The 137,327-nt window shown below is 39.8% G+C and overlaps 7 protein-coding genes across 14 annotated transcripts; 2 read left to right on the plus strand and 5 right to left on the minus strand.

Annotated features, from left to right (window-relative positions):
* The first annotated feature begins 10,715 nt into the window (after positions 1-10,715).
* mitfb (melanocyte inducing transcription factor b) lies at positions 10,716-77,985 on the plus strand. Of its 4 annotated transcripts, none has more exons than XM_056270670.1 (10): positions 10,716-10,934; positions 39,415-39,646; positions 59,248-59,478; positions 65,577-65,675; positions 67,269-67,377; positions 67,517-67,609; positions 70,016-70,072; positions 70,236-70,311; positions 70,456-70,603; positions 77,357-77,985. In XM_056270670.1, exons 1-10 carry the CDS (start codon positions 10,831-10,833, stop codon positions 77,777-77,779), a joined length of 1,572 nt encoding a protein of 523 aa, XP_056126645.1. In that variant the 5' UTR covers positions 10,716-10,830; the 3' UTR covers positions 77,780-77,985. The 4 variants fall into 4 exon arrangements, with proteins under 4 accessions (XP_056126645.1, XP_056126644.1, XP_056126646.1 ...); XM_056270669.1 differs by lacking the exon at positions 10,716-10,934 and adding an exon at positions 30,848-31,098; XM_056270671.1 differs by lacking the exons at positions 10,716-10,934; positions 77,357-77,985 and adding exons at positions 30,848-31,098; positions 72,355-72,529.
* A 4,036-nt stretch (positions 77,986-82,021) lies between these two features.
* Positions 82,022-89,579, minus strand: LOC130104219 (2-epi-5-epi-valiolone synthase). The gene is made up of 5 exons (XM_056270698.1): positions 89,398-89,579; positions 87,343-87,976; positions 83,531-83,764; positions 83,194-83,446; positions 82,022-82,200 (listed from the first exon to the last, which is right to left on the minus strand). Exons 1-5 carry the CDS (start codon positions 89,532-89,534, stop codon positions 82,091-82,093), a joined length of 1,368 nt encoding a protein of 455 aa, XP_056126673.1. The 5' UTR covers positions 89,535-89,579; the 3' UTR covers positions 82,022-82,090.
* Positions 89,580-90,813: 1,234 nt separating this feature from the next.
* On the minus strand, positions 90,814-95,521 carry LOC130104220 (myoD family inhibitor domain-containing protein 2-like). The gene is made up of 2 exons (XM_056270699.1): positions 95,317-95,521; positions 90,814-91,562 (listed from the first exon to the last, which is right to left on the minus strand). The coding sequence occupies exons 1-2, from the start codon at positions 95,519-95,521 to the stop codon at positions 91,303-91,305; spliced, it is 465 nt and encodes a 154-aa protein (XP_056126674.1). The 3' UTR covers positions 90,814-91,302.
* A 2,778-nt stretch (positions 95,522-98,299) lies between these two features.
* On the minus strand, positions 98,300-104,464 carry tmem106c (transmembrane protein 106C). 2 transcript variants are annotated; one of them, XM_056270685.1, is made up of 8 exons: positions 104,226-104,464; positions 103,532-103,771; positions 103,170-103,233; positions 102,574-102,733; positions 102,219-102,359; positions 100,778-100,827; positions 100,355-100,408; positions 98,300-99,392 (listed from the first exon to the last, which is right to left on the minus strand). In XM_056270685.1, exons 2-8 carry the CDS (start codon positions 103,743-103,745, stop codon positions 99,236-99,238), a joined length of 840 nt encoding a protein of 279 aa, XP_056126660.1. In that variant the 5' UTR covers positions 103,746-103,771; positions 104,226-104,464; the 3' UTR covers positions 98,300-99,235. The 2 variants fall into 2 exon arrangements, with proteins under 2 accessions (XP_056126660.1, XP_056126659.1); XM_056270684.1 differs by having other exon boundaries at positions 103,532-103,784.
* A 1,053-nt stretch (positions 104,465-105,517) lies between these two features.
* Positions 105,518-111,639, minus strand: LOC130104222 (PTB domain-containing engulfment adapter protein 1-like). Of its 4 annotated transcripts, none has more exons than XM_056270703.1 (9): positions 111,542-111,639; positions 111,192-111,260; positions 111,001-111,072; positions 110,806-110,901; positions 110,584-110,721; positions 110,287-110,391; positions 107,533-107,592; positions 107,054-107,141; positions 105,518-105,872 (listed from the first exon to the last, which is right to left on the minus strand). In XM_056270703.1, exons 2-9 carry the CDS (start codon positions 111,234-111,236, stop codon positions 105,823-105,825), a joined length of 654 nt encoding a protein of 217 aa, XP_056126678.1. In that variant the 5' UTR covers positions 111,237-111,260; positions 111,542-111,639; the 3' UTR covers positions 105,518-105,822. The 4 variants fall into 4 exon arrangements, with proteins under 4 accessions (XP_056126678.1, XP_056126677.1, XP_056126680.1 ...); XM_056270702.1 differs by having other exon boundaries at positions 111,192-111,253; positions 111,542-111,629; XM_056270705.1 differs by having other exon boundaries at positions 107,054-107,126; positions 111,192-111,253; positions 111,542-111,628.
* Positions 111,640-112,287: 648 nt separating this feature from the next.
* Positions 112,288-116,786, minus strand: LOC130104218 (E3 ubiquitin/ISG15 ligase TRIM25-like). The gene is made up of 2 exons (XM_056270697.1): positions 115,902-116,786; positions 112,288-114,497 (listed from the first exon to the last, which is right to left on the minus strand). The coding sequence occupies exons 1-2, from the start codon at positions 116,643-116,645 to the stop codon at positions 113,616-113,618; spliced, it is 1,626 nt and encodes a 541-aa protein (XP_056126672.1). The 5' UTR covers positions 116,646-116,786; the 3' UTR covers positions 112,288-113,615.
* A 15,510-nt stretch (positions 116,787-132,296) lies between these two features.
* Positions 132,297-137,119, plus strand: twist3. Its single transcript, XM_056270686.1, has 2 exons — positions 132,297-133,442; positions 137,102-137,119. Exon 1 carries the CDS (start codon positions 132,555-132,557, stop codon positions 133,170-133,172), a length of 618 nt encoding a protein of 205 aa, XP_056126661.1. The 5' UTR covers positions 132,297-132,554; the 3' UTR covers positions 133,173-133,442; positions 137,102-137,119.
* The last annotated feature ends 208 nt before the right edge of the window (positions 137,120-137,327 follow it).

Below are 137,327 nucleotides of genomic sequence, written 5' to 3' on the forward strand. Positions count from 1 at the left end.
GTCAGTTTGTTATTCACATGGGAACTGAGAACAACATGCTTTGATTTCATTTGATTTAGGCTCTGTTGCATGGTGATTATCACATGCAGGTAATATATATATATAAAAAAGAAGTAATAAATGATATTTTCCATATAGAAAATTAAGCCTGTTTTAAGGCCATTAAATTTGTTTTGCATTAGTTTCATTATAATTATTGGCATTTGCCTCCAAAGTTGTAAATACTGTAATGCAAATAATCTAATTGTCATTACCGTAACACAGAAATGTAATATTCTTTTTTTTTTAATTAAAATCAACATAGAAATATCCTTAATTGTCAAGAAACTATAGTGTCACAATGCAACCTATGTAATTTATTATCCTACAGTTCAAAACATTAAGGAAAGTGGGGAAATTTTTTTTTGTTTTTTTCTATTCATCAAAAAGAATCCATAAAAATATTGATCAGCACAACTGTTTTCAACATTGATAATATTCAGAAATGTTTTTTGAGCATCAAATCAGCATAGTAGAATGATCATGTGACACTGAAGACAAGTAATGATGCTGAAAATTCAGCTTTGATTACAGGAATAAATGACATTTTACAATACATTCACATAGTTAATTTAAATTGTAATAATATTTCACATTATTACTGTTTGTACTGTATTTCTGATAAAATAAATGCAGCTTTGATGAGCGACTTTCAAAAATATTTAAAAAATCGTACCGATCCAAAACTCTTGAACGGTAGAGTATTTCATACCAAACCTGAATCAATCAACTTAAAACAACTTAAACCAGTTTTGTGAACTGGATCAACAGACTGATTCGTGTTTTTGGGCGAGCAAATGCCAGACTTTTCATTTATAGGACAACGATTCCTTTCATTGTACTTTGTTTTCTTTTGTAAAATCTAACTTGTTTTTTTCTTTTGATTTCAGATTGGAATATGACTTTCTTGGCAGTTTGGTGAAAATACTTCCTCCCCAGTGTGTTGAATCTGCCTTTCTTGAGGATTATCAGTGGCCTCTGCCTGGGAAGATCCTGTACCTGCCAGCTATGAAACTCAGAGGCATCAAACAGACAGTTAACAAGAGAAGAGTTGAGAGAAGCAGAGCTTTCAAGAAGCTTTCATAAGATGGAAAAGAGAAATGACACTGAACTAAAAATAGCTTAGCTCAGACACTAGGTCATCTAACTAAACTTGTACATAAAAGCACCTCGCTCTAATCTGTGCGAAACGTTTAACAGAAAGATGTGCTAGTAAGAAGGATGTGATAATGTACAGAAACAAAGAAACAATATGTCCTCTTAATTAGTGTTTAAAGTGCCACTATTATGGATTTTTGAAAATCACATGCTGTGTGTAATGTAGCTGTATGTGAATGTAAACAGTCTGCAAAGTTATAAAGCTGAAAGTGCATCATAAATAAAGTTAGTTTATCTCAAGAGAAAGAGTCGACTCTGAACCGCTCAAACGAGTCTTTGCTGTAGCTCGTTCGTGTGGATATCATGTCATCAAGATGCTGTGAGAGTAAATTTTTTTTTTTTTTCAAAAGGATGAGGCTGTGAAGAATCAGTGGTTAAAAATTCATCTTTACCACGAAGCCACAGCAGTATAATCCCAAACTTTTGCTGTGCTCCCTTCATTTTACTGATGACTTCTTCTCAAATCTCGGGAGTTCAACACAGGATTCGCAAAACGCTTGAAAGACGGTTCAATACCCAGATTATTTGGACTAACTTGCTCCTCAATATCACAATCTGTAAGTATGACTAATTATTGATGTATATATTTTCTACCAGGTGTTCAAAATACTTAGTTTTGTGTTTTATGTTGTGTAGGTCTCCTGCTAACACGTTTTTACTGTCTTGAGTAACTGAAATACTTCTGCTAAGCAGCTGTGGGCCACTATTACCTAAAACTGTGTCTATTAATGCAGACTGTCTGTCGTTCTCACTACTTTGAGTAAGGATAAAATATGGAGCAAGATTTGTTTTACCAACATTTATGTTACATCAGTCATTCTTTCAGTTAGCTCGGCTAACGAAGGCACCGTTATTGATACAGTTCCCACATGTGCACCGCAATAAATTAGAAATATTTTTCACAGCGGTTTGTTGATGATGGACATACACGTGTTAATGCTGATGGTGAGGAATTAAAGTTGCAACATCTCATAATGTACCTCAAACTGAGTAGTGTTAGTGTATCACTGAGAAACGTCCTGCTCGAGTCGTCCTTGCGATGGATGTTCGGGTTGAATGACTAGTTCTTGTTCGTTACTGTCTTTAGTTTACGGTGTACAATCGCGGATGTTTAGGAAGCCTCCGGATGAAGCTGAAGTTCAGTTATGGCAATGGGCGTTTTTGTTTTTGACACACGCTGTACGCGGTAGACCAATCACAACAGAGTGATCTGTCTGACCAATCAGAGCAGAGTAGACCAATCACAGCAGACTGAGCCATCTGACCAATCAGAGCAGAGTAGACCAATCACAGCAGACTGAGCCATCTGACCAATCAGAGCAGAGTAGACCAATCACAACAGAGTGATCTGTCTGGCCAATCAGAGCAGAGTAGACCAATCACAGCAGACTGAGCCATCTGACCAATCAGAGCAGAGTAGACCAATCACAGCAGACTGGGCCATCTGACCAATCAGAGCAGAGTAGACCAATCACAGCAGACTGAGTCATCTGACCAATCAGAGCAGAGTAGACCAATCACAACAGAGTGATCTGTCTGGCCAATCAGAGCAGAGTAGACCAATCACAGCAGACTGAGCCATCTGACCAATCAGAGCAGAGTAGACCAATCACAGCAGACTGAGCCATCTGACCAATCAGAGCAGAGTAGACCAATCACAACAGAGTGATCTGTCTGGCCAATCAGAGCAGAGTAGACCAATCACAACAGACTGATCTGTCTGACCAATCAGAGCAGAGTATACCAATCACAACAGACTGATCTGTCTGGCCAATCAGAGCAGAGTAGACCAATCACAACAGACTGATCTGTCTGGCCAATCAGAGCAGAGTAGACCAATCACAACAGACTGATCTGTCTGGCCAATCAGAGCAGAGTAGACCAATCACAACAGACTGATCTGTCTGGCCAATCAGAGCAGAGTAGACCAATCAAAAAAGACTGATCTGTCTGGCCAATCAGAGGAGAGTGGACCAATCACAACAGACTGAGCCATCTGACCAATCAGAGCAGAGCAGACCAAATACAACAGACTGATCTGTCCAATCAGAGCAGAGTAGGCCAATCACAGCAGACTGATCTGTCTGGCCAATCAGAGCAGCTCACAGAAAGGAGGGATTTAGAGAGTTTGATCCATTGAGTCATTTGATAATCATTGAAACATGTAGTGATGTGCAATGTATATTATGAGAAAATGAAACAGTTTTTTTAAACCTTTGATCCATGTAAACCTGTTGTAGGAGACTCCAAAACAACATTAGGAGACTTTAAAATAGCATAATGGGGCACTTTAAAATTAGTTGATGTCTGTTTGTGACAGGACGTCCTGAACATGAGTTCCTGCAGTTGCTTCTCACAGAAAAGACGGTGGAAGATGCTGGCAGGTTATTTCCACCTCCAAAGACTGTCCTTTAACTACCAGTTCCTGTTTACAAGCCTGGCAGGCTAGCTGTACGTCAAAGAGTCTTTTCCTGAGAGAGATAAGAGGAAAACAAAAAAGCAATAAAAACATGTCATGGGACTCGAATGAGATTGGAATGAGAATTTTTGTTTATGTTCAGTTTTAAGGTCGTCAAAATGCTATTGAATTCCTAAAAGTTAACTTTTTTTTAACTGCTTTAAATTTACAGCCGTCCGATTACATGAAAACAGACATAAAATATTGATGACATCATGTTGCACTCACAGGCGTATCCAAATTGTTGTCCAATAAAATACTTTCTTAAATGAGAACGCCTCCTCCCGATAACGACGGCTGCCTCTGACTGGCATCAGCAAACAGCAAATCATGGATCATAGCTGTGATTTAAACTGAAGTGTGTTGGCTATTTAAAAAAGCGAGGGATAAAAAGAAGTGCATGGTGTTTTAAAATCCTCATTAGGGTTGTGCAATGCTTTTGGTACAACTGTTAGTTTTACAGTCAAAGTTAGTTGTCTTTGCCAAATTCTAAAATTTGCAACACAGTTTAACAGCGTGATTTCGAACGTATGCTTTTAGTAAGCACAAACCCTTTTTGGAGCACCTACAGCATGGCATGCAAATAAAGGGATGCAAATATTCCTTCAGCTGCATGACCTTATTTTACTTTCAGGTAAGACTTCGCATATGAATGAGCTGGAGTCCTGCAAACATGAGTGCCCTGTCTGCTCCCCCCAAAATATCTCAAAATCCTGAAGCCAATAAACAAAAATAGTAAGTAAAATAGAAAAAGGTAAAGAAAGTGTATAGACTGTACATAGCATCAGTACACTGCAAAAGCAACCTTAGGAATAACAAGACCGCCAATGGTTATTAGCTTCTAAGAGTAAGAGTTCACAAACTATGGAAACTTGTTTCTGCCAAGGAATAAAACAATTTAAAAGATAATTCTGACTTTTCATCTCGCAATTCTGACTTTAAAATTGCTATTCTGACTTCTTTTCCCAGAATCGTGAGATATAAACTTGCTATTGCGAGTTATAAAGTCCAAGGTCACAACTACCTTTTTTACTTTTTATTCAGTGGAAACAATCTTCCATAAACAAACAAACAAGCAAACAAAAAAACAATACAGGCTCATTGGTGAAACGTGCCTCTACCTGCAAAACTCCAAAAATGCCGGACCAATTCAGTACATTCAATTCACTGCAGTTTCCAGCTGAAATGAACACTAGTGGCAGTAAAACACCAACACATTTTTATTCCAGTTTGCACAAATTATGAATACTGAGGCAGATTATCGATTTATAATCTTCTTATTTTCATTGGTTAATTGCACAATAAGTTATCATTTTGCAATATTTATAAACTAATACATTTTGATGTATGAGTCACATAAACAGCTCCATATGTTGGGCTTTTTAGTGTTAGTAAACTTGATCGGTAGCTCACCTGGTAGCACTTGCAATGTGGACAGGTACGAATCCCGTGAAACACGCGTCACGATAAATGAGCTCGCAGGCTTGCAGAAGCAAGCTAAATTGGCATGGTGGTTTTCATCAAATGCGTTTTTATCTCAAGTTTGCGTTTGTTAACACTGTGTATAGTTTAAGTGGTACATTATTTTCACTGGAGATTTCACTTCCAAACTGCCCTGACATGTAACAAGCAGCGTAATAAAACATTGCCAGATCCACGTTCATCTGCTTCAGATAAAATTGAACGTGCTTTTAGTGCCAGTCACTCATTAGACATATTACTTCAAAAGTGTTGAGAAACGTGCAAGTAGCAAAATAATCTAATTTTTGCAGTAATGTCACCATAGGCATCCCTTTCCAATGAGAAAAATAAAAATTCTCTCTTAATTTACTAAACTTGCACCAAGCATTATTGTGTCATGAACAGAATTTAAAAACACCATGTTAATGATGATTATCAGCAAATAACAAGTTAAATTTCAGTCAATTCAAAGATATTGTACGACTTCATAAACCCTAAAATATTTTAATTATCTAATCATCCAGAACCGGTCAATTTAAAAACATGAAGACAAAAAGTAGAGCATATCAGCAACAGACACACATACCTGACAATCCCAGTTTGATTGTAGTTAAAGTGATTTGATTATAGTGTAATATAATATCACACTCTAGCCTATTGCACACGTAGAAACCATATAAATGTGCTTATATGTGTGCATTTAATTAATGATATTTGTCAAAAAATATATAATGACATCATCTCATGTAATTTATGTCCTCATCAAAGAGGAAATATTAATTTTGCAACCCTCTATGTCTGTGATGTATTTGACTAGAAAAGAACTGGACACATTGACCAAGAGCTTGTGCAAACCTGGCTGCCTGCCTATATTGTCAATAATGTATATTGTACCTCACAGTTCACAAAGATGCTTCAACAGGATAGTGACCATATGAGATTCATTATTCTTATCAATGTTGAGATGAATGGTCAATTACAGATACCACCTTACTATTGCCTTTAAAATAAAAAAAATATGCTGGCTCAGGCTCATTGTCATTTTGCAGAATAAATGCGAAAATCTTCGTAAACCCTCTTAATTTAGAAATATGAAACGAGCATCGCCCGGTTAATCCATCGTGTTTCACGTGCTCTGATGCAGCCTGTTGTCAAAGCCGAGTAACAGACGAAAAAGCGACAAATAATACAAAAGCGATTCATTTGAGCGATACATGAGCGAATAAATCTTACCTCGGTTTATAAGGGCGTTTCCGCTCAGTTCGCACGCTCGCTGTCGGGTGTATCGCCGCACATCTGCTTCATTCCCTCATCAGTTCGTTCAGTGATCAGACACTCACCACGCCTTCCCTTCGCCGGCTACAAAGACACGGGCCGGGGCCATGCCGTTATCTGCGCGCACACGGGCCAGCGCGCGCACACGCTCGCTCTCATACTATACAGTGTGTGTGTGTGTGTGTGTGTGTGTGCCCTACACAGCCTCCGCTCACTGACAACACATACAGTATTATCGCTATCATGCTGCAGGGAAATATTGGGAATTCGAATACATTCAATTTTCCTTAATCATATTGTTATAATTATAGTATTTGATAATTAATGCAAAAAATCGTTCAGCCTAAATTCAATGACTATTAGTATCAGGCTATTAGTGCTTTAAAGGTGACGGTTGCTCTACGAAATTTTGCGGGTAAAATCCTGAATCCGCGTGTTTGGGAGTTTCGCGTAACGGTGTGTCTCCATTACAGCGGCAAAACTCCGCTTTCGGGTGTCGGCTACCGTGTGTCTGTAGCAAGTGTGTTTAATCTATGTTTTTTTTTTCAACACATGATCCAGAAAGCACACGTAGCCTGACGTCTACAAGATGTCTGTTAAAGATCACTTCACCTGGAAAGCATCTGCTGTTTGCCAACATCTGATAGACGTCTTACGATGTCAGTTTTACATACATTCTAAATTATAAACATCTTAAAGACTTATCATCTAAACGTCTATTTGACATCTGACAGGAAACGTCCTATAGACGTATTCATGGGCGTCGGAACCATACATACGCGTGCAAGACCCACCCACTTTTTAAGACCAATGATATTGGACCCACTCACTTTTCCGTCTCTAATTCAGTGCATACGTCTGTTCGCTTTTCAGAGCGGCGTCAGTCAGATCTATTCCACTTGAGGAATGCCCTTATAAATTAAACTCCATATCCGCTGAATCGCTAAATTATATTTCTCAACGAGCAGCAACTGACGAAAACAACCTGTTGTACCCTTCCAGTAAAAATATTGCGTTGCAAACATCAATAACAGCTTTAAGTTGTCAATGCTGGCAAATGACCATGGTATCAGCAGAGGGATAATCCACAGATAGCTGTGCATTTAATGCACAACGTGAAGCGGAGTTTAGTTTACTTGTTTAATTAAAAGGCACCAGAATAAATGAAATGGCATTTACTCTAGTAACATTTTTCTGGGGGAGGACCCACCCACTTTTTTTTTTTTTGCTTCCGACACCCATGGACGTATTGCAGATGAGCAAACACTCTAAAAAATACGTCTTCCAGATGTAAACACGCACATCAAATAGACGTCTCCGTGATGTAGCTACGTGTGCTAGAGATGCACGCGATTTGGAAATAGGCAAACTTTGTTTCCAAATGCCCCAAGCAAAGACATTTTTTTATAAACTTGTGTAAACCAAACTGCAATATTTAACATAACAACTGCAAAGCACTCAATGTGTGAACACAATATGATTTACACACTACATCCAGCATAAACTCTGGCACAGACTGCATAACTGTTAACACTCAAGACAGACGTCACTACCTGAACCACATAGCTATTGGCTGCCCACCTCCATTTTTCACTTGTTATTTGCATAGAGTCGGGAACTGCCCAAACTTTTGCAGCTCTCTGCCGCTCTCAACGCTTTCTCCAGTCCGCTGTCAATCCCACAATGCACCGCACGAGCGTAAAACTCAACTTCCATAAGAATCAATTCTGCGTGAACCGCATGCGCTGTGATTGGTCTGCCAGAGCCCCTCCCTCGGGTTTCACACGCTCCCTCTGCACGTGTAATTGCACGTCAACGCGGACAACGACGCAGAAGTATAAATGAAAACCGATGCATAGCCTAGCGTAGAGGCTACGGCGTAGGTCAGACGCAGAAGTTTAAACCAACCTTTAGTTCCCCACTCACATATAGCTCATTTTCAAGTAGGTCACGTGTGGTTCTGTGTGAGCAGTACATCACACACTGCCAATGAACAATGGCCTTTTTTGGTATCAAAATTCACTGAAATAGGCTATCGCTAATGTTAGTGACCGAACCGTGAGAAAGAGAAAGACAACAGAGGCTAATCCCAGCTAACAGCTAACTTTGGCTAGTTTCTCTCAACGTTTTGACCAAATGTTCTTCCCTTATAGGCTAACAGAAAGTTATCTGGTCTGATAGGCCTATAATGTTCTCAAAATGTTGGCACAAAAATGAATAACGTTTAATTAATCATTCTTTGAATAGAAAAGAGGTGGTAATAACTTGGGATTTGTGCTGATTAATTAGCACAATCGTTCAAACAACACTGTTTTACATGTTAACATTACATTAGACTACCCGAGTAATATTACTGAGCCTACATACTAATTTGGCAAATACAGTAATATTTCCATAATACTACACATTAACTAGCCTATTTTGTTGATGTATTTACATATTATTCGGCAGTAATTATACATGTGTAACATGCATGAATCCAATGTTTCAAATCACTTTAGTAACATTGGGAACTTCGTGAAGTAAAGTCGTGATTAGAAAATCTTTTTCATGCTAATTAAATCAAACCCAGGTAGACACTAGGTGAAGATACATTAGCATTATTGAACCTGTAGTCAAGGCGCCTCTGCAAATGTGATGTCTCGGCTCTTCTTTGAGCGACCGTAATTCAAAGTCATTACTCTTCATGTACAGTCGATTATGCAGCACAACTGCTGAAAGGTTCGTCCATGTACAGCAAGACTGGCTTGAATAGAGGCTCAGGTTCTGGGGCTTGACAGTAATATCCCAAACATCTGAACAAAGGGCCTGGTTTATTTGCATCCATCTTCTCCGTGCCCACTGTGTGAACGCCCATGGGGTCCCCCCTTCCCCTTCACCCTCCACCCAAAACACACACAAACACCATCTGCACTGAAGGAGACGCTCATGCTCAATCCAACCGGAAGAATTATACACACACTGTGTAATCCCGGCGAACAAAAATGTGTTCTACGTTCTGTTATCGTTCCCGTTAAGTTATGAAAACGTCATATGTCAAAACATTCAAATGTCCCGTTTTTAAAATGTTTTTTCATTGTCTTGTGAACGTTAGAGAAAACATTAAGGAAATGTTTTTCCTATTTTATCATTTTGCAAGTAGCCTACTATTATAGCAGTGAGTTTTTACCTTTGTTTTGGTTTCGTTTTAATATTGGACTTTTTACACACAACACAGTTTTCAACTAAAAATGAATATGTTTTTATGTGCTTAGGCCGTTTATTTACACGACAACTGCATTTTGGGGTCCTGAAAATGCAAACTTTTAAAAATGGGTTTCACAGTGCAAGTTTTTGAAAACGATAATGTTATCATCTCCTAGTAAACTACAAAAACATGAATTTGTGAAAACGGTGACGTCACGCGCATGCGTACGTCATATCTGAAGGCGTACGTTCAGACGCGTAGTGTTTCTTTAGAAAGTGACATCACCGACTACTGGCCTGGCTTGAATAATACAGCATTTTTAATCGTTATGTTGAAAGTTTATTTTGTTTTGTTGAATTAAAGCTAAAGCTAGGCTACTATTTGAACTTTTACATTTCTCCTCGTCATCCTTTGTGGAGAATGGGAAAGTTAGGCTACTCTCTCGATTGCTTCTCATTTCAAGTCATTTCATTTCCACCCTGACAGTCTGATTCTGAACTGAAACCAGCCTACAGCAATAGATCATTACTGTAAATCTTCTAAGAAATGACTATTTTCCCACTTGAAGAGCAACAACTTTTACTTTTCATTGTGTTACAAATGTTGTTCATGTTTAAGATGCACAAAGCTAAAATAAAATAAAACTCTGATCCAGGTAGAAAAATTAGACTGATATAAGACCAAAAACGTACCAAATAGCTTCCAAGTGCCAGGTATCAGACTGTATGAAGTAAAATACGAGCGTTGAAATGTGACTATGTTATTTCATTGATTTGATTATACTGCCATCGCGCGGACATTGATTGTACTGTAAGTAAACTACGTTTAAAGAAAAGAGGCAGTTTATCTGCGGTAAATGAAAACAAATCTAATGAAATGTGAATTATAATTTAGCAAGTAAAATGTTACTGTTCATAAAATGTATAAACAATTATTTGTGGCCAGGTCAAAAATGTTGCTGTAAGGGTAACGCCCCCTTTTCGTGCACCAGCCAATGAAAAGATGCTGACACAAGGCCGTCGTCGACTCGTCATACATCGGGATTTGTAGTTCCACGCTACATTTGGCTCTATTCGCAGTTAACCAGTCGAGGCAGTTAACGGACTACAGAGCGCGCGAGGGACTGACTGTGAGTGACTGACAGCTTGACATCACGGTGGCTGGCAGTGGCACTTCGTGCGTCTGAAAGCACGGCTCTGAACTGACGTATTATTTTCCACCTGGGAGCGGACGAAAGTTGACAACTTTGAAAATGCAGTCAGAATCGGGGATCGTGGCCGACTTTGAAGTCGAAGATGAATTTCACGAAGAGCCTAAAACGTATTACGAGCTGAAGAGTCAGCCGCTGAAAAACAGGTCTGTGAATGGAGCGTTTGACAGCTTCTGGAATAATGCAGATGCTCTAATGCATGCTTTACAAAGTCTGGTATGCTCAGAGAAGACTGTCACTGTATTTTTTTTTTTTTTTTTTACATTTTGTTATTTATTCTATTAATCCTTCTAATGAGAATCAGCTGCGCTCACTCCATCCACGTCCTGACGCGACGCGACAGGATTTGCAGCCGCGCTCTAGTCGCGTCGCGTTTCGTGCCGCGTATATGGTGTGTTACAGTAGACAACGCCTTAGGATACAGCATCATCATCATCAAATATTTACTCATGTAGTAGATGTGTATGAAGATCTCACTGGTGAAACTGTTTAAATATGTGCACTGAACTTTGGTGACACTTTCTAATGACTCTCAAACCATTATGCAATGCAGATCAGTTGGCTAGTGTTGTGTTTCCCACAGGAGAGCCCGAGGCTAGTTTTTATTCCAGGGAATATTTTAAAGTGGATTATTTTTGGAAGTTAATTTAATAGTTAATAGCAGTGTATGTCTTGCAGCAAAACTGAAATAGTAATTTTGAAACACAAAACAATGAGTGAAAACAGCAAATACCCAGACAGCAACATAGTGTCGGGCCACATCTGGATCTGGTACATGTCGATTTGGGCCGGATCTGGGCCGACACTATGTTGCTGTCTGGGTATGTAAATACAGCAAATGAAAATATGGTTTTGTCTAACAAATAATGTAATTGATAAATTGTATAAGTTTATATAAGTATTTTGAAACACTTGACAGCTTGCTATGACTTGAGAACACAGTTGAATCTTTTAGTTAAAATCTACCAACATTATAGATGATCATGTACTGTATAGTTAACTCTTGCCTGGATGCATGTCAGTGTAGTTTTGAGTGTGTGTGTGTGTGTGTGTGTGTGTGTGTGTGTGTGTGTGTGTGTGTGTGTTTTCACTTGTTACCAACACTTATTGCAAAATAAGATGATACTGGATTTTTTGTTTGAACTAACAAAACATTTTTTTTTAACTGTGTCTGAATCCAACATATAAAACTTAGATAAAAAAACAAAACAAAAACATTGTGCATTTAGACTTTTGACAAAACCTTTTAGTTGCATAAATAGACATCCTGTGACAACTAGCCCCGGCCTCACCTTTCCTACATGAACATATTTGGATCAAAGTTTCAAACCTTAAAACCCTAAAATAATTGCCTAAGATCTGCATTATATAACGTAATGGAAGTTGTTGTATAAAGTGCTCCCAGCAGAGAGTTGCGTATGAGATCTTTACATATTTATGAAATCTAAAAATAAAATAACAAGTTTATAATACATTATCATTATATGGGGCAGTTATGAGTGACAGGTGTACCGGATGCTTATTTATTTTATTTTATTTCAATCTGCAGCGTGAAGAAGAGCCACTGAAATGAGTTTACAGTGAGAACTGAGACAAAGATGTAAGAGGTTTAGCAGACTTTCTTTTTTTTTTAAGTATTTGAGCTTATCACATTCAGGCAAACGTTTAAGCGAATCAGAGGTCGCAACAAGATCCGAGCTGCTAGAAAACATTTCACACGCTTTCTGTCAACTTCTGTATGAATTCTGGACGTGTATAGTGGACGTGTCGTGGTTTGCTCATGTGGCGACTGCAGTGTGTGAACTGTAAGCTGATGTGGTTGTGATATACAGTATGAGCACTGTACTGAAGCTCTCGCTCTAGACCGTTTCACCCTGACAGAGATCCGTGAACGTTGGCAGACGGAGAGGTCTTAATTTAGACGAGGCAGACGCTCAGGCCACCATGAGGTGAAAATTAACAACATAAATTTAGAAGTGCAGGCTAATACCTCAGATGCAGCGCATGGGTTTTTGGGGGGTTATTTTGGTTTGTTGCTAAAATATTGAGCGTAATAACTGGTGTTGGATCACAATATGCACAATTTCACACTAAAGTTCTGTTATTTAGCATTTAGCGTTTGGATGCGTGTTTTTATAGGGTTCTCAGGATAATGGAAAACCAATATCAGGGATTTTTGGAATTTTCAGGCAAGAAATAGATTTTTAATCATGATCCTCTGAAATGCCTGGAAAAGTCGTGGACATTCATTAGGCAGAAGCTGTGGGAACCCTGTTTGTTTGGCTCAATCTATTTGTGCTATTCAAGCTTGCATTTATGTGTCAGTGACGGTGCTTGAAATGTTTCAGCACAACTCATAATAGTCGATGCATGTTTAATGCTGCAAGTGCCGTTGTGTCAGGTGTTATTGCGCCTTGTTCTACCACTTTTTTACTTCAAAGGCCCGAGAATACATGTTGCATTAACTATATTATATTAAAATAATTTAAAATTAAATTCACAGTTGTAAAGTAAAAGTTATTATAACTATTATTTTCTTTAAAAATTTTTTTTTTTTATTTCACAGCTATTTCAATGGTAATAACAATATATTTGTTCTTATTTAGAATTAATATTTTATTCATTTTTGTTGTTGTTGTTGTTGTTATTGTTTTAGAGCCAGATTGATACATAATCACAAATGCTGGCCTGCAAAACATGCACAGAAAACGTTTTTAATATCCCATTTTAAATCACACTTGAAATTTCTTTTTAATCAGAAAAATCACAATTAGACTTTTCCCCAAATCGTTCAGCCATAGTTTCTGCTAATGTTTTACAGTTGCAATGTAACATAAAATAATTATTATATAATTTCTCTTAAGTACAAACTTTTTTCTTTTTACAGTGAAATATTACAATTGTAATATTTATGAATTAGTTTTTATATTTTATTTTGTATATTTGTATGTAATAATAGTAATAATTATGATTGTTGTTATTATTATTATTATTAGAGACCAAAGTATCAGCCAGTAATTATTTTCATTATTTTCACTATCGCCCGATTGTTTAAAAACAGCCGATGATCATATCCTGTCAATCAAAAGAGGGCGGAAAAAACGAGTCAGATTGCAACTCATAATGTGCGTAAAGAAAATCTCTCCTGTGTTGAATTCAGGGCAAGTTTATGACGGCGTTTTTAGCCGCCGTTCTGATGTGAAAAGCGTGAGAGACTGACACGGATAAGAGGAAATTCTTCAATAAAGTATTTCTTTTTTGTTTTTTTTGTTTTTGCGCACAAAAGGTATTCTCGTCGCTTCATAACACTAAGGTTGAACCACTGGAGTCACACGGACTATTTTAACGATGTCTTTACTACCTTTCTGGGCCTTGAAAGTGGTCGTTGTGTAGCTGTCTATGGATGGCAATAGTATCCAGCTCAGACCCGTCGCCAGACCTCAGTCTTAAGGGGGGCATATGAAATGCATGGGCGGGCACAATTATTATCAGCCTATAGTATGTATTTTCATAATAATCGTATACTCTATTTGCGCAGCACGTAATCATCACGTTAAACATAACCTATAGCCTACACCACATTACATAGAAGCAATGTTATGAATATCCATAAAACACTTGACTATACAACATATTAGATGTAACAGAAGCATCTCTCAAACATTGCATTTTAAAGCAGTCAACAGAGGGATGCATTGCCACGAGACACAAACGCGCGCGCATGCGCACGCACAGAGAGAGACATTAAACCTACCGGTACTTTGAGTGGAGGCAGCGCTGTCCTCTCTCCAGTCCCTCCTGTCAGTACAGCGGGAGGCGGCGTTTCTCTGAGCAGAACCTCCTCATCAAAGTATCCTTCTACTCGGACTTAAACTTGTGAGTGAGGTCCTTTTCAAAAGCAAGCTGAATCAGCTGGGCCTTGCCAAGGTCTGTGCAGCATACTGCGCCGATGCTCTGAGAAGACGCTTTTGAGCGTGGAAAATGAGTTTTCACACATTGCTGTGGAAGCTCCTAAAGTTAGGGCAAGGGTGTAGGCTGTGAGAACAGTCGGCATAGCCTGGAGTGCACAGTTGAATGTGCTGAGGATGTTGGCTATTGTCCATTTTCCATCTTCGGGGGGAATCGGGGTGTTAGTCATTTTCTTCACCAGGAACTCACGAGCCACAGTGTATTCAGATTCAACCACATCAGTTCCAGCTAATACCAGGAGAGGGGTTACTTTTGACAGGTCCAGGAAATTAGCCTCGGCCTCTGGGTTCAAAGCAGCCAGTGCGCCAATGAGCTCGCTACTGCGCTCTCCAAAACGCGCGCTCATCTCTCCTTGCACAGCATCGATAACACTGTAAAACAATCTCATAAACTCAGTCTTTTCGTCTATGTCACTTTGTGGCTGACCAACTGTTTCTTCAACTACAAATTCGCGGAGGTTCTTGTTAATTGTGCGTCTTCTCTTGCTTGGACCAGGGTCGGTCACCGGCACAGCCTCGGTGGCTGATGCTGGAGGAGCGCTGAGATCCCACAGTGCAGAAAATTCATTTTCTGTGCGCAGTGTCTTCACGCAGTCAGAAGCGCTGTTCACAAGTGTCACCGCAGTGAACAAGTCCATATCTTCAGCCTGTAGTAGTCTGTTAGGCGGCTCGAAAAGTGACAACAGTTTCATAACAAGGTGCGCAATGAAAAGAAAACTGCGCTGCGTAATGGCTCGAAGCAGCCCCGTAGCCTCGACGCGCACCTCCGCTCCAAGGCCTCGTGTGTTTTCCACCTCGGCCAGTAATGTGGATATGTCGTGAAAACTCTTCACCGCAATTTTGACCGTTGCCAAGTGGCCAGTCCATCTCTGGTCCAAGAGACGTTTCAGGGTATCGCCTTTGTACAGGATAGTCACGGTTGGCTTCCTGATGAAGTTGTACAGCATGTTGCATACTCCAAAAAAATCCTCGACAGCTGCTTCACTGGACATGGCATGAATCACAACCAGATGAAGTTGGTGATTAAAGCAGTGAATATATGGTATGTTACGATCCAGCTTGTTTTGGAGCAATTTCTGCACACCACCATGCCTGCCAGACATGAGTGATGCGCCATCATAAACCTGACTCAGGATTTTGTCCGTGCTGAGTCCGGCGCTGGTGAGCTCATTAATGATCACACCTGTCAGAGCCTCTGCATCACCTTTCTCAGATGTGGCCATTACCAAGAGGCGCTCACACACACCATAGTTTTCGTCAACAAAACGCACAACTACAGATATATTTTCTTGGCCTAAAGGATCCCGTGTGCCATATTGAATACCAGCTATCGCCGACTTGTCTCACTATCTCCTCTGTCACGAGTTTGCTCATCATTTCGATAATCTCGTTTTGTATCTGTGGGCTGGTATAGCGTGCATTCTGTGGGATTGTTTTTGTAATCCTTGTCAGTTCGGGATCTTTGCGCATGCTGTACTCAAAGAGAGACAAAAACAGCCCCATGGAGCTATTATCATCTAGCACACTGGCAAAACCAGCATTATCTCCACGTAACGGCAATTGATTCACCACTAAAAACTCCAGCATATCACTTACGGCTGACATGTAGTATCTGTTGCGAGCCAGTTGCTCTGAATTTAAGAGAGTGGAAATCTCTTTTCCTCTCTCTCTACGTTTTTCTGAATCTCTCCACATTGCTTCACAGGCTAAATGTTCTTTTGAAGCTGCATGCTTATTTAACCCCTTGCCTGTTTCAACTGCATGTTTCCAATCATTATATCCCTTAATGGAGAAGGTCGCGTCCGATGATACAGATTTGAATTTCCTGCAGACATAACAAAATGCGGAGTCCTTTTCCACCGAGTACTCAAGCCAGTCCCTGTTCAAATACCAGCTAGAGGAAAATGATCGTTTTTTTGAACCAAACATTTTGACTGGATATTTCCTCAACACAACCTGTTTGGGTTTGTCCGTGCCGAGGTCACTCTCACCCACTGATTCAACAGGCAGTTGTGGCCCAAATGCTGCCCCGCCCCCAGTCGTGGTTGAACTTGACCTGCAGGTCCTGCCAGGCCCAGGGTCGGGCTCCACGGAGCTACTAGCATCAGGTTCAGTCTGTCGTCCAGTGTTTCCTTCACCAACTACAACATCAGGAGGCGTCGGTGTCGTATCCAATTTGGCAGAGGAGATTGTTGGTGGGCTTTTCAACCACTTACGGATATCCATGACGAATTGAAACGAGTAAGACGGCGAAAACTCTCCCAGCTTTAGAAAATGCGCGGTAACTGTTTTTTTTTGCTTGTTTGTTTTTAATGCACGGTTACCGCGGTAACTGTTGAGCGGCTAAAGTGACGTAGTCTACGTCACGTACGTAGCGTAACTTTTTTAATGTTTTAATGGTAAAGAATGCAACATTAATGCAACACAAAATTAGCAACTATGATAATATAAAATTAAAATGAAAGTTTTTGTTTTAAGAGACCTGTGCCTCAAGTGGGGGGGCACAAGCATTTTTGGGGGCGGGCCCGGCCCCCTATGGCCCGCCCATAGCGACGGGCCTGATCCAGCTGCAGACCCGCAGCACCACCACTTTCAGAACCCCAGCGCCAGAACCGGAAGTAAGGGGCGGAGCTTACGTTCTAACACCAGCGCCAGGACCGGAAGTGAGGGGCCGAGCTTCCGTTCTAACACCAGCGCCAGAACCGGAAGTAAGGGGTGGAGCTTACGTTCTAACACCAGCGCCAGGACCGGAAGTAAGGGGCGGAGCTTACGTTCTAACACCAGCGCCAGGACCGGAAGTGAGGGGCCGAGCTTCCGTTCTAACACCAGCGCCAGAACCGGAAGTAAGGGGTGGAGCTTACGTTCTAACACCAGCGCCAGGACCGGAAGTGAGGGGCCGAGCTTCCGTTCTAAACCGAGTAACGCCACCTAACGTTTTGGAGCGTAATTTGCTTAGACACGAAACGGCATTATTACACACGAAACGTCATACTTTATACATATTATAATGATACATTAAGGTATAGTACAATAAGCATTTTAAAACGTTGATTTTGTGTAATATAATTCTATATAGTTATCCGTTTCATTGTATTATGAGAGTTACTTCCTGATCATGATGTTGAAAAATAATGCTTGAAACTTGGTCATTTTATATAAAATATACTTTATTTCACAAGAACATGTGCAGCATGCATTTTTCTTTATGTAAAATAATGTCAAAAATCTAAAAAGAGAGAGAAAATCCGGCATTGTTTTAAAAGAAACAATAAAAATGTACCGTACTTCAAATAATAGCCGAGTCCCAAATAGACGATTGTCTCTTTACACGCCTGGTGTGGCTGCAGGTCTGGGTAAATATAAGGCCGGTCTCAAATAGAGGTCGGGTCTGTTTTTTAGTGTCAGGTTGTATTTAATCTTCTAAAACCCGTCAGATCGTCCGCTTTTTGGCGGCCACCAAAGCAAATTTTTGTCCCGCCAAAGCCTATTTTGATCGGTGAGTGATGTAGAATAGAATGACTGCTGCGCTTGACAGGGCGCTTAACGAGCAGAGAGAGCGAGAGAGAGAGAGAGAGAGCCCTGGCCGCGCGCGCGCACTCTCACGTCTTCAAACAACACGAGCGCTGTCTTGCTCTTTATTTGTCACATAGCCTACCAGTTATAGTTCATACAACGAGCAGTGACTCACTGTGTAATAAAAACATACCCTAAATATTATTTAAAAGGTGCAACAATTTTAAATATTTTTAAATACTTGCAAAAATAACCATGCTTGTGTCATTGTAAATAATTCCGCCCCTCCCTCACTTCCGGTTCTGGCGCTGGGGTTCTGAAACTGGTGGTGCTGCGGGTCTGCAGCTGGATATATCTCATGGATGGGTCAGAAAGCTCTCAGATTTCATCAAAAATAGTGCTGCACGATTAATCGAATCGCAATTGTAATCGCGATCATGTCAAACCTATGCGATTATATAACGCAAAATGCCGCGATTTTTTTATATGAACACAGCATCTCTTCTTTTTTGTCATCCTTTGACTAGTGTTACATGATCCCGCTCTTATTCGTGCAAATGCCTTAAAACCATTTTGCACGACAAGAAGTCAAAAGAGAGCGCGCTGCCTGTGAATGTCCTGAATGTGACTCACAGAAAAACGCGCGCCAGTATAATGCGCATGCACAGACCGCGTGCCAGAATCTCTTTCGAGCTTGAACGAACAATAACACATGCACAATTATGCGAAAATGTCGTTTTGTCGATTATCTTCATAACATAAGAGCAGTCTTATGATGGACGAAAAGAGTTGTGCTTGTGAGAGAATGAGGCGCGTGAGAGATCCGCGTCTCGGCAACGGCTGCTCTTAAAGGGCCAGCAGCGAATAAAGCGTTCCGTCAGTAAAGTTAATCAAAGAACAAAGGGAACAGAATTACTCACTGCTCTTGACTAAAGAAGCTTTGTGGGTTTAATAAGGATTAGTCTATATATATATATATATATATATATATATATATATATATATATATATATATATATATATATATATATATATATATATATATATATATATAATTTATAATTCATGCAGCGCAGACTGTTTGATAACTTTATTCAATTTCTGTATATAAATCTGTATATAAATCCTCAATCCTACCTGTTAAGACAGGAAGGGCACAGGTAAATATGTCATTTATTATGGGTTTATGTGAGGATTGTTTGAAGTTCACTTAGTTTAAAATCTGTTATTATTATTTTTTAAGCCTAATAAATATTTTAAAAGTTGATAGCTTTCAATTGTATTGATGGAATCACTGTAATGTTGGATGGCTATAATTAACGTTTAAAATGTGGGGGGTGTCGTCATTTTTATCCAGACATCAATGGTTTATTGATCATTATAGGTGTTATCAATCATTTAGTTATTGTTGCTAGTTTGAGTTGAGAAATACACATTAATACACAGAATGATCACTAATCTGTGTGTGCATTTTACTTTAGAACCAAGCAAGTTGACTCAAGAAACCATTTGTTTATTATATCGCAATCGCAATATTGACCTCATTAATCGCAATATGACATTTTCCCCAAATCGTGCAGCCCTAATCAAAAACATCTTGATTTGTGTTCCGGAGATGAACGAAGGTCTTACGGGTTTGGAACGACTTGAGGGTGAGTCATTAAGGACAGAATTTTTTTATTTTGGGGGGAACTATCCCTTTAAAAGCCCTGGCGTGGATTGCCGCCTTTCCCGATTGGCATTTCTGACTGGTGTCAAGATGTCAAAGATAGTTTTGCGTTCTTGATATTGATGGCAGGAACAGATGTTATCATGTACCATGCTGGCCGTCATTGAGAACATCCTCTCATCCTTGACTCGCTCACTGGATGAAGTCCAACGCTCCTCACAACCCACTCTTTCCTTGAAACTCCTATTTTCATTCATGAGCCATTTTTTTTATTATGATGAGGCATTCAACAGATACTTCTCTTATAAGGGTAGAGACGGAAGATGATTGTTCTCAGCGGTTGATTCGTTGCATAATAGCAGATAAGGACGTGCAAGGTGGTTAAATTCTTTCATGGTTTTGTCGATTACAAGGCCACTGTGGTTGGGAGTTTGACGCAAGACACCGGAACGGTGGAGTGTATTTTTAGGTGGTCATCATCGCAACTCTTTAGTCAGATTTCAAGAGTTCCTGTTTTGTTTTTCTTTGACCCTCCCAAAACTCCCAAAAAAGATTCAGGCGTGAATCTTCAAACGTGCAGTCATATTAACCCCGCTCTGGTGTGCAGATTTGATTTGTCATGCAGTTTGCCTAAAAAGAAAACAACAAAAAAAAAACGTTTATTTAGCAAGGATGCATTAAATTCATCAGAATTGACAGCAGACATTTATAATGTAATAAATACTTTTATTTCAAATAAATGCTGTTTTTTCTAATCCTGAATTAAACAAAATTCAGGGTTTCCACAAAAAAAATATATGTTTTCATCATTGGTAATAATCAGAAATGTTTCTTGAGAATAAAATAAGCATATTAAAATGATTTTTAAAAGGATCATGTGACACTGAAGACTGGAGTAATGATGCTGAAAAAACAGCTTTGGAATAAATTACATTTTAATGGGTTAGTAGTTTACCCAAAAATGAAAAAGAAAAATGTGATGAACCTCATTGGTTCTTACTGAAGCTCAAACGTGATGTGTAACACGAGAATGAACCTCATTGGTTCTTGCAGAAGCTCAAACGTGATGCGTAACACGAGAATGAACCTCATTGGTTCTTGCTGAAGCTCAAACGTGCTGCGTAACACGAGAATGAACCTCATTGGTTCTTGCTGAAGCTCAAATGTGATGCGTAACACGAGAATGAACCTCATTGGTTCTTGCAGAAGCTCAAACGTGATGCGTAACACGAGAATGAACCTCATTGGTTCTTGCTGAAGCTCAAATGTGATGCGTAACACGAGAATGAACCTCATTGGTTCTTGCTGAAGCTCAAATGTGATGCGTAACACAAGAATGAACCTCATTGGTTCTTGCTGAAGCTCAAACGTGATGCGTAACACAAGAATGAACCTCATTGGTTCTTGCAGAAGCTCAAACGTGATGCGTAACACGAGAATGAACCTCATTGGTTCTTCCAGAAGCTCAAACGTGATGCGTACCACGAGAATGAACCTCATTGGTTCTTCCAGAAGCTCAAACGTGATGCGCAACACGAGAATGAACCTCATTGGTTCTTGGGGAAGCTCAAACGTGCTGCGTAACACAAGAATGAACCTCATTGGTTCTTGCTGAAGCTCAAACGTGATGCGAAACACGAGAATGAACCTCATTGGTCCAGCCTTGGTGAGCATTAGAGATTTTATACTAGATGTAGAGGCTTTTTTTTATAACATTAGAAAATCTTCCCAACCACAAACTTTTGAATAGTAGTGTAACTTTAAAACCTTAGTAAGCATATATGCTTTGAAAGAGGCTGAGCAGACTCCTGAGTCAGTGTGAGACGTGACATATTCCACTAAATACAGGAAGCAGAAGACAGTTCAAGTCGACAGCACACAGTATTCCTGACCACCAACTGGATATAGTAAGTGAGCTGCACTTGTTTTCCAGTAAAAGTATCTAGACTTATTCTTAAAACAAGATGAAAATACTTGAGAAGCAAATTGCAGAAGATATTAAGACTTGTTTAGAGACATAAAACCAGAAAACATAAAAATAGGCTTCTTTCAAGATACTATCTTTGTTTTTTTTTTGTGTTTTTTTTGGTGAGATGCAGCACTTCGAGCTCCTCGCTTGTGAAATCAGTGTTGTGTCATCGGGCATATGGGACACGGAGAACACTGGAGACTGAAACCCGTACTAGACCTTCTAGCATGATGTAAACCACAGTAAACATTTAATCTATGAGCCTTTTTGTTGTCATACATAATATACGTAGATATCTGTTTGTGCTGGCCTTTTCGTATGTTCTGTTATGAATTAATTTCATATACAATAAGCCACAACATGACTGAATGCTAGTTTTCTTTATTTACTGGAAAACAGACAAATTATCGTTTAAGAAGATGATATTTTGCAGTTTAATAGGACAATTAGCCTAACTGGTGTCGTATTGTATGGCGTTAGATGTGACCCGGAACAACGTTTCCAATCAATGTCAGATAAAAAAGTTATTCTGCTAACGTTCCCATTAAGTTATGAAAACGTTTTCCCTTTCTGGATGTTCTCTGAATGTTCAAAACATGAAATGTTTCAAACGTTTAAAAAAAATAAAACTATTTTTGGTTAAACAAACGTTATTTTGCAAACATGGTAATGTTGCTTTTGAATATTCCGTAACAAGTAATAACATTTAAAAAATGTTAGAAAAACGTCCAAATAAAACGTTTCAGGAAAACAAAAAACATTCCACGAGCGATTTATAAATAATGTTTTGAGAACAACAAACTATTAACGTTACTGGAAGAACGTTTGCTCATAACTTTGAGAGAACCTTTCTGCATAAATGTATTTGTTTTAATTATTTTGTGGCGGTTATTATAGTAAATTATTCCACAATGCTTTAAAACACTCGGTAGCAGAGGCTTGAAATAATTGATGACGCATGAATGAATCAACGCAGAGCAATGCTGTAAATCAGATAAAGTCTTTGCGTTTACCCAAAATGTTCCCTCCTCGTCCCCGTCACCTTATTCTGTGAAGTGTGAGTGTGTCAGTGTTTCCAGCAGAGCTGCTAAAAGTCGAGTGTTGAGTGAGTGATCATAAATACAGAGAAGAGTGGATTGAGTCATGTCAGGATCATTAGATTAGCAGTGTTAGCGGTGTCAGCGTGAACATTACAGCGGCCAGTGACTGGAGTGAAGAAGACCTCGGTGAATGACACAAGCCAGGAGGTACAGTCTCTTTTATACTGAATAAACGTCTGTTTTGTGTTCGAGATCTGAGATGATTAGCACAACAAAGAGATGTTTGTATTTGCTTCAGAGCAGATATCATGCCCATTCCCATTGGAGATGCTAAAGTGCTTGATGAAACTGTTCGGTTCCAAGCTTTGTTCTCGCAGGACATTTGAGTTTCGTGTTTTTAGTTTGTGAACCTTTGCTTTGCAGTGCTGACAGACCAACAATTGAGTCAATTCGAGATTATTTCATTGATCCAATAGTTATTCTGGTTTGACTTGAATAGTTAGGCGTACTTCCTCCGTGTTTAATTCTTTTGATAAGTTATATTATTTGTGTAAACAAGCAAGTATGATGTCAGCAATATCTGATTCAGTGTTGTTATCATTAACAAACTAAAATGCTACCTGAAATAAAATGTGTTTAAAGCTGCAGTCCGGCATTTTTCCTCTTTGTCGCCATCTCTGTTCGAAATCTGCAATTGCAGTCATTCGCGGAATTATCAACTTTACGTGGGTTGTAGTTCAACACCCTCGACACGGCACAGCGCGGATGAACACAGTGTTTGAGGAGAGTGTGCAGCTGTCAGTCACCGCGCCGATGTGGATATTGTCATTCAGAATCACAGATTATTCTTTTTGAAAGTATGACCAACATAAGAATTTTCACCGGGAAATGTCATCTGAACTAGTAAGAAACATTCACTTTTGTTCTGGTTCTGACATTGCAGTAAATCGCGCTGATTAAATCTAACAATTGCTTATACACTCACCGGCCACTTTATTAGGTACCCCATGCTAGTAACGGGTTGGACCCCCTTTTGCCTTCAGAACTGCCTCAATTCTTCGTGGCATAGATTCAACAAGGTGCTGGAAGCATTCCTCAGGGAGTTTGGTCCATATTGACATGATGGCATCACACAGTTGCCGCAGATTTGTCGGCTGCACATCCATGATGCGAATCTCCCGTTCCACCACATCCCAAAGATGCTCTATTGGGTTGAGATCTGGTGACTGTGGAGGCCATTTTAGTACAGTGAACTCATTGTCATGTTCAAGAAACCAATTTGAAATGATTAGAGCTTTGTGACATGGTGGAAGTAGCCATCAGAGGATGGGTACATGGTGGCCATAAAGGGATGGACATGGTCAGAAACAATGCTCAGGTAGGCCGTGGCATTTAAACGATGCCCAATTGGCACTAAGGGGCCTAAAGTGTGCCAGGAAAACATCCCCCACACCATTACACCACCACCACCAGCCTGCACAGTGGTAACAAGGCATGATGGTTCCATGTTCTCATTCTGTTTAAGCCAAATTCTGACTCTAACATCTGAATGTCTCAACAGAAATCGAGACTCATCAGACCAGGCAACATTTTTCCAGTCTTCAACTGTTCAATTTTGGTGAGCTCTTGCAAATTGTAGCCTCTTTTTCCTATTTGTAGTGGAGATGAGTGGTACCCGGTGGAGTCTTCTGCTGTTGTAGCCCATCCGCCTCAAGGTTGTGCGTGTTGTGGCTTCACAAATGCTTTGCTGCATACCTCGGTTGTAACGAGTGGTTATTTCAGTCACTGTTGCCCTTCTATCAGCTCGAACCAGTCTGGCCATTCTCCTCTGACCTCTGGCATCAACAAGGCATTTCCGCCCACAGAACTGCCGCTCACTGGATGTTTTTTCTTTTTCGGACCATTCTCTGTAAACCCTAGAGATGGTTGTGCGTGAAAATCCCAGTAGATTAGCAGTTTCTGAAATACTCAGACCAGCCCTTCTGGCACCAACAATCATGCCACGTTCAAAGTCACTCAAATCAACTTTCTTCCCCATACTGATGCTCGGTTTGAACTGCAGGAGATTGTCTTGACCATGTCTACATGCCTAAATGCACTGAGCTGCCGCCATGTGATTGGCTGCTTAGAAATTAAGTGTTAACGAGCAGTTGGACAGGTGTACCTAATAAAGTGGCCGGTGAGTGTAAGTTATCATTTCACGCAAAACCGTGCAAAGTAGCTATACTATGTTCTCTAATTGTTAATGTTAACAACGTCAGCAAGCATTGCGTGACTACATCATGTAATGTCCTTCCGATATTATCCTTGTTTTCGCATGGGCCGGTTGCAGTCTCTTTTTTTCTGTAGCCACTCGGAAGTCCGAACGAAGTCTTTTGCATGTTACAGCGGGTGAGTCTCTAGTTGTCACTGATGATGATCGTCGTTTGAACCTTTCTGGATCCGCCATCAAATTGATAAGTTTAATTATATCAAGTGCTTTGAGAAAAGGCTATAAATCTCTACCTCCAACATCCTCACACGCAATATAGCTTATACTAGCCGAGACTCCTTCTTTATGTGTACAGACGTGAGTGTACAGATGTGTGTGTACAGATATGACGTAATGACGCAAAGACATGCTCGAATCTCCCGCGGAAATCCACCAGTACCACTAAAATTAAAAACATTATTACAGGCTTACCGTTTTGCATCGAGCTAAGGCAAGCAGATAGTTTTGAACACTGGCTGGTTATGTTTTTTATCAAATATGTATTTTGGATAATTTTTAACCCAAAAAAAGCTACGGACAGCAGCTTTAAGTTCAAGTAAAATTTTTAAACAACAACAACCAGGTTTAATTCTCGCTTCATGCATTATTGTTTTTTTTTTATCAACACTTAATTGCGGGTAAGTTTCATAAAAGTAACATTTTGAGCAAAAAGCTGAGAAAATCATGTTTTTTGTCAAAGACAAAGTCCGGATGGGATTGAGAACGATGATCGAAACACAGATGGAGTTGGTCGAGTCCATCAACACCCCAAAGCTTCACAGTCCTAGAGCTCGTCCTGGGTCGACATCTCATTCAGTAACATGTTGATGAGTATTATACATATGATTACATATGATATCGCTTGTTTCTGCTTCTCCTTCGCATGTGTTTTGATCAGGAGACTCTGTGAACTCTTTCCGAGGATGTGTAATAGCGCCCCCTACCGCATAACCGGGAAAACACGGCGGCGAAGCATTGTGTCATAAATGATGGAAGGTTTTGTCAATAACGGGGAAACAGTGACATCAAATTACAATTACAACACTTATTTACTTGACCTTTTTACTTTCTAGCATGCTTGTGGTCTTATGATGAACAATTCATCTGTGCACGTTATATTATTATATTTGAAAAATTGCAATTGTAAACTTTATGATGACTTTATGACTAACTCCACTCCTTGAACAGCTATTCGGCTGAGGTCACCAAGACCTGTGGTTAAAATCAAGTTCTGCGTATAACTAAAATGGATTGTACATATTTTGCATTACAGTGGATCAGCATTATACTGGCAATCTGAATTTAGATATTTGCAATGGACATTGACATCAGATACTTCAACCAGAACCTGTTGAATTCACTGGCCTATAGTTCCAGTAGAAAATGTATAATGTGTCAGTCTATACATTTCAAGTTAGGTCACCTTAGGACCTTAAGATAGCACACTTCAATCCGATGCAAGTGAAACTAGTTGTGTTTCCTCAGCTGGAGTGTCTAGGCCTCGCTAGCCTGAGCTAAAAGAGAGAGTTCAAGCTCAGCAAACAAGTGAGGAGAGAATGAATAAAACTCAATTATGGAAATAGGAGGCAACAAGTTGAAATCGAATGAAGTGGTCCCCACCCATCCTGTAAATATTACAACAAAGAGCCCCACTATATGTCAGCGGCGATGGCTAACAACAGACTGTAAACATCCCTAACAAGAGCACTGCTTCCTCTTTTAGCGTTTGCTTCACTTGCTAACACACAGCAAAGTCTTTTTACGTTTTCGCAGAAACTATATTTGTGTGGGAAAGATTTATTTTTAGTCATTTTGTTTTTGCAGTACTTCTGAAACAAAGGAAATGTTGGATTCTAGTATAGGCTCCTACTTGCACTACTTTTAACATATACACGTTTTTAACATATACATTTAGGCACATTATTTGATTGTTCTGCTAACAGGGATTATTCTGGCGAGGTTATTAACAAACGTTCTTACGGTAACGTTAATAGAACGTTTATTCATAGTTATCTGGTCTTTAAAAACGTTAGTGCAAAGACATTCTTTATACATTGTTCATGGAGCTTTTTCAGTTGGATGTTCATTTAATGTTTTTTAAACGTTACTGCTTGTTTCAGAGAACATTCAAAAGTTAATGTTTGCAAAAAGATAATGTTTCCTTGGTTCAGACAACATTTCGAAATAACTTTTTGATAACTTAGGGTTGTAAAACGTACATATTTTTGGGATCATTCATTTCTTACTCATTTTTCTTGCTAATGTAAAATTAAGCAACATCACCATTAGTATCATCGCTCAAAAAATTCACCGCATGACATCTGTTATTAGTTTTGGTTTTTATTGTTTAAGTTAGGAAAATGTATGTTGTTGCATATATAAGTGCACATTTGTAAAGCATGCCTTTCACTTAATTTACTTCAAATTCATTCATTAGACATTTTGACAATTTCTTTCAACAATAATTCTTTGTTCAAATGATGGTTGTTACTCTTTTAAGCCATTTCAGAGGAAATACCCAAGTATATGCAGCAAGCAGTATGCTAATATTACATTCTGAACATAAGCCAAAATCTGTGTGTGTGTGTGGTGGAGGCCTGTCGAGCTATGAAAGGAAAGCGTGCTATCAAACATGCTTTGTTATAATTAACACAGCACTGTTTGCCGAGAGAGAGAGAGAGAGAGAGAGAGAGAGAGAGAGAGAGAGAGAGAGAGAGAGAGAGAGAGAGAGAGAGAGAGAGAGAGAGAGCGAGCGCGCGTGTGAATGTGTTGGCAGCTCCACCTGTTCCCCTCGTCCCGCTCCACCTGTAACGACCTGCGCCTCTCAGGGAAGGTGACCGTGAAGGTGACCGAGAGAGCGCCCTCTAGTGTGCAGGGCAGCGTGTGTTCAGAAAGAAAACCTCAGAGATATGACAAGACTGCTTTGTCGGGTGTATAAACACGGCCCGGATCGGAGATGTTGTTTTGTTATCCTTTTGATGATGATAATGTTATTATAATGTCATTATAATGATTTTAACATATTATCATGTCGTGAATCTCATGAAAACATGTCCATATTTTACTCTAAACAAAAAAAAAATTTTTTTTTTACATTTTTTCTAAGTTGTAAATTAAAGATTATTGAAAAATATTTTACAAGAAAATGCTATTTTAGTTTTTCTACTTAAAAATGTTCAAAATTAAATGTATTACTTGCCATTTCTTCGTAATTAATTGTGAAATTGACTAGCAATTTCTTGGGCCTCCTTTATTATTTTGTATTTGGACACTATTTTATGCCATTTCAGTATTTTAAACTGTAAATATATTTCCTATTATTTGCAAAGGTGATTCTCCTGGTATTATACAACACATGCCAAATCAAAAAGAAAAGTTTTGCAAGCAAATCCAAAGTTTGATGGCTGAACGCAAAGCATTTGCGAAAGAACACAACATTTCTCCTGGTAACACATGCCAAATCATTAGATACATTCATGTAATATAGTAAAACATTTACAATAAAAAAAATGAATAGCTAGTAATACAGTAAAATATGAAAAAATATCAAAATGATTTATTACAGTGGAAAATATCTATTACAATACAATATTATACACCATATACATGATTAATTCAAGGAATTCAATGGAAAATTACACAAAGTAATTACAATAAAACAAAAACTACCATGATTTGTTACCATGGATGTTTTTATCATTTTAATTATTGTATTATAGCAATATTAATGTATTACAGTAGAAATGACTATAAAAGTACAAAAATGCTAGCATGATATATATATATATATTATCATTTGAATAATATTAATCTAATTAAGTATATTACATCTAAAAAATAAAGTAATGAAAAAGATATTTTTGCATTATGATAATTTGGAGGGAATATATAAAAATGATTATAGACTTTTGGAAAACGGGGCATTTCAGCCTCTCCTACTGTTATACTGGAAGGGACACTGAGCTTGTGGACAGATATCGATATCTCGGTATAGTGATTGATAATAAATTACATTTGTATGCCAATACTGATGCCATTTGTACAAAGGTTCAACAGTGTATGCTTTTCTTAAGAAAAATGAACTCTTTTAAAGTATGTTCAGTGTCAATGACACTGTGTTATCGAATCCGTCATTTCTCACTGCGACATGTACGGTTTGATTGTATAAGCCTGTCCAATAGAAACAGAATGAGTAAGCTGATAAAGACTGCTTCTAAAGTAATTGGAGTTCAACAGATATTGCTTCAGGACCACTGTAAAAAAAAGTCAGTAGAAATTACAGTATTACTGGCAGCTGCTTGCCAGTAACTTACTGTAGTTTTAAATTGATGTTATTTACTGGCAACAGTTTGTTCAAAGTTAAATGAACATTAAACATTAACAAGTCTTTATCTTTACAGAATAAAAGTAAAATAACAGCCTCATGCAAAGCATTGTGGGAACCAAAATCTGAAGGAAAAAAATATACATTAAATATACATCAATTTAAATCTACAGTAAGTTACTGGCAAACAGCTGCATAACTACAGCAATTTTTTTACAGTGAACGGGTTGTTAAAAAAGCCTATTCGATAATCAACTGTCCGTCACTCCTGTTTCAGAAAGAGTTTGTCATGCTCCCATCAGGCCGTACACTGTAAAAGAAACCCTGTTGTTTTTACGGAAAAAAAACTGCCAGCTGTGGTTACCAGAACTTTACCGTCAAAAATACGGTTTCAACGTTATTGGTTTTACAGACTTAACTTAAAATTTACAGTAATAAACCGTATTTCATTATCTGATATAATGTTAATTTACCAATACTTTACCAGCAGTATTAATATCTGTTTTGTACCATTGTAATACACTGACAAACAACAATCATCACAGCAGAGATGAAAGTCACATGATCAATCATAGCTCATCACAAGCAGTCTTCCACAAGAAAGCTAATACTAATATATAGAAGCTGCACAGTGTCATTCGCACAAACATTAAACACCATCATGGTAACACGCATGAAATTTAAAAAATGCAATAAACATTAATTTAACAACATTAAATGTAACACAAAACCCTAATGTACATAACTGTTTCTTCTTAGTTTTCTTTTCTAATCAGTTATTTCAACAAAAAATAAATCATATGTGAAGTGTCACCCAGGGAATTGTGGGAATGTCAATGGTTTTTCACTGTAAATGATATAATGAGTTGTTCTTTTGCACTTTCAAAAACTGTAAATTTAACGGTATTTTACAGTAAAATTACACTAAATGTACCGTTAGATCTATCACAGTTATTTACCGTATATAGTAAGGATCCTTCTGTTTTGTTTTGCACTGCAGCATTTTTACAGTCTTTTACCATTAAAATCACGATGATTTTTTACAGTGTAAATATAGAGCAATGAGAAGGAGAACCAGGAGCTTTAAAAACTCATACCAGCTGCTATTTCAATGTTGAATAGTCTGTAACCATGTGCCTTTTTAACTTGTCTAGTGCGTGCTTGTGTTAATGTGACGCGTGGCACCTGTGCAAAACTAATTTCCTAACGGATAAATAAAACGAAACTAAACTGAACTGAAATGCAATGTTAGTGCAAAAAAAAGAAAGAAAACAAAAACCTCCTAATGGTCTGGACATTGAGATTGTCTTGAGTGGTTTGATGAGCTTCACTGTGCCGTCATGTGCAGCAGTGTAGTGTGTTTAGCGCTGTGGGCTGGTGTGTGTCTCTTCCCGTGTGCCCCTGTGTGTGTACTGGCTGCTGGTGCCTCCCCTTTTGACACGCTCCCAGCGCAGCCGGTCCAGCGTGACTCTCAGAGCGGTCCAAGGGCGCGCAGTGCACCTTCAGCACAGGGAATAAAGATGGAGGCTCTGGGTGTGCAAGTGCAAAGTCCCTGCGTTTTACATTGCAGCCACTTGTGAGTACCTGTGGAGGAGTGTGTGTGTGTGTGTGTGTGTTTGGGGGGTGTACGGGGAGGGATGGAGAGTTTGTTTGGGTGTAGTATAAATAAATCTGTGACTATAAATATCCCTGTGCTGTGTGTCCTGTAACTTAGGCATAGAATAAGCATGTGGTGAGCATCAGAGTACACTTGATGGTGTTTTAATATAAATTGCTGGTCATCAGTGTTAGTTTTGCTTTTGTCATTTGAGTATTCGCCAGCTGAGAGTATAACTACTTGACTTGCCCAGAAAGCAATGCTGTTGCTGCATCATATAAATCTCCTTTTTGACATGTATTGTTTTTAAACAGTATCATGGGACATGACTGGCCTCAAATGAGCAGTATATACTACTTAAGCTGCACATGGCAGCGCTCTGAGGTGAGTGGAGGAGGTCAGCCTCCTCCTGATGCAGATCTCTTATTGGCTAGGGCAATCTGGGGGTGTGGCCACACAAGACTGTGAACTCATTGTTTTTCCTGACACACACATACACACACACAGCGGAGCAGAGATGGTCCACTCATGCCGCACACACCAAAATGGAAAATTACCCCGAGCATTGCAAACACACACACAGACACACACACATTCTTTTTACAATGACAACAGAAAATGTGCTTGGAGTGGCCAGTTCAGCGGCAGAGATTTCGTTAGGACTGATAAGGTCTGTTGTGTGGAAGTGGTGCTGGCTTTTGGTCTATAAGCCGTTAAAGTGTAAGGGTGTATTCACACCAGGAAAGTCCGCTAGTTCACTTGCTTTGGTCCGGGCCAAAAACAATGTTGATTTTTGTTTGTTTGTTGTGGTTCACTTTCACACTGCCCTTTTTGCAAGTGAACCAAAATTTGTGAACAAAACCACACGTGTGCTAAGGTCATCCATTCATTGGACAGTCATTATCAAGCAGGGAAAAGCAGGAAGTGCAAAAACAGGCTAATCGCGGAGATCTTTCGTAGTGCTACTAACGCTAAATGAAGAAACTTATGAGCATCATATGGGGAAATGTAACTTTGTAATGTAACTTTGCTTATTCATTACTTAAAGCTCACTTGAAGTTCTTCAATACCACTTAAAAAAACTACTAGACTAACTGATAAAGTTCAAACATTATTAAAAACAAGTGAACAGTCAGTAATAAAATAAGAACAAATACACAAATTACAACAAAGTTACAAAGTCTAACAGTAGGCTAGTATTCAGGTACAGAAATTAGTTTCATCTTTGTTAAAGCTGTATTTTGTTGTTTTATTAACATTAATGACACAGTAGAAATATTAGGTGTGTGCTGTCACTTTAAGACCGAATGCACGGGCCGGAAAAATTGACAAACGCGGTTTCTTTCTCAACTGTCCACTTATGACATAACCGAGAGAATACTTGCCGAGACGGGTATTTTGACGAGTTTCTCAGAAAAAAAGGTACAAAAGCTGTCACTGGGACAGTACCCTTCAGAAGGGTTCTAATATGTACCATTTAGGTACTAATATGTACACTTTTGGCACCAATATGTACCTTTGAGCGACTAATAGGCACTCTTTAGGTACAAAGGTGTCCCTTTTGAAAAGGTACCGCCACAGTGACAGCTTTTGTATATTTTTTTGAGAGTGTAGTTTTGTGTGCATGTGTGTGTTCAAGGGCAAGGAAACGCAAAAGAGGAATCAATTCGGTGTTCGAGCGCCTCTGCCTCTCTTTCTCTCTCTCTCTCTCTCTCTCTCTCTCTCTCTCTCTCTCTCTCTCTCTCTCTCTCTCTCTCTCTCTGCATGCGCGCGATTTGGGTGAAGATAACCGTTTTCTTTTTCAATCAACTGCTTCTAGAAGTGTATTAGGCCCGTAATGTATTGGCATTTCATCACCTCAAATTACATAGTAAAAATCTGACCCTGTCAAAAAAGGCGCAGTGCTTTCTGCAATTGGCTCGGGTCATGTTCGCACCTTAAACAAACCGTACCAGAGTTCGTTTGGAACCGGACCGTGACCAGCTCTTCAGCTGGGTCTCGGTACGGTTGTTTGCTCCACACCCGAGTGCGATCGCTGTATTCACACCTGCCCAAAAGATCCGCACCAAGGAGGGAAACGAACTTGAGTTCGATTCAATCGAACCAAACAAGACAGGTGTGAATACACCCTAAGAACCATGATCACACTGTACTTTTCATTATATCACCTGCTGCTGTGATTGCGTCAGATTAAAAAACTAAAGCCTATAAACCTGGAATTGTATATAGCGATAATGTTGTGTCATGGCAATAGTAAATATTTACAGAGCCCCTAAGGCGGGCTGTGCTCCGAAAATTTGCATTCCCTTGCAAAACATTTGTGTTCTCTTGCAAATGTTTGTTTTCCCCTGACAAACTTTGCATTTGCTCCTAAAACTTTTTCATTCCCCCTTGAAACTTTGCATTTTCCCAATATAATTTAATACATTATACATTTTTTTTTAGTTAAATTTCTAGTATATGGTGATATACACTCACCTAAAGGATTATTAGGAACACCTGTTCAATTTCTCATTAATGCAATTATCTAATCAACCAATCACATGGCAGTTGCTTCAATGCATTTAGGGGTGTGGTCCTGGTCAAGACAATCTCCTGAACTCCAAACTGAATGTCAGAATGGCAAAGAAAGGTGATTTAAGCAATTTTGAGCGTGGCATGGTTGTTTGTGCCAGACGGGCCGGTCTGAGTATTTCACAATCTGGGATACTGCGATGTTCATGCACAACCATTTCTAGGGTTTACAAAGAATGGTGTGAAAAGGGAAAAACATCCAGTATGCGGCGAAAATGTGGGCGAAAATGCCTTGTTGATGCTAGAGGTCAGAGGAGAATGGGCCGACTGATTCAAGCTGATAGAAGAGCAACTTTGACTGAAATAACCACCCGTTACAACCGAGGTATGCAGCAAAGCATTTGTGAAGCCACAACACGCACAACCTTGAGGCGGATGGGCTACAACAGCAGAAGACTCCACCGGGTACCACTCATCTCCACTACAAATAGGAAAAAGAGGCTACAATTTGCAAGAGCTCACCAAAATTGGACAGTTGAAGACTGGAAAAATGTTGCCTGATCTGATGAGTCTCAATTTCTGTTGAGACATTCAGATGGTAGAGTCAGAATTTGGCGTAAACAGAATGAGAACATGGATCCATCATGCCTTGTTACCACTGTGCAGGCTGGTGGTGGTGGTGTAATGGTGTGGGGGATGTTTTCTTGGCACACTTTAGGCCCCTTAGTGCCAATTGGGCATCTCTTAAATGCCACGGCCTACCTGAGCATTGTTTCTGACCATGTCCATCCCTTTATGGCCACCATGTACCCATCCTCTGATGGCTACTTCCAGCAGGATAATGCACCATGTCACAAAGCTCGAATCATTTCAAATTGGTTTCTTGAACATGACAATGAGTTCACTGTACTAAAATGGCCCCCACAGTCACCAGATCTCAACCCAATAGAGCATCTTTGGGATGTGGTGGAACGGGAGCTTCGTGCCCTGGATGTGCATCCCACAAATCTCCATCAACTGCAAGATGCTATCCTATCAATATGGGCCAACATTTCTAAAGAATGCTTTCAGCACCTTGTTGAATCAATGCCACGTAGAATTAAGGCAGTTCTGAAGGTGAAAGGGGGTCAAACACAGTATTAGTATGGTGTTCCTAATAATCCTTTAGATGAGTGTATACAAAGCCTTCAAAAAAACAAGTTGATGAGAATAAAATGAGTTGTAAAGAAAAAATTTCAGGGTGGAACAATAAAGTTTTGCAAGCAAATACAATGTTTCACAGAAGAATGCAAACGTTTTGCGAGCAAATCCAACATTTGTGGCTGAACGCAAAGCATTTGCGAAATAATATAAAAGTTTCATGAGCAAATCCAACATTTGTCGGCTGAACGCAAAGCATTTGCTAAAGAACACAAAAGTTCCCTTTCAGTTTGGTCACGTGACATGAGTCGACGTGAGCTCGGCACTAGAGAGAGCACGTGAGTCCCGTCGCCACCATTGCTGGACTACCGCTGACCCCGGGGTCCGCTCGGCTCCTCAGCGGAAAACAAATGGTGCGTGCATCCGCTTTCGTGTTTATTCCCGCGCTGCGGGGCGGAGCACAAGATGCAAATCTCGCACGCCAATGTGCATTGGCTCGTTTTATCAATACTTGAAGATGACAGGCTCCCTAAGCGTGATCCCAATCAGTACGTCCGACTCACTTCTCCGTTCCCTCTAGGGAACGAGGGTTACATACGTAACCGAGACGTTTTGCGAGAAAATCCAAAGTTTGCCAGACGCAATGCGTTTGCGAAGGAACCTAAATTTTTGCAAAAAACAATCCAAAGTTTGTTGGCTGAACGCAAAGCATTTGTGAAGTTTCTAGGTGGAGCGCAAAACTTTTGCGAGAGAGTGCAAAGGTTTAGCGAGGTAATGGAAAGTGTCACGGGGGACGCACCACTTTTTGAGAGAACACAAAAGTTTTCCGAGCCCATGCTAAGTTTCTTGGTTGAACGATAAAGTTTTGCAAGGAAATCCAAAGCATTTGCGAAAGAACACAAAACTTTTGCGAGCAAAAGCAAAGTTTCTAAGGGGAATACAAAAGTTTTATAAGCCAATGCGAAGTGGATCCCATACCTTTTGTGAGAGAGCGCAAAGTTACAATTTTGCAAGCAAATGCTGTTATTGTATAATATAATACAGTGGATTTAAATTCTTTGCAATGAAAGGCACTTCATATTTTCTATTTTCTTGATGTGTAAATTGGTGGATTCAAATCCAAAAATAAGATTATTCAATAAGTGTATTATGTATATACGTTAAACAATGCACCTGTTACACTGACTATTTTAAGGTATAAAAAGGGAATCATGTCCATGTTATTGGTCTCAATTACTTCAAGAGGAAGACCATCATGTAAAGCATTTGTTAAAGAGATTGCATAATTAGGTTTCGTAATTTTGAACTTTAGTAACATAATCATTGATTGGTTGATGTGTTTTATGAAGTTGGCTTTAGCAAAGCAAATTAGCACTTGCATGATCATTAGAGAAACAGACACAGAATACCGAATTTTAAAGTGTGTTAAAAGTGTGTTAAAATCCACAGCAGTTTAGTCCTGTGTGAGTCAGTCCATTGGCTTTGATTCAGTAGTCATGATTCAGTCGTGCCAGACAAACCATGATCAGTTTTTAAACTGAGGAACTATGATGCATCAAAAACACGCGTGTTAGCCACTCCTGACCCAGAATCAATGTCCCTGCATTTCTTCTTTCTCTCCTTTCTTCTTATTTGTCTTCCCCAATTTTTGTAACTGTTTCATAAGTTTGATTGTATAAAGATGTTTTGGAGTTTAGTCAGGGTGACTGATTATTCAATGGAAGCTGTGAGCGACTAAAGTAAATGGGTTGAGCTTTTGTTTAATGTGGTGTTGATCAGTCAACAAAACAGTGAAAATATGACTTTTTAGAAAATGTCCAGTTGACCAAAAGCACTGGAAAAAGTAACATTAGATGTGACCTAAGACGTCTATTCTGACACAAAAACATTAGTTTTCCATCCAAATAAAAGTTTGGTAGTTTGAAAGAAGAAATTAAGACTATTTAAAAGTAATATAATAATATTAGTATTGCTATTTTACAGTTGTAAAAATTGTAAATCAAAATTATTCATATTATTTTTTTTTTTAATAAATATTTTTTTTAATTTTACAGTGAAATATTGCAATAGTACGGAGCCTTTAAGGGGACATTATGATGGAAAAAAATTTGAGAAATGAGAACATGAGAAAAGCCAATGCTTCTGCGTTCTTTCGCCAATGTTTTTCTTTTCTCAAGTTTCTTCTTGAAAAAGAAATAACAAAACAAATGCTTTTAGTTTGATTCGAATACAATCGTTTATGCTACTTGCAGTGCAGCTTTCATGAACAACGGCCCTTAATAATGCCTTGTCAGAAACAGAAATGTAAAGTTGTAGACAATGAGATTACACGTGTTTAAACCACAATGCTAGGCAAGTGCTGCAGACTAGTGTTTGACAGGGCCGGACGGGCTAATTAGAGCGATTACTGCACAGCTGGATTGGCTGGCCGCTTGGCAGAGGCGCATCAAAAGAATCAGCGGCGAGGAGAAGGCCTCATCTCGACAGCTCGTCGTCTGGGTTTCTGGGCGGAAAAACGTGCGGCGTTCGGAGCCAGCAGTTCCTCTACTGAATCATGAAGAGAACTGAAAGTGCGCGAGGGAACGTTGTGTAAGTTCCTCAGCTGGACTGGGATCTGTGGGGCACTGTAGAAGAAACTGATGGCGAAATAGTGGGAGGAAAGCTGTGGGAGAAAGAAAACCTAAACAGCCGCAGAACTGAAAACATCAGCTGATGTAGAGGAAGTAGTGCCTGGTTGTGTTGCATTACATTAGTTTTCACCTTCAGATCTAGTTTTTCCTTGGAGAGAGGGAGGGAGAGATTTGCTTGAGTCGTTTGTTGCGAGTCGTCGCATTGAATCAGCGTCAAGAAGGTCCGGCCCAGTTCTGTGATTATGCCACAAACATCAACTACTCGTATTAACAAGGACACTGTTAGACTTTAGTGTTAGAGGTAGTAGTGAAGGCCTTAAGTTTATAACTAATTATATTTGATGCCGATTGGTCACTATCGTTATTCTGCAGTCAACTATGTTTGGATGATGATGCTAAACTGTTTATGTTGACTGTGTCCGATATCGTTTGCTAGTTTCATGCTGTTCTTTCTTCTGCCATAATTTAAAAAATAAAATTCTATTGCTATGTGTTTTGATAGAGCAAGTTACCAAATCTCCTTCCTCAGTCATGTCCAATTAAAGAGGAAAAGCCCGTAAAATGTAAACCTTTTTGGAGCCTTAGCTTAGGGGTTAGCATGCTAGTGTCCCATGGCACATATTTGAAGCCATCTTGGATCATTTCCCAATTCCTCTTTTCTCTGTCATTTCTACTGTGACTAAAAGGGCCAGACAATTTTGTGGAGAAAATGTCAGTGATGTTTGCATGATGCTAGGGAGATTGTTACCCTTGCTAAAAAGAAGTGAACTTAATTGTATTGAATGTGCACTTCAACTCTTAAAAGTATATTTTCAAAAGCATCTTACTTGCAGATAATATTAAGTCCACTTTCATGGTGTTCCTTAACACTTTAGCACATTTTTAAATGTGAACTTAGTTTGTAAAAATGTCAAATTAAAGGTACATTTTAAATCATGTGTCATGTTTTAAAGTGCACTTATTTTAATGTGTTGACTAACTTACTAAATCAAATGTAAAGTACTTGATTATAGTTTTAACAGTAGTGTGTTATTTGATATTAGATTTAAAGTTGATATATTTTAAATGTACTAAATTGCAACTTCATCATTACAAATGTGTAGTACTATATATTGAAATACATGATAATGGAAATTATATTAAAGTATATTTTAGTTTATCATAAATTCTTGTCAGTACATTAGGCAGTACATTTTATCCATATTTCAAAGACAATAAAAGTAATATGAAATTGCATATATAAAGATATAAGTTGTATTGAAGCTTGTTTCCGCTACGGAATAATTGTGACTTTTTATCTAAAAATTCACTTTTGTTCTCTGAATTGTGAGATAAAAAGTCACAATTACCTTTTTTTCCCCCATTTTTTATTCAGTTACGGAAACAGGCGTACTCAAGTGGTTCAAAAAAGCACTCAAAAGATTAGCCAATTGTGTTTATTATACATTTAAACTAGAATACATTTTCATTTCATTGCAATAAAAATTCAATTAAGTGTCTAAAACATTACACTCGGTTCACACTTAAGTATAGAGTATTCGTTTAAAGTATAATATTTTTAGTGTGTCGTATCGGGTGTTGTGGGAGGTTTGCTAGGTTTCTTACTGCCATTTTTGTGTAAGCATTTTTTCCACCGATTTTTTTTTTTTTTTTTGTCCACTATGGGTAAAAAAAAAAAGGTTCCAATCACAATCCCAAAACTCCTCAACAAACCGCATGCTTTTGTATATCACGTCAGCAGAACATTTGTGGGCTAAATTTAATACTTAGGGGCTTGTTCAAATTCATAACCGTATAGTAGTGATGCTTAGCTTTCCAGTCAGTTTCCATATTTCCAATCCAACTCGATCCCCGTGGTTCAAATAATTATGCTTCCTAATTAACATCCAGGATCTCAAAATAATTCAATTATCCAGCACCTAGTGTAGCAAACACGGTCCCTCTGCAGAGCCCCACTCCTCAACTGTCTGTCTGTGTGTGTGTGTGTGTGTGTGTGTGTGTCTGCCCGCAGTAATCCCTCCGAGCATCAGCATGGCTCCTGTAAGCCCCCGCTGGGCTCGTCGGCCGTGACCTCGCGGATCCTGCTCCGCCAGCAGCTGATGCGCGAGCAGCTCCAAGAGCAGGAGCAGCGAGAGCGGCAGAGGCGGCAGAGCTCAGCGTACGCCACCCAGAGCCCCGCCATCAACGTCAGCGCACCCCCCGGCCCGCCCAGCGCCACACAGGTGCCCATGGAAGTGCTGAAGGTACCCACCACAGTCAGACCTACTCATGGATAGTCTGAGAAATCAGGAGTTTTTGAAATGCAACAGTTTAATGAAACCTTAGACAAAAAATATTTAGTGCTGGGCAATGATTAATCGCATACTAAATAAAAGTTTGTGTTTACATAATATATGCGTGTGTAATTCATTTAAATACACACATATGCATGTATGTATTTAAGAAATATGTTCATGTATATATTGTATTTATATTAATAGATAATATACTAAATGTTTTATATATAAATAACAAATTTTTCTTAAAAATATACATGCAAATCTGTGTATTTATATATGCAAAATAATTATACACAGTACACACACATACTATGTAAACACAAACTTTTAATTTAGAGACGTGATTAATCGCGATTAATCGTTGCCCAGCACACATATATATATATACACTCACCTAAAGGATTATTAGGAACACCTGTTCAATTTCTCATTAATGCAATTATCTAATCAACCAATCACATGGCAGTTGCTTCAATGCATTTATGGGTGTGGTCCTGGTCAAGACAATCTCCTGAACTCCAAACTGAATGTCAGAATGGGAAAGAAAGGTCATTTAAGCAATTTTGAGCGTGGCATGGTTGTTGGTGCCAGACGGGCCGGTCTGAGTATTTTACAATCTGCTCAGTTACTGGGATTTTCACGCACAACCATTTCTAGGTTTTACAAAGAATGGTGTGAAAAGGGAAAAACATCCAGTATGCGGCAGTCCTGTGGGCGAAAATGCCTTGTTGATGCTAGAGGTCAGAGGAGAATGGGCCGACTGATTCAAGCTGATAGAAGAGCAACTTTGACTGAAATAACCACTCGTTACAACCGAGGTATGCAGCAAAGCATTTGTGAAGCCACAACACGCACAACCTTGAGGCGGATGGGCTACAACAGCAGTAGACCCCACCGGGTACCCCTCATCTCCACTACAAATAGGAAAAAGAGGCTACAATTTGCAAGAGGCTCACCAAAATTGGACAGTTGAAGACTGGAAAAATGTTGCCTGGTCTGATGAGTCTCGATTTCTGTTGAGACATTCAGATGGTAGAGTCCGAATTTGGCGTAAACAGAATGAGAACATGGATCCATCATGCCTTGTTACCACTGTGCAGGCTGGTGGTGGTGGTGTAATGGTGTGGGGGATGTTTTCTTGGCACACTTTAGGCCCCTTAGTGCCAATTGGGCATCGTTTAAATGCCACGGCCTACCTGAGCATTGTTTCTGACCATGTCCATCCCTTTATGGCCACCATGTACCCATCCTCTGATGGCTACTTCCAGCAGGATAATGCACCATGTCACAAAGCTCGAATCATTTCAAATTGGTTTCTTGAACATGACAATGAGTTCACTGTACTAAAATGGCCCCCACTGTCACCAGATCTCAACCCAATAGAGCATCTTTGGGATGTGGTGGAACGGAAGCTTCGTGCCCTGGATGTGCATCCCACAAATCTCCATCAACTGCAAGATGCTGTCCTATCAATATGGGCCAACATTTCTAAAGAATGCTTTCAGCACCTTGTTGAATCAATGCCACGTAGAATTAAGGCAGTTCTGAAGGCGAAAGGGGGTCAAACACAGTATTAGTATGGTGTTCCTAATAACCCTTTAGGTGAGTGTATATATATATATATATTTTTTTTTTTTTTTGTGTGTCGTATTTGATACATCAGGCTTGATATATCGTGAGAATATGGAGCTTAAACACGAAGGGGAAAAAAACTACAATTTAATTCAGAGGCCCAAACTGAGCAAAATCGTGTTGCTGATATTTATATGGCCAGTAAGTAAGATGAAATTCTGATAGCTAGTAATGTAAATCAATAAAATCAGTATAACAGTACAGCAGATTACTCGTATAAAATGCTTATAAATATCAGTTGTCACTCTATATCTCCCAATAATGTCATTAAGTAAGATGATAAACGCTTAGTTTTATGATCAAAGCTCAGTAGTTTTAAAACATATAGCAATGCAATACAACGATGATTGAGAGATGAACAAATAAACATTTGAAAAAAGTTTAATCTTGAAATATTACTAACATTATAAAAGTTATTCTTACATTTGCTTTAAAAAAATCATTTAAGATTTCACAGCAAATAGATGCATGAACTACGACCCGAAGAGAGTCGCTTTACTCATAGTCAATCATGTAGAATAACGTAGGATAGGTTTTTCAGCAAAGTTTTGAGCATGTTGATGATTTAGAGTCTGTGTGTATCAAATATGATCGAGTAGGCCTTATAGGGATAAGATTTAATAACAGTGTTTTTTTCATATTATCGGTGCTTCACTTTCTTGGCATGTCGGCTCAGAATGTCTCAAAATGCAACTGAGATTATGAAGTGAATTCAAACACTGCATTTAATGTAATGCAATAAAAACTCATAACAGGCTGCATGCAAAAACAAACATACAACGGGAACAGTACAGTCCGATTCATGAAACAAATGACTCATTCGTGCCAGTTAAAATGCACAGCATGACCAGTGTTGCACAATTTCCCAATTCTCCCTGAGGCATTTTTTTTAATGGAAATGTAACAAAAGATTTGAATCCGTTCGAAACACTGCCCTATATCACAGAAAAATAATTTCTCATATATATGTATGCTAAATTGTTCAACATTATAACTGAAATATCCCCAATTAAAGTCAATTAATATCTTGTAAAGTGGAATCGAAATGAATCGTATCCTGCATCACAAAATAATAATAGGATAGCAAAAAAATTTTAATAATACTGTTTCACTTCAATTGACAAATATAATGAAATGTGTTGTACCAAAGGTGTGAAATGCTGGCAAATGTACGTAGCTTGTGCTGCTGATTCAGTGCTGCCGACTATTTTCAATGGAAAGTAGCTAAAGCCTAGCCTGGATGCCAGCCCGAACCCCGCCCACAACATTTTTTGGACTGAAAGTTCGGTCTGGACTCGATCCATTGAGGAGTAATTATGATCGGTTCAGAAATCGTCAGGCCAATCAAATTGCCAGGGCGGGCTTTATACGATGATGGACAGATGATCTGCAGTTACGTAATCATCACGTTATCAAAGAGCGCTTGGGTTGAACTGGTTTCCCGCAAAGGTGACTGCAGCTGGAGAACTGAGATGTAGAGATTCCGCTATAGCGTCTGTTGTAAAATAAATCGACAGCACATTTATTTTAAAAGACGAACAGAGAACTGCAATCAAGGCATTTGTCGATCGGAAAGATGTGTTTGCCGTCCTTCCCACGGGAATCGGCAAAAGTTTAATTTATCAGCTGGCTCCGATGGTAACTAAGAAGACAGGACGCAATGAAAACCCTGCGGTCGTTGTGGTTTCTCCTTTGGTCGCACTCATGGAGGACCAAGTAAAAGAAGCAACACTCATTATTTTACTACTACTTCCAGCGCGCGTGCAGTTGAGTTCTGTTGACAACTATGCGTCGCTCAACATACGTCACTTACAGCGTTGCTCTGATTGGTTGTAGGTCTATCCAATTGAGTGCAGAGGTTTTTTCTTTCCTGGTTCGGTTAAGACACGCCTCATAATCAAAGCCCTATGGAGCAGTATCAGACTCACATTCTGACTAGAATATGAGTATGATGAAGTCAGGCTAGCTAAAGCCTACTCAAAAAGTCTCTAAATGTCGCTAGGTGACGTAATGCGCCAACTGTCGGCACTTAACATCTGTTTTCTCTCCTTATCCATTCTCAAATATATAGCCGAACGTCCATTTAAAGCTGTTTTAATTGACATATTTTCGGCCAGACAGTGGAAAGAGTATGATATAGTGACTGATATAGTTAACCAGCAGTAGCTATAAATTCGTCGCTAGTCGTTTTTTTGGAAGAAAACGTCACTAATCTAGCAACTAAGTTGGCAACACTGGCAAGATTGTCTTTAAACCGTTGCTTCGCGATGACACTAGTTGACCTGAAAGAGAAAACGGAGCATAGCAAAAGATTGTGCAGGCTAATGTCCGCTAAAGCGCCCCTTGTGGCGACTCTGAGAGCGCAGCACATACTCTCACTGAATGCCGACACGCTCTGGAATGTAACAACATGTGAAATCAAAGAATTGGACAGGATTTCACAGTAAAGCCTCAGTTGACCATGTCATAGCTGGTTTCGTGGTTTCGTTCTCCATGACTTTTCATGGTTTGGCTGCGCTGGCATTAGCATATCATGCATTTGTTCTTCTGCTTTGACCGCTCAGTTCAACTCGAGCTTGAGTGTGTATCAGCCCAAGCGTGTCTGATTATGATACTGTCCGTAAGGAAGGGGAGGGAACGGGGTGGGCAGGGGACAGTGAAGTGTGTTAATACGCATATGGGGATTATCTTTCCCCAGAGAATTCCTCTTTAATGCATGCTGTGCTCCAGCCTCTTGGAATTAGCCATCTTTAATCCTATTTGCTCAGCTACATTCAAAATCTTTTCATAGCTTTGATTCCTTGTTAGTCTGCGGAACTATAGACTGTTACTGATTTCTGTGCTATTGTGCACAGACTGTGATAAATACAACAAAACCTGCTGCATCCCAAAGGACTCCGGCTGCTAATGTCACTCGGTAAGAGCCGTTATGTTACATTTGCTAAGGTTTTTTCGGGGGGAAATGATTGCGACGCTATTGACTGTCTGTGATTGGGTCACAGGGATGGAAACAGTCATGTGCGTTGATTGATGATTTATTCTATAACTAGAATATTCAGTTCTACGTATATGATTGTTCGAATGTGCATCGGTAATACTAATATTGTATGATTATGGTTTTAATATTTTTGTGTATTTTTCTAGTTCAGTTTCCACTCATGTTGAGGTCTCATTTAGTTAATGTGCTCTGGTTATTTTACGTTCCGATATCAAGTAACTTTTAAGGACAATATTTCTTTTTTTCCTTTGTTTTATCTGTTTCTTTAATATTTTCAGTTTAATTAACTATTTTTAACTGCTTCATCGCTGTTTCATCGTAAACCTAATTTTAGATTAACATCTAATATTTTTGCTGAATTTAAACCAAGTTAAAATTAGACAGATTTAGGACAGGGTTGTTATTATAACTGAAAAAAAAAATATATACATAAAAACATTTTATATATAAAAACATTTTCATTACATATAATAAAATAAACATTAATTTAAATAAATACCATATAAAAGCCTAATCTTATTTTATTTCAGCTAGTTGCCAAAAACCTTTCTCATTTTCATTTAGTTTGATTTGATGTACTAATACTGTAAAAAAAGAATAAAAACTAAAAAAAGACTTTTTTATAATAAAAAAGCAAAAACTGAATAAAATGAATAAAAGCGCACAACAAAATGACTAAAACTTCAACAGAAATGGAAAATATAAACATTAAATCTTATAAAAAAACTACAATAACACCTCAATGATATTAAATGACGCTAATTTAGCAGTAGGTTCTACTCATGTGTCACTTGTTCTTTGCAACATTTCTATTTGTACATACTTTGCTGAAACACCTTAGGGATATTTATGAAGCAATTAATTCTCCCATATTTTGATTCTCACACAACAGTTTTTGTAAGACGTGTGAAGTGTACTATATTTATGCGTGACGCTCCCCTGTCAACAGAAGCTGATTACACAAATCAAGACCACCCAGCATGCAACGGCCAAGCCTGATCCAAATACTGTCTGACGAATGAAATGGTTTTAAAGTGAAGGAAAAGTGCATCATACTTTTGATATTTTATGAATATTTTAGGGTAAGGCATAGTGTTTTTTTGTAAAGTGTGTGGTTGAATGTTGACACCTTGAGGAATCTCCTTAGTCGTGTTTGAAAACAACCGATACTTTAGCGTCTGATTTAGAGTGGCTCATATCAAAGGATAGAAAGGGCATGGCATGTACTCCTTAACGTAGTATTTATGTTCAGTCAGTCGTTACTTATGCTAAGCTGATGATGTGCTGGTCATTCAATCCACTGAACGGCTGTCAACAATTAAAACACACTGCCTTCCACGCAAACACAGGCGCAGATTTGATTTGACCACAAACACAGTGCTTTGGTTGTAACAGCAATATATACAATACAGACCGGAACATTGAAAGAACTGAGTTTAAGTTATTCATAATGCCTCTTAAAGAATGTGAAAATGTGAATGCATTAGTACGACTGACTGGCTGTAATATTATAGCCAAACGCTATAGAAAAATGGGTTCCCTTTTCATTTCTATTCATTCATAAATGAGTAGAGTTTCGTTTTTTTTTTTTTTTTTGCTAGTTTAGTTTAGATTTATGGACCTAACCTTGAAATCCACAGTTTATATTTTATCCGTGATACATTTCATTTTAGTTTAAACACATTATTAACATTATAAATGTATATATATTGGAATCTATGCATGATCTGTTTACTCCAGGTGAGATTTCTTTGTCGAGGAATTTACTTGGCAGTTGCGGAAACTGAAATCCAATAAGAAATATAAAAGGTGGGGTTACACTTTATTTTAGGTTGTTCTTAAATTATACATTTAAATACTGATTAATATTACACTGTACAAATAATTTTTCAAAGTGGCAAATACAACAAAGGTTAGTGGAGAACGTTTTACAAGAAAATACTATTTCAGTCGTTCTGCTCATACATGTAATGTTTAATTCAGTGTGTTACTTGCTGTTACTTGTGAAATTTGCTAACAATTTTTAAGTGAAAATTGTTTCTACACCAATTTTCTTTCAGTGTAATTAACATGTACTTTCTGTAGGATTAGAGTTAGGATTAGGGTTTGGTTATAACGTGTAATAATGGATTCAGACAACACATTTTTTTATCTGTTACAATATTTTTGTCTATTACGATGGTTACGTTCTGTGTCAGATTAGCGATTTTTGACTCCTATATTCTCGTTGTGTTGTGGACAAGAAACATGTTAGACTACACGTTGCTTCCCGACCAATCATCATTTGCCGTCTTTAACGATATGCGTGATGTCATCGAGGAGGCGGAACTAGGACTGACTTCTGGAAACAAGAGCGTAAACAAACAATGCTTGGACTCGCCTAATGCTAATTCCTGCACTCACCGGGTTGCTGAAGTGCCTCCACTATCGTTCTCCATCCTTTATCTTTTTCACATAGGTAGAAGTATTGTGGAAGTATTGCTGCACATAGGTAGAAGTATTGTAGTAGAAGTATTGTAAGCTCCACGAACCTTTCCTCCATTGCTTTCCTCCATTCAATAATTAAATGTGACGAACCCGTCGCGGAGGACCGAAAAAAGTCTAGCCTAGTCTTTCTGTCGGGACATTGTGAGGCGTCGCAGCCACAGCGTTGGTTGTCGTCCACTATGACACACGATATGAGATAAAACGATGGATTCTTGCATCCCGATGCACATTGTAGTTTACGAATATCCATGACTCCCTACGGCAAATCGATCGTGCAAATATTGGGCTGAAGTCATGTAGTCTGAACCCGGGATAACAAGGACACTGTCAAATAAAGCGTTACCAAAGGTGGACTTTAAATACTTAATTACAAAAAGTTATAAATAAATATAATGAGAATGAGTCAAAACTTAGAAATATAATAAAAGTATTTAGAAAAGTACCGTAGAAAATGAGAGAACATGCAATTTGATTGTGAATAAAATGGTTGAACCCATTTTAAACTAAGCTCTGATTGTCTTTGATAGACTTTAACTGTTTAAATCATTTCCCACTAAAATCTATACATGACAGATTTGAGAAGTTCCAGTAATACAAGAGGGGATGAAAGCTTTTCCTTTTCCTTTTTTTTTTTTTTATGAGAATAAAAATGAGCAAGCGATCAAAAGAAAGAAAAAAAAAAAGAAAGCGCAAAAGCTTTGAGACTGCCCGTCTCTGCCTAGCTTAGTCGCTCCTTTCCCAAAGCGACGCAGAGGTGTACCAGGCAGAGCCGCTGGACTTGAAAAGTGAAAACATTAAGCTCAGATGAGTTTGCCTAAAGACTGATTGGCCCCTAATTAGCCAAGTGACCTTTGATCTCTTCAGAAATAAGTACAGGATCAGGTTTAGGAGGGAGACAAAGGCAAGAACAGTCTTAGCACACACCAAACGCTAATTCAGCAAAGAATGCCTGTAATTAGGAGCGACCGTTTCATTCCACGGCATATTTAACATTGGGAAAGGGGAAAATAAGCTGAAAAAGTGGGATTATAGTCGAGGGATCACTTTCACCACTGGCTATTCACAATATTCAAAAAAAAAAAAAAAAAAAAAAAACTAGAAAAATGTTTAGCGACACAGCTTATGGATTTGACTTTTGGTATCGCCTAACACCGTCTTAAACGTATGGCTTGCACTAGTTTGTGAAACGGCTTTTCTTTGTTGTATCGAAATCCAAATCTGCAAAGTCTTCTCATAATATCCTAGTAGTGCTCTGTAGTTGAGAGCTATGGTGGGAAGATTTTCACTGAATCTTTATACGTTTTCTTCAAACAATGCTATCGTATGGTTTCATAAGACTTAATATAGTCAGTATGAATGCTGCTCATTTTCTGACTTAAAGGGAACCCCAGATATTAAGTTCCCCTTCAGTCGCTCACGTTCGACGTGACGTCGACGTGACGACGTTAGGGGATCACTTCAGGGAGCCCTATCAACTTCGAGTATCTAAGAACAAGCCAATGAACGTTGGCGTGCGTGAACGCGTCACGCGCCCCCGCCCCGCAGCGCGGGTATAAAACAGGAAGCGGGCGCGAGCACCCACCGTCTTTCATTTCGGAGCGCGAGTTTCCTGTGACTGATGTCTAAGATTCAACGCCTTTGAAGACTTCAAGGAAGATCTCTGTTCCAGTGTTGGTGTGACGGCGCGATCAGCGGTGGCCGCGAGCAGTGCAGCTCTCAACTGCTGTTCTCACAGCACTATTGTTTGTGTGTGTGTGTGTGTGTGTGTGTGTGTGTGTGTGTGTGTGTGTGTGTGTGTGTCCACACAGTGGCTACCCCTGGGCGCCTCAGCACTGTGAGAGTAATTTCCTTTTTTATTTTTACTAAAAGAGCAACACAAGCGGACCCTGCGTCTTTTTCAAGATGTCATTCCGCTTGTGCGTTTCTGGATGCAGTCGTTCCCTGGCGCCAGCAGATGGCCACAATAGCTGCATCTCGTGTTTGGGCGTTCGGCACGCTGAGGCAGCTTTTGTGGATAGCTCATGTTCCCATTGCGGGAATATGATTATCACAGCACTTAGATCGAGACTCGCTTACCTCAAGGGAGGTGCAGTCCCCTCGGCTATGCCCCGATCTAGTGCTTATTCTGCCCCGCAGAATAGGCCTACTTCGGCGCATGACCAGGGTGATCTGAGGATTACCGTGAGGGCTTCCCCGCCGAGGCAATCTCCGCGGGCCCCTCACGCCTCTCATGTGCTGTTGCCATCGGCGCCCCTTGGCGAACGGCTCGGTCCTTCTCCGGAACGACCAGTCGTTTCCTTTGGGGCACCAGCTGACGATCAGATGTCGATCGCAGCATCGGAGGGGGAGCGGTCATCTGGAGATGACGACTCGGCTGCGTTGCCCCCTTCGGGGTGTGTAGCGTTGTCCGAGCCGGATCCAGAATGGGCCGCTATGCTCTCCCGGGCCGCCGAGAAGGTCGGGCTTGCGTGGAATCCTCCACCACGTCCCGAACCTTCTCGGCTGGACGATTGGTTTCTCGGGGCGGGCCGTGCTGGTTCTCAGTGCGCCGCCCCGGTACCTTTCTTTCCGGAGGTGCATGAGGAGCTTTCTAAGACGTGGAAGGCACCGTATAGTGCCCGAAGCCGTCCTAGTGGCTCCTCTCCCCTCGCCACCCTCGACGGCGGGGCAGCTAAGGGGTATGTGGGGATCCCCCCAGTGGAGCGGGCTGTCGCGATGCAGTTGTGTCCGGCATCCGCCTCCTCCTGGCGGGGTGACCCACGCCTCCCGTCCAAGGCCTGTAAGTTCTCGTCCGGTCTAACGGCGAGGGCTTACAAGGCCTGTGGACAGGCTGCTTCCGCTCTTCATGCCATGGCGCTCTTGCAGGTCCACCAGGCCCAGGCGCTCATGGACATGAACGAGGGTGGTTCTGACCCAGAGCTCCTCCGGGAGCTCCGTGTGGCAACCGACCTCGCCCTCCGGGCGACGAAGGAAACCGCACGTTCAGTCGGTCAGGCGATGTCCACCTTGGTGGTCCAGGAGCGCCACCTTTGGCTCAACCTGGCGGACATGAGGGACACCGATAAGTACCGGTTCCTGGATGCCCCTCTCTCCCAGGTTGGGTTGTTCGGTGACGCGGTCGAGAGCTTTGCCCAGCAGTTCTCGGCCGCACAGAAGCAGACGGAGGCCATCCGACACATCCTGCCCCGGCGGACCGCTGCTGCTCCCACCCGCCCGCCGGCCGCAGCTCCTCCGTCTACTCGTCGCCGAGGTCGGCCTCCTGCGGCGTCCTCCGCTCCCGCTAGGCCCCAGCAGCAGCCATCATCCAGACCTCAGCGTGGAGCAAGCCGCAGGAAGTCGACCCCCGCCCGTCCAGGCCGCTGCCAAGCCAGGAGGCAAGCGCCGGTGCAAACATCCCTGAGACGGGCGGCCCAGAGGTGGATCAAGTTGCTCTTCAGGAGATGGCGGACGTGCCACTCCTTCCCCCGGTGGAGGGCCGGGTGGAGAATCCTTTGTTTCCTTTTCTTTTTGTTCCGCCACTGACCCACGGGTCAGTGGTACCCACCTTTTCAAAGAAAGAGCAATTTCTGAAACCTCTGGGCCCCAAGAGGGCGCGCTTGGCAGTCGACGACGCTATGCCTTGTCACTCCCGAGCCCCTCTTCCATCGCCAGCGGGCAGCAGTGGCTGTGTCCTGGACGCACTGTCGCCTCCGCACACTCACTCTGCCCTCCGACGGAAGCAGGTACGTCTTGCACCACACGTTCAGACCCCACTCCGGGCCGCTATGCCGCCCGAGTCGGGTCCCTGCATTCCGTCACGCTGCCCCACTCCGGGTACGTCTGTGGTGCCGTTGGTCCCGCTTGCTCGGTCTCTGGCAGCTTGGCTAACGCTTCCCAGTCCGTCTCGCTGGCTCATCCGTACTGTCAGACTCGGCTATGCGATTCAGTTCGCCCGGCGCCCCCCTGTTTTCAGGGGCATCCTGTTCACCCGTGTTCTGGCGGACAGTGCCCCCGTTCTCAGAGCGGAGATTGCAGTCCTACTGGCGAAGGACGCAATCGAGCCGGTCCCTCCAGCCGATATGAAGACCAGCTTCTACAGCCCGTACTTCATTGTACCCAAGAAAGGAGGTGGGTTACGGCCAATCTTGGACCTGCGCGTCCTGAATCGGTCCCTTCACAGGCTACCATTCAAGATGCTTACGCAGAAACGCATTTTCAAGCGCATCCGTCCCCAAGATTGGTTTGCAGCGATCGACCTGAAGGACGCGTACTTTCATGTCTCGATTCTCCCTCGACACAGACCGTTTCTTCGCTTTGCGTTCGAGGGACGGGCATATCAGTACAAAGTCTTACCCTTCGGGCTGGCCCTGTCGCCCCGCGTCTTCACAAAAGTTGCGGAGGCGGCCATTGCTCCCATGTGCGAGCGTGGTGTTCGCATTCTCAACTATCTCGACGACTGGCTTATTCTCGCCCAGTCGAGAGAGCAGTTGTGCGAACACAGGGATTTGGTGCTCAGTCACCTCAGCCACCTAGGGCTTCGGGTCAACTGGGAGAAGAGCAAACTCACCCCCGGGCAGAGGATCTCTTTTCTCGGTATGGAGTTGGACTCGATCAACATGACAGCGCGTCTCACCGAGGCCCGCGTCCAGTCAGTGTTGAACTGCGTGAGTACGCTCAGACGCAGAACAGCGGCACCACTGAAACTGTTTCAGAGGCTCCTGGGGCATATGGCATCTGCAGCCGCGGTAACGCCGCTCGGATTGCTTCATATGAGACCGCTCCAACACTGGCTTCACGATCGAGTCCCGAGATGGGCGTGGCAGAGTGGCTCGTGCCGGGTTCCAGTAACCCCACACTGTCGCCAAACTCTCAGCTTGTGGTCGGACCCTTCGTTCCTGCGGGCAGGTGTTCCCCTAGAACAAGTGTCCAGGCACTCTGTGGTCTCCACGGATGCCTCTATCACCGGCTGGGGGGCCACGTACAACGGGCATGCAGCTTCAGGTCTGTGGACGGGGCCTCAACTGCATTGGCACATCAACTGCCTCGAGTTGTTAGCAGTACATCTTGCGCTGGGCCGCTTCAAAACGTCGCTACAAGGCAAGCATGTACTGGTCCGTACGGACAACACTGCGACTGTTGCGTACATCAACCGTCAGGGTGGTCTACGCTCCCGCCGCATGTCACAACTCGCCCACCATCTCCTCCTTTGGAGTCAGAAGCATCTGAGGTCGCTTCGTGCCGTTTACATTCCGGGCCTGCTCAACCGTGCAGCCGACGAGCTCTCACGGCAGCAGGTGCTACCGGGAGAATGGCGACTCCATCCCCAGGTGGTCCAGCTGATCTTCAGGCGCTTCGGGACCGCACAGATAGATCTGTTTGCCGCCCCGGACACGTCTCACTGCCAGTTGTTCTATTCCCTGACCGAGGGGACCCTCGGCACGGATGCTCTGGCACACAGCTGGCCCCGGGGTCTTCGCAAGTATGCGTTTCCCCCAGTGAGCCTTCTGGCACAGACCTTGTGCAAAGTCAGGGAGGACGAGGAGCAGGTCTTGTTAGTTGCGCCGTATTGGCCCAACCGGACCTGGTTCCCGGAACTAGTGCTCCTCGCGACAGCCCCTCCCTGGCCCATCCCTCTGAGAGAGGACCTGCTCTCTCAGAGACGGGGCACCCTGTGGCACCCGCGTCCAGACCTCTGGAAGCTTCATGTCTGGTCCCTGGACGGGACGCGGAGGTTCTAGGTGACCTACCCCCAGCGGTAGTTGACACCATCACTTCCGCTAGAGCCCCCTCTACGAGGCGCCTCTATGCATTGAAGTGGAACCTATTCGTTGAATGGTGTTCTTCTCACGAGGAGAACCCCCGATCATGCTCGATCAGAGCCGTGCTTTCCTTCCTGCAAGATGGGTTGGAGCGAAGGCTGTCTCCCTCCACCCTTAAAGTGTACGTGGCCGCTATTGCCGCACATCACGATGCTGTTGATGGTAAGTCCTTGGGGAAGCACGACCTGATCGTTAGGTTCCTGAGCGGAGCGAGGAGACTGAATCCTCCTCGCCCACTCTCTATACCCTCTTGGGATTTGTCTCTGGTCCTTTCGGCTCTTCAGAGACCACCCTTTGAGCCTCTGCAATCAGCTGAGTTAAAAATCTTGTCCTGTAAGACAGTTCTCCTGGTTGCATTGGCCTCTATCAAGAGGGTAGGGGACCTACATGCATTTTCGGTCGACGAATCGTGCCTGGAATTCGGCCCGGATAACTCTCACGTGATCCTGAGACCCCGGCCCGGATACGTGCCCAAGGTTCCTACCACTCCCTTCCGGGACCAGGTGGTGAACCTGCAAGCGCTGCCTTTGGAGGAGGCAGACCCAGCCCTGGCTTTTCTCTGTCCCGTCCGCGCTCTGCGTTTGTACGTGGACAGAACGCAAAGCCTCAGGACCTCAGATCAGCTCTTCGTCTGTTACGGAGGCCAGCAGAAGGGAAAGGCTGTCTCCAAGCAGAGGATGGCCCACTGGATAGTGGATGCCATCGCCTTGGCTTACGAAGCCCAAGGCGTGCCTTGTCCGCCCGGGTTGAGAGCCCACTCCACTAGGAGTGTCGCTTCTTCTTGGGCGCTAGCACACGGCGCCTCGCTGACAGATATCTGTAGAGCTGCGGGTTGGGCGACACCTAACACGTTCGCTAGGTTCTATAGCCTACGTGTTGAGCCGGTTTCTTCCTGTGTGCTCGCTTCAACCAGCCGGTAACACCGAAGTTCCCGCTCTAGTGTCGGCTTGCTGCGCCACTCCCCTCTACGGAGCGGATACGTGCGCTCTTTGCTCCAGTCGAGTTCCCCACCCAGGTGAACCCTGTGAGTTCCTCCACACCCCTTCGGCAGTTGGACGTTGCGGAGCGTCCGACGCCAGGCCTACTGCTCGTATGCTTGTGTAACTTGTGCTAGGCTGGGTTCCGTATGTGTGGTCCCTGCGGCGATCCCATATGAGTATTTTCCACGATCAGCTCCCTGCGGTGAGCCCGTGTCTTTCCCTTGGCAGAGCTCGCTCTGCTGTCACTGTCTGGTGTAGCCTCCCCCTCCTTAGGTGGAGCCACCCCAGTGACATTCCATATTTTGCACTGCCCCAACCGGCCAGTCCATATGTGTATTCTCCACATGGTACCTCCCTTCGGGCAGGATGTGGCTCCGCAGCGTCCCTCTCCCCTGGTGAGGCACGCTTCCCAGTGTTATTCAAGAGTTCACTGCGTGGGTATGTGGAACAGCAGGTTCTCCCTCTACGCAGGTCTTCCGCCCCAGCTTTGGGGGTCTGAGAGTCTTGCGTAGGGCACTGGATGTGGCAGCAACCGATGGCGTTTTCCATGGGGTCCCCTAACGTCGTCACGTCGACCTCACGTCGAACGTGAGTAACTGAAGGGGAACGTCTCGGTTACTGATGTAACCCTCGTTCCCCGAAGGAGGGAACGGGAGACGTGACGTCCCGCCGCCACAGTTGCTGACCATCGCTGTACGGCCGTCATTAAACTCGGCTCCTCAGTGAAAAACGGTGGGTGCTCGCGCCCGCTTCCTGTTTTATACCCGCGCTGCGGGGCGCGTGACGCGTTCACGCACGCCAACGTTCATTGGCTTGTTCTTAGATACTCGAAGTTGATAGGGCTCCCTGAAGTGATCCCCTAACGTCGTCACGTCTCCCGTTCCCTCCTTCGGGGAACGAGGGTTACATCAGTAACCGAGACGATTTGCATGGCTTAATATAATGTAAATTACATTTTTTTTACTGAAAAATGTAGAAAACCCATGAGAGATTTGCGTAATTTAAACAAACAAAACATCATTTTATATTATTTTGGACAATGGGGGGCACCATTATTTTAGGTGCATAGTGCTTTCTGCATCGATAACGTCAAATGGTTGCACTTTGCATTTGGTTTAAGGCTGCGCTTTTGATAGTACAGTAGAAAATGAGAGAACATGCAATTGATTGTGAATAAAATGGTTGAACCCATTTAATGGTGTGTGTTTGTGTTTCGTTGACTATCACCTACTGGAAAAAACTAAACGTACCCGTCGACCACTAGTAAGAACCCCTAGAGCACCAACCAATCAATGAGAGTCTTGTCCATGTTAAGCAAAAACATTTTTATTTCGTTCATCACTGCACTAGTGCAAGAGTTTGGTCATATTGTAAAACCCCAAACAATGCGTCTCTTTCTTGGAGTCTCAGCGTTGAGAAGGATGTTCTTGTGACAGTATCTGGCCTGAGGCAAAGACCGCCACACAAGTCAAGCAAAGACGAGACGATGAAGACAAATCTTTGTTAGTTGCCTTTCGCCCTCTCAATTGCTAAATGTGATTGAGAAACTTTCAGCTGCAGGAACTGGTTTGTTATTGAACTTTAGATCTGCCACTTTATTGGGCACATAATCCATTGTTTCATTTAATGTAGGCTAATTGACTTAGTAGCATTCGAACAGGAAATGCATAATTTACTCATCTTTATGTGATTCCCAACTTGCACAAGTTTAGCAGAGTATCTGAGCTGCTGTTTTTCCATACTTTGAAACTGTCAAGCACCAAAAATAACCAAAAAAATAATAATTTGTTAACAATAAAGTATGGCATGTGAAGTAGTGTTGCTCCAGGCTCGATGTCAGTGGCAAGACAACATTGTGCGAGCTATTGTTTATCAAACCTGACAAGACGCCTCTTAATGTGTATTTTTGCACATTTGGATATGTGCAGACGAGTCATATCGGCAGTCGGCTACATTTATTCTAAGTAAATAAAAACAGATTTTTCCTTTGTTAAAGGACTGATTTTACATTCAAGTTCTTACAGTAACCTTTAAATAATCTTAAAAAAAACTTTAACTCTCAATTTTACTTTGTAGCTTCATTAGCACGACAGACATTAAATCACATGGTTAATGGTATCATTTGGACTCATGTGGTTTCATTCTTAAAGGGATCCTCTACTGGTTTTTCATATTAAACTATGTTATTCCCTTAACTAAGACGAGTTGATGCATACCTCTCTCGTCTCAGTGCGTGCACTACATGGCTGTCTTACGGCGAAACTTTGTTAGATCTTATCTCAACCCTGTTCATTCAATACGTGCCCAGAAGAGAAGCGACCAAACACCTCCACGTTTTCCCTATTTAAATACAGTTACACGAGTAGTGTAACTCGACCTAGGACGGTGACACAAAATAAAACGTTGCGCTTTTCTAAGCGTGTAAAATGGATAACTATATTGTAATGGCAGAATACCATAGCAAGTGCTTGGGAGCACTTCATCTCGGCGCAGTAATATCATCTCTCGTGAAAAGTCCTCTCCCCCGCTCCCTCTCCTCCTCCCTCTCATTTCAACGGGAGCGGACTTTTCACGAGAGACACGACCTCGTACACGATCATACCGCTAATCTTCATTCCGCGTTCACACAGAGCACATTACCGGTCATTTACTAATAATGTTACAACTTCCCAGTTTTTTGGAAAAGTTCCTGTTCACACATGTGTGAAAGGGACTACTGTTAAACAAATAGTTAAGCACAGGGTTGGAATTATGATTCCATCTTTGTGGGGGTCTCTTTAAAGAAAGAAAAAAAAGTAACCCATGAGCAGGCGTGGTGTATGTGATAAATAAATAGCTAAATACTGCACTTCATTATTTTGAGTTCAACGTACGTTTCTTAATACAGGTGTAGAGAATATTTGGGTGGAGTTCGTTACCTCTAGGGGGGTCTGGGGGCATGCCCCCCCAGGAAGAAAATTTTGTACATTTTAAAGATAAATTCATTAATCTGGTGCACTTTGAGTCACCCGAATCCACTGTTAAAAATAATCCAACCGCCCAAACATATGATATTCTTTGATTTAGATCTGCATCTGATCATCATTACAATTTTTCAAATTCTCAATGTTAAGCATGATAATATGGTAAAATATCACACTGAAGTAGGCTTATTTAAAATTAACATTTATTTAAATTAAAAGTTATTCTTTGGCCAAAATTACATTTCCTTAATATTCTTAACAGAGGCTTTTTACTCCCTTCAAAGTTAAATTGTCAATGTTTCATTACATCACTGTTGGCAAACACTCTTATCAGAATAATTTTTTTTACCTTTAAAATAGGGCATTTTTCCCTCTAATTTTATGTAGCCTATGCTCCATCTTTCTTTTAAAATATTCCTTAATTTGATCAATACATTAAATCAGAATAATAAGACAGTAGGCTGTTACCAATCAAATTAAATAATTTACATTGAAAAATTACAACTGTAGTAAATGCCCTGACATGTTTTCCTTGATTGATTTTCTCTAAAGAGAATTACGTTGTTGAAAACGAAAGTAAAAGAGTGACGCTCATTGCGTTTTACCATGATAAGAGTTCCGTGTCTTTATTAAAATCAACACATTATAATGATTTATCTTTCATCCATCCTCGATTAATTTGAATGTAGGCTTTTTTTTTTTATTATTTGTCTCGCCCGACCCGCGCAGCACTATCGGCAAACTATACGGTTTGAGAATGGCCACAGGCCGAGTTTTGTTGAGAGCCGGAGGCGGCTGCCTCGTAATTCCATGCAGGAAAACCCTGAAAGGAGTTCGCTAAAATATTGGTGGGGGCCTACCTAGCGTCCCCCCAAATCATTTTTTTGCTAGTAGCTACTTTTGTGTATTTAAAGGTCTGAAACCTAAAATAAACATTATGTGGTTGAAAACACTGAATAGTAACTTGTGATATATTGTGTATATTGAGCGCATCTGTCTCTGGCTCAGCGCCAGCCAACGCGCGAAAGCACTTTTGAATTTAGCAGTTGATCACGTGATGCACTGACTGTTCTAATCACACCGCTGTGGACGTACGTGCGAAAGGGTTAACAAATATGCCTCGATTATTGAAGGAAAACGTGCTTTATTTGTAATTTAAAATGATGGTGCTGATGATTTTTAGAGCCCCCACAGGTGTAGGATTTTACTGCTTTCATGGGAGCTCATACTCTCTCTATGGGAGCTCAGCTCCCACTGGCTCCCACGTAATTCGAACCATGGTTAAGCATCTAGATTTTGCCAGTTCCAAACTCGCCGCCACAATGCTACGTTGTTCTGAATGATTTTCATTACAAGGTCTTCTGGGCAGTTTTGCTATGTGTTTGCTAATGGGTTTGGGCAGATTTTAGCGCATTGATGTGTGGTCACTAGTGATTTGAGTGGTTGCTAGGTGGTCGCTGACTGTCCCGATCTAAAAAGTCTCTAAAGCCGGAGACACACTTAACGACTAGCTGAAACATTCTAGGACTGAACTGAACACACTTACAGACTGACACACTGTCTCTGACTCTGCACGTTTGGGGATGATCAGTTGTAAGTATCAAATTACATTCATAATCGGCCTAACGTGTCCCCGGCTTAAGTCTCTATGATATTCTGATTTCTAGATAAATTTGTTGAATCATGAGTAAAATAAATGAAGGACTCGACAATAAGGACTGGCCGATGACCCGTCCAACAGCGCTCGGGACAGTAGAGGGATCTGTCACTTACCCGATCGCCACAAATGTTTAGCATTAGCACGTGTTTTTAAGCTTCGCCAATTTAAATATTCAAGTGCAAGAAGACGTGAAAGAGAACTCTGTAATCACTGTTTGAGAAGTTTTGTGCTCCCAACACACACCCGAAGCACCCAGAAAGCCGCGTCTCCGAAAGCAATGCAAATACTGACATGGTTCGTCTTTCACTTTTTCTTGCGCTTGAACCGACACATTCACACACAATTTATTTTCATCACGCCTGGAAATCTTTCAGTTTTACTGACATTTCCTTTAACCCTAACTCTTACATCAACGCAATTTTTGGTCCCTATTCTTCCTGGCCTTTTTAGAGTGAGTGTTGTTATACTGTTAACATTCAGTTTAGTCACGCATACTTCATCATTCCTCAGAGAACAGCTGGACATGTGACGGTTTAGCTGTCAAAGATCGCACGTGTGTTTCGTCAGCCGTTCTCACGTTTATAGCGCTGAGATCTGAATTATCCCGCTCTGGCTTGAATTAGACCGGCCAAGACTCTCTTCTGTAAATAGGATGGAGGTGGGAGACGTTTGTTGCTCTGGATCTGCAGAAAGACTCCATTGTATTAACCTGACGTCAAAGTTGCTTCATAAAAGCAGAAAGCCATATTTTGACAAGAAAACAGCACAACGTCAGTTAGTGTTTTGCTGCGTCTTGCACTAATTGTTCAACAGGCAAAACGAATCAGTTATTCACCCCTTTTTAGGCACAACCATCTGCAATCATTATCGGTCAAGTCAATTTAATAGATAGTAGCTTCAGTTGATCAAACGGTGCTTGTTCAAGGTCAAGGATTCGTTCACAGCACATCGTTCCTTCTGGAGAACGTCATGTATAATGTGCCATTAGTTAACGTTCAGCGAACTGTGATTCTAACTCTTCCCCTCTCTCTCTCTCTCTGTCTCAAGGTTCAAACGCATCTTGAAAATCCCACTAAGTATCACATCCAGCAGGCTCAGAGGCAGCAGGTGAAGGCGTATCTGTCCACCACACTGGGAGGAAAGCTCGGGTCGCAGGCGTTGAGCTTGCCGTGTCCCAGCCAGGCCAGCGATCACGGGGGAATGCCTCCGGGGCCGGGCAACAGCGCCCCCAACAGTCCTATGGCCTTACTGACACTCAACTCCAACTGCGAGAAAGAGGTAACCACACCGGTTCAATTACTATGAAGAATACCGAAATCTTTAGCTTCAACCCTTTCTGAAAATAATGGACAGAATTACACTTTAGGTAACACTTTAGTTAACATTCATTTCAACATTTACTAATACATTATTAAAATCAAAACTTGTATTTGCACTGTGAACTCACATGAACAAACAATGAACAGCTGTATTTTTGTTAAATAACGTTAACAAAGATAAATAAATACTGTAACAAATGTATTGCTCATGGTTAGTTCACGCTAGTTAATACATTAACTAATGCTAACAAATGAAACCTTATTGTAAAGTGTAACCATATTATTTAATGGATGGGCAGGTTAACATTTATGATGAATAAACTGTAAGAAATATTATATTAACTTTATATGATCAGAATTTGGCGTAAACAACATGAAAGCATGGGTCCATCCTGCCTTGTATCAGTGGTTCAGGCTGCTGGTGCTGTAATGGTGTGTGGGATTTTATCTTGGCACACTTTGAGCCTCTTAGTACTGATTGAGCATCGATTAAACACCACAGTCTACCTGAGGATTGTTGCTGACCCTGTCCATCCCTTTGTGACCCGTTTAGGTCTTTTTAATTTTGTTATTTTGTTGATGAGAGTTGAAAACCGTTTAACTTTTGGTAAAACGCTGCATTCGTCACTGTCACTTTTTAGCCAGCCGTCCAATCACAGTTGAGGAAGGGCGGGACAAATACCATACCCAACAACCATCCTCCTTGTACAATGACTGAACAACATGGAGAAGTTATTAATATTGCTGGTTACTACATTTTTATATTCAGTAATATTCTTCAAGTAAGGAATAATTGACCACATATTTTTCTAATAATTCAACGGCCTGAAGTCAATTATTCCGCTTATACTACAGTTACCACACCTTAAAACATTGTTCAGATGATGCATTTCAAGACGTTTGTCAAGTTTTTGTCATTAAAACGCTCTTGTATGTAGGACTCATTTCTTACGCATCTAATCCCATGCCTCCGTTGCTAATTCCAAAACGTCATTTTAGAGTTAGTAACGGAGGTTTGAGCCACTGATAGCAGACTAATGATGGGGACACACTTAACTACTAGCTGAAACATTCGAAGACTGACTGTTCCCATCGACTGTAGCAGGTCTTAAACACAGACTGTGAATAGGCTACAGACTGAACGCGCTGAACCAGTAGCGGTTTTACGCACGGGCGAACCGGGCAGTCGCCCGGGGCGGCATTTTTTCATGTCACATGGGGGGCGGCACGAGCAGTTAAAAAAAATCCTCTGCGCCGCGAAGGTTTTCTATTTTCTATCATTTCAATTCAATTATTGGCAATGGCGCCCCTGCTTGCTGAGAAGGTGCCGTGCACAGAAGCTATGTCAAGGGGGTCTCCAGATTGGAGGAGCTCACCAAGGGGCCGTTCACATATCGCGTCTTTTGCGCGCTCGAGGTCGTTATTTCAAATGAAGGCGCACGGGAAGCGCGCTCATAATTGAAGCGACGCGCTCATTTTTTCCAGGAGCAGCGAGATGAAATTTTTTTATCTTTTCAGTATGGGAGTGCACCCAAACACGTGGGTGTTTTTCTCTTCTCCGTAAATAAATCTTTTAGCAGAGCTACAGCAAGCGTTTTTCTGTGGTGGAAATCCATTAGCTACTAAAACTTCTTTGTCGTTGTGGAGAGCGCAATGCATGGTTGTATAGCAACGACAGCCATGGGAAAATCGGACCGAATTTTACTATTAATAAAAAAGAAAAAGCTACTGTGCATTATAAATGTCAGGAATTTATCTTTATTGACCCATTCTTTTTATAAAGATGATTTAAAGGCTGAAATATGTGAGGTTTATCTTTTTATAAAACCTTTTTTGTCAAAAGTTTATTTGAACGTGTACATGTTATTAGATAACATAAAACACACTCCTTTAAAATTTGGCCATCATCTTTAATGTTATTAACTTGGTGAATAGATTTCATTGTGTATTAGGCCTACTTTTTGAACAAGATTCTGTGTTTAACCGTGATCATTTTGGTCACTATATTCATGAAATGAAAATAATAGGCCTATTTCACAAAAATGGCCGCCGAGACCGGAAGTAGGGTAAACTCTTTTCCGGTGAAAGCCATAGACAGGGTGAAAGCGCTAGCAGTTACAGTCGGAGGACAAATGCAGAGATTAAAAGCGGTTGCTTACCTTTTTATGTTTCAACCCAAAGAAGAAACAACCCTATTGATCACTTCACAGCTTTTCGTGTTTTGCGGGTTTTCATGGAACAATCGGGGAGAAGTTAAATCACGCCAGGCGCGTGTGAAGGAGGACGCAGATGTTGAAATGGAGTGTTGATGCCGGTTCGGGACTGATGCCCTGACAAAACATGTTTATATTGCACTTGATTGTTATCCAATTTGCACGTCATGCACTTTTATTTATTATTATTAACTGTTGGCAAATTAAAATTGTTTGTATAAGTTGTTTTCTGTAACTTTCTTTCCTTTTTACCTGGGTGCGCTTTGCCAGGCCTGCTGTTTACTTGTGCAAGCAAGGGCAGCTGGGAGATTTATTAAACGTATAAAATACTTTCCAAACCGTTACATATAGTCTTATAAATGCAGACGTTTGTGATATAAAAAAAATAAACATATTGGAATAATTTTTAAAGTTGTTTGAACACGGAGCAGTTTTTCCCGTGAGTCGGACTGGAAAACCCGGAGTGGATCGGGAGCGGAGTGATAATAGAACGCTTCTGTGCAGAGAGGAACGGGCTTTTGCTCCAGTCCAGGCTTTGATCACATCTCCCTAAGCGGGTGAACACTTAATAACATGATTTTTTTTTTTAACAAAAGCCACTAGATTTCACTCATAGCCTACAATCAGACATCATTTCAATTTATTTATTTATTGTTTTTCGATATATTAACGTTAAATGTGAGCTTAGTCATCAAGTGTCATGCCATTTAAATGAATGGAACTTTTCTATGTAACGTAAGCACTAAGCAAACGTCAAGAATTTGTCCAATTTCGATCTTTTCACAACTCCCTGAAAACTATCAACAAAACGGACAACATCTGATATTCTTACTTTTGTCAGATAACGTTATATGAATGACTGAGAGAGAAAACAAGCTGTTCAAAGTCCATTTTGAAAATGAATGGCGATCGTAGCGGGCGGCAGCGCGACCAGAAGTCTTTTTGCCGTCTGTGTCTGGCGTGATTTAACCTCTCCCCAGTTGTTCCATGAAAACCCGTAAAACACGGAAAGCTGTGAAGTGATAAATAGGGTTGTTTCTTCTTTGGGTTGACATAAACACCATAAAAAGGTAAGCAACAGGACTAAACCGCTTACAGTTCCTGCATTTGTCCTCCGACTGTAACTGCTAGCGCTTTCACCGGAAAAGAGTTTACCCTACTTCCGGTCTCGGGGGCCATTTTGTGAAATAGGCCTATTGTCATAATGATCAACTAAAATCAACTATGATTATGTTTTTTTACAGTAGCCTATAATATGCAAAGTACAATTTTCTATTAAAAAATAATCTCTGATTCTATCCTTTTCTCTGACATTTAAGGCCTAAGCTATTTTAGGTCTAAAACAGTTTGGATAGTTGTTAATATTAGAGTTAATATTAACAACCCGAAGGGGGTCTCGCCCAGGGTGTAATTCAATGTAGAACCGCCACTGCGCTGAACACGCGTTTGGGCAAGATCAGTCATAAGTATCAAATTACATTCATAACTGGCCTTAGTAAGTGTGTCCCGGCTTTATACAGTTATTAATGCAGCTATTAGAGAGAGAGAGAGAGAGAGAGAGAGAGAGAGAGAGAGAGAGAGAGAGAGAGAGAGAGAGAGAGAGAGAGAGAGAGAGAGAGAGAGAGAGAGAGAGAGAGAGAGAGAGAGAGATGTTGCAATAATGAGACAGAAATCATACGTCAATATTATTATTTATTAATTAATTAAATTTGTTTTAATTAATTCGTTCATTCTTGTTTTCTATAATTGACAGTAGATATAACCTAATAAATGAAACACAAAGCCCCTTTTAACAAGTAGGCCTATCAATAATTATTTATTTGTTATATTATCTGGAATAATTACGAAAACCCATGCAGCAGGACTATCAATTTATGTATATAGCCTATTCAGTTTAATTTTCTATTTAGCCTATTATAGATAGGACTACATACTTTATTTATTCAAATTATACTGTATGTGTCCATTGATTGTGAAGTTAGACATCGAAACTGCAGATCAAGCGCATGGGGCGCATGTTTTTTTCTTGTTATGAATTGTATCCTATTTTCCGTTATTACAGGTAACTACGCGCAGTGATATGGAACTGTAATGCGGTCAAACCTGCCTGGAACTACTTTAGCCGTGCGTTTCCCTGAAAATAATTGCACACCTTAGAACGTTCTCAACCAATCAGAATCGAGCATTCAACAGCCCTGTAGTATAAAATGAGATAACATATTACTGCCTGGCATTTTCCTTATCATAGTAACTGGCTGCTCCTCCAAAGCGCTCTCAGGTGCCACTAGCTGGCCGTTTTCAGAAGAGCACCTGACATTTTTTTTTTTTTTTTGCTGGCTAAGAATGTTTTGGTGGACACACGATAATTGAATATTTATTATTAGGCATATGGCCTATTGGTCTCTTTTTGCATTTATGCAATATACAAGAGCCAAACATGAGAGGCGTTCCTGGGGCCGGTTTCACAAAGCTATTTTAACCGCTCTATAGAGTTAGACAAGTCTAAAATTTGCAATAGACTAGTCTAATGCAAGTTAGACTGTTTCACAAAAATAAAGACTGACTTAATTTAGACCAAAAAAATTAGACCGCTTACCCCCAAGCTAACTTAGGTCTAAAACTCTGTTACCTTGACAACCAGCAGTAACAATCGGTTACATTACAAACAGCCGAAAGAAAAGGGAAAATGGCCCTTTCCAAATTAAACATTTCTTCTTGTTACTACATTCTACGCTAAATTTTCCAAGTAAAATGTCCTTGTAACTGTTATACTCCTCCAACAAACACGTTTTCCGTTGGGGTAAACTGGACTGAGCGGTTGAATGCGCGGACTCGATCCGCCATGTTTTTTGTTTATTTTACCCAGAACGCATTGCAGTGTAGTCCTTCTTAAGATAGTCAGAGTCTTAAGTGCTTTGTGCAATGGTCTGATTTAGATGTCTATCGGAAGTCTGACTATCTACTATATCTAAGCCATAGTCAAAGTCTATCTTTGTCAAACCGGCCCCTGGACACGTAATTGACGTAGTTGTAGCTCATGGGCGGGGATTATGCTAATTATGGATGAGCGTTCACGCGAGCCATTTTTACGAATGATTGGAATTCACTAACAGACACACGTTTAGGCTAGCTATCAAATCGGATGAAAAATAATAAATATATGATTGGAACCCTTGAATTGTCATGAAAATGAAGTCATAATTGAATGATGGTACAAAACAGGCTTAACCTTTTTTCCCCCCATTTACATTTACCATTTCCTTTTTATGATTTTACAAATTTGTGGTGACATATTTTCCAGAGGTTCTGTCAGGGTTTAGGACAAGATGAAAACATGGATGTCGGGATCCTCAGACCAAAAAACGTATAAACAAGTGTAGACAGAGGTGACAGGATTCTGACAGGTTCACGTGACAAACTCACAAATCCATCAACATCAGGAGATGATGTATAAATAGATAGAGACATTATGAAGATGTTAATCAATAAAACTGATATCAGTGAAGGAGCAAAGCCAACATCTCTGTGAACGTGTCTCTGAAACAGCTGGTGTGGACTGCGTCACTGCTCACAGGTGTGATAGAGAGAGAGATAGCGAGAGAGAGTGCTAAAATATGTGTTAATAGATTGGAGAGAGCTCGGCACTGGCAGGTTGAGTGGCTTTGGGATGTGCTTCAGTACATCGGTTTCATCCGAGTGATTTTCAGCATAGGAAATAGGTGGATTTGAACCGTTGTGTGTTTTCCAGCACAGTAGATACTTTAATTCACTTCACAATGTCACACTGTACCTCAGCGGATGACCTCTGACAGCGGTCGACCTGATTGCTTTTGATTTCTCTCAGATGGATGATGTCATTGATGACATAATAAGTTTGGAATCCAGTTACAATGATGATATTATGGGACTCTCCTTGGACCCCGGACTTCAGATGGCCAACACGGTACAGAAATATTTGACTTTTTTCTATAACCTAACTTATTCGTATCTTCAGCTCTTGTAAATACTAATGTGAGTATGTGGAAGGACATGTACATCAAGATTTTGTGTAATAGTGATTGGCACAAACACATGGATTGTGCCAAACCCTTCAGTAGTGACTGAAGGAGTTTTTAAACAGTAGTAATAAAAAATAAAAATAAAATATTTTACGTGCAAAAACAGTAATAATACAATGAAATGTTTTTTTGTTTTTTTTTGGTTTGTTAATAGTGAGAATTGGGCCCTAAACTTTTTGCCTAAAAATAGTAGTAATATAATAGTAATGCGTGTTTTTATTTAATTTTGCCTGCAAAAAACTATTAATATAATGAAATATTTATGATTTTATTTTGTATTATTTTACTTTTAATTATTTTGCTTCCAATAAAGTAAACTGTTTATATATATTATTTTTTTATTCATTGTATATTATTTTGCATAACACATATGTATTTATCTAATTTTGCTTGCAAAAATCAGTTAATATAATTAAATATTTGTAATTTAATTTTGCCTCCAAAAAAATAAAAAGTTACGGCAATTATAGTGCTTAGCATAAGTGAACACACCCATGCTAAAGTTGACTAAAAAGAGGAATAAAAAATCATCTTTTGGAAATTGATCTTAATGCCTTAATTAAAAAAATGAGGAAAAATCCAGCCTTTAAGGACACCAATTTTCTTTGTGAATGAATAATGTATCGTAAATAAATAAATAAATGTTGTTCCTTAAAATACAGGGTGCATAAGTCAGGACACCCCCATGTTAAAGTCCCATAGAGGGGCAGATTTTTATTTTTAAAGGCTGGTTATTTCATGGATCCAGGATACTCTGCATCCTGATAAAGTTCCCTTGGCCTCTGGGATTAAAATAGCCCCAGATCATCACACACCCTTCACCACACCCAGAGATCGGCATGGTTGTATTTCAGTTAGCCTAATAGCTGGTTTGATTTGCATTGAGAGATGATCTTATGGAAAGTACCCCATGCCGATCTCTAGGTATGGTGAAGGCCTGCCTCTATGGGAATTTAACATAGGGGTGTCCTGACTTATGCCCCCTGTATTTTAAGGAAACTTTAGCATGGGTGTGTTCACTTATGCTAAGCACTGTACCTGTAGTGGCTAACAATGCTAACCAGCCAAACCCTGATCTCTTGATCTAAAATGACTCAAGTATGTATTCAAATTAGCAGTGAATTTCATGAGACTTTGTCTCTTTCTGTCTTCTCACACAATCAGAGCTGTCGTTGGTGTCGGTATTGTAGAAAGCAGTGTGATCCAGCTGTCATCCCCTGATCTAATGTCTATCAATGAAATAGTGAATTATAGTGATGAACATTCTATCATTTACTCACTCTCAAGTCCTTCCAAATCCATAGGACTTTTTTTTTAGTTCAAGCTGCTCTTTTCCACGCAATGACAGTTGATGGGGATTGAGAATGTCAAGCTTCAAAAAGGACAAGAAGAGTGTTGTGAAGCCATAGACGCACTTCACAATGTGATACGCTTCAGTCAAATGAGACTATGATGTGTATATGGTCTTGTGTTTCTAGATTCCCGTGTCGGCGAACCTCTTGGACCTGTACAGTAACCCAGGGATGCCTCCTCCTGGACTCTCTATTAGTAACTCGTGCCCTGCTAACATTAAAAGGGAATTCTCTGGTAAGTGTCGTTTATTTGACAACGGATGAGTCGGTTAAAGTCGATATTTTCGACGATGTGCTGGATTGTGTTTCACCTGTTAAAGTCAGTAGAAATGGCATGTGAATGATGGTAAGACTTATGCTCATATGCTACACAGTCACTCCATCCCCAGCGATGATGCACATGATGGACAAGCCCAGCTCCTGTAACAACTTCGAGAACTATCAAAGGCCTGAAGGGTTTCCTGTGGGTACGTTCAAAGACTCTGTGCCGTCTCTGAAACTTAATAACAATTTAATGGATTTGATTTACACATGAACATGCTCGTATAGGTTCATAAGATGTGTCAAATTAAATGTGTGTGTATATATTTAATTGCATGATCTAATCTAATTAATTACATTATGTGTCAATTAAATAATCGCACGGCTGAGAAATTACCCCCAAAAGATAAAGTCATTTAAAGGAGAAAAGCATCAAATATTTGTTTTATCAATGAATTTATTACACATAAACTGATTTTGAGTTGGTATTTAGATTTATTTACAGGAAAAACAGTTTTGGTTTCCAACATTCGAAATATCTTTTATGTTTCGCAAAAGAAAGAAAGTCATACAGGTTTGAAATGACATCAGGATGAGTAAATGTAAATAAACAATTTTCATTGTTGGGCAAACTATCCCCAAAATATGACTTTTTTTTAATGAAGTGATACTCTAAATAAAAAAACTAAAACTGCCAGTAGGTGACGGTAAATGTCTAAATGAGTAAGTCATTGAATCATTCATTCGATTCGTTTAAACGGCGACGAAATCAATTCGATTGATTCAGGAATGAAGTAAATGGCTCTCTTAATGAAAGGGTCATTAAATCAGTGGCTCACCCGATTGATTTGCTCAAATCACTGATTCATTCATAAAGCTCTGGCTTTACAGGTGGTATTTTTGTTGGAGAAATTGAGCATAAACAGGCAACATCGTGACTTATGGCTCATTTCCATCGGGCGGTACAGTATGATTCGGGATGGGAAACCCTGATCCGCTGCCAACCGTACCATTACTTGATAGGCATGGTGTATGCAAACTAGAAAGTAGCGACCGAAGTCATTCTCGCGCGAAGAAGAAAGTGGCCCACCGTCATATCGCAGACCTTGTTCTTGCTTCTCGGCATGTTGCTGTTTGTCACAAGACAAAAAAAGGTCATTCCCTTGTAGCACCTGCAAGTGGCGATTCTCTGTCAACCAATCAACGGTCTGCAGTGAGTCTAGCTCCACCCCTTAGGTACTGGACTACTGCGCTAGGCACCCCAACGGAAGGGTCCCAAAGAAGTGGTACGGTTCGGTATTTTGGTACCATTCCCAACTTCTGAAATTGCGTACCGTACTGTACTGTACCGTTCCGCTCGGTGGAGACGAGGCGTAAAATATATCACAATATTGACCTCTTATTTATTGAACTGTTGCCCTCTGGGGTTCTTCGGGTCAAAAATGACCCGAAGCGTTTAAATAAAAAGATGTTAAAAATCGTAGCTTCATCGGAATGGTCCAAAACTTGGTGACTTTATTGGTACTTGGTATATGAACACCCAAAAAAATTGGGGACAGGATTTGAAAAGTGGGCGTAAAAAAATAGTCACACTCAGGGTCTTCGGGTCTAAAATGACCCGCATAGGAAATGAATGGGAAATTGGCAAAAACAACACAACAGTGAAGGGGTGGAGGAGTGTTTCTACCATAGGTTTCTACAGAGGGCTGTAAATCCACTAGTGGTAAAAATGTGCTATTGCGTGATAAAAATGCTCAGTGTGTCCACCAGATGGCTCCGATCTCATTTAAAAAATTGCTTTCATGAGGCCTAGACTTGACTCTAAAATGAAATACAGCTTTAATAAAAAAAAAAAGATATATTATATATATGCATTTTCTATTATATTCAACGGGAAAAAATGGGTCTTAAGTATTGCATAAATATTAATTATAAATCATAAAATTATCTCAAAACACCAAAAAAGAAAAGAAAAAATATTATTGAATAAAAATATATTTCATTGATTTTACTCAAATAAAATGTATCTTAATGCCGCCCTCCGGGTCATTTTTGACCCGAAGGTCCTAAATGTGAGTCATAAATGAAGAACCCCAGAGGGTTAAATCAATGTCACATTTGCACAAATAAGAAACACAATGCCATGACGATGCATAAGAGCGTAGGCGCCAAAGCTGCTGTGGATCCGCTTACCAAAACCCTCTGTAACTGGCAGATTTAAAGAAAATTACTGTCATTTGTCAAATAAATGAATGACGGACAGTTGCATACGTAACACCAACATTTTTATCATGTAAGGTTTATGGTACACCTCAAATGAGGGAATTTATAGTAGTTTATAATGTCAATATTAATTAGTGAGTCTACAAATCAATGGCTTTGGTATGAAGAGCATTCATGGTACTGTATTTTATTCCAAGTGCAGCCAAAAAGAAAATCGTCAGTCATATTCTGTAGAGGAAGTGATCTAGATTTTGTGGAAAAGAGATTTGTGTTGGAGAAAATAAACGAGTTGACTGCAGTGACATTTCAAGGGTGCTGATCTCACATCTGTGAAATAAATAAACGTCCTGCTTTTAGTTTCTCCTCACACCTCCCTTTGTCTGTTTTAGGGGCAGAAGTTCGCGCTCTCGCAAAGGAAAGGCAAAAAAAGGACAACCATAACTTAAGTGAGTTTCGAAACAAGACGGAAGTCTTCTTCCAATTACCAAAGACAGTCATTTTGACTCGTCCCTCAGTTTGTAAAAAATAAGAAGTGTCCCACAGACTTTGTAAGTGGAGTACCTTAAATGTGATTTGTGTAGTATAACATGCATTTTTCCTCTGTTTCAGTTGAGAGGCGACGAAGATTCAACATTAACGATCGAATCAAAGAACTGGGGACTCTGATTCCGAGATCAAATGACCCGTAAGGACAGCGATGTTCAATAGATACGCAGTTACACATAAGCCAGATGAATACATGCTATTATTGCTGCAGATGCTGATGCTGTTCATAGAGCGTTCTATCAGATGTGCTGTTGTCAGCTGAGGACGTGCTTGTGTTCCTCAGGGACATGCGTTGGAACAAGGGCACTATTCTTAAGGCCTCTGTGGATTACATCAGGAAACTTCAGAGAGAGCAGCAGCGCAGCAAAGAGCTGGAGAACCGTCAGAAGAAGCTGGAGCACGCCAACCGTCACCTGATCCTCCGGATACAGGTCAGTTCAGACAGACCCCGGTCTGGCCAACACCACTGCCAGGACATGTAAATCTAGAGGAACAGCACATTGACCTTAATTACCCTTGAAGTACAATTTTACATACTTTTAAAAAGAGTACTTATTATATACTTTAAAAGAATATACTTAACCCTTGTGCTTCAATTGAAAAAAGTTACACATAGGTCCATAGAGGACAAAGATGTCCGTGTCAAAAAAACTCTACAATTTGTCAAATTTGAAGCTTGGCAACAAAGACTTAAGTTTGGTCTAATTTTAAAGAAGACCCTTGGCAGAATAAAAAAGTTTTTAAAAAAAGTGAAACCAATTTTATATATATATATATATATATATATATGTGTGTGTGTGTGTGTGTGTGTGTGTGTGTGTGTGTGTGTGTGTGTGTAGAGAGAGAGAGAGGTTTAAGTTTATGAAAATTATTTATGAACTATATATTTTATAAAATATGTTGAACTCTAAAACTGCTAGAAAATCAAAGCCATAAATCTAAACAAGTCGTGTTCCAAATTTGAGAAAGCCTTGCCAACAGAATTAGCCTGGTTAAAATCAGACCATTCTCAGTTGTAACTGAGTTATGGTCTGGCAAAGCGTCATAGACAAATCATTTCCAGAGGGACGTCACCAACGGACGTCGCGGATAGACCTAAACCCAATCAGAGCAATGAAGGAGATGACGTATGCAGAGCGGCGGAGACACATCTCCGAGTGTTGTTCTTTGCTCGGTTTTTAACTAAAAGGAAACGTTCAAATGGCTTAAAACAGACGCGATAGCTGATTCGAACGAGTGATGTTCGACGGCGGCATCCATCTTTGTAATGTAGGCTACAAAATCTGCTTCAAAATCCCAGCGCTGTCGTCATCGTGTAAAGCCCGCCCCAACGTTTCTGATTGGTGCCGCGATTTCGGCACCCCGGACAGATGGACAGTCTATCACAGAGAAATCACACACGCACACACACACACACACACACACACACACACTCACACACAGGCCATTTTAACCAGCATGTGGCGGAAACCGGAGCACCCGGAGAAAACACTCGACTCCTGGCTCGAACCGGAGATCTTCTTGTTGTGAGGCAACAGCGCTAACACTGAGCCACCGTTCTTCCCTGATTTTATACAACAGTTCAATAAATAAGAAGTGAATATTATGTTTTATTTTAGACGCAATACTGTCTGTTTTTTCCAACAAAAATATTACCTATAAAACCAGAGCTGAACTGTCATGCGTCTCAGAGCAACACACAGCGGTGTTTCGTTTCTGAATTAATCCACGTTTTGAGTGAATCGGTCGGGTGAACCAATGATTCAATGGCCCATTCATATAGAGAGCCATTAGGTGTGTTCAACTTAAAATGGTGCTGGACAGAGCGAACGGTATGTGACATCAAAGTACCGCGAGAGAGCGATTCGCAAGCATACACTTCCTCTTTAATCGCTCTCACCGTACTTTGATGTCATAGACTGATCGTTCTGTGCAGCGCCGCTTCAAGCCGAACACACCTAATGACTTGATCAAATCGAAGGAATTAATTATTCAATGACTTACTCATTTAGACATGTATCACCACTTACTGGCAGTTTAAGTTTCTTATCTTAAGTATCATTTCATTAAAAAAATAATTTCATATTTTGAGGATAGTTTGCCCAAAAATTATAATTCTGTTTATTTACATTTACTCACTCCCGTGTCGTCTTATACCTGTATGACTTTCTTTCTTTTGCAGAACATAGAAGATATTATGAAGAATGTTGGTAACCAAAACTGTTTTTGTCTGTAAATATATCTAAATATCAATTCAGATGCAGCTTCTGAAAAAAGAAATCATGGCATTTGTAGCCTAAAAGTTTGTGTAATAAATTCCATGTTGAACCAAATAAAATATTTCTTTTTTAAAGCTACATTTTGTAATGTCTATTTGATGCTTTTCTCATTTTACACAATAATGACTTTAAATTATTTTTTTGCGATTAATTAGATTCATTAATTAGCACATCATGTAATTAATTAGATGAAATAATGTAATCGCTTGACAGCCCTAGTAATTAAACATTTGTATGAATGAAGTTGCAATTTAGTACATTTAAAATATATTAACTTTAAATATGGAATAACACACTAAAGTTAAAATTATAATCAAGTACTTTACATGTGGTTTACTATGTTAGTCAACACATCAACATAAGCGCACTTCTCATGAAAAAAGATTATTAAAGCATAATGATTTAAAGGCACAATATGTACGATTTTTGGATTAAAATATCCAAAAACCACTAGAACAATGTTATATATTTTGTTGACGTGTGTACTTACATTTTCACAAATGTTTCCAACAATGTTTAAATCCAGTGAAATCAGCTATTTTAACCAGTGTAACGGTCAGTGTCATTGCACCGCATTGTGTCTGCGTCACCCTCGATTTCCAAATACAGAAACGCGCTACAAATACTCATAAATCAACCAAATACAGAAACGTGCTGCAAATACTCACAACGCAACCAAATACATAAACGTGCTGCAAATACTCACAACGCAACCAAATACAGAAACTCACAACGCAACCAAATACAGAAACTCACAACACAACCAAATACAGAAACGGGCTGCAAATACTCACAACGCAACCAAATACAGAAACGTGCTGCAAATACTCACAACGCAACCAAATACAGAAACTCACAACGCAACCAAATACAGAAACTCACAACACAACCAAATACAGAAACGTGCTGCAAATACTCACAACGCAACCAAATACAGAAACTCACAACGCAACCAAATACAGAAACTCACAACACAACCAAATACAAAAACGTGCTGCAAATACTCACAACACAACCAAATACAGAAACTCACAACACAACCAAATACAGAAACGTGCTGCAAATACTCACAACGCAACCAAATACAGAAACTCACAACGCAACCAAATACAGAAACTCACAACACAACCAAATACAGAAACTCACAACACAACCAAATACAGAAACGTGCTGCAAATACTCACAACGCAACCAAATACAGAAACTCACAACGCAACCAAATACAGAAACTCACAACACATCCAAATACAGAAACGTGCTGCAAATACTCACAACACAACCAAATACAGAAACTCACAACGCAACCAAATACAGAAACTCACAACGCAACCAAATACAGAAACTCACAACACAACCAAATACAGAAACCTGCTGCAAATACTCACAACACAACCAAATACAGAAACTCACAACACAACCAAATACAGAAACCTGCTGCAAATACTCACAACGCAACCAAATACAGAAACTCACAACACAACCAAATACAGAAACCTGCTGCAAATACTCACAACGCAACCAAATACAGAAACTCACAACACAACCAAATACAGAAACCTGCTGCAAATACTCACAACGCAACCAAATACAGAAACTCACAACACAACCAAATACAGAAACGTGCTGCAAATACTCACAACGCAACCAAATACAGAAACTCACAACACAACCAAATACAGAAACGAGCTGCAAATACTCACAACGCAACCAAATACAGAAACAAGCTGCAAATACTCACAACGCAACCAAATACAGAAACGAGCTGCAAATACTTACAACGCAACCAAATACAGAAACGAGCTGCAAATACTCACAATGCAACCAAATACATAAACTCACAACACAACCAAACACAGAAACGAGCTGCAAATACTCACAATGCAACCAAATACATAAACTCACAACACAACCAAATACAGAAACGTGCTGCAAATACTTACAACACAACCAAATACAGAAACGTGCTGCAAATACTCACAACGCAACCAAATACATAAACGTGCTGCAAATACTCACAACACAACCAAATACAGAAACGAGCTGCAAATACTCACAACACAACCAAATACATAAACGTGCTGCAAATACTCACAACACAACCAAATACATAAACGTGCTGCAAATACTCACAACACAACCAAATACAGAAACGAGCTGCAAATACTCACAACACAACCACATACATAAACGTGCTGCAAATACTCACAACACAACCAAATACATAAACGTGCTGCAAATACTCACAACACAACCAAATACAGAAACAAGCTGCAAATACTCACAACACAACCAAATACATAAACGTGCTGCAAATACTCACAACGCAACCAAATACAGAAACAAGCTGCAAATACTCACAACGCAACCAAATACAGAAACGTGCTGCAAATACTCACAACACAACCAAATACAGAAACGTGCTGCAAATTAGGGATGGCTCGATACCACAATTTTGACTTCGGTACGATACCAGAACCTAATACCTTGGTATCGATACTAAATCGATACCACGGGTAAAAAAAAAAAAAAAAACAGTCTCAAAATTTAAGTGACACTTAAAAAAACACTGCTTGAAATTCTCCACTACCAAATGTGCAAAGAAAATGTATCAAATTGTAAAAAAAAAAAAATTCAGTCAGGGAACATACAGTAGGTTAAATTTTGATTTTGAAAAACCCCCCTGAAATTATACAATTAAAATAGGTTAATATCTATAATAATAGATTCACATATAATAATAATAATAGAATAATGAAATGACATGTAAACCATTAGCTGTCATGCATCAACAGAGATTTATCAACATTTATTGCATTTATTCATCTTGGTTTGGTTACTGTTTGGGTTCATATTAGTTTAATGCATTGCATAAAGTAATGTTAACATGCTAAAAACATGTATTAGTAAATTTAATTTTCTAGGTCATTTAATTACTGATTGATATAGATAGATTAATAAATGCTATATTACTGTCAGGTTACCTAATGAATGTTGACAAATGTAGCTTAATTGCAATATTAGTAATATTCATATTACTACTATTACTCTCTCCCTCTCTCGGCTTATTGCTCTAGGGGTCACCACAGCGGCACTACTATGCCATTCATTTTACTATCACTAATACTAAAATTAATATTATTCACATTTTTATGCTTTATTCATTCAAATTCAATTAATATATGTTTGTTTGAAAGTGCAAAAATGATGAGACTAAACTTAATTGGTTCTAGCGTGTCATGCAAGCAGATTTGAGCTTTCGTGTTTACCCTATCATATAATTGATAAGCTCTTATGTATGTGCGCTGTTCGCTGTTCAATGTTCAATAAAAGTCTAAATTAAATCAGTTGAATGATGGACTAACCTGTCGATCTCGGAACTCTTTCAACAAGTCAAGATGAGCAACTGACAAGTCAAGTGCTAGGCAGATTTGATGTGTTGCCTCCCCGTTTGCAGAGTGGTGCATTGAGATCTGTTTCTTTACTTCTTCATTACTTTTGTTGGCAAAGTAATGCCTTATTTCACTCATACTGCTCTCTCTATTTATTAATTTCGGGCATGTAGAAATTCGAATGAGCTTCGTTTGATCCATCGTGTAACTCTGTTGTCACCGTTTGCCGGTTTCGCGTGACCCGCGTCAGTTTAGGTAGCGCACTGCCGCCTAGCGGTGAACTTCGAAACAGCAGCGCATCAAATACCGAATTGAACAAAATTATGATATTGTACCGTTTGCAATATAATATATACCGGTATTTTTGCAGTACCGGTATACCGCGCATCCCTACTGCAAATACTCACAATGCAACCACATACATAAATGTGCTGCAAATACTCACAACACAACCAAATACAGAAACGTGCTGCAAATACTCACAACACAACCAAATACAGAAACGTGCTGCAAATACTCACAACACAACCAAATACAGAAACGTGCTGCAAATACTCACAACACAACCAAATACAGAAACGTGCTGCAAATACTCACAATGCAACCAAATACAGAAACTCACAACACAACCAAATACAGAAACGTGCTGCAAATACTCACAACACAACCAAATACAGAAACGTGCTGCAAATACTCACAATGCAACCAAATACAGAAACGTGCTGCAAATACTCACAACACAACCAAATACAGAAACGTGCTGCAAATACTCACAACGCAACCAAATACATAAACGTGCTGCAAATTCTCACAATGCAACCACATACATAAATGTGCTGCAAATACTCACAACACAACCAAATACAGAAACGTGCTGCAAATACTCACAACACAACCACATACATAAACGTGCTGCAAATACTCACAATGCAACCAAATACAGAAACGTGCTGCAAATACTCACAACACAACCACATACATAAATGTGCTGCAAATACTCACAACACAACCACATACATAAACGTGCTGCAAATACTCACAACACAACCAAATACAGAAACGTGCTGCAAATACTCACAACACAACCAAATACATAAACGTGCTGCAAATACTCACAATGCAACCATATACAGAAACAAGCTGCAAATACTCACAATGCAACCAAATACAGAAACGTGCTGCAAATACTCAACGCATATAGATTTAGGAATCATGATGTTAAAATAAACACAATTGTGAGTTGTGAGTATTTGCAATGCGTTTCTGTATTTGGTTGCGTTGCACATGTGTTGTTAAACTGATGATGTTTTCTTAATTTGCTGGTGTATTATCTATTTGCATGTTTTTTCTTCAGTTGCAGCGCGTTGAGCTCTCTTGGCCACCGTAGATATTCCATAAAAAAATAAGAATAGTCAGTTTTGATTTCAATGTGGCTTTAAGATTTCACTAAAGTAAATTTACAGTTTATGTTACAGTTAATGTTTTGTTGTCTGTCCATTGCTCAATGTTAATCCAGGAGTTGGAAATGCAGGCTCGTGCTCATGGTCTGGCCATCGCCTCGTCTACACTCTGTCCATCAGATCTAGCAGCCCGGGGCATAAAACAGGAGACGGTCCTGGGGGACTGCAGCCAGGACATGTACCCTCACACGCACCCCTCTTGCCCTAGCATGGGCCGCTCCAGCACCCTAGACCTTAACGACGGCACAATCACCTTTAACGACTCCCATGGTACAGGCTCTGGCGCTTCTGCTGACGCAGGGGCTTATGGTCTCATTTCTAAGGCAAATGCCGCTAAACTTGACGACATTCTGATGGACGACACATTGTCGTCTGTAGCAACAAGCGACCCACTTCTCACCTCCGTCTCGCCCGGAGCCTCGAATGACAGAAGCCGTAAGGACAGCGTGAACATGGAGGAAAACGAGCATGTTTGTTAGTACAGCGAAAACCTTCTTTTAAGGCCGCTGGTCGTTGCGTTTTTCCAATAACGCAACTGATGCTTGGGATCGCTAAAGAGGAAGCACGGCCTGTTTTGTGAGTGCAAAGTAATATTATTTTTTTATGTTTACACTTTATTTTATTGTATTTTAACAGTATCCCACCTTTGTCTACCCAAAATTCATTGTGGTATATTAATTCAGATTATGCAGTAGCATGTTTGCGCACAGTTTAGAAACATATTTCTCTTTTATATGTACATGTATATCCTTTTAAAGGAATGATTTAAGCATAATGCTTCCCTTTTAACATATGTAGAAAATAGGCAACAGTTAATATCTAATATCAGCTGCCCATAAACACAAACCCCCACGAGATGCACTTAAAAAGAGTAAAAAGAATAATTGAAAATTCTGTTAAGTACTCACTCTCATGTTGTTCTAAACTATGATGTAGGTTTTCTGTTGAATATAGATATTTTTAACAATCGTTATTGTTTTGTTTTTTAAGAATTCATAATTACCATGTCCATTATGCTCCAAAAAAGATATCCTAAAATGAGTCCATGCCACTTTTACAAGTTATATGATATCTGTGTGAGAGAAACAGATTGAAATTTAAGCAGATTAAAAAAAAATCCTTTTGTGATGCACAAAAATAACAGCAAACCGGTTTCTGACAACATGAGTGCGAGTACATTTTCCTTTTTCTGTGAATTATTCCTTTAACGTAGCTGGATAAATCTAAAATTATAAAACGAACTAATTCATAAATGTCGCACAAAATTCTGTTGAATGTCGTTCTAACATCACTGAATGTTTAAGCAACATTTTAAGCAAATTCTCTAAAAGTCGCATCTTCCAGATGAAAACGCATTCAACCACTAGATGTCTAGACAAAGTGTGTTTGCTCTCAGGATGATCCGAAACTGCTGCCCATAAATTATTTCACTCAATTATTAATCAATGCCAATATTCTCTCAGTATTAATTTATTCATGTTTTTGAGAATTTTGTTTAGATTTGTTACATTTAATCTTTCATAGATTTGTTATAATACCAATCTATCTGAAGAAATATCAAGTTGGCACAGGCGAATGGGTCCTTAAGGCAACCTGCTGACAAAAACACTGTTAACTACACGGCACAAGCTGATTGGTTCATGTCACAACTACAGCCAATGAGCTTGCTGCTCAACATTTAAATAGTTGGTCAGTATTTGCTGTAGCAGTTTGCAGCTCGCTTTCAAAGTTCCTCTGAAACCCTCCGCCTTCCCCAGCTCCACCTGTATAGATCTGCTTGGTCTGTGTATGTATTGACAGTAGCGAGTCTTTGTACTTGCTCTGCAGCAGTGTTGCAGATCTATTCCGCCGAGACCAAATACATTAACATTATCATATCCATTGCCATGCTAAACTCTTCAGAGGATTGTCATGCATGTGTGGAGAGACCGTTTTCACACAGCGTTTCCAACTGATTTTCAAATGTTCTGTGAAATGTGCCAAACAATATTTAGATTTAACCCAGCAGTTTTCAAAACCGTTCTTGTCATCAAATGCAGTGCCTATATAATTATATAATTATGCAAACGGTTTTCACCTCATGCATTTCTTAAGATACCCAGATGCATTTTAACACAATGCATCACATGAAAGAATCCATAAGAATGTGAAGAAATCTATTAACACATATTTGATGCCTAAGGGAATAATCAAGTAATATTTCAAACCTTCAGATTCTATTGCCCTTAAAAACTTGTTCATTTTTATCTAACATTTTATTGATTAAATTCTGTTTGAATATGCCATTGTAACTAAAATGCTCCAGGTTTTCTGTTGTATTTATATATATACACTACCGTTCAAAAGTTTGGGGTCGGTACGATTTTAAATACTTTTAAAATAATTCTCTTCTGCTAACCATGGCTGCGCTTATTTGATTAAAAATACAACAAAAATCAGTTATAGTATTAAATATTATTCCAGTGTAAATCAGCTGTTTTCTGTGTGAATATATAGTAAAGTGTAATTTATTCCTGTGATCAAAGCTGAATTTTCAGCATCACCAGTGTCAGTGTCTTCAGTGTCAAATGATCCTTCACAAATCAGTATAATATGAGGATTTGATGCTCAAGAAACATTTATTATTATTATCAATGTTGAAACAGTTGTTGGTCTGTCAGTTGTACAGTTTTTTTTTTTTTTTTTATTCTTTGATGAATAGGGTTAGGGTTAGAATCTTTTGTAACATTATAAATGTCTTTACTGTCACTTTCGATCAAATTAATTATTCCTTGATAAATAAAAGTATTGATTTCTTTCCTCCAAAAAATAAAAATAAAATTCTCACTGACCCCAAACTTTTGAACGGTAGTGTATATATATAATTATGGAGAAAGATCTGGGATTTTTTATGTTTTGTATTGGCAAAACACTGGAAGAAAGATCATACCTTAAAAAAAAAAGCATTTTATATTTTGTTCTATCACTTGTTTGGGTTTTTAAATTCTTACACGGTGTAAATGACTGACTATGTTTGTAATAATAAGCTGTACTGTTACTGTATATTTTTACTGTTTAAAAGTGCTCAACTCAGATGTACTGATGTTTGCCTTTGAGTAGCATCCAATTTGTGCCACTATAATGATCATGTAGATGAAACTATAATGTGTTGTTTCATAGAACTATGCAAAGATAACTTTCAGTTGAGAAATCAACCGGTTTCATGGAAAAATGTTGTAAGAGTTTAGTGTAGGTAACATAGTCAGATCACTGTAAAGTGCCTTATATTACAAACCTGCAACTTAAAGCAATAGTTCACACCAAAAAAAAAAAAAAGAATATGTTATCATTTACACATCCTCATGTCATTCCAAACCTGTATGACTTGTAAACAAAAAGAGATGTTTAGTAGAGAGTTCACGCTGCTCTTTTCCACACAGTGAAAGTCAATGGGGACTGGGATTGTTACAGTAGTTTCCAAAAAGGACAGTTAATCCTAAATGTGTATTTAAGTGGCTTTGGAGCACAGACGGTAAAAAAAGATGGACGACGTGTCTCCACTTCCTCCCACTGCAGAAAAATGAAGCCAAAATATCCTAGAACTGTCCGTTGACATGTGCCGATTACGCCATTACACTTGGGCGTACGTCAGCATGATGAAAACTTCCTAAAATGACAGAAACCATCTTTGGAAAAAAATGTTTTAAGTGTAATTGTCTTACGTCCCATTCGATTTCATGGAGAGGGCGGGATTGGGACCAGGGGGCGATCGAAATGCTTTGGATTCACTTTTCTAGAGATGTGTGGAACACTTGGTTTGGAGCAACATGAGAGTAAGGAAAGGATTTTCATGATTTTCATTTTTGTGTGAACTATCCCTTTAAATGAACCATTCTCTTCTATTTATGTGATTTTAGACTTAGTCTTAAACTGTGGAACCCGGCGGTCTCTTAGTAGGGTTCATTTAAACTCGGGTTCGACTCGAGACTTGATCTGTTTTGTATTCTGGCTTAAACCTGTGGTGTCTTGAAGCACTACAAAACTTTCAAGAATAGTGTATAATATAAACTCCTTTGCCTACTAGACAAACTACTGAAAGTTGTCCTCTGAATGTAATGTTACACAGTGTTGACTACTAAAACGTTGCCAAATTCCAAGTGAAGTCTAAATATGCAGTGGAACTGTTACGTATCTCATTGTGGATTTATAGCAAAACTGGCTGTTGCAATTTTTTTCTGAGCAATAATTCAGACAATCAGGTAACAGGTAAAGCACAAGGCTCCTGTATGAATGCAGTGACGTCAATGAAAGGTGCCTTTAAAACAGGCTTCCATTGAACTTCAACCAAACATCTTTTAATAACAATTACAGATTGGTCTGTCTTTTATAAAAGTGTCTTGGCTATAGTTAAAGACGGTTTTTGTTTTGTTAATATACTTTTATATGATATTGTTTAAGCTTAACCAAACATTATTTAAGAAAGGACTTACAATAGCTTGAGATGTAGATTTTTGGTTGAATTTGTGAAACATTTATTTCTTATGAATTCAATACTGGAAGACGGCCCCACCTGTTGGGAAAGTCACCTTTCACTCAAACTGTTGTTTTGAAACGTGAAACTTCTACTGGGAAGCTTTATGAGGAAAGTAGCTGGTCACTTGTGTGACCGTTTCATTGTTGGAATGCAAGCTTGACAAGTGTATTGGGAATGAAAATGTTACAGACATTAAAATAAAACTGAGTGGTTTTCACAATTTCCGGAGTTTTTATTCATGATGCATCACAGATGTTTTCTTGGTTTAAGAATACAATCAGGCTTTTCCATTGTGTGATTGTGGTTTCATGGCAGTTTCACAGTGTTCATAGCACCATCTCTTGAATGCTCGACACACAATGCTGTCTTCTATGTCATTGAAGATTCCTGTAGGGTATAAAAAACTTTATATTAATTGTCTTTAACTAATACAATGATGCAATGCACTTATTGTGTACATGCATGTTTTTACATTGTACTTCTGTTTTAAAAAATACCTGCATATGTAATTTATTTTGCTATGATTACACAGTTGACCCTTCCCTTTACCTAACCCGCTCTTAAACATACCCATACCACCAAACCTGTCCTAACCCTTTTTTATATTTTTTTTATTTAGATTAAAACAATTTGTAACAAGTGGGGGCTCGTCCGGGATTTCAACCCGGAACCTCCCAGGCCTATTTTACCATGATTAGTTTTCTTCAACACCTAAAAGTGTTTGATGATGGTGGTAATGGAGCTAAAGTGTATTCAGCTGGTCATGCCATCTCAACATGGCAGCTAGGATGAGTAGAAAAAAAACGGCTAAGCCGAACATAAGACTTTCAATAATACACAAATCTTTTCATCATCTTCAGTCTACATTGAAGGTGTATTCAGAAGTTGTTTAGCTAGCGTTAGCATGATCTTTGTGTACGATACCACAGTGGTGTTATACACTGCACTGCCATCTATTGATGTGGATCAGCAGGATTATTTTATGTATAAATTACACTTATTGTAGTGAGTTTTAGAGAGTGGTTTATACAATAATTAATTATTTTGTTCAACAAAAAAAAAAGAAGAATCTTCGGTATCACTGCTCAGGATTTTATCTGTCATCTAATCTGTCCACCTTTTCCGTGTGAAACCGTACTGATTTTTACGCTGTATTTTTGTCTTTGTCACGTTGAACAGACATTTTCCATCCCCCATTTTCTGGGGACGGTCCCGTTTTTTTGTGTCCTGTCCTGGCTAAATGTCCCAGTTTTACCACACGCTCAAAACGAGCTTCCTTACCATTTAAATGACTAAAATGTATTTCTTGAATGTGTACAACTTTTTCACTTCAAACTACTGAATGCACCTTTAATGTTTGAGGGGCAAACATTGACATACTTGCTCTTCCCAGCGCTGTCGGCAGAGGCATTCTCAGAAGTCCACCGGAGTGCTTCAGTCGCTCAGTAAGAGACTTCTGTACTAGATCCAGAGTGCAATCTGAATGCCACACTGGAAGCTCTAGACTCTGCATACACACAATGATACGTCTTTTCTCCTCTTCTGTCAGAAAGCCCCTTTCATGAGCCACATAGACCATGAAGGCCATGTCAATGTTCACCGCTTCTCCATGCAAAAGCGCAGGAAGTACTTTCTGTATCAAAGAAACTCCAGTTAGATTAATTCTAGGCTGTGATACACAATGTGCAACTTTAGTTCAAGTCTTAATATGTAGAACCATTTCAAGCTCTGGACTGATGATATGGCCAAAGTCCACCAGCCTGTCCAGGTCATCCTCCCACAGGTTTGGGGCAAGTTCCTCCAGCATGGTTTCAATGGCCAGTCTAGTGGACACACTCGCTGCATCCATGTGCACATTTTCATTGATTCTCGGTTGGAACCTTGAGTTCAACAAACGTCTTCCCTCCTTCTGCAATAGTTCAAAGAGTCCTTTGTGTTTCATCAGCGCCATCTGTTGAGGATCACTAGTATTGGTGAAACAAGACCTCAATTAGACTTGCACAATAAAGTCAGAATAAACTACCATTCAAAAGTCTGGGTTAGAATTGTCAAAAAGTACCGACTTCGGTACCAAGTCGGTACTGAAATTTTCAAAATGTGACGATACAAGCATTTCCCTCTAGTATTTTGAGCGCTGTTGAATGGATTCTTGAACGCCTCTGATTGGCCATTGTGTTGACGCACTCAATACAGTATATATGTCTCTGATTGGCCACTGTGTTGGCCATCAGTTCAACATACAGTATATGTCTCTGATTGGCTATTGTGTTGAGCGCGTCAACACAATGGCCAATCACAGACATATATGTTGAGCGCGTCAACACAATGGCCAATCACAGACATATATGTTGAGCGCGTCAACACAATGGCCAATCACAGACATATATGTTGAGCGCATCACCACAATGGCCAATCACAGACATATATGTTGAGCGCGTCAACACAATGGCCAATCAGACATATATGTTGAGCGCATCACCACAATGGCCAATCACAGACATACACTCACCGGCCACTTTATTAGGTACACCTGTCCAACTGCTCGTTAACACTTAATTTCTAAGCAGCCAATCACATGGCGGCAACTCAGTGCATTTAGGCATGTAGACATGGTCAAGACAATCTCCTGCAGTTCAAACCGGGCATCAGTATGGGGAAAAAAGTTGATTTGAGTGACTTTGAACGTGGCATGATTGTTGGTGCCAGAAGGGCTGGTCTGAGTATTTCAGAAACTGCTAATCTACTGGGATTTTCACGCACAACCATCTCTAGGGTTTACAGAGAATGGTCCGAAAAAGAAAAAACATCCAGTGAGCGGCAGTTCTGTGGGCGGAAATGCCTTGTTGATGCCAGAGGTCAGAGGAGAATGGCCAGACTGATTCGAGCTGATAGAAGGGCAACAGTGACTGAAATAACCACTCGTTACAACCGAGGTATGCAGCAAAGCATTTGTTAAGCCACAACACGCACAACCTTGAGGCGGATGGGCTACAACAGCAGAAGACTCCACCGGGTACCACTCATCTCCACTACAAATAGGAAAAAGAGGCTACAATTTGCAAGAGCTCACCAAAATTGAACAGTTGAAGACTGGAAAAATGTTGCCTGGTCTGATGAGTCTCGATTTCTGTTGAGACATTCAGATGTTAGAGTCAGAATTTGGCGTAAACAGAATGAGAACATGGAACCATCATGCCTTGTTACCACTGTGCAGGCTGGTGGTGGTGGTGTAATGGTGTGGGGGATGTTTTCCTGGCACACTTTAGGCCCCTTAGTGCCAATTGGGCATCGTTTAAATGCCACGGCCTACCTGAGCATTGTTTCTGACCATGTCCATCCCTTTATGGCCACCATGTACCCATCCTCTGATGGCTACTTCCACCATGTCACAAAGCTCTAATCATTTCAAATTGGTTTCTTGAACATGACAATGAGTTCACTGTACTAAAATGGCCTCCACAGTCACCAGATCTCAACCCAATAGAGCATCTTTGGGATGTGGTGGAACGGGAGATTCGCATCATGGATGTGCAGCCGACAAATCTGCGGCAACTGTGTGATGCCATCATGTCAATATGGACCAAACTCCCTGAGGAATTCTTCCAGCACCTTGTTGAATCTATGCCACGAAGAATTGAGGCAGTTCTGAAGGCAAAAGGGGGTCCAACCCGTTACTAGCATGGGGTACCTAATAAAGTGGCCGGTGAGTGTATATGTTGAGCGCGTCAACACAATGGCCAATCACAGACATATATGTTGAGCGCATCACCACAATGGCCAATCACAGACATATATGTTGAGTGCGTCAACACAATGGCCAATCACAGACATATATGTTGAGCGCGTCAACACAATGGCCAATCACAGACATATATGTTGAGCGCATCACCACAATGGCCAATCACAGACATATATGTTGAGCGCGTCAACACAATGGCCAATCACAGACATATATGTTGAGCGCATCACCACAATGGCCAATCACAGACATATATGTTGAGCGCATCACCACAATGGCCAATCACAGACATATATGTTGAGCACATCACCACAATGGCCAATCACAGACATATATGTTGAGCGCATCATCACAATGGCCAATCACAGACATATATGTTGAGTGCGTCAACACAATGGCCAATCACAGACATATATGTTGAGCGCGTCAACACAATGGCCAATCACAGACATATATGTTGAGCGCATCACCACAATGGCCAATCACAGACATATATGTTGAATGCGTCAACACAATGGCCAATCACAGACATATATGTTGAGCGCATCAACACAATGGCCAATCACAGACATATATGTTGAGCGCATCACCACAATGGCCAATCACAGACATATATGTTGAGCACATCACCACAATGGCCAATCACAGACATATATGTTGAGCGCATCATCACAATGGCCAATCACAGACATATATGTTGAGTGCGTCAACACAATGGCCAATCACAGACATATATGTTGAGCACGTCAACACAATGGCCAATCACAGACATATATGTTGAGCGCATCACCACAATGGCCAATCACAGACATATATGTTGAGCACATCACCACAATGGCCAATCACAGACATATATGTTGAGCGCATCACCACAATGGCCAATCACAGACATATATGTTGAGTGCGTCAACACAATGGCCAATCACAGACATATATGTTGAGCGCGTCAACACAATGGCCAATCACAGACATATATGTTGAGCGCATCACCACAATGGCCAATCACAGACATATATGTTGAGCGCGTCAACACAATGGCCAATCACAGACATATATGTTGAGCGCATCACCACAATGGCCAATCACAGACATATGTGTTGAGCGCATCAACACAATGGCCAATCACAGACATATATGTTGAGCGCATCACCACAATGGCCAATCACAGACATATATGTTGAGCACATCACCACAATGGCCAATCACAGACATATATGTTGAGCGCATCACCACAATGGCCAATCACAGACATATATGTTGAGTGCGTCAACACAATGGCCAATCACAGACATATATGTTGAGCACGTCAACACAATGGCCAATCACAGACATATATGTTGAGCGCATCACCACAATGGCCAATCACAGACATATATGTTGAGCACATCACCACAATGGCCAATCACAGACATATATGTTGAGCGCATCACCACAATGGCCAATCACAGACATATATGTTGTGCGCATCAGCGCAATGGCCAATCACAGACATAAATGTTGAGCACATCACCACAATGGCCAATCACAGACATATATGTTGAGCGCATCACCACAATGGCCAATCAGACATATATGTTGAGCGCATCACCACAATGGCCAATCAGAGGTGTTTAAGAATCCGTTCAACAGCGCTCAAAATGCTAGAAGGAAATGCTGGTATCATCACATTTTTAAAATACCGAAGTCTTTTTGACAACTCTAGTCTGGGTCGATAAGATTTTTAAATGTTTTTGACAGACTCATTTTCATGTTAAAATACATTATAAATACATTCATTTACAAATGTGTACCTTCAACATCTCAGCCATTCCATTAGAAACATGGCGGCGTGGAAGAGTGCAGAGGAAAGTCCTGTCCAGGAACGTTGCCACGGGGGGTATGTAGGACCCTAGTTTATTTTTACAGTTGGCAAAATTGACCCCCGTCTTTGCCCCTACACTGGCATCAATGTAAGCCAACAGAGTTGTAGGGACACGAATATACGGAGTGCGTCTGCGATACAGAGATGCGGCAAGACCCGCGATATCCAGACACACGCCGCCACCAATAGCGATAATGGGCTCCGTACGGCGGTCAATTCCAAATTTATGGACCTCCTCTAAGATACTGGTCACGAGTGCCATAGACTTGTTCTCCTCAGTTGTGGGCAAGTGAAGGATCTTGTACGTCACCCCTCTCGCTTCGAAATACGCTGCAACCTGAGAGCCGTAAAGATCATGAACAGTCTCGTCAATCACAATGAATCGCTTCATTACTTTGCTGTTGTTCTTGAGGGCTTGAATCTCCGTAGGGTCGGAGATATGGCCGAACATTAAGGTGTCATTGCTTGCATCCAGAAGCCTCTCACTCTGAAGGACTCGATAGGTGAAGACGATAGGACTGACCACTGTCCATGTGACTCCATCTTCTGTGGAAGACTCATAACTGTGGGGACAAGTTCTCCATCATGTATTCAGTATTTCAGTATGAGCTGTGTTAGCAGTATAAGTGCATATGCCGTGTGAAATAAAAACCCATTTCAGGATACTTGTTAGAAAGTAATTGTTTTGGAAATAATAGCCTAGACTTAAAACAATACTTGTGAAATGTATTGTTTACAGACATTTAATTGCATGTCAGTTACAGTTAAATGAGAATGGATTATAGTTTAAAATTATGCTTTTAGCTTTAGAGGGCTTTTTAAACCTACTTAAGTAGGACTTTTGAAGGACTGGTTCAAGTTACTGCTGAATGTACTGACAAGCATTTATGGTAAACTAAAATAAACTTTATTGTAATTTCTATTGAAACTTGTGTTTTTAGTGTGGGTTATTTGTAATTAAAAATTTTAATGAATACATTTCAACGTATATTAACTTGTAATAATATTGAATAACAGTACAGTTAAAAATATAAACAAATATGTGCTTTAATATGTTAAACAACATATTAAAATAACTGAACTTTAAAGCATGACAAAATAATATTAAAACGTTGATTTTGAATGCACTTAAAAAATTATAATTTGACATTATTAGAAATAAGAAACCATCATGAAAGTGTGCTCTCTTTAAGTACACTTAAGAAGGCTTTTATTTCATTAATATTATATTACATGCAAGTTCAGTTTTTTAAATATATATATATATATATTTATATCTTTAAGATATGAAGTAGCTATACTACAAGTACAATTGAGTGCACTTATTTTTCACAAGGGATTGATTGTTGTATACTATGGTAACACCATGTTTTTTGCTCATATCGTTTACTACTTTTTGTTGCACCATTGGACATGGTAATACCATGTTATTTGAACATTTACCTCTGTTTCAAAGAGTTTGTTTTGTACATATGTACTATGGTAAAACCATGCTTTTGGACATAGTACCATGTGATTCTTTGAAATACCTTGCAATACCATGTAAATATGGCATGTGAATATGGTAATCATGGCCTATATTAAAGCACAATGGTACCAGCACCACTTTTGTAAGATACAAAATATGTATTAGAGAACTGTTGAAAAAAAGACTACAGACGGTTACAGATGGTAACACACACACACACACACACACACACACACACACACACTCTCTCTCTCTCTCACACACACACACTGTAAACTTGACCTCATACTTTCCAACTGTAAGGTCAGTTCTTAAAATAGAAAAGCATTCAAACATGAAGTAAACAACTCACTAAAGACTTTAACGTTAACTGATTAAAGACATCATTCTAAACCTCACTGAGAAATAAGGGATGAAACATGTTTCTTATTCAAATGCATCAATCAGATGATTATATTGCAGTAGGTCCAGGCTGAGACAGTAAGCACCAGAGTGGTAATTCATCGGTACACTCACATCTTGGCGTCTGACGCCCGTCCCTCGGCACACTTGCAGTCTTCAGTCTGTCTGCTCCACGTGGAGTCCACATGCACCAATCTGAATCCAGCCACATCATCACAGACACTGTCACTGATTTTTGAAGCATAAGACATGTTGAAGGTGAAAAGTGAAAGTTGGTCTCTTGCCGACTCGTACCAAGTGTATAACAGTAACTAAAGCCAGTGCTGAGGTGACGGAGAGGGTGGAACTGTAGGCAAACTATAAATAGATTTACATTAAAGGATCTGTATGGAGGGTGACATTGCGGCAGCACTGTCGCCTCACAGCAAGAGGGTCATTGGTTTGAGTCCCGGCTGAGACAGGAGGCCTTTTCTGTCTGAAGTTTTGTATGTTCTCAAAATTGTACAAAAAATTAAATAACAATCAGAAAATGCTGTTACAGAATACTATTTCTGTACAAAGTATTGGTACCTGCAACAAGTAGTGCATAGAGTAGTGGCCCGAAGTGATGTCCGGAGGGGATATTTGTTTTTTATGAGCCGACAAATTCGATCAAATCATCATATATGTATAAATACATTAACTAGCTGAGCCACAGCCATTGAATATGAATATGAATGCCAACAGATAGATTTTGTATCACTGATGTAATTGGCACACATTACAGACCACAAAGAGTTTTTTATTTAAAAAAGTGTTTTATTCATGCAGGATAATTAGTTCCATTTGACAGACTTTAATGGTTTCCAGTTCACTGACTACACAGGCCGAGACTGCTGGGGCAGTAGCATGTGAGGTTTATGAAGTGCTGCCCATATTGCCCTCCAGAGGGCATCAACGTTGACTTTTTCACATTTTTCATAAGTGCTGCAAGGATCACATTTTGAGGGCCAAACCTGTAAATTAGTATCACCCTGGTTACCCCGAGAAAAAAAAAAAAACAATAGTATTTTTTTCATTGGATTTTAGATTATTGCAGAAAATAAAATCTGTGACAGCAAAAGTTTATGATTCTTACCCATTTTTTCCAAGATAATCTTCAGAACTACAGAAAATTATTTAAATTTTGAAGCCTAAATCCAACCGAACGAAGTAAAGAGCTAAAAGTAGGATATAAACGGACTACACCACTCTTATACCTTTATAGATTAGTGTTGAAATGAGTTTACCTGTTGATGATGCCTAATGTTCCTGACAACATCTGTAGTCCTATTTAAATGACCAGCTAAAACCAGCTGAACACCAGCTTGGCCAGGCTTGAAGACCAGCTAAAACCAGCTGAACACCAGCTTGGCCAGGCTTGAAGAGCATCTTAATCAGTTAAAACCAGAAAAACACCAGCTTGGCCAGACTGGGAGACCATCTTTATCAGATAAAACCAGCTGAACACCAGCTTGGCCAGGCTTGAAGAGCATCTTAATCAGTTAAAACCAGAAAAACACCAACTTGGCCAGACTGGGAGACCATCTTAATCAGATAAAACCAGCTGAACACCAGCTTGATAAGGCTGGGTTGTTACCCACACCCACCATTTTTCATGCTTTACACATGCGTCAAACTTTTCATGTGTGTGGGTGTGTGTTTTTGTTTGTTTGTTTTTTGTAGTATTGTTTTAGTTTTGTTTATGGATGTGAAAATGATCCTACTTTAGTGAAACTTTTGCTTTTATTAAATTGTCATAACTTTGGTCATAAATGAAATGTACTTGGCCAGGGAAAAGTCGCAAATACATTCCCCGTATTCCGTCAGAATGAAATGACGATCTGTTCCTGAAAATGCTGTAACATGCTTTATTCTGGGCATGCTGGCCTAAAACAAAGGGTGACTCATTTTACCCTGGTTTACCAATGGCGTCACAAAACGTCCTTTGTGAGAACGAATAACTCAGAGAACAATGGAGAATCTCTTGTCCTGAATGTATTAGCGGTAGCACACCTCAGATATCTCCATCGCCAGCTCGATTAACTCACTGGCCTCTTGACAGGAGTTCATGAAATTACAGTCAAACTCGATGTTACAGCCGCACCAGTCTTTCCCCTTGGACTGCTCATCCGAGGTGCTGTAATACTTGTAGGAGGGGAAGCAGCGGATGAACGCCCGCTCACACACGTCAGGCATCATGGTGAAGATGTCACAGAAGCGGCAGTAGAGGCAAGCCAGCAGGATGGTGGCGCAGTCATCTGGATAAAAGAAAATGAACTAATTAACCCTGACACAAAATAATAGTTTGAAATTTTTCGTTTATTTCTCCGAAGCTGCTTTGGCTCTGTATTGTATAAAGTGCTATATAAATAAATGTGACCACTTGACGTGTCCAAAATGCACGATGACATCATAGTATCCCAGGCGGCAGTGGCTCAGTGGTTCATGTGGGTTGTCTACAAACCGGAAGGTTGGTGGTTCAATCCTCGGTTCCACCTGACCAAGTGTCGAGGTGTCCATGAGCAAGACACCTAACCCCGGCTGCTCCCGACGAGCTGGATGGCGCCTTGCATGGCTGCCGTCGCCCGTCGGTGTATGAATGAGTGTGTGAATGGGTGAATGTGAGGCAAATGTAAAGCGCTTTGGTGGCCATTGGGTCTGTGAAAGCGCTATATAAATGCAGTCCATTTACCATTTACAGCAACATAGTGTCGGCCCGGAATGTGCCGGATGTGGCCCGGATCTGGGCCGACACTATGTCATTAACGGTTGCATGAATATTTGTAAAATGTCACTTATATTCTCTAGCATATTCGTTTTCAGTACGCTGGTATTTGTGCACATCACTCAGTTATCATTACCTGAACACTTCTTCTTGCATGCATTATTTATTTTTTAGACATCCATACATCAAGTTAAGTGCTGGCTGCCATAAACTAAAACTAAGATGCTCTAATTACACTGAAACCGGCACGGAAATCTGCCATTTCGGGATGTTAGATGGAAGCTGAAATGAGAGAAGCCCAAAACACACATTTCAGCCTTTCATCAGCACATAATTCCTCAGAATTATGATTATGGCACGTGTGGCCATGCTAGCCACTTTGCACAGAATCAGACTAATGCCACATTGCAAAACCTTACAGACAGGAGCTCTCTCTAGGTAATTACATTAAGGGCTGTGTGAGCAGAAATGGAGAAATAAGTGGTCTCCCACAGACATTAATGTAACAGTATACATTCCCCAGGGGAGTTTGTGAAACAGAGCGACCCGAGTAGAGTTTCACTACATAGGATGAGCATACAATAGTGAGAGAATAATGTTTTAATATATCTCGTAGAACAGGTTTATGGTCATGTATCTTGCATAAGGCTCTGTCGCTGAGGGAGTGTTTTAGCATCCGGGTGTTGGTGTAAGTGCTCATAAAAGTGCACTCCGCTCTGCATGAGAGCTGCAAGCGCATCAGATTAACATGTTTACAAGTGTGTATGGGACTGAGTGATACTTATACGGGTGTTGAAACTACCGGATTTACAGTAAAGTACTGTAACGGCAACCAAAACTGACTATAGCCATGTCGTTTCTGAAGAACAATGTTTCTGAAGCAAACTAATAATAGACCAATGTTTCAGGCTTTATATAATATGTAAAGCCATTTTTTTAACAGTAAAACATCAATTCAACATTATTTTAAAGAAACACTTTACATTTACAAAAACATTTATTCGATCAAAAATAATGTAATTTTCTGAAATATTATTATTTGTGTATACCTAAAATATTTCTATTTTATGTTAAAATGTAATTTATTCCTGTGATTAAAGCTGATTTTCAGCGTCATTACTCCAGTCTTCAGTGTCACATGGTCCTTCACAAATCAGTCTGATATGATGATTTGATGCATTTTTTATTATTATACTTATTTATTATAGTCTTGTAATAATGTCATGTGTCTTTGCATTTCTAAACATTTCTAAACAGTAATTACAGTAAGAATATTCACTCACCTGCCACTTTATTAGCTACACCTGTTCAGCTGCTCGTTAACACACATTTCTAATCAGCCAATCACATGGCAGCAACTCAGTGCATTTAGGCATGTAGACATGATCAAGACGATCTGCTGAAGTTCAAACTGAGCATCCGAATGAGGAATAAAGATGCTTTAAGTGACTTTGAACGTCTGGTTGTTGGTGCCAGACGGGCTGGTCTGAGTATTTCAGAAACTGCTGATCTACTGGGATTTTCACACTCAAACATCTCTAGAGTTTACAGAGAATGGTCTGAAAAGGAGAAAATATTTGTGTGAATTTGGCATGAAAGCATGGGTCCATCCTGCCTTGTATCAGTCAGTGGTTCAGGCTGCTGGTGCTGTAATGGTGTGTGGGATTTTATCTTGGCACACTTTGAGCCTCTTAGTACTGATTGAGCATCGATTAAACACCACAGTCTACCTGAGGATTGTTGCTGACCATGTCCATCCCTTTGTGACCACAGTGTATCATCTTCTGATGGATAGTTCCAGCAGGATAACACACACATGTCACAAAGCTCAAATCATCTCAAACTGGTGTTTTGATCATGACAGTGAGTTCACTAAACTCAAACGGCCTCCACAGTCATCCATCAGAGCAGCTTCGGGATGTGGAGGAACGGGAGATTCACATCATGCATGTTCAGTCGGCGAAATCTCTGAGGAATGTTTCCAGCAGCTTGTTGAATCTCTGCCACGAACAAACATGCAGTTCAGAAGGCAGAAGAGTACCTAATAAAGTGGCCGGTGTGGTTTATTTATTGATATTTATAATAAACCTACAATAAATGTGCTGAAATTATAATTGGCCATTTGTAAAACTTAATAGAAGTAACTACTATTCATTGAAATCTTTAAAACGATTACATTTCAATTTGACCAATTTTATATTATCAATTTGCAAATATTTTATTACATTTTCCTGATTAAGTCATTTTTTTAAATCTATTTATCTTCAATTAGACATTTCGTTTAATTGATTTTAGTTAGTTCATTGATTTACAGTAAGAATTTCTCGAATTACTATTAAGTGGCACACATGGTCCTCCGAAAAGCTGTCTGGATCATAGGGGTGTAACGGTACACAGAAGTCACGGTTCCATATTGCATAAATTAAAATGGCTGATTTGTCACTCTACTTGATAGATTGACCAATGCTGCGCGGAAAGATGCAATGGCTGTTTTTAAACTCATTGGTTTGATTACCGTGATGTGCGTAGCCGAAGCTGTCATTGTCTTAGTTTGCGCGTGAGAGATTAACATGCGGTGACAGTGGAGGATGCACAAAGTTCAATATTACGCTTTTTCAAGAAATCACAGAAAGTTGAGCGAGAACTTCCACGACACGCATCGACACAATGCCAAATGATTTTGTCTCATTATAACATTGGAAACAACTTAAAATACTCCATCATTTATGGTCATACAGATATGAGTAAGACAACATTCGAAACTGTAAAGGGTCTTGTTTTTATGTGCGTACTCACAATAAAAACAGAACATTGCGCTTTTGTCCTGCTTTCCTTTCCGTGAAGTTTGTGGAGCGCGTCACAAATATGAATCTAAACTCGGCGTATCGGCTACTAGCAAGCTCTTGAGTGCATCTGAACTCTTGCTTTGGGTCAGTGCGTAGATCGTCTCTTCTTCTGCTGCTCTTTTTCGGGTTGTGGCGGTTAGCGAACAGCGTTGCATTACCGTGAGCGCCCCCTTCTGGACTGGAGTGTGTATCGCCTGTGACTGGATTCATCGTCTGACTGAACGCACCGAATCGTGAAGTCCGTACCGTGACGGTTCAGCACAAATAAATGTACCGTTACACCCCTACTAGATCATTTTCACAACTAAAGCACAAGTCTTACACAGGCATAGGCTACATCAGCATTAGGAAGAGTACAGTTAAAAGTTAAAGCGTCCAGGACAACTTCTACATACTGGACACGCAAATAAACAAGTAAACAGAGAAGTTTTGACACTGTACCTGCAGTGTCAGGCTGATAGGACTCAAAGGAGGTGAAGGTGCTGCTCTCGGCGCTGGGCTTCCCACGCGTGCAGAGCGAAGCGCTGGATCCGACCCACTCGCTGTCCCCTGAGGACACCATGGACACGGGCTCCTCTTCATGGTCCACATCTGCCTCTGAGATGGTGCTCAACCTCCTCACCCCGCTAACCACAGCTTCACTCATCCTGCATCCAGAAACCAGAACCGATATTACAGCAGATTTAGCAAAGGCACATGCGGAAGCAAGACATGCAGTGCATTCGGGAGGAATAAGAGCTTACTCTACCTTCAGTGTTTCCAGCCCTGCCTCCTCCTGATACGAGTCTATTATCCCTGAGAAGAAAATGAGCTACACACTTCAGTCTGATCTGAGCTTAACACGTGCCAGATTCAACCAATAGTTTGGCTGTACTATCTTCAACTATCAACAAAACAAGATGTTTTCCCTGTATGCAGAAGAATCTGCAGGGGACACATTGCAATAGGAGCAAAATTGCGACTGAGTGTGAGAATGAAGATGTGAATGGATTATCTTTGCAATAACCTGTACTGAATAAATTATTAAACGCCATCCACACGCACCGAGTCTCTGGATAGTTTCCAGCGTGGCTGCCGTTCCATTAGTGTTGTGATACTCTTAGAAACATTTTTTGAAAGTCTCGGTCTCCACCGCATTTTGTACTTGGTCTCGTCTCTGTCTCAGACTAAGAGGACTCAGGATTTTATCTCAAGACCACAAATGCAAGGACATCACTAAATTGCTGGTTCATGGTCTGATTTATTTGTTAACATCATTAATGTAAAACTTACTGCTTAAAATGCAATCAATAATTTATCATTTATTTCTAATGTGATTTCTTTAGTTACCAGGTTCGTCTCAAAAAAGTCAAATGGCCAAAATTCATACAATTGTCCACAAATTCAAGATATGATTGCAAAAAAAGTACATGTTTATATTATGACATTTCATTAAGCAATATCACAAGAGAGCTTTTTTCTCTCGCATATGAGCACGATTGCAAATCTGTGATATTTATGTTATACAAACGTTCAATACACATGAAGTTAATAAAGCAACTTACATTTTTGACAATTTTTTCAACAAAAATACTTCCAAACAAATCCATAGCAGGACTGTTGTGCATTTCCGAGCAATTAACACACTTCTGTGTTTCCCTATTAAAGGGATAGTTCACTTTGAAATTAATTTTTGCTATGTTTTAGCTTACCTCAAGGGCATCCAAGATGTAGGTGTCTTTGTTTCCACAGTAGTTTACATTTTGATATTTTTAGGTCAAACCGTTCTTGTCTGTCAGTCATATAATGCAGGTCTATGGTCACCACCTCAAAGAGCATGCACAGAGAAGTCCAAATTAAACATGATTTAATGACTCGTAAATGTAAGTACACATTGATGGCCTAAGACACGAAACGAGCGGTTTGTGTGAGAAAACGAACAGTTTTATATCGTTTTTACCTCTTGTAACCACAGCCACGTCCAAGTGATCTGAGGGCGCCGGCGCTTTGGTCTTTTCCGGAAAGCGCCGGAAGTGATCTCTCGGAAGTGAAACGTCACTCATTGTTTACACAGAACAGAGATTGTAGGTAAGACAATAGACAGTATAAGAAGTGGACAGAGCCATCTCATTGGAACTCAGTTGAGACAGTTGAAGCCCATTTTTAGCGATTTTTGAGCACTTCCGTTCCTGACGCGCAGACTCAAACCGACTCAAACTAAGCTTGATGACGTGAGCAATCTGTCTGACAGACGTTAATCTTCTAGTAGCTGTGCGTGAAAATTGCCAACGTTAATCTTGCAGAGACGGGGAACTTGAGCAAAGAGTTCTTTGGCGTGAGTGAGCAGGAGTAAGTACTCCGTTGCTTTTATGGACTCATTATCTATGGGCTTCTCCCTTGACGGGACGTCCCCCCGATCGCCTGCGAGCTTCTCCTCCTGTCTGTACGGTCATTTCTGTACAGCGCGACAGAGAGTCGAGTGGTTATGACGCAATCGTTAGCCTATTTTTTACAAAAACTGTTTCTACGGGGCCATAATGTAACATAGAAGGTAATGGAGCCCTTTATACATTGTCGTGTTTCTTTAGAAATAAATAATGGACAAATGGAGTCTTTAAACGCCTCAGATGTAAAGTTATTCGCTGTCAAAGTGACGCCAAAATGAATGGGAGTCAATGGAAATGCTAACGCAAGTGAAGTTCTGCTACAACATGGCGGCACCCGGCCGGCTTCAACTTCCGGTCGATGTATTACCCCCTTGGGTAAGACGGCTAATTTAAATGGTACTAATTTGCGCTTATCCGGGATGTCACCTACATCATGGATGCCCTTGAGGGCTAAAACATACCAAAAATTAATTTCAAAGTGAACAATCCCTTTAAATGAATCAGCTGCTTCAAATCGTTGAATAATGATTCCATGAATCACTCTATTGTTTTGTCGCCACCTACTGGCGGTTTCAGTTTCATATTAAAAAGTAAGCCTATCGTTTGATTTTTCCATCACATTTCTATATTCAAAATGTTATTTTTAAAACATTAATCGCAACATTATTTATGCAGGTGTAATTGTACTTCTGTGCCACCTCTGCAACACTTAAATGAATTGTATAGTTCGTGGTGTGATGGTAACTGGACTTGTCTTGGTCTCGGTTTAGATGGTCTTGACTACTCTAGGTTTCATGAAGTTGATTTAATGATCATTTCTGTTGCTGCATTATTTCAGGGATGGTTCTTTCGTTTTTTGTCGACTTTTATATAACTTAGAAGCATTAAAACTGAAGTCAACCGTTTGCGAAGTTTTGTCCAACTGAAGTGAAACTGGCCCAACTTAATGTGTGTGTTCAAAATCTGGCATGTGAAAATATGAGGGGGGAAAAATGGCTTCATACAACAATAAAAAACAATGACAAAAAAAAAATAAAAAAACTATTTTTCTTCCCAAATGCTATTCAGAACAAACTTTTTATTATCAGCTTATTTTCTCATTTTATACAAAGGAAAATACAATCAAATCTCAAGGCGCATTGAGGATGTTTTATATAAAAAAATAGAAATAATTCAGCCAAATGTGCAACTTCAAGTAAGAAACAAACACCCTTAAAACATCTAAACAAGCAGTAATCTGAGTCTTATGATCGTCAATGATTCATAAATATAAGCATTTTCAGAATTCGTTGATAAAAACTTGGTGAAACCCCAAATGCATGAGTAAGAGCAAAACATTCAGCATAATAACTTTTTTTTAATATATATTTTGATTTATAATCACTATTAAACATCTAATTTCCATAATCTCAGTTTTCATGGCTTCACAGAAGCAAAGTGACACACTTAATAATTTTGTAACAGTCACCTCATCTTCAGTATCACAGCAGTCAGAACGAAACCTCTGAAGAACACAAATCAAATCCTTTGAGAACATGCGCTTTTGCTGTATCTATGACATGTTCTGATTCTTTGAGAGCGATTCAAGTTAATTTACACGGTTCGACAACCGTCAGAGAAATGACTTCAGCAGTAAACACGTGAAATCTTTGGCATAACTGCATAAGACATAATCAAAGCAAAGTATAACATTTTTTACAGAACAAAAAGTACTTTAAAGTGCACCTCAGCATTGACAATCCCTTCAATAATTAAATCTCCCTTTTTAGCAATCACTGCAAAATGATAGAACACCCCTCATAGATCATTGATTTATGCTATAGCAGGTGAGAAGTTCTTGAATTGACCTTGAGCAGAGAGCTTAAGTTTCATACTGAGGGATTCATTCCAGCAATATCTTTCATCATACTGTAGCTGCTCTGTTCAGTATCAGTAAAGCACAGAATTTGGAGTCGAATGGATGAAACCGCGCTGCCATTGAGATCCTAGTTGTTTCATCTGAGCAGTTTCCCATCCTCAGGGAAGTGAGGTTTGGACCACATCATCCCCGAGGGCTGGTGGTTAGTGGAGTTGGCGCCGCAGTCGATGTAGCGGTAAGACTCCAGTGTGTTCTGGGCCGTCCGCACCATGTAGGAGGTCTTCACAGAGGTCCTGGAGTGTGTAAGAGAAGCCGTCAGGTACATCTCATGAAGAATCTCGAGGAAAACCCTTCATATCCTCAAGACTAAGACTTTGGCCACCCCTAAAAAACTTCTGGCCACCCCATGTTCCTTGTTAATGGATAACAGAGCACTATTTTAAAGTGTACGCATATGATCAAACATGGACTTAAATCAAATTTCGAACATTCCTTTCAGGATTTCCTTCTCGAACTCGAACACTTTACTCGTGTATGCGAGCTTTAATCGTACTGCAGTGATCGCTTTGAGCTGGAAATAGTAACCTTGTATATGTTTCACCATATTTTTCCCTTGTAAAACAGATTCATTTTGTAGCTTTGGCCTTACTAGGTCAACCCAAAGCATTTCTTTCTCTGTGGCTCCAAATAGGTAATCGGACTGTTTTCAATTGATAGGTGAATGAAAGTAAAAAAAAAATAGGCTACTAGCTAACTTTATTTTTGTGCTCATGACGAGAGTTTTCATTATCAGATTGTTTGTTTTAGTGGTTTATTATTACTTGGAAAAAAATGGTCCATACTTTTCTTAAGAGCCCAAGTCCCAAGGTCTTCTATGTGGCATAAACATTGGTGTTTAAATGTAAATAAATAAATAAAACATCTGATCTTACCTTTTTATATTCATATCCAGTTTAGAGAAATATTACCTTTTTTTTTTTGGTAAATATTGGTAAAAATCACTGTTTTGGCTCAAGATTCAATGACTATTTTGAGTGTTTAGGTTTTCTTTTTCTTTCACAAAGTACTACAGCTACGCTGAAGGAAACTGTTCCAAAAAGTATTGTCCGGACCTTCGCTGGGAAGGAAATATAGAGACCGGACCTCTTGGAATTTTAATTGAACCCCATTAAAAGTTTCCTGGAGGCGCCACTGCACCTCCAACGTTCAACATAGGAAAACAGCAAAAGAAAAAATGTAGTGCTGAGAAACTTACTGCATGAACACCACAATGTTGTGGACCTTGATGCTTGCCATGGTGCAAAAGGCACTGAGAAAACACACACAGAGTTGAGAAACAGAAGAGCAGAAACACGTGTCCATCCTAAAGGCCCATTCACATCAAGTACGATAACTATAAATATAGAAAAACTGTTCTAAATGTAAAAGAATAGCAGAGTCCACTCACTCACACCACAACTATAGGCTCAGCTGATGAACGATACAAACACTGAGAGCCAATCAGAATCCATCCTGCTTTGAAGAGCTCGAGCATTTAAAGCGCCAGGCGGCAAAACTGCAGCGTATGCTTACAATAAACACGATGTTATCATGCGCTGGTGCAGATGCTAATATAATTATCTTTATAGCAGTTATTCTCGGTGTGAACAGGCCTTAAGAGAACTGATATGATACTCACTAAACATAAGAGAGGCTTCCTCCAATCTCCACACTGACAGTGAAGTTGACCTGCATTTACAAACATGTTACACAACAGCACCACTACTACACAACACTCAACAACCTGTGTCACTTCTTCCACCATCTACACTAAAGTTCAGGAGTTAAAGACTGTTATAACGTTACAAAAGATTTATATCCTAAATAAACGTTCTGTTCCGTGAAGAATCCAGAAATAAATGTATCACGGTTTCCACAAATATATTAAGCAGAACAACAATCTTTTTAACATTGATATGAATCAATCAGAAATGTTTCTTGATCTTTAAATCATCATATCAGAATGATTTCTGAAGGAGGATCATGTGACACTGGAGTAAGACTGGAGTAATGATGCTGAAAAACATTTTACAATATGTTTAAATAGAAAACAGTTTAATATTTCACAATATTAGGCACACCTTAAGAACTTCTCCCATAGTGTATGATTGCACAAAAATATATATGTTTGTATTGAACATTTATGGAGCAACAGATTTTGTGAGAAAATAAATCATAAAATGTGTTAATTTTGTTTAAAAATCGTATACATGCATGAGGTGGAGAGGGGGGCCTTTAGTCCCACACACGGGGTAAAACAAATCCAGCACGGGGCAGAAGGCACACATTCTGGATACAAATACTTTGCTAAAATAATGTTTTTAATAATGTCTAAGTTAATCCTTGTTCAAAACAACCACTTTCGCACAGTTTGTACTATTTTCTGTTTATTTTGATGAATAAAAGAATGAATTTTTGTTCAATACATACTGTCATTAAAATATGTTCATATAAAAAATATATATATAAAAAATAAGTACAAGTATTTTGTGAAAAAGTGAAGATTCTGAAAGCATTAACAGAGATCCAATAAAAATGTAATATAGATTTACAGTAGTAACATTAAATTATATGATATGATTACTATCATATTTTTAAATATGATGGTTTCATTATTAATGGGAATTATCTGTAAGGTGGACACGCAGCTTGATGTATGATATTTCCCATCTGAATCTAACCATGTCATGTCAACAAATGGAAAAGTCAGATATTTATTATCATGTTAATTATTGTGTCTTCCGTTTACCCCAAAATACAAACACTGTTGCTTTAATTACCTTGAACAAAACTGAAAATCATTAAGACGACCTTTGTCTCAAAATATATTCAGTAATTTTAGCGATTCTAATTTGCTACATAAATCTACAACATTTGAAAAATCATCAAATATTAGATTCAATTAGTGCAGAATCAACTTTAAGCCGCTCCTGCGATCACGTCAAGGATCAGACAAAAATCCACTTGAAAAGCAGATGTCTTGGAAAGTGGAGGAATTTAACTGTATTCTTGATCAAATAAATTTAATCTTGGATATCTAACCATTATGGCCATTATGAAATGAAGCCGACTCATCATACCTGTCTCTGGCTGAGCGGCTGAATGTGGATGACATTGTCCAGCGGTCGAGAACCAATGACAGTCTTCATGTAGAGCACCTGACAGCTCACACTGTCCACCCACACCGTGAAGAAATTAGAGTTGGTGAAGTTCAGGGAGCTCTGTTCAAAGAATCAATCAATATTACACACGGTACAGACAGTATTCACAACAGACCAGTGCCAAGTTTCTTTAAATCAGTTTTCTAATTCGAAGCATTGGAGATGCATTGTGTGAACACGCATTTTATCCAGTATATTACAAGAGTATTGATTCTGAACGATTGTAAATACAATTTATTCCCATTGTAAACCTCATCTAAGGACGTTAAATCACCGTCATGTTGATGAGCACTTTGCTGTTGTTACGGTCAAAGTGGACCGTCACCGAGCGAATGCCGTCGTCAACGACCAGCACGGGACGTGGAAACAGGAAGAACGCCACCAGAACGGACGCCAGCAGACACAAAACCACTGACAGCACCACATACGACTTCCTGACGGGAGAACAACTGCACAATCAGCAATCCGTTTCAGGCTGTTAAAGGGATAGTTCACCCCCAAATGAACATTCGTTTACAAACCATCCCTGATGTGTATGACTGACTTTCGATTTTTATCGAAAAATCTGTATTTTAGATTTTTAAGGAAATAAGTCCATATAACATCAACCGGCATTCAATGGCATATGGACTAACGATCCATATTTTCCTAAAAATCTTCAATTGCGTTTATCTGAAGAAAAAAGTCATATACATCAGGGATGGCTTGAGGGTAATAAATGATGAGATCATTTCTATCCATTTAAAACATCCTTTAAAATAAGCATTCTGTTTATTAAGATACATCCTACGTTGTGGCTCATACAGGCAAATATCAAGTATGAGCATCAAGGCAGTTTCCACAGAGAATGTGCTGTGTGTGGTAACTCACGTCCACCGTGGCTGTAACCTTTGATCGCTGTAGGGGATCAGAGCAACTAACTCATTCAGCTGACCTGAAAGAAAAGCCTCGATTCGATCAGACGGTCAGATAACATGAAGAATCCTACCAAAGTTCACACGGTCATCTCGAAAACTCATGACCTCGATCAATAACCCTATTATGGAAAATACAAGCTCAAATGTAAAATGTGCAGCATTACAGTAATGAGAACTTTTGGGAACAAAGTGTTCAATTGTCCTGTGTGGCTCTAATATAGGGATCATTCCTCCTGGTTTTCAAGCTGAAATATGACCTGGACATGTTGTTTTCGCGAGAATCTTCCTTTAACACTTGTATTTTGATGTCCATACCTGATGGGATGCGTCCGGACCCCTGGCAGGTGGGGCAGGTGATGCTGTCTCGGCCTGTGAACTCCACATAGGGGAACTGGGCGATGTCCTCCTGTCTGTCCAGCCCGTCCAGAGAGTCATCCCCACCCATCAGATCCCCCTTGTGGCCCTCGGCCCTGCTGTGACCCGGGACAGGCAGGAGCGAGCGGCCGTACCGGCACACAGATGCACCCATGAGAAGAAGCCCACACGAGCTCCAGCCTGATACAACAGACTACACATATGATCAGCAGTCAGTATACACACACAAACATATACATTTTATACATTTACGTACAATCAAATCTCAAGGCAATGTACACATACACTACACACACACACACAAATATATATTTGTGTGTGTGTGTGTAGTGTATGTGTACATTGCCTTGAGATTTGATTGTGTGTGTGTGTGTGTGTATATATATATATATATACACACACACACACACACACACACACACACACACACACACCAGTTTGTCTGTTTAAACCCAGTCTATTATATATCCAGCTGACTGTTTACACAACTGTACACGTTAACAAACTACCAGCATGTATTAGGATACTGTAACGTTAGTTAAAATAAGTTTACGTTTGGAAACTTACATTTTGATTAAATTACTTTGTGGTGATTCCGAGGTCAACTTTATGCGAGTGAAAAGGCCTAGCTTACCGTTGAAGTGTACAGACGCACAGATGTCAGTGTTTTCACTCCTCTCGGAGTGATTCCGCTGTTTGTGTTTGTGCTCTCCCTCTCTGCTCTGCAGTCACTGAGATCTCGAGACTCCTGCCATCTGCTGCTCTGGAGATCAACTGCTGCAAATAACAAATCATTTACTCAGCGGGGCATTTTCGCAAAAATAAGCTGAGTAGCGTCGCTAAAGGTAGCAAAGCTAATTTAACTACATTAGCGTAACTGACTTCAATCTGCTGTGTGAAAGAGTCTGAAACATTTGAGTTGCCTTCATGTTGTTAGGATTTATTTGTTTGTTTGTTTTTTTAAATATGTATTTTTATTTTATTCACAATTAAAAGCAGGGTAGGTGATTTATTCCAGATGTTTTTTTTATGCTGGTTGAAAGTCTCTCTTTATATCAATCACTAATTTATTGGTCTAAATGTTTACGTTGGAAGGCATGGGACCATAAAATGTTCAATGTAAAAATGACCCAATCCATAGAGTTAAGGCTTAATATTACAGTATGCTTTTTAATAGTTTTTCAATGCAAATATGCGCAAGATGATCATCTTTGACTGTTTCAAATGTACTCAGCTAGTGTGAGCTGTGCAGGAAAACCTCACCCCCTGATCTCAAGAGGTGCACTGCAGTCTTTAGTGACCTCGTTAGTTTACCTGTCTCCCATGCCAGAGACGCCGGTTTGAGTCCCGTTCGAAGCAGGGTGAGTATGACCATTTGGTGCCGTGACCCGGATGGGATAGAGGGGCTCAAATCCAAAGAATCTCTCAACTACTTTACCCTGTTCAATCTAGAATTACAGTGAAATATTTGGCCTGTTGGATTTCAGCTGCTATGATGTTCTTAGTTTTCTCGCTCATTAAGATAAACTCCTTTTTATATGTTTTTGTAAAAAGGAGGTCAAACTCGGCATCAGTTCAAGCAAAGCAAGCCTTCAAACATCGACATGCCTCAAGACCACCTTCCAACAGTTTTGTTCCGCTTTTATCTGCCGGCAAAGTGAAGCATTCACTGAAGATATGGGGTTTTGATCTATTTAATAAAGCAAGCATGTGGTGTCGCTGATCAACACTCTTTTTGTGGTTGGATATCCTCTCGGGATGTTCCCAGTCACAGAAGCCGTTAATGAATACATGACTTTGTGATGACAAAAGTTTGCATGGATAGCAATAAAGTTTAAACTAAACCAGTTGACAAGGAGTAAAAGAATATACATACTGCCCCTTTAAGGTAAACGTTTCCAAGGATCACTCTGTAGCCTATACATCAGTATTGATTATTTTAATAGTTTTGTATGTATATGATAGGTTACATCTCATCACCAAAAGGCTGTCAGCAGGATAAAACATGATGTACTTCACTTGGGAAAAACTGCCTTACACCAACAAAACTAAATTCATAAATGTTTATTTGTTAACCGATGTTCACAGATTCATCTTAAATATAGGCTAATCTTTTTTAATTATCTTGTCTTGATGTTCCTATAAATAATAGTTTTTGTTGAAGTGTTATACAGTGGCATCTGCTGGATGTGTTGTTTCTGGAGCATTTCTCTGACTTTACACGTTTCCACTCAGAAATTCCTCTGCAAAGGAGTTTCGTCATCTTCTGAAAAGAATCTCACTGAAATACAAATATTGAACCAATTAAAATATTGCATATCAACATATCAATGCCAATACTAAATGTACACAATTTGTAGTTTTATTGAAGACTTTTCCCAAAAATGTATGGCTATTGTGAACAGCCATAAGCGTTTATCATTAATGTAATGTTACAGTTGGATACATGATGGGCACATTAGTAAAGTGTAAGTGTATTTCCCTTTTTTGACATGGAAATATATATGTATATATACATGCAGACATGCAGTAGACTTTTACTGATGTTATTAAGAGGTTATTTACATTAAAATACACACACACACACACACACACATATATTTATGTGTGTGTGTGTATATACAAATATGTGTATATATTTACAAAACTACTCATGCAGATAATATAATATCAATGAAATGAAAGGCCAATAAGTGTTTTAAATTGATACACTTTCATGACAGTTTCTTAACACACTTGAATACTTTTTAAAAAAAGTACACTTTGTAATAATGTCAAAGTACATTTAATATAATTATTTTAATAATATCTAGTCCTGTCTTAAAGAAGTGCACTTATTTTGATATGTTGACTAACATTTTAAAGCACATGTAAAGTACTTGATTATAATTATAGTGTGTTTTTAATATTACATTTCAAGTTAATATATTTTAGGTATAAAAAGTAAATTGCAACTCCATCATTACAAATGTGTAACTACAAATATATTTAAATACATGAAAAAACAGAAATGATATTAAACTATATTTTAGTTTATCGTGAATGCTTGTCAGTACATTCAGCAGTAACTTTAACCATATTTCAAACACAATAGAAGTAATTATGAAATTATATATAAAGATGCAAGTCCTACATAAGTTGTTAAAAAACACTCTAAAGTCCAACTAATTGCATGTAATATAAATGTAAACCATAAGGCCTTTTAATTTAATTTGTAACATGCAGTCAAGTGTCCAAAAACATTGCATTCAGTAAACATGTATTTTTGTATGCGTATAGAGGTTATGTGTGTGTGTGTGTGTGTGTGTGTGTGTGTGTGTGTGTGTGTGTGTGTGTGTGTGTGTGTGTGTGTGTGTGTGTGTGTGTGTGTGTGTGTGTGTGTGTGTGTGTGTGTGTGTGTGTGTGTGTGTGTGTGTGTGTGTGTGTGTGTGTGTGTTGTGTTTGTGAGTTCTCAACACATACCCTGTCCTGATCGAGATGAGGTCTTATCACTATCCGACTCATTATCATAAATGTTCTGGACTCCACCAGCGTCCTGCAAGATAAATATCTGTGTCCAGAGAGATCACCACAGTAAGTGCTACCCATGATCAAATCAATGCTGGAGCTGAATATTATAAACTGATGTGTACATAAACTATTCTTGAATCCTATTTAAAGGGTTATAATATTCTTTTCTAGTTAAGAAGTCTCTTAAAGGAATAGTTCAATAGTAGAGCTGAACACCCAAGGTCACTATATAGAAATCTGTAAGTTTTTAAATGTTTAACTGTGTGCCTTACAGAAAGCTGTGAGGGGGAGTCATTTATTTTCATTGTTGCCTGAATTATTCCTTTAAGCTGTTATACGGGCATGCATGACATGCATCTGTGTTTGTGGTTAAACATGCTTGTGTGTGTGCTTTGTAACTGTAGCCTCATAGTGTCTGACACATAACCCACTTCTCCATTGGCTTGCAGTCTCCTCTTCAGCTCCGCATTTTCTCGCTCCAGTACCTTATTCTGAACAGCAGAGGGAGATCTCAGACAGTTCAAGCATTCAAACAGACACTAGTCAATCAAAACCACTGAGCAACCAGGCAAGACTTGACAAGTTTTCAGTGACAAATTATGGGTGCTTCTCAAACAGAAGGCTGGATATTAATGAGTGTGTGTGCTTCGCAGTTCAGCACTTTGGAAGCTTGTACTAAATACTAAAATGTAAATGTAAAATACTTTATATTAAAAACCTTTATATTTACTGCCTTTCTTGAAATGCAGTATTATCAAAGTTAAGCGTTTTACAACAAAAGAAAAGAAAACATAATTCCTTTATCTCCAAAATTATTATTTTTGTCTCTGATTTTATAATGAACTCAGACAAGCTCAATGTCGACTCGTTTTCAGTCAGTTGGAATGTGTGCAAAGGATTGTGGGTGATTTAAAGGGACAATGTGTACTTTTTTGAGGTATTTTATTATCTAAAATCAATATTTTTATTCATAAATATGTCCTCAATGATGTATAAATACCTCTGCCAATTATCTGACTTCGTAAATGAAGAATTTATTATCTTTATGGGACGGGTAGGTCCACGGAGGCTTCCATGTAGTTCCGCCATCTTGAAAAACTATTATAGCAGAGAGGGACAAAAAGTACTTGGCCAACGCGTTTCCACAACGCTTTTTCAGTCAGAGCCAGCGTGACGTAACTGAACGCAGCAGAAGCGGAGGAGCAGAGCAGTGAGAGGCGCTTGTCACTGCCCCGGAGAGTTTAAAAGGCTGTCCAAAATAGAACGTAAAAGGAAACGTGACCGGAGATTACAAAAAACACGAGTTAATGTCGGGATAGCTTTTTAATTACAATGGTTCATGTTTTTCACAGTCATTAATTCATACTGTAACATTCGTTTGTCCGTTGTGTCAAGTTGCAGTTTGTTTGAAATAACAAACCTGTTCACCCGAAGGAAAACTCGACAAAGTGCTATTAGAAGACATCCTGTCATAGCTTTTTGGCACATAATGGCTGCCGTAGATGCAACGCGCATTTGAAAAAGCGAGGCGCTGGAGAGCACAATTCGTTTGAATGTAAAATACAATTTCACCGCTAGATGGGAGAAATTCCTACACAATGTCCCTTTAAGGATGCGAAGGATACACTAGATGCTTCCTTCAAAATGAGCTGAATGAAGGACTGAATTGAAGGTTGTTTCCCAAGGATCCTTCAAATTGAGACATCCTGACGGAGCTTGATGACGTGGCAGCAGAGACATGCAGCCTTACTAGGGTGCAGCCAGGGCCTATAACGAACTTTTTGCCACACCTACCAATTATGTTTTTTATTATGAAACATAGATTAATCCTTATTAAAGTTACACACGTTTTTTTTGTCTTTTCTGTTAAGTCTTTGTCTTTTGTTGTTTGATTAACATTAAGGGTACGTTTACACAACAACGATATGCTTAAAACGGAGAGTTTTTTTCTTTTAGTCTTCCGCGTACAGACGACACTATTGTCAAAACGATCCCCATTCACACGGATCTGAGAAAACGACTAAAAGCGCTGTATTCTGCTGCCAGGCCATTAGATGGCGATGAAACACTGTAGACTGAACACGTACAGTAATACACATGTGCATGACATTATCGTCTTCAGAGATTTGCGTTTTTGCTGTTCAGAGACCGTTTTCAAAACTTGCACTTTAAAACCCGTCTTTAAAACTCGTGTTTTCAGGCCCCCAAAACGCTGTTGTCTTGTAAACGAACGACCAAAACGCATAAAACTTTTTATGTTTTTACGTTCGTGTAAACAGCCCCTAAAAACACAGACAGCAGTAGGAAAGTTAGGCTGCTGTCACTTTAAGAGCGAATGCACGGATCTAATTTACTGATACTGATACACATGTGTTTACTTTCTCAACTGTTAAAACATAACCGACTGTTTACGAGGATACTTGACAATTTTGTTTGAATATGTCTGTTCAAGAGCAAGAAGATGTGAACGAGAGCTCAGGTCAGTATTCGCGTGCTGTCTGAGACAGATTTCTGGACGCACGCTTCGGATGTTTAGTAACGAATCGAGTTCCCTTTCGCGTCTTTTTGCGCTTGACTATTAAACTGGCAAGGCTTAAACTTTCGTGACGACGCAGAACTCGTCCCAAGTGCTTCGTTCATATTTGTCCATGTTTATGTTCTCTCAATATTGCATTCTTAGAATTCATAAAAATGTGACGGGCCAACTGGCGATCGACACTTGTTTCATAAACTCACCAACACTGATTTTTACTCGCAACTGGCGCTTTTGGCGAGTGTTCATTTTAGGTCCTGGATGCAGCATTTCTTTTGAAAAGCACCCAATGTGTGTCAGAGATGGTCTGTTTTAAAGGGATACTCCACCCAAAATGACACCATTGACTTACTATGGAAAAAATACTATGGAAGTCAATGGTGCCCCGCAACTGTTTGGTTCCAATCGTTCTTTAAAATATCTTCCTTTGTGTTCAGCAGAAGAAAGAAACTCATACAGGTTTGCAACAACTTGAGGGTGAGTATATGATGACAGCATTTTCATTTTTGGGTGGAGTATCCCTTAAAAGAGGCAAATACAACCCCTCTGTCTGTAAGAGAATACTATGCCATGAGATGTATCCTACTGTGGCCTACTGTGCTGAGCTCCAGTATTTCTCTGATGTGATCTGTGTGCTGACTGGTCACTGTACCTTGTGTCTCAGGGCCTCCACCACCAGGTCTCGATCACCCTGTAGACCTTGATTCTGCTTATAAGAGCGGAAAGAGTCGCCAATGATGGACACCAGAAGATGGGACTGAGAAAGAGAAAAACAGCAGAAGCTAAAAATCGAAAAGAATTGCTGGTAAGATTTAACATGAAGTGACAGATTTACGGCTGATAAAGAGGCACCATCAAAATACAGTGAAACCCAATTTTGCTGCATGTTCTAGTAAATATTGAACTAAACGCATAATGTGTCAATGCATTTAAGATTTCCAGAACTCACAAACTTCTTGCTCTGGAAGATGTAGCAGTGGTGCATGTCTGCCGCTGGGTGTTTGGCTATGAAGCCCAGGATTTTGGGCTGAGACGGATGAACTGCACAGAATGAAACCGAGGGCAGAGCACAGGAGTACAGCATGAACTGAGAAAAGGAGAGAGCGAATGAGGGTGTCGTACACACATGAGTATCACTGTCTGAGCTCGAGTGCATAGTCCTCAGGCACACCTTGGTTTTATGCTCTAGAATGTCAATGGCAGTTCTGGTCAGAAACAGATGTACTTTAGTTTTCTTCATTTTCTCAGCCATCTCTATGTTGGGATCCTAAAAGAGAAGGAAAGTCATAGTAATAGGACGCAGGGACACAGGATCGAGTTATATGGCTACAGTAGTGGCTACAGTAGAGGGACATGGTTGTATCACCTGCAGGGCTTCTACTGCATCTGTCAGAGTCTGCATCCCACCGGGACGGACCACCTGGATACGACCCAAAAACTACACACAATACCCAAACCCCATACGTGAGTGCAATAAAACGTTATTATTATTTAATATTATTAAGTACATAAATGCAACAAAACTATTGACTAAATCTAGGACAAAGTGATACTCACTTTAATTGAGAAGAATATTTCACTTTCGTCATCTATGTCACTCATTTTCACCACTTTACTGTCTGTCGTCTGTTTAAAAATGACAAAATACACAGTGTACTTAAGAATTATTTTATACACTGACATGGCCTGAAAATATTCGGACACTTCTGGCACTCTTTAAAAAGGCTTAACATTTCATTACATAATATCAAGCCACGAGAATATCAGCAAACAAATGCTTCTGCGCAAGCTTTTCCCAGAACTAACTTCCCTTTTATTAGTATATAATGCAAATCATAGGGCACAGAAACCACTACATATCCATATACATTTTGATCACACACATGAGAAACTGTAAATGAACTTACGTTTGTGGGAGAACTTTGTATCGCTGAGATGATGTCCTCTTCTGCTGTCTTTCAGGGTCGAAGTTGTGTGATGTTAATGGTTAACTATAAAACTTCTTTTCTTTATGGCACATCAGGCCTGATAACAAGTCAGCTATTACCATCTGTTGTATTGACATTGTGATGTCATAGCTGTTTATGAACATTTAGCCATACGAACGAGTTAAAGAAACACTTTACACCAATTCTTTCTTCAATTTAGTATTTCAAATTTATACTATAACTAGCGCAAGTGAGGATAACTGAGTTTATTGCAATTTTATTTAGAGTATCAAGAACAAAACGTTGGCTCTAACCAGTAGATGGTGCTGTTGTAGATCAAATAATGCCAAACTGTACTATCATTTAATAATTAACAACAACAACAACAACAAGAACGAAATCTTACAGAAGAAACTAATTTATAAGTCAAAGCCATTCAAGTGATGTAAAATGTATTCAACTAAAACTATCATAAAACCAAACACAATGTAAATGATATTTCCAGTGAAATTGTTTCTCAAAAAAGAAAAGAAGAAAGAGAGAAAAAACTGTCTTGGTAGTATATTTATTATCATAAATGTCTAACAGTAAAGGCGCAATCATCCAGAAATGAGTCTAAATTTAATTCAATTCACATTTATTTGTATAGCGCTTTTCACAATACACATCGTTTCAAAGCAGATTTACAGAACATGCAGATTTGCATAACATGTCCACATTACAATTTAGAGTGATCTGTTATCAGAGGTAACTGTTATGTACTGTATTTCAGAAATGTACATACAAATCACAGTTGGCTAAAAATGTATTAATTTAAACAATGTAATAATTTAAGGCAGAAACAATGAGCTTATTAAAGTAATGAATACTTGTTAGTTCACAAATGAGCATTGGTGCATGTAAATATATGATGAATAAATATAAATGTCTAGAGGTGACCCTCTACATATATTGAGATGTATTGTCAAATTATATAGAAAAAAATGCAGAGATATTTTTTATGGGAAATTGTGTCAGTACAGACTCACATGAGTCAAAACTATTTCATCTAGTGTGACGGGGAAGGTGTGAACAAGTATTTCTTGTTTTACAGGACAAGGATGTACATTTCTTTTTAAGTGAAAGCATACATAAAGTACATAAAGAGCTTTGCTCTAGGCATTTTAATAAATAAAATAAATTTGTAGGCAAATTTAATAAAACTTGATCTAATCTGGAAATCGTCTAATATGGCCCTGCAGAATGCTGTTCTGTAGCATGTGTGTTAATGTTCCTTGTGTACAGTACATTCATAGCCTGCATTCTGGGTGCCATTCCTGTCACTATAGTCCCATAAGTGAAACTACAAGCAAAAATACAGCAGAGATGTTATCTAACTCACTGGTAATATAATATCCATGCTCTGTTTCTTTAAGAGCATCTGAATTTGATTTTTTCTTTCTTTCCTCAGACATGGAAAGAGTTGAGCTCTGGATAAAACACACTGTCTATATGCTGGTGTTACTTTATTTACAATCTCGTTTCTTCAAAGACTCCTATTTCAGGCCAAATACACTAGACTTCTGGGTATTATTCAAACAAAACCCATTCAGTTTCTTCTTTTTTCAGGGGTTGTATAGCTGTTGTACAAACATTGTATTCAAACTTTAAAATAAGTCAGTCAGTAAAGGGTCAATTTGCAATAATGTCTGCTTTGCTTATAGCTGTTGTTCGTGAAGCATCATGCCCAATCAAACTGAAGGGATACGTGCCCTCTCGGATTCTCAAGCCATGTCCAGAAAATGTGTATCTTGCTTGATTATCATATGTACATTTTCAATTGGTCATTTAAGTCTTTAATATCGCACTAACATGTCACACATCACACTAACTACATAAGTACTACCAAGTTGTTGAGAAGTGTTTTTTTTTCTTTAGTAAATAAAATGTGCATGACGTTCCAAGGCTATTCTTTCCAGGGGTACAGGATTAGGCATACTAATGCATAAGGAATGATAAAGGGATAAAGAGAATGAGGCAAGAATGTTACACAATGAAAGCATGTCCGTGTCAGTTAAACTCCACTCAAAAGAGTTATCCATGAATCTTCGGAGGTAGAGTGGAGCCCAAACGCAGGATACACTGCGTCCTTGAACATGGCACTGAATGTATGAAGATGCTGCTTTCGGCCTCCCTGACCTGAGCTGTGGAATGCAATAGTTCCTCCTTCGTAATCCAGGGTCGCTTCGACCCTCTTTGGCGGCATGATCAGCCCGTCACCCACGGCCACATTAGCCGAGTCATGGCACGCCGTCAGCTTCTTGCTCTTCCACTGCAACCTCCAAGAGCTGGTGTTGTGCCCCAGCCTGCTGTGGTCACCTTTACGTGGGATGCTTTTATAGCACAGTCCCACAGACCACGCACACCCGGGGCCGAACTCCACCACCCACATGTGAACTCCGGTGGAGAAACCCTGCGAGCACAAGACCTGACTGGCCGAGGAGAAGCGCTCACTGTGATCTCCAGCACTACTGCTCTTAACTCCTGCACACTGCTTGACTGTTTTGAGATCGGTGGACAGCAGAAGGCTGGGGTTGGCCGTGGTTGAGTTGAAGGTCAGATCTAGAGGGTTCATTATGCCATGGAGGCACTCCAACAGAAGACTCATCTCGACGTGGAAGGCGTCTGTACGTAGGAGAGCGCGCAGGTGCTTGGCATCGGAGGACTCTTGGGAAGGTAGACCGGGAATGGTGACGTTAGCAGCCTGGCGGACCCTTGCTTCAACGGTGAGGTAGTTCTGGATGAAGAGAAACTCTGAGGATTGATTGAGAACCTCGCTGGTGCACTGCTGGGCTTCCTGCAGCTGGTGTAGACAACTCTCCAAATCGCATAGATTGGCCTGCCAGCTTTTGTCCCGCGTATGAAGCTTGTCATCCATCTCGGTGCTCATACGATTCTTAAAACATCACATATAAACAGTGTTAATGTGCTTTACCTCAACATGACTGTATGTCATCAGCACTGGTCTAGATCTGTTGCTCTCAACATAAGTGAGAGTGACATTTATTTGGCAATACTACTAAAATAAGAAGAGACCACCTCACACACACACATTGGGCCCTATCATACACCTGGCGTAATGCGGCGCCAGGCGCGACACATGTGTTTTTTGCTAGTTTCAGCCTGACGCAGTTATCATTTTCACGTCCTACGCCACGGTGTTTAAATAGCAAATGCATAAAATGTCATGGTGCTGGTCTACTCTGAAAACGAGGTGTGTTCAGGCGCATTGTTGGCGCGTTGCTATTTTGAGGCAACTGAAATGGAAGCTTTAGCGTTAATTAGCGTTAACTTATTACCTTCTCATCTATCCAATCGTGTCTAATACTTGCGGTATAAAAGACCAGTACTTACACATGTTTGAGTTCGCAGATGCTGACGCTTTCATTCACCTCCATCCTCCCCACCACCACCAGGATGGTCCCTTCCCCTCCATCCTCCCCACCACCACCAGGATGGTCCCTTCCTATACCTCACAGGGGGTCGGCTGCGCCCCTGCTTTCGTCTTCAGGCAGGAAATGCAGAGTCCGGACCCTCGGATTGCGAGCTATGGACGGGGCCTATGCCAAATAACTTTATTGCTTGCTGGGCTATCAATAAATGTATTTATTGTTATTGTTACAGTTCTCCCGAGTCTTTCTGGTAGAAATAGACTGCACGATTGACCAACTGAAATCTGGTTTAAAGTCAATGGCGCAGTATTTTTTTTGTTATTTAATGAGCATGTTAGTAATGTGAGCCTATAGGCGGGTCCACAACAAGCATACACTCTGCTTATTACACACACTGGCCACACAAACATGCCAAATATATTAAAAACAAAAGGAATACAATGTAAAAGATTAATATTGTGTACATAAAGATATGGTGGAATCCGGCTTGTCCCGTAGATGGCCTGCTTGTGCTTTAACCTCGCGCACGAGCAGAGCCGTCTCCTCTCTGAAGAAACGTTCAGTCTTCCCACTTACAAATCCCTCCATGGAAATAGCGAATCCGCCATGGCGCGAGCGCAACTGGCTTTTAAAGGGAGTGGGAGATGAGACTCTGATTGGTTTATTGCACGTTACGCCCAAAGCCCACCCATTACTCATTAAGAGAATAGGAACAACCCTTTTAGACCATGCGCCGGGTGTGCCGACCATTTTTCCCGTCGTTAAACTAGCAAAAGTGGATTCGGACATGCTCTAAGTGCACTTGCGCCATGCGCTTAGATCGTTAAAATAGGGCCCATTTTGTCTAAACACATCAAACTGAACTAGTTAAAGTGGCACGATTGTACCTAGCTTTTTATCATTCTTACCTTGTATGTAGTTATAAGTGAAGTCATGTTGTCCAGCAGTATGTTTGCCCTGGCCACCAGCTTATCTTCGGCCTTGTCTGGAGGTCCTCCGTTGGCGCTTTTCACCAGAGCTTCTGTCATCTGTAGCTTGTCAGACACAGACTTCCCCAGTTCCTCAAGAATTCTCGTCATTTCCCCCTTCGCCACCTCGAACGTCTGCACCTCGTGGTGCTGGTGCGTGCCCTCCATCAAGCACTCGGAGCAGAGGAACAGGCACTCCTGCACGCACAGGTACTCCGTGACCTTTAAGTGCACCGGGCACCTCTTCCCATGCCGTTCTGCGGGCAGTCCCACTAAGACGTGTAGCGATCTGTGTCGTTCCTCGTGTCTCTTGAGGTGGCTGGGGCACAATGACATTTCACAGCGTGTGCAGAATTTCACGGCAGCCACTGGCTCGTCCAGGCAATGGTCGCATGGCACCGTCGGGCCTCCTCTCAGTCCGCCGCCCGAAGTGGCCGCCAGGAACCCATCCACGATACCGTTGAGCTTGAAGTTCTTGGGAAGAGTCTCCGGGCTGCCGTACTCTTCCCTGCACTCCGGACAACGTTTCGGGGACTTGGGATCTTCTGCGTGCGCAGCATTTTGTATACAACCCAGGCAGTAATTGTGTCCACAAGGAAGGGTTACGGGATCACGGTACAGCTGCAAACAGATCGGACAGCTCAACTCCAAAGCAAGACGCTCCTCAGGTTTACTTAGAGACATGTCTACAGGTTCGTAGTGAAGGCACTTCTGTGGGTTGACTTCGAGAACTGAGGGATATCAGAGCGGTTACTGGTCTAGCTTGTTCTGAGCCTGTACTGCAACATTCCAGGTACAGTCGGCATTGCCGAGAAATGCAATTGGTTCAACCAGCAACACGAGAATGCTTTATAGCAACTTACAAGATGTTTATGGGTGAAACAACAACCTCTAATGGAAAATTAAAAATGGATAAAGGAAGCGCTGTGGGTATCCGTGCATGTTGATTAGAACCAAGGGAACCAGAGGAACAAAATAATAATGAAAGCAAAGTTTTTACAAAGAACATGTGCCATGCTTCTTGATGTTAATGGTAAACACTAATTCCTCCGTGTGAGGCTCCTTTTGTGCCACATCTGAAAACCTTGAGAGTGCTTCATCCTGTTGCGCAAACCAGAAAAGTTTGGTACTTGTGTCAAGGAAAGGATCTGACTGTCTGAAACTGACAGTCACGCTATGGCCCCTTTGAGAGGGAATCGAAATCAAATGCTTTTGATTGTGCTGAAATAGATTAGGACATAATGCTTCACTTTCACCACTTAAATGCGTCTCTTGTATTAATCACAGATTGTATTGTAAAGATGAACAAATACGTTTGCTCATGACACATGGGCTTTTTAAATAGGTAACATGACATGTATTTCACTATCAGTCCTGTCAGGACACGTCAAAAGACTAAAGTTTGCAAAGCGCCAAATGTAAGTGCATTACATGTCTACAGAAAACCTCAAGACTCAGATAAGTGCTCAAGTATCTTTTTAAGATAAGTCAGACAACTGAAGCTCACTCAGGGAAGCCTCCCATCTGTAGGATATCGCAAATCTCCCGGAAGTCTTACTGTCATTTGATTTGTGGGAGACGTCCGGGTGTTGTGATCAAAGAGTAAAATCCTCTCACTGTTGTAATCTTGTGAGATTCAGAAAGAATGTGAAACTGCTGCAGGGAATCTTCAACCAAAGCCATGGTGAGATATGTACAAAAGCAGAATGATAATAGCAGGAGAACAACGCAGATTTGCTCATGCAAAGCTGGGCATCAGGTTCAGTCCCCCGGTTTGAATTGAAACTTGTCTTTCAAAACTTAAATGACTTTTTGTCCAAAATCTGCATTTTCCAATCAGGAAACCAGCTGCAACCAGCCGCCTGAAATATATCCTTGGTCCATTTTCTTCACAGAGTTGGGCGTTAAGGAGCAGCTGGGAGTGAAGGCAGAACGCCGTTCTCACTGTCATACATGTCTGCCATCTTGTGGTCTGATACATATCTGATGCATCACAATACACACTGCGTGGTCATATGAAAGAATAATATTTCTTTAATCAGTTGATTTCTGTTTTATTTAGAACTCTTTTAGAGGATCACATAGAGGAAGGGTTCCAAAGTCTGAGATCACTAGAGAAAATGCCTCCATTTTGCAATCATTTCTAATTTATTAATAATAAAATCAATATGGGTAAAAAGTTGGTTTGAAAAACCAACATGATTTTCAGACATGTACAAATCTTTTTGATTTGATTTGATAACGATCCAAAGAGCATCTTGTGGATTTAGTGGAAGCAGGAACATCTGCTCGTCTGTACAAAGAGATTCACAAATATTTCGTCATGTTTGGTTTATTTTCAGGTTTAAAGTCAACAAAATCCTAGTTTTTCAACGTGGACTCATTATGTGTCCAAATGTTCCCACAAATATAAAACCTACATTTGTAATGAGGAAAACTAGAGACTAAATTTGGCATTGTCTAATTTTACATTTGCCAAATGTTTAGGGATTAGGGTTAGTCTATAGTAATTTGCTCAATTTCAAGTCAACAGGAAGTCTTACTATGATATAAAAAAGCAAATGTGCATGTGTTGTGTGTGTATTAACCACAGTTATAAGAAGGATGGAATTGTAATTCTCCTTTAGCCCCAGTTTAAACAGGGGTTCAGTATTCAAAGAGGCCTTTCCTTTCCTCAGTGCTTGTTAAAGCATCCGTGGGCTCTGCAGGTAATAGGGGACCCTAACCCAGCAATAACGTCCACTTTGAAGTGGAAACGCTATTAAATCAACGTATGGCTCCCCTCCTCCCACAGGAACAAACATGAGCCCGACGGAGCAGGCCCTTTCCCCACAAGCTACCACACAGTGCTGCCTCTTAAATTTAATTAGGCTGTAATAAAAAAATTCTGAAACAAAGGTGCGCTAGACTGCAGTGCATTCAGGGAAACAATTCTGTGTTCATTCTTTGTAGTTTAACCTTTTTGATGGCGTCTTATATGTCAGACTTGGTCCTTAGAGGTTTGCAAAGTGCTTAAAGGGATAGTTTGCTCAAAAAAGGAATATTCTGTCATTGTTTATTCACCGTCATGTCGTCTTAAACCCAAAATGACTTTGTTTCTTCTGTGGAACATATAAGAAGATATTTTTGAAGAATGTTGGTAGGCAAAGCGGTTTGGTGACCATTGACTCCCATTGTATATACAAAAAACACAGACATATTTCAAAATATCTTCTTTATGTTCCTCAGAAGAAAGAAAGTCATATATGCTTGAAACAATAAGGGTGAGGAAATTAGAACAGAATTCACATTTTTGCAATAAAAAATTTGAATCAAGTTGTACATTTTTATTTGAAAACTGATGTCTTGTCCATTGCAGGTGGCATGATGAACTTTGCTGATTTTAATGTGTGTGTGTGTGTGTGTGTGTGTGTGTGTGTGTGTGTGTGTGTACAGGGAAATCAGATTTTATAGATTTTGATTTATATAAAATATTGGTATTGCATATGTCAAGACAAATGTGATTTTAAAATATATACTATTATGCAATAAGTCCAAAATTACAGAAGTTTTGTTTAAAAAAACCCCAGTTCATATTGGTTTTTAAATAGTGTTGGTGTATATGAATCCTCTGTTCATCAACCATAAATTCAAGTTTCCCTTGTGCTAGCTGGGCTGTTAATAGCACAGTTTTGCTCATCATCCTGATTGCTGGAAGATTGAAGTGACACATTAGTGATAAAGGGTATCGGACATATGGTGTGATGGGGTTATTGGAAGAATCTTCCGGCCTGGCAGTTATTTTTGTTCAATAGCATTTACATAAGACTTGAATGAAAAGAACCCATCTTGAATCGGGCAGAAACCAGATGCCCATGCAGACATTAAAAGGTCCTTTGGAGACGCAGCTTCAAAACGAATTTAAGGAAATTCCGCCTGTGCGGAACAAAAGCCCAAAGCTATTTATCCAATATCCATCAGAATTTACAGATCTGTTTAGATCTTTAAAAGTGTGTCTGTGCCGTGTGACTTTGCTTTAGTTTGATGTTTGGTCAGCTAATGAAGATCAAGTTTATGATGCCTTTGGCATTTTAATGCTTTGAACGCTAATAATTAAGCTGGTTTAGAATGTAAATATACTTCATGAGCTCAGAATCAGGGTTGTTTCATTTCATGAAAGTCTGTATTTATTTATAAGAGCATTATTTATGGATCTATGAATGTTCAGAGCAGTCCGATAGTGGACACAAATGCCAACTTGCTTTTGAATTACAAAAACAATTAAAAGGCTTTAAACCAAGGATTGTTCATAGTGTTCTATGAAAGGAATAGTTTACCAGCAAAAAACTGTCAATAAAATCAGTTTATATGTCCATATGAAGCCATTCCATATCATTTTTTTTTTTTTTTTTTTTTTTAAGATCTGTGTGAAGATTCTTTCAACTTTCCACCAACAAAATAGCAGCAATGCTGGAATAAGATGAAGGTGAGTAAATAATGACAAGATTTATATATATTTTTTTTTTTGGACTATTGCTTTAAAAATAACGCCTCCTTTTCTTGCCGTAGAGGTCAGACGTAGATTTCTCATGACCTGGAACTGGCTCGATCTCACCTTTTCGCTGATCCCAGCACGACCTCTTGCAGAAACACCTCCATGTTAGGCAGAAGCTCCCCTCCTCCTCGGCGTCTGCCCACAGGAAGTGAGTCCTTTGGGGAGGAAATGGCTCCCAGATGTGTGGAGGTGACCCAGAGCTCTGGAGAGAGAGGTGAGCGGAGGTCGTCAGAAGAAGAAGAACAATAGAGTGTCACAGTCCAGAAGTGAGAATGGATTGCGTAAGAAAATCTTGTAACATTTGTGACTTCAATTAAAAACATAAAGGGCCGGTTCATCTGCTCATATGCCGCTCACGAAAACAAAAATCAGATGCATTTTAATGCGTTTCTGATGAATGGTGCTTCACACTGGTTATCCTCAACCTATCTGAAGGCATATTAAAGGGTTAGTTCACCCAAAAATCATCCTATAATTGACTCACCCTCAAGCCTCATCCTAGGCGTATATGACTTTCTTCTTTCAGCCAAACACAATCGGAGTTATATTAAAAAATGTCCTGGCTCTTCCAGGCTTTATAATGGGAGTGAGTAGAGCCTGAGTTTTTGAAGCCCAAAAAAGCACATCCATCCATCATAAAAGTAATCCATACAGCTCCAGGGGGTTAATAAAGGCATTTTGAAGCAAAGCGATGCGTTTATGTAAAAAAAAAAAAAAAAATTTTATATCTTTATAAAAGTATAATCACTGGCCTCCGGTAACGGCCGTACTCGAGCAAAGTCAAGACCAGTCATTTCACCCGGCGGCCATCTTTGAAACGCCTCTCGGGCAGCAAGTGCAGCTCCTATCTCTTTGAATGGGGAAACATCAAGTTCTCCAAAACTGTTCGGCAAGCTTACAGTTAAATTTCATATTTGAAATCACCAATGAAATCTGATAACAACTGTCTCGTAAATGTTGTTTCTTACCGCTTGAATCAAACGACATTGTTCAGGCTGGATCAAGCTAATGCTAATGCGCAGTGGAAGTGCGTCTGACTGTTTCTATGGGAACCGGAGCTTCTAACGGCTGCAGTGATGCGATGACTTTACCAATCGCCGATTGGCTCTTATTTAGAAGGCGGGACTTATTCCGCCATAATGAGCGTTTCACTTTTCCCCATTTAAAACAATACGATTGATGAACGCCGAAGCGCAGAGGATCAAGCACTGGTCTCGAATTAGAAGTCTAAAATGAGAATTTTTAAAGATAAATGTGGGAGGAGCTTATGTTTGTTGCCCAGCTCTATTAGTTTGAACCGCGAGAGGCGTCGACTCTCACCTGAGCTTACGCTGCTCCAACATCCTTCGTCATGCGTCGGGTCAGAGGTCACTCTTCCACCCGAACTACTGTAGACTCGTGTACAGGTGTTACCGGAAGCAGGGCCGGATTATCCATTGACGGGATTGGGCGAGTGCCCTAGGGCACCAGCCAATAGGGGGGCACCAAATGATTAAGAGAATGACTAAACCTTTAAAATAGTTTTCATGTTTTGTATATATATATTATTTTGCTGGAAGAGATGCAGATATAAAATTAACAATTAATCATAACATTTATACAGAGAGAATATAAAATATGCATATAAAGAATTGCGATTGGGTCAGGTCACAGTGTAGCGTATTTCTTTGAAATTAAGAAAAGACAGAGACATCGATCGGCATCAACAGTAGAAGCCACTAGCAGCGAAAAATGCCTCAACCGATACTCAAGCAGCAGCTAATGTTGTGAGCAAAGGCGGTAGCCTAAGTCTAGAAAAAGTTGTTCTGCTTAAGGTAAGGCTTATTTACCATTATTTCTGGGCAAATAGGCTAGGCCTACTGTATGCGACGCTGTTGTCGATTTGAAATTTGGAACGGTTTTCTCTTTTAGCTGGTTGCTTAGAGATGCTTATTACATGCATAATTTTTTTTTCAATCGGACTGAATTCATTCCGATTGATGAATCTGAATGTAGTGTTTACATGAACGCTAAACATGTGATCGGGTTGATGTGCGCGTTTATACGCAAGCTTAAAATCGGAAGAGGTAACATTAGTATGCTGAATATATAGTACAGATTTTCCAGCTGTTTGTGCATAATACCCATCTCCTACATTGGTTCTTTATTTGTTTTAAACAGCAGGCTTAATATTTATCCATATCTGGTCATAATTTGGGGACAATGAGCACATGAACCGTTGTTGTACCGTGTTGCTTATATTTATCAGTAAAAATGCCCCTCCCTTCTCGCGTCCAAAACCAGTCGTCTCTGGGTGATAATCCGAAAAATGACTGGTTGGTCCTGCTCCACTTCCCAGACGAAAGGAAGTGGAGCATTTTAATGAAAGGAGAATTTTAAAATGACGGGACACTTAATTATATCCTCCTGGGACCCAAGAATAGACTTTTGTCCACTGTAGTGGACATTATATTTTAGTGAATTTCTCTGACATCATACATGTCACATGACACAACCTGGGTGTCCTGTAAAGAGCACATTCAGGACTTTTCAGAGATACCAAATGTTTGGAGGTTTCACCATGAAAACAACTTCTCCTTGGTCTTTAAAAATGTCTGACATTAATTTAGTGATCAAATGTAGCATTCTTATGGAAATATGATAATATATTGTAATTATAATTTAAATTGGACTACTTTTCAAATTGTATTTCATAAAACAACATCTCAGGAAAATGTTAAGGGGTTTCAAATAAAAAAAAGACTTTCTGTTACAAAACAGGACATTGATTTCAAACGTGCCCACTGTAGAGGACATCAGGACTAAAATCATGTTTATCAGGCATTCTGGGAGACACAACAAGTGAATATGGAAATAAATTATACATCAATATTCCTATGAAATATCAGATATTATTATTAAAATGTTGCCAATTATTACTCCAATTATTACCCTTATTTTTTCATTAAATGTTGCTCCAAGAACACATTAATGTGCAAATTAGATACAGTGTATAGATACATTGCATTGAATGGGAATATTAACTTATGGCCATTTTACCCACATATTGCAAAAAGTAAAATGGTGTATATATTCATTCCATTATTTCTTTCATAACATAGTTGAGAATAATCTTTATACAAATTTTGGTTGAAAAAATCCTGAAACCCCAAAATGTATTGGTGATTGAAAAAAAAATCCCATTGGTTTTGCCTATACATATAATTTCATGTCATTTTATTTTTTAAACAACTTAGTCCTGGCGTCCACTACAGAGGACATAGCATAACGTATGAATAAAATATTATTTTATATATATGTTTTTTTACCATTTGTTTATTGTGCTCTAAACAGTGTGATGACATGGAAAAAAACTAAATTCAAAAAACTTTTTTTTTCTGGGTCTCAGGAGGATATGATACTTTATTCAACAGGAAGAACATTCCGAGCGTCATACGTCATTACGCTTTTTCAACGTCATTGCACATGTACGCAGTCCTTTCAGTTTCAGTTTTTAATCCGATCAAGTGTTTACATGTTCTCTCGATCGGATTAGAAAAGGAAAAAAACACCCCTTTCAATCCGATCGAAATTTGATTCCGATCGAGCTCAATCGGATCAATAAAGGTTGAATAAAAGCTTTTCAGTTCTATTGAGCCGTCAATCCGATTACTAATTGATTTGGTTGCATTTAAATGTTTTGCTGCTGTGCGTCTCTGTGGTGCTGAATTTAGCTGATTCTTGGGCTTGCTTATTTGGTATATGATTTTTTTAGACATAAGGTTTTGCATACTGTAGTCCTCATACATGGCATTTATTATGGAAATAAAGATATTTAGTATGACATGTTCATGTTGCACTAGCATGTGAGTTGAATGGGGTGGGGGTGGGGGACACTTAAAATGTGGTCACCCTAGGGCACTACACTGTGTTAATCCGGGCCTGACCGGAAGCTAGTGATTATAGTTTATAAAGTTATAAATATGGATATTTTTCTTACAAAAACACATCGCATCACTTCAGAAGGCCTTTATTAACCCCCTGGAGTCGTATGGATTACTTTAATGATGGAGGGATGAATTTTTTGGACTTCTAAAACTTACTAAACTTAATAAAAGTTACCATTCACTCCCATTATAAAGCTTAAGAGCCATGATATTTTTTAATGTAACTTACAGGTCCTTCTCAAAAAATTAGCAGATTGTAATAAAGTTCATTATTTTGCATAATGTAATGATAAAAAATTAAACTTTCATATATTTTAGATTCATTGCACACCAACTGAAATATTTCAGGTCTTTTATTGTTTTAATACTGATGATTTTGGCATCATTACATTATGGAAAATAATAAACTTTATCACATTATGCTAATTTTTTGAGAAGGACCTGTATACAACCGATTGTGTTTGGCTGAAAGAAGAAAGTCATATACACCTAGGATGAGGCTTGAGGGTGAGTAAATCATGAGGTCATTTTTTATTTTGGGGTGAACTAACCCTTTAAGTGCATTAATGCATACTTAGATATATTGAAAAACGTTTCTAGTTTTGATTTACAAAACAACACTCTTGTCTGTGTCATGAGATCAATGCTCCAAAATGTTTTTTTTTTTTAAATTGGCAGGTGTTTTTTTAAAGCAATCGCATTGTATCTTTTAAGTTTCATCTGATCCCATTATTCTCTGATACCAGCGGTGATTTACAGAGGGTTAACACAGGCGTTTGTTATGTCTGCATTGTCATAGTAGTAGCAACAAACTCACAAACACAGATTGCGATAGCCTTTCATCTATGACACAGCTTTTTCCACACGCTAGCAGTGAGGTCATCGCGAGTCCCGCAGATGTCCAGCGTCCCGCACGGAGAGACTAGTCCCAGTGTGTGTGTGTGTGTGTGCTAACGCTCCTCTATCAGCTCTGCTGGAGATATTAAGGCCAGAGATGTCCGCGGACTGCCGCGTTAGAGAGCGTTTTAAAGCCTGGAATGCTTTGCTATGTTGACGGACGCGTTGTTTAGCGAGGCGGGAGCGCTGGGCTGTGAGGTGGAAACAGGGGGAATTCGAGAGATGAGGGGATGAGAGGAGGAGGAGAGCGAGGGGTCTCGAGTGTTAGTGAAACATTATGTCACGGCCTTGACGAGGAAATGAAATGCGCAGCATCAATCAGGCGGCGGGCCAAGATCAAAGCCAGCCCCACACTCTCCCATATGGTTCTGTTTGACCAGTGCTTTGCTTTTTCCCTCTTCGCTTTTTTTTCTTCTCTTGGCCTCTCTCAGTCGGGTTTTCTTCTCCTTTTTTTGGAGAGCGGGCCTTTTGTGTTTTTTTTTTTCCCCGGCTGACATTCCTCCACGTTAGGCAACGACGTGGTAGCACGCAAGGTGAGAGGTCTGAGGAAAGCAAACCTGCCGCAGATCACACTCGTCTCGTCCTCAGCTCTGGTGATCACATGATCACATGTCGAGCTGTAACACACACACTCTGGCAGTGGATGTTCAGTGTGAGCTCATGCATCAGTGCATCATGTGAAGAACTGCTCAGAGAAAGGCATGAAGGCTCATGGTTTGTGTCTCTGGGTCAGTGACAGATTCCCCGCCTGTTCCACTGGCTTTCTATATGGCTTTGAATTGAGTGTCACCAATGCATCAACTAAAATATAAGAACATTTTACTTACACAAATTACTGTTTTCAAAAAAGTTTTTTTTATATATTACCCAAGGTATAAAGTTTTCAAATATCATGAATTAATTATTCATAAACATCTTTAATTTTGGGGAAGGCGCACCACATGACATTTAAGAAACCTTTCTTTCTTTCTTTCTTTCTTTCTTTCTTTCTTTCTTTCTTTCTTTCTTTCTTTCTTTCTTTCTTTCTTTCTTTCTTTCTTTCTTTCTTTCTTTCTGCATTTCTTTCTTTCTGCATTTCTGCATTTCTTTCTTTCTTTCTTTCTGCATTTCTGCATTTTTGCATTTCTTTCTGTTTCTTTCTTTCTTTGTTTTTCTTTCTGTGTTTTTCTTTCTTTCTACATTTTTGCATTTCTTTCTGTTTCTTTCTTTTCTTTCTGCATTTTTGTATTTCTTTCTACGTTTCTATCTGTTTCTTTCTGTTTCTGCATTTCTTTCTGCATTTTTCTTTTTTCTGAATTGCTGTCTTTATACATATCTTTCTCTCTTCCTGGGTTTTTGCATTTCTTTCTGCATTTTTGTGTTTCTTTCTTTCTTTCTTTCTTTCTTTCTTTCTTTCTTTCTTTCTTTCTTTCTTTCTTTCTTTCTTTCTTTCTTTCTTTCTTTATGTGTTTCTTTCTGCGTTTCTTCTTTCTTTCTTTCTTTCTTTCTTTCTTTCTACATTGCTGCATTTCTTTCTTTCTTTCTGCGTTTCTTTCTTTCTTTGTTTTTTTTTCTGTTTTTCTTTCTACATTTCTCTCTGCATTTCCAAAATAAATCAAAATAAATTTTAATACAGGAATTAAACCATACGCATCATGGAAGAGGTGTTCAAGCCAATGTGTGAATACAATTTTAATGCACTTTTGAATTAAACAAAAGATAAACGAGTGTCACATGCATTTTCAAACAGTCTCCTTTTGAAGAAATGATTTTTGTCTGTGTGTAACGCTAGTCTTTTTCTACATGCACATGCTGACGCTCCTGTGTCTGCCCTGGTGAAGAGATCTCAGTGGACTCGAGAGGCTTGTGGACTCACGCAGTACCACTTCCACCAGGGGATCCTGTGTTACTATCGCTGACCCAATTCTAATTCACTCCTGTCCAAAACTCCTCCAGTGTTTATATCAGCCGTCGTATAGTTTCTCCATAACTCCGGTACCCCTAAGCTGTTTATTTCCTGTCAAAGAGTTTCGGTGACGTTGTGGCGTATAAATGTCTTGATCAGACGCAGGTGCGGTGTGGGAGGGACATGTGATCGGATTCGCTCCGGAGGCTGGTTTTGACTGGGACCACCATGGTGCGAATCTAAACAAGCTAAAATGCCAGTGAAAGTGGCTCCAACTCTTTGTGACAAAACGTAGCAATGTGGAGTGGTACATGCACTGTGCACATTGTATGATATTAAATAATCACCTTTAAATGTCTGCATCTTTCATAACTTATATTAGCACATGCTCTAATACATTCAGCCATAGTGCTTATATTAGCAATGTCAGTAAACAACTTGTGTCCTTTCTAACTGCTTTTTCCTTTATATCGTGTCCTCTTATACTGTACTATGAAGTCAAATTGAAAAATAAACATAACTATTAATTTCACCCAAAGCTGATTTCGCTATCGGCCGATAATCGCTTCAGGAAGTTTGATCGGCGGTCTCTATAAAGGCTGACCTCATAAACCTCATTAAGCTTAAAGGGGTTCTATTATGCCCTTTTATGAAGTCTTGATTTTGTTTTTGAAGCGTACAACAATGTTTTCATGCTTGATTGTAAAAAAAAAACGCATTATTTTTCCACATATTTTACATTATTACAGCTCCTCTCTCCTCTCGAATGCGTCGTTCTCGATGAAGCCCCTCCTTCTGAAATGTGCTGTGATTGGTTAGCAGTGTGTTGCCATTGGCAGTGCTTAGTGCGTGATCGGGAAATGTCACGCCCTTCATAACCGCAAACTCTACTCAGATGTAAATATTAACGATGCCATTAATTTAAAACCAGGTGATTCAGACCCTGACAACGTTAGCGTTATCCAGGAAACACCATCCAGTATTATTTTACGTTTGAAACCTTATTAAATTTCTGTATTTCTGACCTCAATACTACCGTTAGACCTACCTGAAGAAAGCACTGTTTATTTTATTTGTTTATCTTTACTCTATTTTATTCATTTGTGCCACTGCTTGTAAATTGATTCTTGGTTCTTATTTTATTACTGACTGTTTACTTGTCTTTTTTTGTGAATTCAGTTCGGAGTTTGAAATCAGGCTTGTGCTGTGTGTAAGCTATTGTGCAACAGTTGCCCCGTTGTAAAAACAAAAATACACTGCATGATCAAACATTTAAGTGAGATAATTATATATATTTTTGAAAAAAGTCTTAAAAATGGCCCTCTCCAGATACTGCTTCCTGTGATCAACTCCAAAAATCCTGATCGGAGCACCTTTAATGAATACTGTTCAAACAAAACACAACATTTGTAAAAAAAATAAAAATAGACTGTAGGACGTCAAATCATCAAATCTGATCAGTGAAGACTAAATAGTGCTGTGGGTAATTTCTTCCATTTGCTTCTTTATGACACCATCTCCATTTCCTTTTCTACCTAGACATGTTGATGGACCAAAGAGTTTGTGCCTATTTCTACAGGTTTAATTCAATCTTGGACTCGAGTTTGGTCTTAAGTCCTATGAATGTTCTTGGATTCTTGTTCTCACAGCACTTGATATAATTAAACGTATTAATTTGATGGCGGATCCAGAAAGGTTCAAACGACAATCACCAGTGACAACAGATTCGCCCGCTGTAAAATGCAAAAGACTTCGTTCGGACTTCGGAGTGGCTACAGAAAAAAAGAGACTGCAACCGGCCCATGCGAAAACAAGGACACATATCGGAAGGACATTACATGTAGTCACACTATGCTGACGTTGTTAAAGGGATAGTTCACTTTGAAATTAATTTTTGATATGTTTTAGCTTACCTCAAGGGCATCCAAGATGTAGGTGTCTTTGTTTCCGCAGTAGTTTCAATTTTGATATTTTTAGGTCAAACCGTTCTTGTCTGTCAGTCATATAATGCAGGTCTATGGTCACCACCTCAAAGAGCATGCACAGAGAAGTCCAAATTAAACATGACTTAATGACTCGTAAATGTAAGTACACATTGATGGCCTAAGACACGAAACGAGCGGTTTGTGTGAGAAAACGAACAGTATTTATATCGTTTTTACCTCTTGTAACCACAGCCACGTTCAAGTGATCATTCTGAGGTCGCGGGCGCTTCGCTTCGGGGAAGTGATCTCTCGCGCGTACACGTCACTCATTGTTTAAACAGAGCAGAGATTGTAGGTAAGACGGCTAATTAAAATGGTACTAATTTGCGCTTATCCGGGATGTTTAAACCGTCGTAAAATAAAACAATTTAAAAAAAATAAAAAATAAAACAATTGTATGAGTGACGTACACGCGCGAGAGATCACTTCCGGCGCTTGCCGGAAAAGACCGAAGCGCCCGCGCCCTCAGATCACTTGGACGTGGCTGTGGTTACAAGAGGTAAAAACGATATAAAACTGTTCGTTTTCTCACACAAACCGCTCGTTTCGTGTCTTAGGCCATCAATGTGTGCTTACATTTACGAGTCATTAAATCGTGTTTAATTTGGACTTCTCTGTGCATGCTCTTTGAGGTGGTGACCATAGACCTGCATTATATGACTGACAGACAAGAACGGCTTGACCTAAAAATATCAAAATTGAAACTACTGCGGAAACAAAGACACCTACATCTTGGATGCCCTTGAGGTAAGCTAAAACATACCAAAAATTAATTTCAAAGTGAACTATCCCTTTAACATTTACAATTTGAAAAACAAAGTATAATTTGCACGGTTTTGCGTGATATTATAAGCGATTGTTAGATTTAATCAGCGTGATTTACTGCAATGCCAGAACCAGAACAAAAGTGGATGTTTCTTACTAGTTCAGATGACATTTTCCGGTGAAAATTCTTATGTTGGTCATACTCCCAAAAAGAATAATCTGTGATTCTGAATGCCAGTATCCACACCGGCACGGTGATTGACAGACATACACTCCTCAAACATTGTTCATCCGCGCTGTGCCATGTCGAAGTACAACTCACGTAAAGTTGATAATTCCGCGAATGACTGCAATTGCAGATTTCGAACAGAGATGGCGACAAAGAGGAAAAACTGCAGACTGCAGCTTTAAATATTTGTGACTGAAAATCGTGTCTGACATAAGTAAGGGAAAAGAAAGAATTTCGACAAAATTAAAAATATGGAATACGAAGGGGAAAAGGGCAGGACTTGTTCCCTTCACTTTTAATAAAACTAAAATTTGTCCCTTGCACTCCCCCTGTAGTCAATCATTTTATCCCTTAAAACTCATCTTTGGTCACCAAAATGATATATCTAAATGTTTTTTTCCTAGATTTTTTGTCATGCCTTAAAATAGCTTGAATGTAACTCTACACACCCTTGGCTCATTTAGTGTATGCGGTTCTATGAATATGTAAATGAGCCCCGCCTCCACTCACTCACTCAGCTCAGAGATCCACTCGTTGACGATCACACGTTGATCTGATTGGTTACAACTGGGTTGTTTGTGACGTCAGAAAACACCAGCGATCTCAAACCGTGTTTTTGAGACTGTCTTTGGTTCACTGCAGTTTTAAGGAGAAAATACTCAGGAATGGTGTTGCACATGGTTTGTCTTAAAGCATATTAAAAACACCCCATAGACATACAGTATAAACAACATTAAAAGCTTGATTTTCACCATTTTGTGTGCTGCCTATAACTGTGAATAGCCCTCTAACATGGCACATTTTGTACTTTCCCCCATCTCTGGCACTCATTTCAGTTCATGGGGCCTCTGCTAATGAGCTGATAATGTTGAATCAGGTGTGATATTAAATATGGGAGCTGGAGTACTAAAGGTCCAACAACACTGATCTGACACACTCACAGCTCGGCCAAAGCTTGGCTTCTGATCACTCCTGAAAATGATGCATGATTTTCTTCTCTTCTGCTTCTCATTGCCACAAAAATAAAAATAGCAAGACAACACAAATAGGATACAGTTGCATTACTTGGCCATCAGCGATCATAAATGCCTTGGTCTTGCACTGAACATTGTGTCCCTCTCTGTCTCTTGAAATCCTCACTACACCCCTGCAAAACAGTCAGTTTTCTTAATCTGCTAGAAGACATTAAGACACAAGAGAGACTAAAAAATGAGGCCCATTGTTTGTACCTTTAACTGTTGATTATACTTGTAAAGCTCCCTCTTTAAATCAATTCATTGTGTTTTTGAATTTCATCCCATTCATACAGCATGTTCTTTGTTATGAGATTTTGAAATTATCAATCACAATAATGGGACACAATCAAGGCATGTTTGGTTTAATTTGAATTGACACATTGTTCTTAGTTGTAAAGGTCAAAATAAAGCTAGAACAATTGATGTAATAGTTTAATTCAGGCCCGAAATTCACTTTGTGATCTTGGCCAGTCCTGACTCAAACAAAATCATATCTAATAGTGTGCTGATATCATGCTACAGATTAGCGGTTTAAAGTTCACCATAATTTTTTTTTTCACGGTTTGACCACCTTTTAAAATGTTACAATGTAACAAAATTATATAGAGATCAAATATGCATATAGACACTCAGTGCTCTTCAGTTTTCACTCAGCATGTTCAAAATAATGTTCAGTTTACCCCCGAAAACCTCGCCATGCCATAAAGTCAACAGAGAGACAGCATGAAACAGCATGCGAAACAGCAAGCCTGCTTCTCAGCTCCTTCCTATTGTCTGTGTTGGGCTGTGCTGGGGAAAAAGAGGAGTTGTGGAGTGTTGCAGTGGTGGAGGGGGTGTGTATGGACTAAAGGCTTGTTTTGGGGGAAATCTGGAACCAATATGCTTCAGACAATTTCAAGAAACTCTACAGCAGAGTCTTTGCCACTACCTTAGATCGAGCCCCCCTCCTTATGGCTCTCTCCTCCAATCACGGCACGCATTGCCTTCCTGTTTCCTTCGAGCGGCTCCACCCCTCAAACAATCCAACTCTCAACCAATCGCTGATCAGAGTAGGTAGGGCTTTTCGAAGACTTACCACTGGCCTTTATAAAAGACCTGACAACCAGATGGTGATTTGAGGTTTCAAGAACTGACCTACAGCTACATGACATACTGTGGAGACAGAGATTTTTACGAGCCCAGATGCATGGCCGTATAATCCGGCACCTTCTTGAGTCAGAAAAAAGCACGTCTTTTGCTTTGATTTGTTTTGCTTTCCCTTGAAATTGCTCTCAGTCAAAGGCGAAAAAACGGGCCGCAAGCAAAGCGAAATAGGACAGAAGCACGGGATTGACAAGTAAAGGACGACGGACCGTCATGCGAGAGGAACAGACTTGTGGCGACTTTCCCGAGGGTGGGGTCCTACCCAGTGAAGAGGATCAAGAGCGTCGCCCCAACAAGTGCCCCGTCGTCGTTGCACCGCCGGCCGGTCCTCGGAAGCGGCTGACAGGTCCCAAGAAAGAGCCTAGTGGACCCCTAGCACAGGACGACAAAACGCCACTGGAGGGCCCGTCTACGCTCGTTCCCTCTGGCCCCAAGCGGCCCAAGAGGAATTCACCCTCGTCCTCATCAAACTCTTCAGCCTCCCAAGTGCTCACCGTGAGCGCGGTGTCACCTGTGCCCGGGCAACCATTCGAGGACCTCCACACACAACGAGTGATCGCTAACGTGCGGGAACGACAGCGCACGCAGTCCCTAAACGACGCTTTCGCCTCGCTGCGGAAGATCATCCCCACACTGCCTTCGGACAAACTGAGCAAGATTCAGATCCTCAAACTGGCTTCACGATACATCGACTTTCTCTACCAGGTTCTCCAGAGCGATGAGATGGATGCCAAGCTGGCCAGCTGTAACTACCTGGCCCACGAGAGGCTGAGCTACGCCTTCTCCGTTTGGAGGATGGAGGGTGCTTGGTCCATGTCCGCCACTCACTAGACGTTCATCTGTTCCTAATCCCGCCGACCGACCCTACAGCCCTACGAAACGCCACTTCCAACCAGCCTCTGAACTCTGAACCTGCATTCTGCCCGAGAGAGAGAGTGACTCTGATTATTAAACACATTGCTTTCTATCCACCAGCTACGGCTTCAACTTCCCCATCAACAGCCATTTGACTCCTGCTGCCATGACCTGACCCTGCCTAAAGCTGACCTCTGACCTTCCAACACAGATCTTTTCACTTTTCCTCAGAGCAACCCTCTACAGGTATGTCAGACCGCAAGTCTGTAAAATTAAGTGTTTTTAATGAAATATGATAGCTGATATGTGCACATGGTTCTGGTTTATGTCCGAGTTGATGATCTACAAGTTAACGCTTTCTCACAAACTAGAAAACGACTTGCTTATTGATTATGGACCGGTTGGGTTTATTTTATTACATGCATCACAAGTGTTTGGTGAATTTAGGGGCTACATTTACCTAACCTTTGTTTATGGTTTATGTGGAATCATGCATAATCAAACATGCATCCAAAACAGTTAAGTGGTCATTGAAATAATTCTTCAAAGACTACAGAGTGCATAATCTTATAATTCATATAGACAGACAATGTACCCTGTCTCAAATGGCGCTGATCTGGTTCCCAGTTACAACAAACGTCCTAAGATATTACTTTTATTAATGTAATATAAGTTATCATTTTAAGGGCACTATCACGAAAGGTTTTCTTAAGGGGTTTGTTGTAACTGCCTCATTGCTCACTAAACAGAACGGAGACTATTTTTTTGTGGCTGGACCTTTAACCAGCTGGACAAGCTCTCACCCGCTGAACTGATGCTATTGGTCTAATGAACAGTTTACCAGTTTCAGAATCAAATGTACACTGCAAATTCAATAGACTGACAGGGGGGAAAATGCACATTTATAAATGCAGACAATGTTTAATGCTGCATAATATTTCCAAGTTTTGCGCTAGTTTTTTTTTTTATCTTGACTGTATAATAGACTGAAAGATCTGCGAACATTAGAAGCTTATTGATTGTAAATTTATTTTAGTTTTATGTATTTATTTACTTTTCACGTGGAAAATGTTTATGAATCATAACCACAGGGGAAAAAAACACAACATACACAAGACTGGTTACAATCAAGATTATCGTCTGGAGGACATTTTTACAATATGTTGGATATTAATGTTTTTTTTTTTTTTTGCATTTAATAATTCTTTGCACCAATAATCTGTTCTAAAAGTTGTACTCGTTTAAAATACAAAATATTTACCATTTCAGATTTGCACGAATAGGTAGTCATTTACAAGACTGAACATTTGTTTAGCAACAACCAATTAATGATCCAAATCCCAGGTTATTGGTATGAGGGTTAATAGCTATCTAAAATGAAATGCATAAAACAAAAAAACATGTTGTCTCAAGAATCTGTGAGATATTAGCCATTTTGAGAATACAACATGACAATGAAACTCTTCTTTAAGTCCAAGTTCCTAAAACCTATTGTTTCACCACAAAACGTCTGGGCAGAAAAACAGATATTAATATTTTATTCTATTATTCTTATAGACAATTATATTCCTGTCATTTGATCCATGTTTATTCTAAACTTACCAATCAGGTGTATCTAAATGCTTCTCTACACAACATTGACCTTCTGATATTTCGCTGCTCTTACACAGGCCTGCTAGCGTATAGCCTCTTTTTGTGCTTTCATAGTATGTATTGTCTTAACCACCAGTACATTTAAATATACTGCAAGTATATATACTGCAAAAACAACAAATATCTGTTTTATTAAGTTATTGTCTTCACAATTCTGTTCTGGTCAATCATATATATTTTTGAATTTATAACTAACTAACTATCTAACTAATTATATGTTAGTAAATAAGTAACAACAATGTAATTAATATAAAAGTGTACTTATTTTCCACTGAGCACATTCCACTGAACCAGTGGTCATGTGTTGTTGTTAAAGATAAAGAAAACCCATTAAAGGAAAAGAAAAGTGAGTGTGCAGGAAGCAGGGAAAGGTGGAGAGGACTCTCCTTTAGCCCACGGGTGTAAATCGCCCTCCCTCTGCCCTTCATAGGATCTTGTATCCAGTGTCGTGCAATCAGAGGCGACCGGGCCTAGACATGCAGGAACCTAATGATTGGAAACAGTTGTGGGGTGTTACAGAGGTGTGTGTCTATCAGTGTGTGTGTGTGTGTGTGTATGAGAGATGCATCCCATACAACACACACTAATTCAGTTCGTTGATATATATCAGTTTGATGTTAACGTATATGAAGATTTAGTGAACATGTGTGACTTTGTACCTTGTTGAGCCAACATGATACTATAGATTTTTAGGCACTGATCACAGAGTTTGGAAACATTTTATTTGCATGGCCGTGTAATTTTAGGATGGTGAAATCCCCCTGTAAACCCAACCGAAACAGAGATATTCTGCAGCAATGTGCTAACAGTTAGCTCTACCCAGGCGAAATCTGTACACATTTATCACATGTTTTTGCACTGATGTGGGGTGGTGGTGGTGGTGTGCAGAAATCTGTGAAATGCAGCTGAAACATTATCGTTATTGGTAGCTGTAATCAAATTAACTAAAATACTTAACAAAGGAACAGGCAAGGGGTGTATGAACTTACCCCAACAGAAAGGTGTCAATTTTGCAGTGTTTTCTGCACTGTAAAAAAAAATTATATGATCAATGAGTTATGACAACGTGTTTTTACTTTGCTTTAACTCATCAAAATTATTCAAGCAATTTTCAACTTTTTATAAGTTATAAGTCAATTTAATGTAATTTAAGTTGAAATGTCTTAAACATCCATGTTGATTGCACTTAATTTAAGGCTTTTTTTTTTTACAGTGTGTTTTTCTTTGGAGTAGCTCTTACATTACAGCTTTTACATTTTGCTTTTAAATGACAAAATAATGTATACTCTAAAAATAAAATCTTTGAAAATAAACGTTAAGGTTCCAACTGGAATATAAAAGGTGCATTAATCAAAACATGGAGCCCTTCTTATGAATTATTATTATTTTGATAAAAGTGTGTCATTACAGTCCATTTTAGGATAAATAACGGGGTCATATTCAATTACAAAGCTTTAGCCACAATATAACTCCTAAACAAACCAAAATCACAAATAACAAAAAGGTATTTAAATATATATTTGAAATTCAGCTTTGAACCAGTTTTCTGATTCAGGAAAGGCAGTTATCATAATCTCAATCACTAAAATTGCATCTTTAAGTATTAATACTTAATTTGCATTGTTTGTTTATTTAAGTCATCCCGTCTTGATTGGCCGATTTGTGGAAAAATATCTGTGCTGTTAATGGAAACATTGTAACTATGACTCTTTGTCAGGACTTATTTTGGGTTGTGGTTTACTTGGACTTGTCATATTCAGCACATGCTGTATTACTTCAGCAATGTCCTTCATTTATATGAGATGAGTCAACACGTTTGCCGGTGTTCATGGGAATGAATCCTTCGCTTTAGGCTGATGACGTGCAGATTCCAGCAAATAAATCGATTGGGCAATTTAAATACAGCTGTAATGAAGCAATCCAGTTGCACCAATCCAAACCGTAAATACACTTCAACTCTCAAATGTTTTATCCTACCAATGTTTGACTTTCTATTGTGTTCGTTTTCATACTAAAATATTCCATATAGTCTCTAAATGAATTAAGATGACAAAAGCTGCATTCATAATAATAATCAGAATATAAGATAAGCAAAATGTTAAATAATTTTAAATGGAGTATATACCATACATACATTGCAAATAGTCCATTTACAAAGGGTCTTCTGTGACAAATTAATTTTTAAATGTATTAGTGATTTTGATTATAAAGCACATTTCTGACATCATCTCCTCCTCTGTCTGTCTCAACAGTATCCCACTATCCCAGAGGACATCATGCGTCAACATCTTTCCCTTCTCCCAATGGAGCTATACAACAAACTGCAAAAAACGACCCTCAAGAGGAACAGACACCAGCGGTGGTCCGGTGACCGAACGCGTATCGAAACGCAGACTCTGTATCAAACTCTGGAAACGACTCTGATTCAGTGGCAGAGTGCTGATCTGAGATCAGTGTGTATGGAGGCACAGAGGCAGA

This window comes from Rhinichthys klamathensis, unplaced genomic scaffold (genome assembly GCF_029890125.1).
Source record: "Rhinichthys klamathensis goyatoka isolate OS25496 unplaced genomic scaffold, OSU_Roscu_1.1 h1tg000305l_1, whole genome shotgun sequence".
Lineage (NCBI taxonomy): Eukaryota > Metazoa > Chordata > Actinopteri > Cypriniformes > Leuciscidae > Rhinichthys > Rhinichthys klamathensis.

Bases quoted from the DNA above. Each gene is read 5' to 3' on its own strand.
- mitfb (XM_056270669.1), top strand. From the start codon at position 30,863: ATGTGCAGCAGTGTAGTGTGTTTAGCGCTGTGGGCTGGTGTGTGTCTC. The intron at 70,073-70,235 runs GTGAGTTTCGAA...CCTCTGTTTCAG, and splicing joins AAAGGACAACCATAACTTAA to TTGAGAGGCGACGAAGATTC. The intron at 70,312-70,455 runs GTAAGGACAGCG...TGTGTTCCTCAG, and splicing joins ATTCCGAGATCAAATGACCC to GGACATGCGTTGGAACAAGG.
- LOC130104219 (XM_056270698.1), bottom strand. From the start codon at position 89,534: ATGTCTTATGCTTCAAAAATCAGTGACAGTGTCTGTGATGATGTGGCT. The intron at 87,977-89,397 runs GTGAGTGTACCG...TTGTCCCCACAG, and splicing joins CGGGCGTCAGACGCCAAGAT to TTATGAGTCTTCCACAGAAG. The intron at 83,765-87,342 runs GTACACATTTGT...GATCCTCAACAG, and splicing joins GAATGGCTGAGATGTTGAAG to ATGGCGCTGATGAAACACAA.
- LOC130104220 (XM_056270699.1), bottom strand. From the start codon at position 95,521: ATGAGTGAAGCTGTGGTTAGCGGGGTGAGGAGGTTGAGCACCATCTCA. The intron at 91,563-95,316 runs GTACAGTGTCAA...TCTTTTATCCAG, and splicing joins CTATCAGCCTGACACTGCAG to ATGACTGCGCCACCATCCTG.
- tmem106c (XM_056270685.1), bottom strand. From the start codon at position 103,745: ATGGGTGCATCTGTGTGCCGGTACGGCCGCTCGCTCCTGCCTGTCCCG. The intron at 102,734-103,169 runs GTGAGTTACCAC...TTCTCCCGTCAG, and splicing joins AGGTTACAGCCACGGTGGAC to GAAGTCGTATGTGGTGCTGT. The intron at 102,360-102,573 runs GTGATTTAACGT...TTCTTTGAACAG, and splicing joins AAGTGCTCATCAACATGACG to AGCTCCCTGAACTTCACCAA.
- LOC130104222 (XM_056270703.1), bottom strand. From the start codon at position 111,236: ATGAGTGACATAGATGACGAAAGTGAAATATTCTTCTCAATTAAA. The intron at 110,902-111,000 runs GTGATACAACCA...CTTCTCTTTTAG, and splicing joins ATGCAGTAGAAGCCCTGCAG to GATCCCAACATAGAGATGGC. The intron at 107,593-110,286 runs GTACAGTGACCA...TCTGCTGTTCAG, and splicing joins TGGAGGCCCTGAGACACAAG to AATAAGGTACTGGAGCGAGA.
- LOC130104218 (XM_056270697.1), bottom strand. From the start codon at position 116,645: ATGTCTCTAAGTAAACCTGAGGAGCGTCTTGCTTTGGAGTTGAGCTGT. The intron at 114,498-115,901 runs GTAAGAATGATA...TGATGTTTTAAG, and splicing joins CACTTATAACTACATACAAG to AATCGTATGAGCACCGAGAT.
- twist3 (XM_056270686.1), top strand. From the start codon at position 132,555: ATGCGAGAGGAACAGACTTGTGGCGACTTTCCCGAGGGTGGGGTCCTA.